At 40.8% G+C, this 101,818-nt stretch overlaps 1 protein-coding gene across 4 annotated transcripts; it reads right to left on the reverse strand.

The window, feature by feature from the left end:
• Positions 1 to 242: 242 nt before the first annotated feature.
• Positions 243 to 92,945, reverse strand: LOC142932743 (uncharacterized). 4 transcript variants are annotated; one of them, XM_076076784.1, is made up of 52 exons: positions 92,816 to 92,945; positions 90,110 to 90,235; positions 89,373 to 89,447; positions 89,184 to 89,283; positions 83,279 to 83,402; positions 82,905 to 83,180; positions 82,170 to 82,250; positions 81,353 to 81,472; positions 80,437 to 80,490; positions 74,653 to 74,697; positions 71,146 to 71,190; positions 60,328 to 60,363; positions 58,562 to 58,591; positions 58,429 to 58,455; positions 57,819 to 57,872; positions 41,833 to 41,877; positions 36,660 to 36,713; positions 36,540 to 36,584; positions 35,447 to 35,479; positions 32,226 to 32,264; positions 32,064 to 32,099; positions 30,599 to 30,634; positions 30,123 to 30,167; positions 29,250 to 29,303; positions 28,715 to 28,768; positions 27,315 to 27,386; positions 25,689 to 25,730; positions 24,707 to 24,784; positions 24,274 to 24,309; positions 24,033 to 24,086; positions 23,760 to 23,813; positions 22,977 to 23,018; positions 20,858 to 20,962; positions 20,625 to 20,678; positions 20,135 to 20,188; positions 18,869 to 18,922; positions 18,689 to 18,742; positions 18,194 to 18,238; positions 17,356 to 17,388; positions 17,148 to 17,192; positions 16,167 to 16,193; positions 14,966 to 15,019; positions 14,148 to 14,192; positions 13,766 to 13,810; positions 13,606 to 13,668; positions 13,131 to 13,166; positions 11,572 to 11,616; positions 10,971 to 11,105; positions 9,851 to 9,917; positions 9,621 to 9,758; positions 6,593 to 6,670; positions 243 to 3,486 (listed from the first exon to the last, which is right to left on the reverse strand). In XM_076076784.1, exons 2-52 carry the CDS (start codon positions 90,198 to 90,200, stop codon positions 3,386 to 3,388), a joined length of 3,255 nt encoding a protein of 1,084 aa, XP_075932899.1. In that variant the 5' UTR covers positions 90,201 to 90,235; positions 92,816 to 92,945; the 3' UTR covers positions 243 to 3,385. The 4 variants fall into 4 exon arrangements, with proteins under 4 accessions (XP_075932899.1, XP_075932900.1, XP_075932901.1 ...); XM_076076785.1 differs by lacking the exon at positions 92,816 to 92,945 and adding an exon at positions 91,664 to 91,813; XM_076076786.1 differs by lacking the exon at positions 27,315 to 27,386.
• Between the last annotated feature and the right edge of the window lie 8,873 nt (positions 92,946 to 101,818).

Below are 101,818 nucleotides of genomic sequence, written 5' to 3' on the forward strand. Positions count from 1 at the left end.
GACAAAGAAAATTTTTTTTTTTTTCATATGATATAACTTCTTAAAGACGTTCATGTTGTTAACACTAACTTAATATTAAATATATATATATATATATATATATATATATATATATATATATATATATAACTGCCGTTCAACAAACAAAGTGTCATAAAATACATTTTACTTCTTGTAAAAACAAGAAACCTGTAAGCCAGGTTGTGTTAGAGCCCAAAAACACAACACAAGAACACAGGAAATAAAGCACTGAATAACTTTTATTGCACACATGTAAGGCAGGTGCCATTAATCAGTGTAAATAAAAGATGCTGCAAAGAAAGGTGTAAAATATAACCTCTGATACCTGGTAACCACACACACACTGGATCAGTGCTGCCCCTATTCTTTGTCGAAAGTCCAGTAAGTCGACCTGCAGCACACTGATGTCAACATCCAGGACTGTCTGTTTCTACATACAGATGAGGTATCGATTACTTTTTTCAGTAAAAGGCAACAGTTTGTGTTGTATTCTTTTTTTCTCCTTCTCTAAAATGGCTAATCATGTAGACCAGGACTGAGGTAGATATTAAACAGAACAAAGACTTTCAAAAAGACACATTCAAGTCCCACAGCAGGACATGAGCTTACAGAGGAGCAGAGAGGAGTTACATTGAGAGCAGCAGGCAGACGTTTTTAATCCGAGGGACCGTGCTGAGAGGCTGATCCATATTCCCCCTCATTACAAGCTTATTTACAAGATTAGATTATATGCTGCAACAGGATCAACTTACATTACAATAAAAAAAAAAGCAATAATGAAATATAAAGTATAACACATATTGTTTCAAAGGACTTTTGCCTTATTTGACAAGCCAATCTTTGGATGTTTAACGTCACTCGCTTTGAAGGATGCTCCAACCTCCATCGTTTCAGTTTGCTTTCATCTAACATTTTACACTTAGAATAAATGGATTTTAACTCAGAGCGACGTAAAACTGGCTGGCACCAAATTGCTAGTGAAGTGGGCTGTGACATTAGTGGCCATTTTGTGTCCTCCCTAGTTATCACAAAGTTTAGCTAAATTGAAGTCACAAACCGGCGCACATTAATATCAATTCAAGATAAATTCAATATGCGCAGAGTTTGCTCTCAACAGTACACCAACAAGTTCAGATCACATTAGTCCACTGATGCTGCCTCATTTGAATTTGGTCAAGGTCGGCGTTATTCTCTCCAAGGGGAACCCATTAAAACAAATATTAAATTGGCATGATGAAAGGGCAGAAGCCAATAAAAGGAGGGGATTTTATGTAGCCTATAACCCAAAGAAAGATTGTTTTCCATTTACATTACAAGCAATGAGAAAATGAATGCTGCGTGTCCAGCAGGGGGCTCTTTAAACTCACAAATGAAAGCAGCGGCAGACATTTGATTCAATACCCATCTGAAATTAGACCCACTCACACGGATAGAGATAAAACCAAGCCTGCATGCTGAGAAAGAATACTCTTGATTCATATGTGTAAAAGAAGCCTGATGACTTTTTATGATGTTCAGTATGATGAAGTAAAAAAGAAAAGTGTCAAACAGATCTTAAAGGATGATATACAGAAAGAACCAAGTTTATAACGTCACAAAATGTCAGATATACACCCACAGAAGTTTTCAAACATTAATCACAGCAGGACACTTAGAAGTAAAATTAAAGCCTTTGAGTCAAAACTCATTAAACAGCGCTCAAAATAAAAGCTTTAAGAAAATATATAAAAGTTAAATGTTTAGCGTGATTATAAAGTTTACTTTTTGGTAAAGTTGACTCAAAACCTTCTGAAATTTGTTGAGAACATTAAAATGGCTTTAAAACCTCTTATAGCAAATAAATAAATCCAAACCGCGAGACAATACATAGTGACACACAGTGCTGGTCAGTGAGTGAAAAACCAGGATGTAGACCATGATACTGTTAAAACAATGAGAAGGTTCAAGTACGATAATGAGCACACCAAAAGCAAAAGTCTGAAGTTATAGTGAAGTAGTCCGATTTCCTTTTTGTGGCTGAAAATCATAAATATACAAATAAACCAGAGGAATCATCATACACAACACCATGTAAACAGTAAATGTTAATAACCACCATCTCACACACACACACACACACACACACACACACACACACACACACACACACACACACACACACACACACACACACACACACACACACACACACCAGATCATTACAATGACAACTTGCTTATGTAATTGTATTGTCAGGTCCCATTAGACAGGAAGAAAAAAAGAAAAATCACTCATTCAACTTCTCTTCAGAATAAACCAACAGTAGAGGTGAATGTGAGGCCACGTCACACTCATTAAATAAACACAACATTTAAAGTACATTCTTCAAATCTGCCCTCGATGTATTACAAACACAGTAGTTTCAGACAAAAAGTACGAGCTGGAGGTTTTTGTACTACAAAAGATATGGCGGTCAGCACCGACACGTAACCGACAGACAACAGACAGAAATGATTCAATGTCAATGATTATACTGCAGATTCTTTGAAAAAATGATGACCATGCACAATGTAAATGTGTCAGTGATAATGCATATCAGTAATCCAGAAATGCATTAATCCAATTTCTAGTAATAACATTACTGAATATCCATGCTACATTTACTACAATTATTATTTCCATCTTTACGTACATTCTTGAAGAACACGCTTCTAATAAATAATTTCCATATCAGACACATCTGATGCACTTTGGTTGCATAAGGACTTTCAAAAATCTAATATTTTCTCACACCTCCACATAAACCAAGGATATTCATTCAGCTAATCTCTTTCTCGCTGTCTCTCACACACACACACACACACACACACACACACACACACACACACACACACACACACACACACACACACACACACACACACAATGTGAGATGTACCTTCTGCCAGCACATTGGCTTATCCAAATAAGGACAGAAGAGTGAAAAGGCACGCCCATTAAGGAGGCAAACAAATAATTAAGATCATGTTTTTTTGACAGGACTGAACTTGATGAAACAAAGTCATTTCATGGTCTTGAAAGACATAATGAGAGTTGACAAGGAATGAATTACATACCAGTAGGGGATGTGAAAGCAAGAAATAACTTTAAAGTACAGCATTGCAAAATAAAGAAAAAAAACCTCAAAAGATTTTCTTTTCCATTCAAAACAAAACCCATCAAAGAATAATCCTGACTGCATACAAATGCTGTTGTAAAGTGATCAAAAGAGGTCAGTTGTGAGTCTGTCCGATAAACCAGAGCTGAGGAAGCGAGGCCGACCGTCTCCTGCTCTGTGGCTGCAGCGCTGAGCTGGACGTCAGCACTGGAACATCCTCTGCTGGGTTCAAAGGGGTGGAAGGAGACAGTCACTGGAGTTGCATGTCCCATGAGGTCCACGGGGCCCCGGAGAGCCAGGGGGGCCCTGAGTAGTGATCCCAGGAGGGCCTTGACAGAGAATTAGTCATTATTAATTCCTGCGCCGGGCTGCACTTTATCACATTTCAGCAGGGTGATATATTGCATTAAAGTATATATTATATATGACTGGTTTTAATTCAAAACGCTACAGTATGCTTTATATCCACCTCAGATATTTCTCCTGGAGCTAAACCGATAAAATCAGGTTGATACATCAGCCGATATTAGCTGCTTGCAGAAATATTGTGATTGGTGAGTGTTGTAAGATAAGTGAGAAGAAATGGCTTCACAGAAATGCAAAACCCGGCCTGAGGTCATTTAATAACAGTGTCACCGTTACGCAGTGACATCGGTCAGACTATAACTTCCATTAAAAATAAATTGTGTTCAATAATTAAATGAAAGTGACTGAATTCTTCTAGGGGCTTTGCAAAAGTGTAATGACATTGTTCATCAACTTTCAGTTGGAATTATATTGTAACGCTCATATAGTTTATATTTGACAACATTTAGTTGTTTGAGTTTATGATTTGAAGAAAACAAAAAACAAAATGTTAGACGTTATTGAAACGTGTGCGGAAAACGGTTATTGCAGTGGACCTCAATAGATCCTTATGTACTGAATACATACATTTCTCATACCCATATTGGAAAAGCTAATTAATATATTATGATAATGAATCAACTCATTTACAAGTAGAAAGGTGGAGATCTCTGCCAGGTGTGTCTGCAACGACCACTGCATTTAACACACACACACACACACACACACACACACACACACACACACACACACACACACACACACACACACACACACACACACACACACACACACACAGGGGGAGCGTCTTCATTCTCTGCTCAGGTAGACATTACTCCACTGTATCTTTACATAGCAAATAGTGGTCTGCTGCTATATTAATGCTCTGAATGTTACAAGTACAGTTACTTTAAGAGCAGTAAGTGAGGAGCCAGCAGGCAATCAATGGCAGTATAGAACGAGCAATAAATAGGTGCTTGGAGAAAGCCCTTGGGCAGGCAGACACAACAAAACATAATGCAGTTCGATGCAGCAGAATGTGAGATTAGCCGTGGACACTCTTCTCACCGACTCATGCAAGCATCTTCCTGGTGGAGATAAATAACCAATTCTTTAATTTCACTGTTAGGACAGAGAAGGTACATTTCCTCATTCTCCAATATGGTGAGGTCATCACGGCAGATGAGACATTAGTATCTCACGTCACTTAGCAACAGCTCGCTGAAGTGACAAAGGTGTCCACTTTGCTTCTCATATACTGACCATACAACACACCTAACACATGAGCCTATGATAAAAAGAAAAGCTCCCCACTGCAGTCCAGCAAGGTGTCCATTACATCAGTCAGACCAGTCACAGCTCGGGGGAGCCCTGTGCCCTCTACAGTTTATACAAAAGCAATTGCAAGTACAGCCTTGTCCTTTTCCTCCCTCTGAAAACACAACATGCCCTTTTCGTTACTGCCACATCCATCTCCTGCTTAACTGCTCACACACAAACTCTGCACAGTGCTGTGGTGGTAGCGGAGAGCAAAGGTGCACTATCATCATCAAAAATGCTTCCCTCCCCTGTGTCTAGGTGGCTTCTTACAGCTGCTAGCTCAACTCTGCTAATTAGCTATTGCACAGAGTTAATGCACCGCAGGCGAGCATAGCTTCAGCTCCGTCCAGGTCTATCAGGGTACAAAGAGCCCAGGGGGAAAAAGACAGCAAGAGGCAATGGTGGTCACTCTCACATATATCACAGCAGCTGTCATTCACTGAGATGCTCCCAGTCTTGTCGCCAGTGTCGTAATGGGAACCAACACTGGAAAATCCCCCGTATGTGACTTAATTTGTCGCAGTCTCCATGAACCTGCCGGTGGTCCAGGGGGAGCCTGCTCTATGTGGAACTCAAGGGGTACGAGCTCATTACAATGGCCAAGAGACAGAAAGTTCGGTTGGTAAAAATACTCTTCCGTTGAACAGGGACTATAGGAAGTGAGCCAAAGTAGTGGCCAGACACTGTGGCAGTTTGTTCACTTTTTAAATTCTTTCCAAGATCCAGCTGAAGTCTAACCCCCCGCCAGTTGTGCCAAAAAGGGGCTTCCTATCACTGTCCGCTCCTGGAGAAGATGTCTTTTAACAGCCGTGATTTGTCCTTTAAAGAGGAGCTACAGCCAAGTTCCCTTTGCCCTACACATGCATTATGCACATACATAGTTGGATGAGTGACTCTAGGTTCAGTGATACACTCCTGTCACAGACTGAAAGTCAAGTGGTAATCCCACTTCTCATCGCTCCACTGGGGTACGGGGAGTTATTTTTTAGCTCACAGGAGCAGGGGACAGGCTGACATCTTTGGTTGTGTCAGGGAAACCTTTGATGAGGACAACACCAAGCGGAGCTATTACTTTACAGAACGGACGTCATTGCAGCATTTCGTCCTCTGTTGAGAGTCCATTTGTGTTACAGCAGCGTTTAGAGTTTTTAGAAAACATAATGTCATCTGGGAGTTGAGTTTGTCTCCAACATGATGAGATATTAAATGAAGGCTGAAATAGAATTTGAGGTTTGAGATTTAAAGCATTACATTTATTTTTTTTGGCCAGCGGGAGGCAGCTCAATAGGCTGTGAACACATTGACATATTATAGCAGATACATAGCAACATTGGCATTCATTTGGTATGTTTCCACCTGATGAAAGTAAGCGCAATATTCTTTTCAGCAGCATATTGCTCCTCCGTGTTCAGCAGAGTCTCCGTGGGTTCAACACAATAAATGACCCTTTTCACTCTACACACATTTGATCCATTGTTAATCTACACATTAATGGGTGCAGTTTAAGTAATAGTTGTATTAATAATTTATGCAATTAAGTAAAAAATCGCCAGTGGAAAACAAAAGAGCATGAAACATCAGTCCACCAACATCTTCGCTGATGCGTGTTGCTGACTCACAAAATTCTGTTCCTCTTTCAGATACGCTTTCCACTGTTTTACTCCTTTCATACTACCTTCTACACGTTTGCTCAACCAATAGCTCAAGCCTCTGTTTGACCACATACTTCAAGTGCATGCATCACATCACACTAAAGAATATGCCTCTTACCTGGCGGCCCCGTGGATCCCGTGTCTCCTGGTAACCCCAGACCGAGCTGACCTCGTTCTCCTTTCTGACCCCTGTACCCTGAGGACAGACACAAAACTCTGGCTGAGCAAAGAAATACTGTAGTAGAAGATGAAGTAGAGCTGTGGGGGTGTCATGTTTACGGAGAGCGTGTGTTGGCACAATTAGTAAGATTAGTTCAAATGTCAAAACATGTTAAAGTCAAACTGTCAAGATAAGGATTCTCTTTCGCAACCTTTATATCTGTCCAGGGACTCGAACAGCTTCATTAGCTTTATTGATGATATATCATCAATACGATGGCACGGTCAGGCATCGAGTCTGCACTTTTTGTGAGAAAAGCAGCTAGTTGATGTGGAAACGGGCTATTCTGGATTCCAAGTTTCAATCCCAGACCTCTGAATAATGAAAGACGTACTGATACTGACGCAGGTCAGATATGTGGGTCACTAAAGGCATTCAGCAAGTAAAAAAGATTTTTCCATTCCACAGATGCAGAAAACAGTCACGTCTATTAATGAAAACTAAACCCAGACATGTACTTCACTGGATAAAACATGAACATGATCATAAAGCCTTTTGTTCTGTTTGACCCAAATCATCTTGGGTTAAAAACTGTGTCTTTTCTATGATGGGGACTGGCTGCTGCATGATAACCTCTGATGTGAAAGAACAAGCAGAGATGAACACAACAACATGCTTAAGGCTGAAGAGAAAAAAACAAAAGCATTTACACGTATGTTCAAGGCAGGCCAACAAGTGCATTGATTGTAACAGTATGCTCACAAACACGTTATTCAAAGGCTTTCTCACGCCATGCAAAGCCTGGGAGTCTTTACAGTTCAAAACAGCAGCATACAAGTACGAATTTGAGGGGCTGTGAAAATAGATCCCCATGAGGCACTTAAAGTAATGGAGTCTCAGGACCAGCGGTTGCATAGAGTGCATCAGAAACATTGACAGGCGTATCAAGCATCGCAGCGCCCGGCCCAAAGGGGAAACGCTCCAACACTTACGTGTCAGAGGAAAATCTAAGAAAAAAAAAAGACTTATGAATGCTCCGAAACCGAGTTTCAAAGAGAGAGGGTCTGGCCACACATTGCCACGATAATGAGACTTCTTTCAACACTCACAGAGCTTGGGGCATTCATTCAGGGAGGAGACGATCCATGGAGAAAATAGCCCTGTACCTTAAGCAAACAAATGCTGAATAGCACACAGGGCAATACGGTTGGGTGGCACGCTGGATATGTGCACTCTGATAAATCGAAAATGCCACCCTGGGTCTGCACTTGGTAGAAACCAATTGTTTTCTTGGGGGCACTAATGGACACAATATGTTAATAGAAAATAATATTGCCACAGAGTAGTTTTCCATGCTTGATTGATAGGATTGCAGTCCTGCACCTGTTGTACGCCATTGTAAATAGCATTATCAGAAACATCTAAATATTCATGCTATGCCTTACAAAAGAAAAAGAAAAAAACACCTTTTTTTGGAGCTGCTGCTCCATCAAAGACCAATTACTGTGGGATATTTACTGATATTATCCAGCACAAAGCAGAGATTATAGGCTGATATAATAACAGACACTTTGTTTCAGTCAGTAATAATAAATATACGGAATGCACTGAAATACAAATTTAAAAATGAATGTTAAAAACAACAAAATGCTGAATTAATGAAATGCACTTAAAACACCATCACTAACAGTGAGTTTTGTCACTACGCTCTCAAAAATAAAAGATGAATAGAATGATAAATGAGCACTCAATGACAACACAGGGGAGGGGAAAAAAACAAACAAAAATAAATGATGCTCTTCAGCATGCGTCCTTATGGGTATTCTCTAACAGCTTGAGACTTTCAGCCATGTGAAATCAAACCAAGGATAAAAAAAAAAAAAAAGAATTCAACAGAGGGGTTATTCTTCTCCATAAACAATTCATTTTGGCGTATCGGAGAACAAGTCAAGTTGGATATTCCTGAGGAGCACAGTCTCCAGCAGAGGATGACGAGAAATAATGAGGAAATATTACCCCAAACTCTCTCCCCAGCTGAGTGGAGGCACAAGTCAACAAAGAAAAAATTAAGAAGTTGTTGAATTTTAGATTTATCAAGGGGAAAAAAAAACCTTCCTTTTTTTGTTTTCAATAAATATTTATTGCAAAGCTGCATAAATAATCACCTATAAAACACTCGTTGGAAGCATAAAAAAAACAAGCTAAACAAAAAGACGTGTAATGCAAATGGCATTAACACAGCACACATATTCATCGTCGAGTAGTTGCCTACTTTAACTGCATTATTCTTGAATGAAAGCAGCATTTTATGTTATAGCAGTGGGTTAAAAATGTAAATGGTCTTGAATAATGTGAGGTAGATACAAAGAGAAAGGCCAATGCAGTGGTGCTTTGATCTGCAACAACACGTTAACACACTCCTCCTCTTCAAAAGTGAAAGACATCGTAGTTCTGCTGCGGACACAATACAATTCTAAGCAAAGGATGAGGTATAAAGCCTGACCAGCAAACCGTTAGTGCTGAATGAGCAGTCAGATAAAGAACGTCCACCCTCTTTCCTGACTATGCTCCTTTTCTACTTTAGAAGCTTTCTTTCCCGGAGTGAGGTATCAATACTGGGCCTCTTTCCTGTCCACATTGATAATACTGTCTCTTATTCACAGTCAATTCTTCGTTTGTCTTCATATTTCCAAGAGAGCCGCTGTGCACCACACTCCTGGCCTTTCCTCTGCTCCCCGCCCCTCAGTCTGCAATGATATACGGGTCCAAGCAAGAGAAAAATACCCATGAATCCCTACAAAACACACGTGTCAACCTATACTGATTCCCCCATCCTAATCCAGCTCCAAACCAACTTTTTATGTACAGGAAAACATATTTAAGTGATGGATGTTGTGGTGCACGTCAACCTGCAGCTCTGTGTACGCAGTAGTAAATGCTGCCTGCTTCACATCCAGCAGCTCAGTCTGGCAGCCTGAGCTCTTACCATGAGTACCAGGAGGTCCGGGCTCTCCTGGCGTTCCTGGTAATCCGTCTTTTCCAGGAGGTCCTGGAGGCCCGTGGATTTGTGAAGCCAAGATCCCTGCATGTGTCTTCTGCTGCACGGCAGTGCTCGATAGCTTCTCTACAAGGTAAGAAAAAAAAAAAATGCACGGTCAGAATGCAGACAGAAAAAAACGAAAAACCAGAAAAATGTAATTCGGGAAAATGTTCTACCTTCGAAGACCCTCAGTACTTCTTTTCTGATGAACATTTTGAGTTCTTCCATGAAGCTGGTATCACCCTGTGTGTGTGCAGTGCAGAAGAAGACAAACAAATCTTTGTTCACAGTGAATTGGCAGCAGAGGAGACACAGAGGAGGCAGCTTTCTCAACTAAAAGACCTCCACTGCAGTTTGAAACCATCTGTGTTGAAAACAACAACAGGGAGGAGAGATCACTCACTCTCCCGTCATTGCCTCATCTGCCCTGCTATCACCTCAGTCCTCTTACCTGAGCCTACCTGCCAATGTCCACGCCTGGACCTCATTATCCTCATCAGTCACTCATTCTTTTTTTGAATTTCATTTTGATAAAGTTGAATTCTGCCTGCCTGATTACTGGTTAAAGTGTGTGCCTATCCCTCAGCTGTTTTGCCTTCCTGGATTGTGACTGATTAAAAGGATTATGGACGCTTAGCTGCTTCTGAATTTGTGCTTTTGGGTTCTGGGAGTAGTAACACTATTTGGCGAAATACTACCTTGCATTATAATATCAGATCTGTGCCTCAAATCCAGCTAGGTATAAAACGGAATCAGTCTGTGCTTAAGATGTCAAATGTAGCTTTTCATACTAGCTCTGTATGCCTCTAAATACATACAAATACATGCTCTGCCACTCAAACATTGTTAACTTTCCAGGGTAACCATAACAAGCAATAGTAGCAATAGTAGTAACAGTTTCCATCACTGCTGTGAATGTTATGTAACTGTTGAGACCGCGTAGAGCATGTGTAAAATGTCTGGGACACACGGAGGTGTTTTCACTGCTCCGCAGAGCTCTAGGCACACCCACATATCGCTTGTCTTTTTCTCTGTCTCCATATTCCTCCCTCTCTGACCTTCTGCTGCAGCCTGCTTGTGGAGTGGGAAGTGCTGAGCAGAAAGAGAACAGCAACCTCCCTTGCACAGCCTTGTTTGATGTTTCATGCAGACATCTGTAGCTGCACCATTTTTCATACAGAAGAACTGAACTAGTTACACAAGCTCAGGGAGGAAGTAGGCTGATAAAGGTTTTAATCATGCGGCGGGGGGGATACTCTTCTTGTTATCGGTGGTATCTGCAAATGTACAACTCACCAAGAGGTTTACAGTCTCCAAATGTCCTGGGGGGCCAGGATCTCCTTTATGACCTAGTGGTCCGATCTGTCCGGAATCTCCTGCGCGACCCCTCTCGCCTTGAACACCTCTTTCTCCAGGAATCCCCGGATCACCCTGCAGTGAGGAAGCCCAGACATCTCTCAGCTTTATATGATGGACGCACTGGCCAAGCCGTTGAGTTAGGCAGTACAACAATGACAACTGCATTTCACTATTCTCCAGCCTGACTCCTACACAACTGTATCACTTAACATGCTGTGCACACTGGCCTATTTCTCCTACAGTGTCCAGCCAGTCCTGAGGTCATGTTGCCAACTATAAAGCTAAAAGCCTCATTTTGCATTCTCTGTTTGCAAAACGATTACTGCGTGAGTGTGACAGAGCTCTTTAATTTTGCCTTGCAAATACAAAAGGAAACTGCGCCGAGCGTTAAATGCCTTTATCTACTGCTTACGTGCTTGTGGGGATTAGTCGTGTTTGTGCTGAAGTGAAGACTTTCATTACTATTCATCAAAACCTTTTTTGTGCATTATAGTCTGAGTCACAAGTACAGCTTCTTTTTAGGGATGATGCTGCTTACGCGTTCTCCTTTGGATCCTCTGTCCCCTGTTACACCTGTTGATCCCTTAGAAAAAGCAGAGACACATGTTTTAAGGCATTGTTGGTAAAGGAGTAACAACTAAATCACTAGAAAAAGAAATTAAGATGACTTCGATGCTTTTCACCCACTACACACAAAGTATTGATGTTCCGTAACATGCAGAGGCACACATAATACTCCGTAGTTAAAATCTGTAGATATCAAGCAGAGATTTCTAGTATTTAAACCCATCATATTGGCGTTTATAGAAGTTTCTGTTCTGTTGCCTGAAGGAATAACTGTGAGCAAGCTTTTCCCGAATTACTTGACTTTGAGAAATGTACACATTTCAAATAACTGTGCATTGATTGCTTCTTACTCAGCTCAGGTGCACCGCTTGTATAATATCTCCCTGTACAGTGTTTCACCTTCTGCAATGTCACGGCTTCTCTGCATCACTGCTGCTTTCGTTTGTGAAACGCCTGCTTCCCCACCAGCTGTCTCTACTGTATGGGGGAGCTGGGAGAGAAAGTACCTGTCCCAGGCTTCATGTCACAACGTCTTGTGTCTTCCAATCCCTCCCTGTCACTCCTCATTGCTTCCCTTTTACCGTGCAGCAATACCCCCGGGAGCATCTTTGTATCAATTTCCTTGCTGGATTACAGGAGCCATGCAAAAGACAATCTGGCATGATGTGGTTTTAAAATGGGCATCCCTTTGTGATGCTGTTCTCCCCTGCCTGCTTTAATCTGCAGTACTCTGTATTCCCCAATGCCTGATGGGAGGCTTAAATCTATCATCTTGCCCACTGAAATGTGCTTCCCCGAGCATTATATTAAACCTCAAAGCAATGCGCAAGGAGTCTGGGTAGAGGAGCAAAGCCACCTGCTAGGTGGCACTGTTGCCCCACCAAAAAGTCAGGAGCCATTGCAGAGAGACATGAGGGTAAAGCTGTACAAGGGCTTCATGCAATGCTGATATTTTGGTGGAAGAATATAAATAATAATAAGCAAACAATGAACTGTTGGGGTTGTCATTAAGGTGCAAAATCAGACAGCAACACAGCGTAGTCAAACCAGCTTGGTATTAGACTGGACGTGTTAGTGATGGCTATTCATAGCAGATCTGTTCTGCATGCTGTGAGCCCATTCTGTGTGATTCTGTGTGAATAGTGTGCAATATATTTCATCAGTCACCAAAAAGCAGACTTTGCTGCAGTATTTGTTTCAATTTTAGCCCGGTTCATCAGGCAGGAAAACGTGTATTTAATCTAAGTGTCTACTGCTCTCTATTAGCTACAAACATTTTATCATTGCCTGAAAGCATTAACTCTATAATTAGTGTAAAAAGTCTAAAAGTCAACATCGCCTTAAATCTGCAGCATTCCATTTCGTTTTTATCATTAAAATCTCAAATATGCAAATAGGTTTAATGCACTCAGGATGCTGTAGCTAGAGAGGGGGAGGGGGGGGGGGGGGGGGAATAAAAATCTGCTGTGCCATCTTTCCGCAGCGCGGCTGATGTAAAGCACTTTCTATAAGGGGATTTGCACAACTCACCTTGTATCCAGGAGTTCCATCTTTTCCAGGTCTCCCCTGCTCAAGGAGTGCAACACAAACAAAGACATTTTATATCAGCTCCCACCTTCGATTGGATCAGCACTGTTGCACTCCTAGTAATCTCCACAGCTAATGAGATATCTCAACCGAGGGATAATGATCCTGATTGCTGTGCGAACACTGTTCCATTGTGCGCTTACAGGGGAAATTACAGAAACCATCTCTGATGGTAATTACATAGAGGATCGTAATCATCTACAGGACAAGTGGTCGCTAACATATATATTTATCCATATTATCCTTGAATCAAGCTTTTTCTCTCTCTCATATAATGGTGAAACCAACTGTTGATAAAGGAGCAGTGTGTTATTCAAAGCCCTGACGTACTTCCAGCCTGCATTACCGGAAGGTGCTGTTGCAACAGCTAGTCGTGATTTTATAGGGAAAAGCAACAGAATTCATGTAGCATCCTTACAGCAACACCTTGAGGTCCCTCGGGCCCCGGGAATCCTGTCTCTCCGAGCGGCCCCCTCTCACCCTGTCGGAGAACAGAGACAGCCGATGTGTCAGTCTGCCGTGACAAAGGAATGACACGTGGATTGACAGCTCAAAGAGAGTTAGAGGCTGAGGCTCACCGGCTCTCCTGGGATCCCTGGCTCTCCACGAGTGCCGGGCTTCCCCTGTCAATCACAACATGGGAAGAGAACAGACCGCGTTTGACAGGTCCTCAATGGTGTCCTATCTACAGCACCTCTGAAGCCTCCAGTTTATAATATACCAACCAGCTTACTATAACTCCACAGGAAATCCACTGAACAGACCACAAGTAAATGTCCGAGTTATTAATCAAAGTAGTGTTGTGTTATGGCACTTCTGTTTTAATAGTTGTTAGTCTGTGTGCATTGTGAAACATCATCAAATTGTTGCCAGCAGCAGACTTGAACAACCCAGATGATACATCAAGGAGGAAAGTGAGTCGGCGTAAATTATAAAAAAAGAATAAAAAAAAAAACTTACTGGAGAACCTTGTATCCCAGGTGGACCAAGCAAACCGTTATCACCCTGAAGGAAACATTGCAGACGTTTCAGATAAATGACATACAAAAAAATAGACATACATCACTGTCAAGCAGACACAGATAATGATGTCAGAAACTGCCTAAAACGTGTTCTAATGGTCTTCTTGGGCGTTCTCACTGTTTGGACAAATGCAATGCAAATAGTCTTTATCACTTAAAAACTCAAGTCTCTACTTAGAAAAAATCACAAATAGGGAGTTATGATAAACAACCTCCTTATGAACTTCAGTCTTCATATTTCAACAGCAAACACTTTGCATATGTCACACCTTTGACAGTATTCCCCTAAAGGATAAATTACTCTGAATGTCACAGAAACTGAAACGTTCCACCCCTGAAAACACGCAGTCACACACACTGTCAATCAGTGGCAGCTTTTCCAAACAAGTTTAGATTGAGGAAGTTGCATGCAGGACTAGCTTTGTAATTGTGCAGATGGTGACCAACAGCATGAACGCTTTGACTCCAAATTCCTGTGGTTTTACTGCATATCAAGTTCAGATATCTAAAATCTGAAATTCCGTGATTGAATTTAAAACACAATTATTTTTTCCCTTAAGTTGACTCATAACTACAACAGGAACCCATATTATGTTTCACTTTCACACTTGTAGCTGGAAATCTCATTTCAGACATACAATCTTGAAATGCTCTGTAATGAGAAGAAGTACAGAGAAAGCACTTCCCCTCACTATGTAATCAGGTTAGGTCACGGCAGATCATGAAACGCTTCTCTGGGCTGATACCGTTGCTTACCTTGGCACCGGGTAGCCCTTCAAGCCCGGGTAATCCCATGGCCCCTGGTTCCCCCTATGAGAGGAAAGCACACCACCGGCTGAGTCAAGACAAAAAAAGTCACTACTGATATCGACTGAGGGCTGATAGTTTGCCCTTTTCGCAAACAAGAATGATGCTATTGTTTGGTGATGAGCTACCGGGACGTAAATGGAATCATTATGAGGCTGTCAGTAAACATTAAACGAGCACAGACAGATCAAAGCTACATAAAGACGATTAAATGAAATTCTGCAGGAGCACATTCATATAACTATTGATATATAATACAACTCTTCATGTCTCAATATGAAGATAATCCTAAGAGGACAATACTTCGACCTGAGTGTATTATGTCATATGACCTATGACGCATGCTGTCACACCTTGAAGGCTATAGACGGGATAACAAAGAGCCCCATCTGACAATCAGAATCAGACGTGCTTTCCGCACTAAAAATAGACCCATGCCTGGTGCTCGAGCAAGTGATGGCCTCTATCCACCTCATCTTGCTCAAGCTGCCATGGAGAAATGCCATTACACAGAATAGAGGGGCAACCGGTGCTGACATAGACGGATCGTGCAGGTAATTGTCACACATGTAGATTGTCATGAATAAGCGAGTGCGACTAAGGGGAGAGTGGGCCAGCCACAGGATCAGCTGTGAGACAGATTGGGGCAATTCCACCACAGCACTGGAGCCGCTCACACAATTTATTAAAATGTCAAATTAACATCCTGGTGAAAAATCACTATGCAACAAAACAATAAAAAAAGCAATTGGCCCCGTGAGAATAAAGAATTCAAGTTGATGCCGTGGGATTGTTTCCATGTCTGCGTGGAGTGTTTTCAGGCATCAGTATGGGGGGGGGGGGGGGGGGGGGGGGGGGGGAGGGCATTTGAAGTGCAGAAAGAGTTCATAGTTTCCCACTGGCAAGACAATATGGTACAGCGGTTTCATATTTGCAGGAGACATGATCATTTTTTCACTGTGTGTTGGAGCTCTACTGCGAGTAGTTAAGTGTTCAGGCTTGAGGGTTTATTGACTTACGCCGTAGAGAACCACGGAGACATTGATAGAAAGCAACTGGGAACTCAGACTTCTCTATTTTTTTGGGCAGCATGAAAAATAGACAAATATTTCATAAAATATATATTCCAGAATGAAAAGCTTCTACTCACTGCAAGTCCTTCGTCTCCTTTGAGACCCTTAGAAAAGAGAGAGGAAAAGGACAGATTACTCCCGTGAACGTGACAACCGCTACCGTGAAAATCATAAATATAGTCTGAAATGACATGTGGGGTACTGTATGTTAGTGTCATCAAATATTTATAGCATTCATTATTGCTCCTCTTGTCTCACAATTTCTGTCTGTAAATCATGCTTACATGGTGTTATATGACACTGCTGAGACTGTGGTCTTTGTCAAGCAAGATTTATTAAAATGATCAGGATCATATGATCCAGTCTGGCTGTCACACATGCTTAACAAAACATTGGTCATACATGTTTACATTTTCAGTAAAGCATTCCCGCATTTCCAACACAATCAAAACAAGGAGTATTGATACATTTGGCCTCTTGTCCCTCTTAACACTGATGGAGATGCTCTCGGAGCTGTTGGCCTGTAATGGATGCAGTACAGGGAGAAGCTTCCTCAGGATTGAGCTGTGGTTCATGTGCATTGTGCGCTGGGGATATTGGAGTGTCTACTTTCCCCTCCACCTTTAGTGTTGGTGGATGGATCCCTGCAGGGCCTGTAAATGAATGTCTCCCAGGAGACTGGACGAGATTATAAACTGTCTGATAAGGCGGAGCAGGGGGAGCTGATGAGCAAATCGGGTCACTTCAGTTTGGCAACTGAACTTCTAAGTCCGTTTTTACATATCAATGATGTTGTGTGTCCTGGGGCAGGTCAGAAACACCTGTTTGACAGTCAGGAAGCCTCTTGGCCTTCACCAAACACCAGCTCTCAATGAACATGATTGACTGTGAGAGGGACTCAGTAGTCGAAAAATAACACTGGAGGGCCGGTCAGGGTATTTGTCATTCAGCTCTCCCAGGTTCTGCGGCTCGTACAGTATCAACGTGCCCGTGTGCTTGTGACTCTCCACAGAATATTGTAAAGGATTTGCTTCAGGCATAACAATTATTATGCTTACCGGAGCGCCGGGAGCTCCAGGGGGTCCTAAAATAGCTCCACCACTCTGAAAAGACATTGTTTTAATGTTATGACTATATATTTTACAATGTGGGTCAAACACAAGCTGCAGACTCTTTTCTGCCGATTTGATTGAAGGCACTGTGACGTGCATACAATGGAGCACAACGACAGTATCGCTGAGTTGAAGTCATTTGAAAAGTCTTTACCTGGAGCTTGTACAGACTGCTCATCCCATTGCCCTGCACATAGGGAAACATCAGAGAAAGAAAGCATTTCAGAAACACAAAAGAGCACAGTGATTAAAAGTAATCCGGGTATGAAGAACTAGCGTCTTCTTGGGCAGTATTAGAACATAAAAGAATGTTTTCCCCCATGATAGATTGGTAGAGGGCAGCTCTTGTAAATGTAGAAGGAGTCAAGGTTCTCATTTAGAAGCAAGCGGATGCCTGTGCCCTTTTCAGGCCACTGAGCCATCCCCTGTCCTCCCGTACTGCAGTTTATGAGACCAGGGTGTGGGGTGTGTGTGTGTGTGTGTGTGTGGGGGGCACGGAAGGTTCAAGGGGACGGCTGATGAATTATAGATTTGTCTTAAGAAGTGCTTACTCACTGGCCTTTTAAAGGGTGCGAGCAAGATCCAATGCCAGTGAGCAGGTCGCCACAATTCCGTCATATTTGTGCCTGTTTGTCAGTTATGTGTTTCTCGTAACACTAAATGCTGTTCGACTGAGCAAAATATAAGCGCAAAGTTGGTTATTTCTGTCAGAATAGTTGCCGAGGCAAGGTTTTGGCTCTAACCTTTACTTGATGGGAAAAGAAGATCTTTGCATAGCGCTGAGAAAAGCAGGATGATTAAATGCTTCCAATGTGCCAGCTGTGTTGAATGAACGGCTTTAAGTCTGTAACCTTAAAAATGAAGAAGGTTAAATGTGTAGAAAAATAACAATAACGTGTATTTAAGTGAACATGTACGGCGACATAGAATCTATGACCTTAACAGAGGGTTTGAGACTTGTTATCACCATCTGGCTCTTGGGAGGAACTTACCGGAGGCCCTGGAAGCCCGGGTCTGCCCGTGGGTCCTTCATTTCCCTACCAAACACAAACCAGAGGAATTGTTAAACATGTGGAAATGGAAATGATTATCAAGCACAGTCCCGTGCTAATGTAATCTAATGATGAGGAACCTCATTTCCCAACTCTGACAAAAAAATATATATATCTATAATTAAATTAGCAATAATTAAAAACCTTGAATTATTTGGTTACATTTTACCAATCACTCTTCAAAATATATGATACACCTACATTTTAAGGGGGAAAACATATAGTTCGAAAGTTACTTATACTCCCTGGAAAAAACATTTATTTATTACAGGCTTTGAGCCACGAATACTTGCAATGCAAATTAGCAAACATACAGTTTTAAATCATGTCATAATGAGTACACATTCATCCACTGTATATTGTTGATAAAGCCCCATAAGATGTACACACTACCTACATTATGTAGATAAATGCTTGAATATTAAAACACCTTACTCTTTCTCCTTTGCCTCCTAGTTGGCCCATTGGCCCAGGTCTACCCAGAAGCCCCTGCAAACAGAACAGCATCCCTTTTTTAAGCATTAACCTAAGAATGAGGAACTCACAACATGTTGAGATACAGTCAACATAAAAAAAAGGTACTTTGTGTTATGAAATAATGAAAGAGATTCTTACCGGGGCCCCTGTGCGACCGGTCACACCAGGAAGTCCTGGTACTCCAGGAGTTGCCTGGAGGTCACAAAGTGGATCACCATTTTGTAAAATAATGTTGAAACAGAATATTTGCATTCATATTTTACAGCAACACTGGACGTACAGTATGTCTCCTTGACTCATTTAAAAACACTATGGAGAAATAGAGCTGTAGGAGAACTCATCGTGCTCTATTCTCTGCTTGTGCCTCACACCTGTTCAGGATGTTGACTTGTATTGCAAAGACAAGATCTACTTCACTGTGAACACAAAGCAGCTCACAATTTTTACAGATGTGTTGTCATGTGTGCAAAGCAAAACAGACAGTCGGTCCATCTATAATATTTCCATATATATATATAGCGAAATAGGTGATGTGGGCATCTGGATCTGTTGTATTACTGGCTGTTCCCTACAGACTACAGCAGGTACTGTAAACCTAAAGGCTGAAGTATAATGTGATGGCCCGTGTCTTATCCAATTTCTTGATGCCTGGAACAGCTTTCTAGGAATCCATTAGTGGCAGAAATCACAGAAATAATACTGCACATAGTGATTGCAACTCAACTGTAGGGCATGAATGCTGAAACTTTCATATTCACTGCAACAACTGCAGGGATTATGTTCACATTGTTTTCTCTTCATAGCGTCATTGAACACGTATAGAAGCTGTGAAACATTCCATCGTCTACATGCAGCATCTGTGTACATTTGTTCAGATAAGGCAATTCTGTATTGTTTGATGTATTTTATAGATGGCCTTGCACATGTCTCTCTCAATGATTTCTTTTATCGTTGAAAAAAAACAAAAACCCTTTCAACAGGGGATATAAAACGTGTTTTATTAAGCTTATAAAATCTAGTAACAAGTCTGCCTGTTAGTGAAAATATCCTGCCATTGCAATTCAATGCTGGAGGTTGACCTATGAAATGCTTCTCAGCTCCTCTAAAGAGTGCCTTGCTTTTTAATTAGCACACGCACACACATACACATGCAGGGCAGGCTCTTTCTAAAGCAGCTCCTTGGAGTGCAACAGATAGGGCACAGTGCACATGCAGCCCTGTGGATGGCTTTTGATAGCTCCTTTTGAAAACAGACTTTCAGAGTAGACGGGCTTGAAGATGAGGCAGACATCACAATACATTTACATTCTTTTGATATAGCTACTTCTCAATGTCACAGTGACTTCCGGATGGTTAGATAACGACCGGATTAATTTGTGTTGGATTCAACTTTTGTTCACTCACCTCGTCACCTTTATCTCCCGTGGGGCCTGGGAACCCTCTCTCTCCTTTGACTCCCTGCAGGGAGGCACAACCAACGAGGGAGGGAAAAGTGTTTTTCACCAAACATGAAAAGGCCTAAAACTAAAGGCTGATAGGTGTAAGCGTCAAAATGTCTCTTTCCCTCTTTACAACACACGACTTGAAATAGCCGTGGCACAACACTGTATCCATAGAAACAACTTCTGCAGCGAGCACATAAGAGTGGAATAACAGCTGGTTAGGCTGGAAAATCCAAAAGGCTATTTATGAAAGCGAGCGTCAATGTAGATCTCTCTATATTAGATTAAACACACATTTAAATAAACAATATCATACAATGAGGCCATTAGCCTTACATATTTCTTTCTGCCATGCTGAGAAGCTGAATAATTCATTTCGATCTAAACAAAGTTATATCTAAAATGTGTCTTAGTATGCGAGTATATTTACTCCGGATATTTCCTTTGCCTACCTTTGGGCCTTCCTTCCCAGGGTTACCCATAGGACCCCTTACACCTGGATCCCCCTGTTTATACAGAAGCACACAATGAATGTGGGTGGAAGCACACATGCTCTTAAAGTATTCAATAAGCAACCCCGAGAGTAAATATAACGAGTGTCATGTAATGCAGAGAAGCATGGTCAGATTAACATGTTTGCAGCATCTGTTCCAAATTGCCTACCGTGCTGATGAGTTACTTGTACCTTTTCTCCCACCATGCCTTCTACTCCTTGCGCTCCATGGGACCCCTTCTCCCCCTTCTGCCCAGGAAGCCCTGGGATTCTCGTCAGGCACACACTGCAGGCATTCTGCCAGCGTGGGCAACGCAGGAAGCAAAAGTGGTGGCACAGATACAATTTCATCAAGTTGAGCGGCAGCACTGCAATTTCGCCCTTTTTTTTGTGTCACAGAGCCTGGGTGGAGGATAAGACCCCAACTGACACAAAGTGTTCTCTAAATATCGGCAGAGCAGAATAATGTGAACCCACCAAGGGTGTCTCCGAGAGTGTCTCTCATCTGAGCGGTGAACTTTGTCAAACTCATTGACTGTGACATTTAGATGACAATCTTAAATATCATTGTCTCTGATCCAGCCCAGGTATCGGCACGGCACCTTCCAGAAAATAGCTAGGAGCTCTAAGTTACAGGGAGGCGATGGAAACACGCACAGTGCACCATTAAAAAGCAGCATTAAAAAGCAGCTGAGTCTGGAATACAAAATAAAAATGAATCTGCACACACTGGGTATCTAATTATTCTCTAAGGAAATGTTATCAATGAAGCAATATGTTATAATTTAGTATACAAAAGCAAATAACTCATTTGAATGTGTTTAGTCCTTGTTTGTGCCATCAGGGTGTTGAATGTACTAAAGTGCCACCAAACAACTGTGATGAAGGCAACCGTAGGTGAATCTAACAGAGCACTTAATGGATACAATAAGTTGACTCTGAGAGGTGACAGAAAATAATAAGACTACTGGCATTAGGTTTTAGGACGCATTATATTTATTGTCAGAGTTGACATGCATTAGGCATTATAAATTATTATCATTATTTAGCTAAGTGCTGTCCTGCAGGTGACATTATTTAGTGAGGTGACTAACCTGCTTCAATCAGAAGAAAAAGAAAAAAACAATAAATCGGTAATTTGCATAGACTTTGATGGAAATGGCCATTAAAGGTACAACCACAAAAGAATCTCAGGTAATAAAGGCTGACGGCTGAAAAGTGTTTCACATTACGTTTTGGACCTCGCCAATTCTGCATTTGGTCAGTGATTGATGAACAAAATTAGGGGCAATTTCCAGCCTTTCAAAATGAGAAAAGGCACGTCTCAAGACTTTCTTTCAAATCTTTGATAAGAGCATTTTTTTTTTGCATTCTTATCAGCTGCTTTAACATTTGGTAATTGGAGGTGAAGGTTTACGTGACAAGGGAAATCTACCAGAGGAAATTAAATTAAAGGATTTTAGAAGTAGGAGAGGTGGGCGCTATTCTCAGAGGCTTATTTGGGGGTTTTGGCGCGATTAGATGGGATCTGAAATACATAGAGTAGTGTGCTTGAAACAACAGTGGTGCATACCAGGCTTCATCATGGTTGATCAAACTCACTTTCTGTAAACCTATAAGAGGCCATGTTGTTCTGCCAGATTTATGTATTCATTTTTGATACATGATGATTTTGTATTTTCATTGTATATCGACATTGGTTGAAGTTATATCTGTATATCAGATAAAGAATGTAAAGTTAATTTAATTAAAAGGACAAACACAATGAGGGACATAACAACATTTTCCATATCTGATACTTGGTTTTTGCTACCCCATTAAGACTGATTGATGGAGTATTATCATTACGAAGTATAATCATCCCCTAAATGATGTATGTCGGGTTGTTATGTCTAGCATGCAGCATCCTCGAGCAAAGAGAAACAACCTATTACTGACGGCATTTTACACTTTTTCACAATTCACACTACAAAAGCTTTTTTACACGCCTGTTGTGAAATAAACTAATATTAAATTCTGTATGACTCTTCATACAGTGCAAGGGAAATTGCCACATAGCAATCATTTCAACAAAACTAAATAAGCATGTTAAATTGACAGGCTGTATATATCATGTTGTCCTACAGTATGGCTTGACAGTGTACCTGATAGAGCTTTTGCTATCTCTCTAGACTGATAGCATCCATACATTGATAAAATAGTCTTTCAAATGAACACATATTGATCCCTTTCAACCACTAACCCAGGAAACCTTTTGCACGTTATTGCTTGTGAAAAACTGTAATTATCATGAACCATGAAGATGAAATACCTTGAGTAATGCACTCATGTCTCCAACAATTGGCAGGGCAGTCTGTCAAAGAAAGAAGAGCAAAAAAACTGCATGAAACATAACCACAGTCTGAATTTCAAAGCTAACAAATCTTTCATGTTTGGGAAATATTCTGTTGTTGTTGTTGTTTGTTTGGTGCAAATGCCTCTACTAAATCGCTCAAAACACCAATTTCTGAGAAAATCTTTATAAGCCTTGAAGGAATGTGATTATACCCCAAACTATTTTTAACAAACTTCTGTATCAGTGTTTTGCTTTCAGTTTTTATCTGCAACGCTTGAGGAAAGAGTTCAATAACTTTGTTGCTGGAAGACAGTCTTCACAACTTCAAAATAGTGTTGTTCTCTGGAGCCGAGAGAAACATTTTGAATTGCAGCCCATTTAAAAATATATAATGGACAATAAACGGGTTTTATGGCTCTTCACCATGCACAAATATAAATAGGTCAAAATGCTAAACAATCAAGGCTTTGATGCAGCAGCAGCGACTCGTATTGTACTCACACTAAAGCTTTTACAATTACAGTACGTGTTGCTTGGACACAAACATGTGCTAACAACAGGGTGCTGCCAATTTAGTGGTAAACTGCAGCATTTTCCTCAAAGTGATGTTGGTTAGTGAACGGCAGGACTAGCTGCTAATCATCTAAAAAACTGGAGCTGCACTGTGAATAGTGATTTTGACTTAAAGGTTAGCTCAGTTCTTATTGCAGATCAGTGATGCTGAACTGCAGAAAGCGAAAAAGACATCTTCTCACTTACTCGTTCACCTGGGAGTCCAGCAGGGCCCGGAGGTCCTGGCCTACCAGAGGAGCCCTTTAATTGAGACAAAGAAAGGAGTTAATGATCCTCCTGGCTATGAGAGCAGACATGCACCCATCTCATTTGGTGGGAATTTGTGTCCAGGAGCCCGGATACATCGTACTTGTTCATTCCACAGTGGTAGCTGACATTGTTTGTGCTTTTCAGCTGTCTTTTATCTGGAGATATATAAGGGAGCGAATAAGAGTGAAAGCACAGACTGATCTCACTCACCTCTCTTCCCGGAGCTCCAGGAGAGCCAGATAAACCTGGGGTTCCACGAGGGCCCTGAAAAACATGCAGACACTCTGATGCGTTTAACGATCCTACTTTATACAACCAGATAACTGATAAACACTGCAGAATGTTATTTGTATTGTAAAATAATTGCATGACTGCTGGCCACAGCATCAATATGCCGAAAAACCTGTAAAAATAAACTTGTTTGAGTGTTGTAGAACAATTTTCCACATACCTCAATTCCCTGCTTTCCTTGGGGTCCCATGCGGCCCTGAAAACATATCACACATCTTGTTAAGACCATCTGCCCTCGGGCACCCGGGATCCAATAAAGGAATTGTGTTGGACACCTCTTGCTCTATTGATTGTCTGTCTCCAACAATCCTGTATTTCAAAAATGAAAGCAGACTCACACACAATCAAATGTGTGCTGGGTTCAAACTAGCTGTGCAGAGCATATATATGATGATGGAAGAGTGCAACACGCCAGCACCTCACAGTAATAACCAGCGTTTTCTTCTGAGAGTGTGTTTAATGAATGCTGATCTTGATATTCAAAAGGGGATCTCTTTCTTTAGATGACTGAAGACAATAATCTGAAGAGATCGTAGTCTGAATGAAGTAATGATTGTGGGAGACACAGACTATCAATACAACATCATACTCACAGGCGAGCCTATGATACTCTCTCCAGGTTCGCCTTTTTCAGCATGGTCTCCTGGCAGTCCTGGGACACCTCTCTCACCCTGACAAAAACACAAGGCAGCAGTCAGTGGGGTTTTAGTAAAAGCGAATCCAGAAGTCAAGCAGAGCTGCACTGCATGATCACAGTCATTAACTATTTAAACTCTGCCTGAGCTCATTTTCCCTTTACGCTTTGAGCTTTAAGGGTAAGAAACACAAGTACGCTCAATGTTAATGGCGTGCACATGTTCATTATGCATTTCATTTGAACTCATGCGTGTGCTGGGATACGCATGTTCACATGGATCATTATTTTTTTCCAAGACGACACCTTTGATTATTGGGGCATCTTTGGTGCATTTTATTTCCAAACCCGCAAACAAACTCAGCATGATATGATCAGAAATCCTTGAAATCTACGACAGTTGTTATATTTAGATATACAGTATGTGAGCGTATTTTGGTTTCGATGAAAACTAGTTAGCGAGGAAGCAGAGAGGTCTAAACAGTTAGCTGAAAGTAAGAGATACACTTTTGAAATAGATGCTAAAAATGATGGATACATAATTGAAATAACTAAACGTAATGAATAAACAGTTGAAATAGCTAAAAGTACTGGATAGAACATCCAGCGTCAACCAAATAGTATGAAAATTTTACACTAGGCTTACAATATCCACTTTTAAATGATTGACAATGTTAAATAACATCCAATTTAAAATCAATTCAAATGAACACATTTTAAACATGAAAGGTGTTATTCATGAAGGAGTGCTTGAGTTCATCTGACAGGGCTGTAGAGTTCAGTCTGACAAAAAGAATTGGGAACCACTGACCTGAACTGTACCTGAACATGACAAACGTTTTTTTCTCATTGATGTAAAAACATAAATAGCACTTATCTATCTGCAGAAGTTATAATAGATGGCTATGTTGGTGATGCTCCACCACCACAGTGCTTCCTACCTTGGGCCCGCGAGTCCCTCTGCTTGGAGACAACCCATTGCCCTACAAAACAACCAGAAGAAGAATATCAGAATAGGGATTCACTGCACTTTCATCAGCAATTCACTGTGGGACCCGAGGTGCAGCCCAACAAAAAGCTGTTCTGGGGTGCTGGAATTAAAGCAGGAAAATTGGATCTGTACGAGCTACAATCCACAGTGCAAACTGTCTGAACACAGCATTATGAGCTCATGTTCAATACCGTTTACAACTTTTGTAATAGTTTCTGTGTACAGAGGCAGACTGATAATGCCATTTCAGAGAAAAACCTTGATTGGAATTGAGGCTACTGTAAGTATTATTTACTGTACGGTTCTGATGAGACATTGATTTCTGTGGTCAGCATGTAATAGTGGTACAAGTCCGACACTGCACAATGTAGATTAGCTGTACAGAACTTGGATTTGAACAAACACGGCAATTCTGCAGTTACAGGGAGAAACGTACCAATTAACTGAAACATAAACCAGAAAAGTTTGGAAAGTGCAGAACTATTTGGGACTAATAACATGAATGCATTTTCTTTTTGAAAAAAAAAGAAAAGAAAGAAATCCATTAGACATTATGCAATGGCACTCCACTGAGACAAACCTTTATATCAGTGCTTGAGAGTAGAGGAAGATTGCTAATCTATGCAAATAATAAAAGTCGAAAGAAACGCAAATTGTTCATTATTCATTTAAAGGCAAAATCAATAAAGTGACATTAACTACTTGAGCACGCTGTTAAAGACCCTCAGACCATCTGCATTAACTTCTGTTCATTGCTTTTTCCCATTTTTTTGTCTTACATAACAAAGACCATAAAGTGCTGAGAATCCATTTTCCTCCAATGCCTCCAAACATAAATGGCGTTCGTAAAAGACTATCAGGTCTTAAAGACAGCTTTCTTTGTTTCACTATGTAACAACGTAAGAGGTCATTGACCCTATGACACTTGCACACACATGTTCCAGTGAAAATTGCTATATATATATATATATATAATTTTCACGGTGCTGGAGTACATGAAAGAGGTTACATACGTCAGTCTTTCCCTAATTACTCAGCTAAACGGAACACACTACCAGTTGCTTGATGAGTAGGTCTGTTGTCGGTTAATGGTCATTTCAGCGTTTCCACGCACGAAACAAACATGAAGTTTAAAGCCACAGAGCACTTGCCAGTAACTGAGGAGTGCAAGCGACGTCAACAAGGACTGAGGCTGTGGCTGCACATGTGCCGCCTTTTTTGGGAACGCTATAATGAACATTTCTATATGCAAAGCTACGTCCATAAAAGAGAGTGCTTCAACAGATATAAGCTCCAAAGTGGGAGGATAGGTGATTACCCAGGCTGGGGTTATCCAATGGTGGATTACTTAATGGCATTGCATCTCCATAATGCCATGGCAGCTACACAGTTAGAAGACCTAGCTTATTGTACCTTTTTTTTACTGCTCTTACAGCTGCAGAGGATATATGCCTTGGGAAAATCTGTTGTATTGTTGTTCTCCTGTTTTACAGTTTCTATGTTTATGCCCTGTGACTCAAGAGCTAAAGCCAACACGGTTAGATGAAAGTGACTTTCTAAACTTGGTAGTACGCACCATATAGCCACCTCCAAGCTCTCCAGGCTCACCCTTAGGTCCCAGTGGCCCCATCACTCCACCAGAGTCTCCCTACAAACAGAAAAACTGAAGTTTCTCCATAGACCGTATGTCAGACTGGCTCTGTCATCTCAGCAATGCAAAGGGTTTACTGTATTACACACTGGGAGGTGAACAAGGAATAGTCTGGAGGGTGAAGCAGGGGCACACAACATTTACCAGGATCACTTGGCACATCAATAAGCATGAACGGTAACATTGTTTGTTCGAGGGGACAGCTTTTGGCACTGCATGGACCTTACAAAGGACACTGAGCCACAGTCGCCCAACTTATTTCTATCACCTATTTCTATAAGATTTTCATCCTTGCCTAGCATGTATTCTAAATTTCAATGGCAATATCACCATTATAACCAAGATCCTGTGGATAACTATCCAGCTGAATGTCTTCTTCTACTCTTTACTACAACTGTAACTGTACATTTGATGAAAATGCACTAAAAATACAACCTGGAGAGTTCCATGCTAGAGATTGGACTAAAATGTCTGATGACTCCATGAGGCTCGCGTTACCTTCCTGTCGGTCTAAACTTTACTGTAGAACCGTATGTAACTCAAATCTGCCGTTTCTGGCTAAAATAACATGACATATTTTGGGAAAGAACATCGATTTGTGTCAGATGTGAAGTCCGACTGCTTCTTTTCGCCGTTAATAGCGGTCGCTGTGTTTCGAGTCGTGGTGCGTTTATGTTAATCTCGGATCTTTTGAACACAACTTGCTCTTAATATTTACAAAGTTTATATTTGTACGACTCTATCGTTAAAAGGACAGTGTGTAGGATTTGGTGGCATCGCTCACTCCTCCCTTTCGAGTATTGAACCATGGTAACACCGATAATCACCAGCTTCATATTTACCGTACAGACATTGTTTATCTTTTCACATTTATTTATAGACTACCACATGAATGGATCAGAGGTGATAGTACAGCAGAGAGGAATATATATATGTGTGAATGGATGTAGAAGGCTCCAGCACTTTAGGTTTTATTTCTCTGCCTGTGGGTGTAACAGAGTGACTCCAGTGGGTGGGGAGTCTTACTTTCTTTATTTTGACGAGTGACAAACACCAACAAATATGCATCTCAACTGCACACTCTTCCACTTTCAACACAGTGTTTGGAACAAGTCCTACTGCAAGAAGAAATTTGTGCACAAATGGCAGAGTTCTCAGAGGCATCAGAGGCAGGAACACCGAGTTAAAACTTGATTGAGAACGGCACGCAGGGCCAGTAATCTGAAAGGTGTCGTCATGAGTTGTCTAGCATGGTCAACGTGTGATAAAACATCATAGCTTCATATTTTTCTTTGAGGTGAGAACTTGATTTGAAGATTACTTACCTTTTCTCCTTTCAGGCCATCTCTCCCAGGCAACCCTGACTCCCCTAGCGAGCCCTGTAAATAGTGGTGAAAAGAGACACATCTATCACCAGGCCTTCATCTCCTCACACACATTTATCTCCTCCTCCTCACTGCTTCAGCGGGCTGCCGTGTTCCAACATAATTTCCCTTAGCCAGGATTTATGAAATGCCTCTTTTCCCTCCCTGCTTTTGAGTAAAGACAGATGCTCATTACCGAAGCAGGTGTGGAGAACAGATTGAGCCTCTGCCTCCGTTCCTGGCATAAAGAGCTTAGATTTGCCTCTTTCCACTAATTAATTCTTAAATTTGATTACTGATCGTCTGTGTAAAAAAGTCTGGACTTTTCTTCCTACTTCCTCTCTGTCTCTGCCTGTTGAGGTTTATCTGTTTATCTCTCTCTTTCATTTTGGCAGGCTGACTTAGAGAGTCGAGGATATGGCAAGGTGACAGATAAGGCAATGAAAGAAAGGAAGGCTTGACATGAAGTGCTTGTGTCTAGCGCCAATATACTTACTGGCTCGCCTGGCAGTCCTGGGAGACCAGTGGGTCCAGGCAGGCCTTGCTTACCCTGGCAAAACACAAAGGAAACCAATACGTTGGGCTATTTTCTCCGTTTGTTTGGTGACAGAACTGTCTGGGCTTTCAAATGTTACAGCCCAGCCTGCTCCACTGGACACGACATTCGAGAGTATTTCAAATAGCAGTGTTGTTTAACAACACTTTTTTAATAAGCCATGGTTAGTTTCATGGCAATTACTGTATGACGAGGATATCATCAGGACTGGGGAACAGTAGGTTTGTATGCGCATCTTATTTCAAATGCAAGCTTATATCCTGGTTATGCCGTAATTCTAGATAAGCTCTTAATTCCCCTTTGTGACTCATTACTGCGTTTGTATAAAATGAACGATCCACATATTACTATGGAAACTGAGCTTACGTTGAAACAACTGGTAAAATGACTACACAAGCGTCAGTACTTCTGGATAAGAACTTTTCATGATTGGGATAAAAGGTTATCTGCATTATTATTATGATGGTTTTATAATATTTTTATGAACCAAGTAAAAAAACAATACTCACGTATCCTCAATTACAAGAGTCAAGACCTCTCGACTCTTGGTTTACAGTGAATGCATTTGCAATAGTTATGTAGACTAGTTATGTAGACTAAGCATTAACTTGTTACAAGTGTAATATGCAATTATCGTTTACATTTATCCCTTTATTAAAAGATAAACGTGTCAGGAATTATTTTCTTCCAGACTTAAACTTTGAACTTCGAAATTTGAAACCTTCGTCTCACTGTTGCTTATATTCAGCAGGTTTTCTTCTGCGTTTGACCTGTAAGTGGTAAAGCTGACATAAGATAAATACAAAGACTCGCCTCTGGTCCTTGATCCCCCTTGAGTCCTGGCGGCCCAATGTTTCCCTGTTACAGCACAAACAAAGGATGAGTGAGAGGTATGGGGGAGGCAGGAAAATGGAGGAAAAAAGCATTAGCTGCTTGTCACAATACAATATCTGAATTCAAGATAGAAAAGAATGTGGAGGCATAAAAGTCGACAACGGACAGGACTTAAGGTGTGTTGCTATCAAAAACACCAAAAAGGATATGTATGATCTCTGGAATGTTGTCGTGCGGGACTTACTGTATATCAAAGAAAGTCATTTTTTTCATACAATACAAATGGCTTTCATCAACAACATGTATACTCCTTACAGATTTATCCTGTTGTAGCCGTTGCTGCACAACACAGAGTAACACTCAATGGGTATAAAATAATTTGGAGCCCTATTTTGTTGGCAGTGGGTATCAATGCTGAACTTCTAGTGCAAGTGTTAAGTCTTACAACAAGTTACCTTGAAACCTAGCGGTCCTTGAGTTCCTCTCTCCCCCTTCAGAACGTAAAAGGAGAACACCATCATTTGTCAAGAAGTGCATGAAGAAAATAGTCATGTAGTCACCTTCTGATGACTGGGGTTAGGCTGAACAAAATGTCCTGAAGGACCTTCATGAAGTAAGCTTTCATATTGTGTGAAGGTTAGGAACAGTGTTTCCTTTGCCAAGTTTGCTTCTTTGTGAATGTGAATACAATCAAAGCAGTAACTTCAAAACAATACCCCTGAGATACCATACAGAACCTTTTATGCTCTTGCATTAATACCACTTACACTCATTGTGGTTGTATGCTGAGTGTTTGGTTTGGATGCCTGCTACAATTCAGTACATCTCTTTCATTTGCAGCTTCTTATATCTCCACATGTAATTTATTATCTTTTGATGTTAGGTTAATAGCTGCATCAGTGGCTTTGTAATCTGCTTGCTTCAAGTAGATGCATCTGTTGTTTTGAAGTCCAAACAATAATCGTATGCCAATTTATTCTGTGTTCCACCTCTGTGGTGCACAAAGGCCCTGTTCACACCTGGTATTAAGATGCGTCTTGAGTGATCCGATCACAAGTGCACAGCTCTAAGTGCAAGTATGAATGCATCCAACACGCATTGAAGACATATATTATATATATATATATATATATATATATATATATAGGTATATTGGGCAGCATATGGCCACGTTCTTTTAGCAGTGTAATGTTTAGTGTTTACGTGAATGTGTCCTGGGCCACCATGGGCCATCTACTCAACGGACGTGTTCTGCGTAAGCGGAGGTATGTACTCAACGACGTCATATTAAAGTGCTACTACAGGCAACAACTACAGACAAAAAAATACCGTCGGAATTTTTTGAAAAGCCCATGGTGATATATTACAAGTGCGTCAAACATCTTGGGTGATTTGGTTTGCCTGGAACACGCCAAGGAATAGACCCAGTCTGTATTGTTTGGATTTCTTCTTCTATTAATTTCTGGCAGACATGGCACGGGAAGGGCATCTCTGCCTCCCGCCGGTTAAAAACAACAATGCATTTGGTCTTCGTAAACAGAAATGATGATGTGTATTTGCATTTAGAGCTGGGAAGTGAGAGCCAATCACAAGTGAAGGGGTCACTCGAGACGCATGTTGAGACGCATTCTAATGCTAGGTGTGAACTGGCGTACTTATAGCTGTCTACTTGTGATCGGATCACCCAGGACGTAATGCCCGGTGTGAGCTGGAGGACATCAAACTCATCTGAACAGCAGGTGATGTTCAGTTGTTCTTAACGAATCAAATGTCAACACTGCTTTTCTTGAGGTTACATAAGAAATGGAAACATGATCGCACGCTGTGGTGTCACATGGTGGATGCAATGAAAACTACGAGTTTCTTATAATCAAATTGTCTTTACTGAGAAATATAGCAATTATGAGGGAAGATATTTACCTCATCTCCCTTTTCTCCCTTCTCCTTCATTACGTCCTACAACATAAGAGAAAACAGACCTCTTCAGAATCTGACTGAAGTGTACATTGTTTACAATTTGAAGAGGGACCACAGACACTACACACCAACAGTTCAAGTTTTATGATACAAACAGCTGCTTACAGTTTCAGAGAGCTGTCTTAATCCATGAGCTGTCATCACCTAGAAGTAGGGAAGAAGACACAGTGTTCCCTGAACAGTCTCCTCTGATCTCACAATTACTGCAAGTGACAGCTGTTGATTGTGTTTAAAGGCAATATAGAAGTAAACATCTTTTCTTGGTTAGCAAATCTAAAATACATTCATATCTAGATAGAATGTTTTTATATTTCCTTTCGATCTTAAGTGAATCCCAGAAATGGTGCAGAGCTTCTTACAACAAAACTAAAGGAAATGAAAGGGTCAAGGTCAAGAGCAACCAGCGGAGGTGCCTGAAAGCTGCTACGGGTGAAGAGAAGAAATGTCCGCATTAATACCCAAATCAAAGCAGCAATTGTTTCTACAGAGTTACTTGATCCTCGTATTATTCTTTGTAGAGGCTACACATGAAATTGAAGACCTTCGAATAACATTACAATGGATCAGAACACAATCTGATCACTTCATCAAAATAAAAATACAGATGAAAATGTACCCACGACACACTGAGGATTAATTGCTATTCAATGGCCAAACTACTGACTGAAAAGAGCACATTGAACACAAATGTATACAAAAATGCATTCCAGTTGTCGAATGTTTATTTTCACCACTTTAAAAATATTAAATTTGTCTCTAAATTGCAGTTCTAAGAAAGGCCAGAACAATCTTTTTAAGCCGCACACACCAGGGAGAGACGGTGTCGTCACTGAAGATAAAAGAACTGCTCATCATCACATTTCTTTGTTGACACTGGAATCTATATAATAAAAGCAGGTGACACAGGCACATCTAGATACAATCTGGATTTGAGATGCAGAATTAATGTTGGTGTAAATTGCACACAATGTTTCAAAAGCGAGGGCAACGCTTAAATCCCAGTGTATTATAAAAAGCAATCAACCATTGCAAAGCAATCTAGAGAGCAAACCTAATTATCCATCTATAATAATCAGAACGCGTTACATCTAAATGTCCTTGGGCCCTTTGTGTTGTGTTAACCACATGTTTCACCCCTGTATGCAGTTATAACCAGTTCAGTCTTGGGTGGTTTTGGTACAACGAGCAAAGAAGCAAGAGCCAACAGAAGCAATCTTGGAACTGAAAGGCACATCAAGATGGGGAAAATGTTGGTGCCCCCATGGCACTCCAATTTTGTAAGGATGTGCCTTCTTATGAGGTCATGTCCACCTGTTCAGGTGTCATTGTTTCCAGACTAGTGTGTGCCAGCGAGCCCTTTGAGAGTGTTACTGTGATATAGGGCTATATAAAGAAACTTGACATGAAGCCCTCCTTCAGAAGCAACGATACAAATAACCTTCGGTAAGGTACTGAATCCACTGTTAGCCCCGCTGGATTGTCTGCATAATCAGTCAACCTTCAACCTGCAGTCACTCACCAAAGCAGCTGCTGGCATTTTATTGTTTGCCTCAGATGCTGAACAGTGTCTCAGTTCCATCAGTATGTTACCAGATCAGAAATGTCAGCCAGGTTTTACCACATAGAACCTTTTCTTTAAAATAAGTTGGAAAACCTGTTTCAGTTTAATAGATGATATAATTATATTGTAAAGCAACACTGGCAGCAATAAAAACAGGACAGCCTCAGAGCTGAAAACTGTTTTGCCACTTTAAGGGGGGTCGGGGGAAGTGATGGCAATGCATGCCTTTAAGCCCACTGCTCCTCCCCGTCACTAATAAACAAAGGCACGAGAAGCTTTATGAAGGGAGGGTAATGATCCAAACCCTTGCTTCTGCTGTGTAAGGGAAATCAATGCTTAACTGCCAAAATTATCTGCCACGGGAAAGCAGAGCATAGACAGAGACTGGCACTAAATATTCAAACAGCCTCATTTATCAAATGACTAATGTTTTCCCCTCTGCAGTGTGCTATAGCATTGTATACATCTCCTATATCTCGGGTGGCCCATACCTCATTGCACAACAATGAACACAACTGACTTTACATTTTGATAGAACATTTGTCTTGCTTCCTTAGTTGAAATGAAATTTGAATTTGGGGAAAAGAGACAACTATTCAAAAATAATTGCAAAGCACAACCTCAATGTTTTGAAAAGGCATTACAACCGCCTCTATTGATATCTATTCTTATTATTAAGGGAGTAGACTTGTTGATGGTTAGACAGAAACCAGCGAAACCAGTGGAGGGTGAGCGATATTTGTTCTCCGTGTAATTAAGTTGTCAAATTTCCATATGAATCGCTTGCTAACAAGCAATGAGAATAAGAATGAAAGCAATCAAACTTTGTTTCCAAAACTCGTGTCTGAAGCCTTCAGAGGCTTTAACAAGTCTTTAGAAACAAAACCCATTAGGACAGAGTCACCGAAACGTCAAACCCCCTCACTTTGCGACACGTGAACTCCAACACCATGCTTTCGTTTGACACTTTTATACTTGTGTACTCTTATAGTTGCAGCATTTTTTTGGAGTCATTTCTGCCCCCTCGCAGATCCTTTACTGATTTGTCACAATGTGTTTCTGACTTTGAACTGTCGGAGCAATGAGTTCTATCATCCCAGCACCACCCACCCTGTGTCACCTTCAGCGTGCATCAGACAGCCACCATGACGTCAGGGTTTCTGTGCTTTTATCCGTTTCTTCACTAAAAGCAGCACGACTGTGGTGTCTTCCAACAAAAATCCTTTTACTGTAATTTATAATTATGGACATTATAAACAGGTCATGTTCTGCATGGCCCCCATTAATCTACACTGTAAAGATTTTTTTTTTTGCTCCAAGTGAAAGATTACGACATCAGTGGGTGATGGCTAGTGCAAATGTGATAATTGAATACTAGATAGGAAAAGGAAATCACAGTTCACAGCATGCAGTGCAGGCTATTTTGTGCTGAGAACATTGAAAAAAATAAATCACTGGGAGCTTGTTGCCAACTACCTGTAAAAAAGAAGCTCTTCCTTGGAGAAATTCAACAGAGCTAATCTCAACCGCCTTGAAAAGACTGTCCATGTTTCATGCCCTTCATCAACACTGATCCACTGCGTTAAAACTAGATATCTAAAGACTGAACAATTCTGCAGGCTTGTCAAAGAATGGAAAATGGTCTCAAGAGGACATGTCCCCATGTTGGAGATGTCAATGCAAAGGCGAACACTGCACAGCATAAATAAAATCTCATACTAATTGACAATGAACGATACTCTGTAAGGTGGGTTTTTGTACTTACGGGACCAGGAGGACCAGGAGGCCCAACATCACCCTGAAAATACAACAGAAACATAATATCAATCACTATTTAAAAGACTGAGAGACAGAGAGAAAGACAGCGACAAAAACAGGTACAGTAATAGAAAAAAATACACAGCAAAAACTTGAGAAACTACTTTTGAAAGCAAATTGCCACAGATGACCTCAAACAGAGCATCAATGGAGCAACAATAAAAGAGGCAATAACATGACCAGACCTCAGAGAAAATACTGGCCTGCTCAAGAGATCTACAAAGAGCCATGAGATGAGTGGAAAGAAAAAAAAAAACACTGAAGAAGAGCATACTTCAATGGTGCATGTGCATCCTGTAGAACAATGGTATGCATGTATATATTAATGGGCGTACTGAGTGCTCCAGGGGACCATAGACAGTCCTTAATTGTGATGCATTGCATCTGGGAGCCTCTACTCTTCCATTCATAATTTATAAGCTATAACTTGTGCGCTTTTAACAAAGCAAGAACAAAGCACAACATCTGCATATATACACAGTACAATTAACAACTACAAAGCACTCCGTAAATACATGCTGTACCGTACCAAGCCCACACAATCCTCTAAATGAGCAATTTTAATAACAAAAAAGGTTTGGAAGTGTAAAATCTAGGTTTGGAGCATAAACCTTAATCCTGGGAACATAAGGATTTAAGGGTTTGATTAAACAAGCCGCATAGCTCATGTGCAATTTACCATGATATATTCTCATCTGATCTTTTGATTTTTTGGCTACCATGACATCGTAAAGGTAAGGTTAGGTCAGGTAAAGAATATTAGCCATGCTCGGGGAATGTGTCAAAGTCACTCGGTCCATCACTTGGGTCCAGAAGATAAAACAGTCAAACCTCCTCTGATTTTGTACAGATGCATGGTTCCCAGAAGATGAGTCCTACTGACTTTGGTGATCCCATTACTTTTTCCTCTAGCACTACCATGAGCTTGACATTTTGGTGACCATACAACACATTCTAATGACTTTTGTGATCCTCTGATCCGCTTCTTCCACAAACAGAGTGAATCAACATGTATGACACTTGACATTGATGTGACTTACTTTTTGTCCTTTCATCTCGCCGGCCCCTTCCGCACTTGGCCGACCCTGTGGAAGGGAGGCCTTGGTTAATGACTCTGTAACATGACGGCATTGTAAACGTCACTGCCGGAAAATACCTACAGGGTCTCCTTTCTCTCCTTTTCCCCACGGGACTGCAGACTCACCCCGCTCCACCTGTGTATGAACAGAGTCGATCTTTGACAGTGAATGACAGCGAAGGCAGGGCAGAAAGATGGAAAGCTCAGAGAGTGAAACTTAGACAAGGGCAGACGTAATCAGAAAAACATACCCAGTATTGTGTCATCTCACAGTAAAACCGGTAGGAATAAAAGGGAACAATATGTGACTTTGTGATGCTGTGGTGTTGAAGGTCTAGCAGGATAATGATAAACTCAAGCCCCTGTTGCATTGCAGCACATTTCCATGTTAAAATCATTCCCCTGGCTGCCAATAGATGGCACTTTATGACTGCTGGTGAGCTGTCCTTAAGAGTATTTTTAATAGGATTTGTTCCTGTCAGTTCTGTGGAGAGTCCTCTAAGTAAACAGAAACCTTGGTCAAGACACACAGCGAATGAGTAATTAAAAAGATGTGTGTTAGAACATTGTCAAATTCTTAAAGCATCAGCAGAATCACACTGTATGCATTTCCCACCTTCTGATTACCAGCAATCATTTTAGTTACATAGCAGATGTTTGGCAAATAATTCACCAAATGCATCTGGAGGAGCAGAAATGCATTGTTTCACATCCCAGGACCCGCTCAACGAAGATCATTTGTTGTGATAATTTTGTTCTTCTCCAAACACAGAGAAAGAAAAATATAGCTTGTCCAACAGAGATTTTAGTTATTTTGTATGACGTGTACAGATTTGTAGGGAACGCTCCAGCGATTACGACATTATGGAGCATCTGTTTAGCAATCTGAGAAGACGGAGAGACATCTGAGAAAGGTTGCAGCATATTTGCACACTCCTTAGCGGCGCCTTGACTCGAACAAACAATATCTGCCATTCGGTTGCAGCCCCTCCCCCACGCCTTCCCCCCAGCTAACGACAGCCGCTGTGATACCGTTCATTTAATGAGTTATAGTCACTGTTTCCTCATCCAAATTATGAGCTGTTATTAAGTCAGTACACTGCTGCGATGTATGAACAGATGGATTGTTCTATTAATATTTTAGGGGGGGGAGGACGGACCAGTGGCAAAATTGACTTTGAGTACTAATTGAATTCTGTTCAGCTTTATCAACCACATGGGAACTCGTGATTTTACCACCATAATCTTAACATAATCTTGTTATTTTATCATTGTTGGCCTGCTATCAATCAGAGGCCTTTTTCTTAACAAAGGCTGCTCACAATACAGTACAGCATCTGTCTTACAGTACATACTATGCTTTATACAGAGAAAATGTTTTCACACTGAGTCATTAGTCAATGTAAATCACAGACTTATATATGTTTAAATATTTCTGTTGTAAGATCGCCATGGAAGATCATTTAAAGCCAGTTTATTGGCAGAGGGGTACAACGTAATACACCTTTCAAAGGAGATTAACTGCAGCACGGCCCGTATTTATCTAGATTATCACTGTATTTACACAATGAGACAGTGAAATGGTCCAACTGTGGAAGTCTGTGGGTGATATGTTCACTTTGAGGCACCTCGAGTCATCAAACTGTAATTTAGCCTGTCTGCATCCCTCTCCGTCTCTCCATCAATGTCTGCAGCATTCTGTCAGAGCCCGTATGAGGCTGTCAGTGGGAGATACCGTTATGGAGATGTGATTCATGAGAACACCGCCTTCCCGGCACAGACTTTTTAGTTTTTCCACTTTAAAACATTCACACTCTGCTGAGCGAGTGAGAGGGGGCCGGGCTCACACAGATGTTACATGAGCTGCAGTTTAGTCTAACTTGCGTCTGTTTTGTCTAAGCTAAACAATGCACAAGGATGGCCACTGAGAATCTCTGGTGCTGCTCAATTATTACTGTTCCTGGAAACTGTTACTTTCCATTCCATTTAGCTTCTCGTCCTCATTATGTTGGATTGTCTAAATTCCTTTAAATGTGGGGCGATGCTTTCGCTTTAAGGGATTCAAATGTGAAGTGATTCTCTGGGACAAGAGACTTTTTCTTGTCATCCACAGTAAGCATGCATTTTTATGACAAAGATGTATCTGTAATGTAAGGGCTGATTCGTGGCAAGGGCACGGCTGGCATGCACGTTGAATGTAAGCATTCTTTGCGGTGCATTTCTCCATAACATCAGCAGGAGTCAAAGGAACGCTTTAATCATATTATTTAATCATAATGCAAGCCTTAATCTAATCGCTACACAGGTAGCTTTGGTCTCCTGCGGGCTTTGTCACCTGCAGGTGTTACTCTACCTTTCATCAGTCTGAAATCAGTTTGATGTTACAGAAAGCTGATAGATTTGCTTTCTTTAAAAACGTGTGTTAGAGTTTAACCCACAATGTTGAACAATAATTACGTGTTACTGTTACTGCACTTTCATCACTGGTGATGAAAATCAAAGAGAACTATGAAAACATATGCTGGACCCAAAATCTCAGAGCTATTTTCCTCTCTGCCAACTGAAGGTTTGCATTTTACGGCTCCATTTTATGATATGAGACTGATTCAAGCGAGATAATAAAACTGCAACTCAGTAGCCAATTACAGAAAACTCATGAAAAGTTAATCAAGGTAATCTCTGTTTGCCATTTTATTCTCAAGCATGACTTACAAGGGCATGGAAAAATCGTGTTATTTCTCATCCAAACGAAACCACGATCCATTTTGCCTTCACCTATGGTGTATCTGCGGCTATCCCATTTGTTTTCAGGTATAATACGTGTGTCCTCATGCAGGAAACTTTCCTTTTCAAGGTTGGCCGGCTGACACTTCTCCTTCCTCTGGGCAGAGGGAGCAGAAGGAATTCTGCGGCCTGAGCTGACAAACCCAGCAAAACGACGCACCTATACATCAACTGAACAGCTGCGGTCGGCAGGTTGTCCACTACACAATAGCTTTCACTCTCAGCATGATCACAAGTGGGCCACTGGAGGCCCGGTGGGTTGGTGGTGGGGGCTGAGGGGGTCAGGTTGGGTTTGTGAAGGAAGCGGGTAGCAACAAAGACAGCAGGCGGCCTGGTAGAGGTCCATGTCTGCACGCTTTTTTCACACCGCGTGTCTCATGAGCCTCTAGTGAGCTACAGCACCCATGGGCTTCATGAAAATGATTACAGACCCTTTTTTTATTGCAAAAGCACTGTACGTAATGGCCATCTGCCTGTTTTGGAGTGTGAGCACTGAGTCACGCTGTGCTGCGCTGCAGGAGGTGCAAGGTGGGAACAGCTATTTAACTTGCACACTAGACAGGCTATAATTGACTGAAAGGTGCCATTTCTGACAAGGGAGATCCGTTCCTGACTGCAAACAGAAAAAAAACGTCAGTCAAGGACAGATGTCTGGTCACATATACGTCTGACTTGTCTTGGCAGACGACTTGGGACAATTACTTACACACTGTACGTCTTTATACAGACAACACAGTGCAGATGATTAAACTCCTCTCCTTTTTGGAGGACTGCGAGAATGAACACTGCTCAGTCATCTTGACAATTCACCCTTGCTGGAAGTGCGGGTAAGGGCCAGTTTATCAAACGGGGAGACAGCTCAAATCTACTTTAAATGCTACATGTCAGTACTTTGTTTGGTGATGAACAATGCTTTGAGGGGTGCCTTGACACTTGCTCCTTCCAGGGTTCCTGGGGGACCCTGGAATTACAAGCAGTGAAACAGTCTTTACACACAGAGAAAGCATAGAAGGATTTCATGCCACAAAAAAAGATGATTTATGTCTAATCAATGCTCTTCAACCACCCTAAGCTTTCCTGACCTTGTCATGTTTACTTTTAAAAAACATCATGATGACATGGCTGTCCACAAGCAGTCTATAGATTATCTTTAACGGTGTCTGTTGAATGCCTATCACAGACTCTCTCGTTGTCGCACAATGCTAATTTGGCTTAAAAATAACCGCTGCCCCCTTAAATGCAAGCACCGTCCTGCTGCCACTGCACAAGAGAAAGTGATGCCCTGGTGTGTGTTTCGAATAGATGATTTTGCCCCCGAGATCCTACCTCAGCAAAACAGGTGACTCATAAATGCCAATACCAGGGGATGGAGGCAAAGCTGGCACATGCTAAGGGTATCATCAGGACCTTGCCATTTAGAAATGTCACACCTTCTCCGTCGTGTCTTTCTTTTGTCCTACAACTTTATGAGTTATTAAGGAGGCAGGGGATACATTCAGTCATGCAGAAGAGGTTTAACAGTGAGTAGCTCAAATTTTACTCAAGCTAATTGAATCTATTGAGCATAACGGTGATAGAAGCAGAACAGAACCTTTCTGGATTTCTGGATGATATAAAGTACGAGAAACCCTGATGTCCTGATCAAGAGTGTAATTAGGGCGATAGTGCATGAAAATAATTGGACACCCAAAGCTACGGAGCTACATGATGCCTTAATGCTCCTTTTTGTCCTGACATCAGAGCAGTTAAGGGTCTGACGCGCTGTCTCGTTGAACACATCGTGGTGTTTGTGCCCTTTGCTTTGTGGGTCACTACACAAACACACTAAACAGTGTCTGGGATTGGTTTGGACGCCTGAGGAAAACACCATAATTCAACGGGCCTTTAAGGAAAACTTGTCATGCTCATCAATACAAGCATTCTCAAGGGCTATCTCAATACAACCCTTGTGGTTTTGTGCTATTAATATACCCTGCTTGCAGCGGTATGGGAGAGGATTTTGAACAGATCAATACAGCCTAAGCATGGAATTAATGCACAAAGTTTCCAGAGATGTTTCGCTAGTGAGAGTGTAATTCCTCCTTTTAAAGCTGGATTTTATATTGCATGTCTGTTGTGCTGATTGACTGTTTGCTTTAACATGCCTTTATAATTATGATCACTTTGCAACTTTTGTTATGTGTCCACTTTTAGCCATATGTCTCAACTGAAATAGACACTGGTAATCTCAGGGGGAATTCCTGGTCAAATGAAGTTCAAAATTGATTTTGAGGCTATAAAAGCCGTTTGGTTTCATTTGAAATCACTGCAAAAATATCAGGTTATTATTCCTAACATTGAGATGGATGCATAAAAATAAAATATATTGTATGTCTAGTTGTTTTTATATAGTTGTTGGTTTATTCATCTTTTTTCCTCAAATCAAAAATCTAAATGTTATGTGTGTGTCTGTGTTACTGGATATCATTTACAGGCAGGCCTCTGAGTCCAGGCTCCCCAGTCTTTCCTCTCCGTCCCTAAGGAAGGAAAAAAAAAAAGATGAGTGAGTGGAGATAAAACAACAGGTGTGGTTGGGCATACATGCTGCCAGCAATTAAGGCTAGACAGCAACTCACAGTCTCTAATTTGCTTTTAATTAACAACAAGAAAACAGCTTAATTGCTGCACCCCGTGCAGCCCACTAGTCTTTGTTCCCTCCTCTGGTTTACTGCCTCCTTTCCAGCTGTGTGATTCCCTCAGTGCATCAATCAACCCGAGGAGCAGATACAGCCGCAAACAGACCAAGCCAGCCATGTGCTGTCCAGCAATGCAAAACGAGGTCAGAAGGAAGCGACCATTTTCAACCATTTTTGCTTGTTTCGAAGGCGCTTCCTTTTTTGACAACTTGTGAATTGCAAAAGGCCTTCGCGCTTGAAAGTCGGCGAGGCTTGAAAAGCTGACATCGTAATGAGATGTAATGCGATCCGAACCAAACCGAAGTTGGTATGATGTACATTAAGAGGGTTTATGTCCTTGTGAGAAAAGAGGATAATCCTTCCAGCTATCCTATAAACTGGCAGAGCATCACTGGCCCTGTGTTATAAGGAATCCCTGGAATTAGCTGGCTTTCACACACACAAGACAGATGTAAAATCAACTCAATTAGGAGATGGTAATACTCTGGCCAGTATCGTTTCACTGTACAACAGTGTAATCAACGGCAGAAGTAGGAGACAAAACAGATATCTGTATTATGGCTACACATGATTACCTCCTGCTAATAGGAGTTTCATCATCTGACAAATTGCAATATTGAAACATTGTATCTCTCTCCTACTGTACGTGTCAGAGAGGTTAGCATAAAAACACTTCTCTCCTCCACCGAGTTAGTTAGTTCTGTGGAGGAGGACGGATCACTGGCGGCTGAGAAAAAAAATCGAGAATCACAAAGCAACGCCCCCGAATCTTTCCTTCTGAAACTCCATGTAGGCAGACTTTGATTAACTGGGTCGAATTTGACGTGTGCGTTTGCCTGCAAAAAAACAAAACAAAGCAAGGAACACGCGATTGCTTTTAATCATCTGTTTGTATGTGCGCTCATGCTTACATGCTGTTGGTGTTTCTGTTTGTAGCCCACAGATTAGAGGAATAATGAAAAGCTGGAGAAGCCAAGGTGTAGTAGAGTAAATATTAACCCTAATAATGACACAGTGGAACCTGTGTGTGCCTCCTTTTGGGAATTGCATGCTTTCCTCTGTTCATGCTGTTTGATGTGGCAACAAAGGTTTGGCCAGCGCCTTTTGATCATCTGTGTTAATGTGGCTTTGAGGAAACATGTGCTTTAATGTGAGCATGAAGGAGTGCCACCTAGAGAAGAGCTGGAACTGCGCTGACGTGCAGAAACAGCACCTTTAAACCTTAAAATCCTTTGCTTCAAATGACTAACATTATGTGGCGTTTGAACAGAATCTGGACCGTTTTTACTTTTTTCTCTTTCACCGTGAATGAAAAGGCTGACATTGAATTGTTGCTACATTTGCATAAAGTTCAGACTGTGTTTTCTAGCCTTATCGCCCTCTGCTGCCCTTTCTCCCCTGAACTCAACAACAAAAGCAGATTACACAGATTTAGCTAATGAATATTTAATTTGCTATTATTCCAAACAGGTCATGAATTATGCAATTTTCTAAATTATTTCTCCACATTTACCCTTAAAACCTCTTTTAACGCCAAATTAATTTGGTGTCCACTTATTTGCATATTATCAGCAAAATAAACAGCTTTATATTCACCTGCCAGTTTACTAGGTACACCTACCTCAAACGAATGCATTGTAATTCAACGGCCCTGCTATGAAGTCGATTTCATGGTGATCATAATATTCAGTTTTTGTTGAAACTGATGTGTGTTGATTCAACTCTATGGCCATTTAGGGGCACTTTTTGTTGTGGCGCTGCTGAATTGTATTTCATTGTACTAAGAGGTGTTTCTAATATTAATGGTGCGTTAAACCAGCCTTACTTAGTCCGGTTGAACCAAACTCTGGCGCTTTTAACCCCCTTGGTGCGGTTCGTTTGGCTTGGTGTGAACGCCGGACAAACAACCACTTTCTGGTCGGCCTCGAAGTGTTGGTTTCTGACCAACAATATCTGGAGCGGTTCATTTCAGGTGTGAACACCGTTTGAAAACAATCACAGGAATTACCATTTATGTGATATCCATAAACACCAACAGCTCACTAATGTTCACTACAATGCAATCCATCAAAAAGACTACACCAGGTGACATTGGGGTGAGACTGACACTTCTGTGTACAGACGACCTCTGGTTAGTACGCCATCCTCAGCAAATCTGTGCACAGTGACAAGAAACAATTTGTCCAGAGCACAGCTGTCATCACCGTTTGCACTCAGTTGACTCTCCAAACTAAAACACCTGCCAGTGACACGGTGAGATAACTGCCTCTGAAGGGACATACTGGCTCTGCAATACTGAGATAATCAAGATGCCAGCAACCGCCGTAGTGCCCATGAGCACCCAAATACTACAGCAACAGATTAAACGGTCCAGCCTTTAGCACAAGTGCGTGAGGTGTTTCGCAGCATTAACTCAGGGATTTAAGTTGAATTCTGTGTTGATGAATTTTCAATGATTTGATCAAGTCTAAATGTCATGCTTGGACCTCCTAGACTTTTGTAAAAGTGTATCTAACAGGATACTCTGACATTTGGAATTGAGGTCATTTTATAATCGTTTTTCAGTCATGTAACAGATATTTTTCTTCTGTTACTGTAAACTGTTTGTGGTCATTGCAGAGAACAACACATGCTTATTGGCACAAGCTAAAGCTACAATTACGATCTTCGGGTTGTATTCCTCCGCCAACCAGTCGTGTTGCAGTTTACATACATGTCTGTGGAGGTTTGTGCCACATTTGAAATTCTCTCCAGGCGTTCCTGGGATATTACTTATGTTCACCAGAATGGACTTGACGGAGAGACGGACGGACAGACAACCCAAAAACATAATGCCTCCGGCATAAAAATTGATACCAGGTAGTCGTATTTCCATTTGTATAAGTGGTGAGTGTTCAAAGTGTCAACATCGACTTGCCTTCATTTTACAACAGTTAATCATGCTTTTCTGAAGGATACACAAAGTTAAGGCGACACATTTGCATTAACTGTTCAAAAAATAAATAATTCAGCATATTATTGTCAAAATGAAAGCATTCAAATGATGTTGATGGTTGTTTTCTAGTTTATCAAAACTGCTAATTTTCAAAAAGTTCAAGAAAATTCCACGAGTTGTATACCTGGGTACAAAGCTTCATTGTAGTTCTGTCTTATTGTTTTTGCTCTTTTTTTTACAACGTTTGTGGTGAAGAAGGAAGACACAACACCAGAAGAAAAATGGCAGAGGTAAACTGCAGTCCAAAGCAGTCTCTAGGCAACAGGGATGAACAGCAAACTCAAACTGATGATTTCAACTTCAAAAAAGATCGAAAGAAACGTAAGACAAAGTGAAAAACAGTCTAGCGAGAGCAAGAGAGCAGCTTGCAGTTGGAGTTGGATCATTAATTCTGCTCCGCTAAATTCAAGAGACTTTTAAACTCAACACAACCTCTGTATGCCGAGGCAGGATGTGTCCAAATGATGATAACTAGGATATAACTTAAATTTTAACAGAGTGGCAAGCACACAAGACCAGGCAGCAGTGTGTGTGTGAAACGTTTTCATTTCCTCTTCTGTTTCTCCATCTCTCATGTATCTCTCCCTTTGTGTATAATGTCATAACTCCATTACTCTCATCTCATCCCTCTTTCCTTCTCCTGTCTCCTGTCACTCGCCCTGTTCCTCCCTCGCCCAACTTCCAGCGCCTGGTGGATCACCCTGGCAATCTCTGTTGCTATGCAACGCTTAGTGTCCCATAAATTTGACAACATCCTAGCGCTTGATTATTATTTGAGCGCTGCAGTGTGAAGCCCTCCTTCAGGTCATTGCAGTAGATTAGAGGGAGGGAGAGATAGAGGGAGGCAAGGAAGGAAATGAGGGACGAGCGGGAGGGAAGAAGATGGAGAAACATGAACGGATTGAGGAGGAAAGGAGAGAGAGTCGGAGTGAAAGATGAACTGGCTTCTTGAGTAAACGAAAGACGGGCTGGCAAGAACTAACACATATTCACAAGCACTATTTATCTGTTCCACTCTAAAAACCTGCAAACCGCATAGCAGAAGTGTGAAAAGCACTCCACATTACCTACTAATTCAATAATGGTGCCAGTAAAGCTACGTCTGAGCTGTGGTAAGAAGGAGGCCTCGGTAGATTGACAGCGTATTTTTAATCCACATGGATCCCGGCCCCCGAACCGGCTTCAGCTCTGCTATGAGTTGTAAAGTGTAGAAGGAAAGCGCAGACATGTGGCCCCGGCTCAGTGCTGCAACACAAGCCCCAATCGGAGGGCAAAGTCAACAGCGACAGTGACACACAGCAGAGGCACTCGTTTATGATAACTCCATAATCCTTATCCCAAATGTCAACATGTTCTCTGAGACATTCCCTGTCTGACTACCCGTACCGGGATAACACAGTGGCGTAAAATGGAGAGGCCAGAAGGTGTTGCATTTTCAGCAATAAAGCAGATATACCATCACAAAGCCACATAATCCACCTGACAAATGCCTCTGTCAAGAGGGGTCAGTAGCTAAGCTGGAGGAGCCTCCTGAGATGAACAGCGCAGGACCCGACTCAAACCTGACACACAGCATAGAGGGATTATGATGCTTCTCCTTTCATATGCAGTGGGTAAATCATATCAGTGGGTAAATCCATTTGAACTAATTTCAACATTTACGGTCTTATCTTATTTCAAACACAACACCTCATCTTTGATTTTTGCTAATTTAGCCCCTCTGTGTAAAGAGAAAAGGCAAATTCTCCCAAAAGTTAAAATCTCTATTTCCTATTTACATTTATTCTCTGCTGAATTAGAAATCTATTTTTACTTTGACATCCCAATTGTATTTGTAGGAGCCACAATATGACTATTTTAGACTTGGAAGTTTAGGAGAAACTGTTTTTCCCATTAAGTCACACATTGTACATAACCACCTATTCATCTACCACCAAACCGTTTACTTTGAACACTTTTGACCAAATATTGTCTGGTTCGACACAAACACCTTGACCGACTAATCGTCAGAAACCTGCTTTTCTTTCCTCTGCCTGTCTTACGTGTGACAGAGAAGTTTAATGTCCTGAAGGGAAATCTATCTGACATTACCAAAGCCATGTTGGTCTGCCATGCCCTGTGGCTCATAGGAGAGATGACCTTTTCTTGACTGAAAAAAACTCACATGCCACTCCCACTCTTTCTGCCTGAGCTGAGTCCCGTCTCCCTCTAGGGACATGTAGTCAGGCCACCTGAGCCTTTTGTCGAACTGCTCTACTGTGTTAAAGTGGAACTGACTATGTAGCTGATAAGCAGCAGCTGTATTTGCTTGGTAAACAAATGTGTACAAAACAGTGGAGATAATACAGCCTCCTCATAATGTCCTCATGCCACTTAACAAACAAAGAGTAGATGGTGTGGAGATTTCTGTTGTTGTTTTTGTGCAAGCTGCACTTGCGGCGAGGGGCCAACGACAAAAAAAAAAGACTCTTCCACACAGATGTTCAAAAGGACGATTTAGACCGTCCAAAAAAACACACATGGACATCCAGAAGTGTATTCACACCCAAAGAAAACAGACACAAACAGACAAATGTGCACTTGCCGCATGCACACACACACATACACAGAGAAAGTTTGCCACAGCACAGCCTGTCACAATATTTATTCCCAAGTGTAAAAGCTTGTCTGCCTGTGAAAGATAGGAGGAAAAAAAACTGGACGGAAAAATTACAACCAGATGCACTTTATCCCCTCATTTCTACGGTCAAACCTCGAGTCCCTCAGGAGCACTCATTGTATCCAGATTCAGACAAGATACATACAATTACTCACACTGCCAGCAAAAGCTAATTTATTCTGTAATTAATTCTGAAATGTCATCCCTCCCTCTTGCAAATATTTTCTGATTTCTCATTTTTTTAAATGTGCACCATGAACCATAAGAATCAGCAAGACGAGGGAAAAACAGCATCAATATGCACAAAGAATCTCAATACCAAGATTTCTGCAGCGACCTTTTAAAGCTTGTACCACGTTAAGCTCAACTACAGTACTGTACGTGTCTAATTATCAATTCATATGTTACATACATTCCAGTGTCACAGTTTCTTTAAAGGACCCCCCCCCCCCCCCCTCAAATAAATAGCAATTTGCCATACAATAATCTACAGAGCTCTCTAATATGCATCCTCAGCTTCACCGACATTAATAATATTTCCTCACATGTACACTACATCAGCCCAGCTGCTTCTTCTGGGCGTAAGCCTTAAGATTTCAGCTGAGTATCAGTTGGAGAAGAGGACAAATATTCAGAGTATTCACACCAACTATGCAGCTCAATCGGCTACAGTTGACAGAATTCTCACTAAAGCCCTTTTCACTGTGTCAAATCAGCTATCAACGCTTCTGAGGTAAATATTGATTATACTGCGTGCTTGAAATGTCACAAAACACACTATAGAGACCGCAGCCTCACCTGCTTCAGAATAAGGATCCAATTAGAGACAGACAGCGCAAATTCCCTAGTTCTGACTCCCTGGATGCCATCTTAGGACACTGCACAAGCTCAGAAAATGCCTGGGCACTGGAGCTTGCAAAGATCCCTTGCACTTGGTAAAAGCCTCAATAAAATAGGATTTGTTCCAGTTGTTTACTGAGGGTTAAGAGGAGCGGCTGGGGCAGGAAGAGAACGGCAAAGCCGACAGCTGCCTGGCAGGGGCTCAAATGCAGCTTAGCATTTTCACCATTCTGACTGGCACACAATGCTCTCTTTAACTTCCAGCCATCTAAATATTCAGGGGCGTATAAAGAGATGGCTGACACTGCAGCCGACTTAAGACACAGCTCAGCTGGCCAAGATTGCACATATAGGCTATTGGCTAAAGCTTTCAATGAAGGCTTTCCTCACAGAGACTCAATCGCAGATCCCACGTGACTAAGTGGTGATTTGTACATGTGCCACTAGATGGCAAACTAGCTTCATCACAAACATTGCACACGGTGGGGGACAGAGCCAATGAGGAGGCTGTAAGCTCTCTACGAGAGAGGACAGACATCCTCAATGGATGAATGTATGATGTGTGTTGGGTAACATCCCTAATTAGGCAATCTGGCAATTAGGCTCTGAACACCGTAAAGGAGATTTTTCTGTAGAGGGCTTACAACGATGAGAGAAGAAGGAAATAGACAAGAGCAAGAAGCTGTATGAGAGTGAGAGAAAAGGGACAATCATTTTCACACCGCATTATGACTCTTTTCAAGTGCCACACAACACAAGGGGACACAGGTGGCATTACAAGGGTACGCTGTCATAGAACGCAGCCTCTCATTGGGTAAAATAACCAAGAGCTACTTCAGCAAACACCAAAATCCTCACCGCCACACAGTATGCAAACACTACAGTCAAAGGCAAACACAGGAAATGCAGACTGCAGACAGGGGATGTCTGTGGAAACTAAGCCAAGGCAGTCCCAAGGGAGCCTCAGAACAGCTCTTTACCACAGCCACGTCTCTACCACGTCTGAGTTTTAAGAGCTCATTGATTTTAACAACTCCTAAGGAGAGGAAAGAGGGCTGATGATCTGAATTTACATTTTTATGCGGTGAAGATGATAAATCTATATTCAACTATGAGCTCAATCCCCACCTATCAGCCGAATGTCTGTGCAGCGTTTCCATGCTAGTCGGGTGCCTATATCGCGTTGGCTCCTCACAAGGCAGACGCTGCCACTCGGATGTTCTCATCCCCTAATGGATGCTGTTATTAGTCTTGGCTCTTACAAATTTCACAGTCTCATCTGGACTTTTGGCCGTATTATTCATCCGGAGCAGACTGCTCCCGTCCTATGTTTACAGATACTGAATGTTTCATTAATGCATTATCCAACAAGTGAATGGGAGAGGCTGAAAGTCTCCGTTGAATAAACCCTGGTTCATTTTACAAACCAAATATTTGAGGTCAGAGAGAATAACACTGTGCAAAGATCCACAGGGCGCTCACTCCGGGTACTGTAGCCCTCGGCGAGTCTTATGTTTCATATCACTCACCACGCATACCAGATTACACTAAGGTCCCACACACAACCATCTGTATAGCATCAGGCCACTGTAAATGCGCTGTTTCCTGGCATGCCATTAAAGTGGACACAGATGAATGTATCTAAATTGGTTGCGGGCAGGATGAGAGTGTGAAGAATCAAAAATATGGATGACGGGCTGTAACGGTGACGCAGCCTCCCACTACCGCGCCTCCGTGTTCTGCAGTGTTCAGGGCTTCATCTCCTCCCCGTCCAGCCTCCCTCCCCCCTGCTCTCTTAGCGCGCCCCCCCCCCCCCCCCCCTCCCTCCCTTTGGCCAAAGAAACGGCAGACATAGCGGGAGCTTACTTCAATCATCCAAGCATCCCGGATCCAAAATGCCCTTTTAAAAGGTATTTACATTCACAGCATTTCTCAACCGCTGTCTCCTCCTCAAACTGACCTAAAATGCCAGGAGAGTGTCTTTGTATATTACTAGACTGTTTGGAGCCAGAGAAATCCCATTGTTTGGATGACTGAAGCCGTGGTGTGGACGATGATACCTACACTCACAGGGGCCAGTCACCTCTTGTACACAGACACACCTCAATGAGTCGAGTTGATTCTGTTCAGTCGACCCCCTTTGACACACGACACTCCATTAGTGTTGCTATGATCTGGCAGACATCAAAACAACATTTGAAAATGTTGGCATGTGGTATTAGACACAGGCCAAGGCGATGCCAGGCCTTCATGAATTCTCACACTGGAGCAGCAAGGACGGGCATATCGCTTGCAGTGTCCCTGTTGTGTGGTGCAGCTCTGTCTCCTGAGGAAGTCGTGAGGTTGTAGATGTGTGAATGAGGGCCGTGCCCTGGCCAACTATAGCAAGCCTATCTAATGCTCAGAGGATGTGTTGACCTACATTACCCCTTGTTGAACATCAGCCTTTTCACGAATACATACACACATCAACTCACAGACACACACAAACATACACACGCAGTGACTATAAAGGCCAGTGAACAATGTGCAATCAAAGTGGCCCCCTCAAAGTCTTGCCCCCTGTATTCGTCCCTGTAATTAATTGGCCAATTGATGTGTGTTTATTGTGGACACCCATGGACGTGGCCATACTGAGGCTCTCTGGGAAAGATGAGAGTCAGACAGATAAATCAAAGCTTTGTGCATCTGTCCTTGCATGTGCCAAACGCTTCCCCCTGTAACCCTCCATATTCCCAACTGGGCCCAAATGAGAGACCTTTTCATAGGCAATCAGGTCAAATCTTTGTTTCATCCTCTGTCCCAATGCACTTGACATTGACAAGATTAATTGCCTTGTGCACTGGGCAAACGTGCTACCTCCTGGTGCAATACAGGTGTCACAAGCGTGGCTCTCTGGATTTCCTCCACATGAATCTGGACAGGGAGGGAGAAGAATAACCTATTCCATTTTGTTCGACGAAGGGTTAACGAATCCTCCCCCTGCTTGTAAAATCGCATGGGGTGTAAATCCTGCCATTAAATCTCAGCTGTGAGCCCTGCTGACCTGTAAATTATTCTCTCGGTGTTACTCTGCCATTGAGCTTCAACGGGTCGGGCCAATACTGTAACTACATACCTACATCACGCTACTGTAGTTAAACACTGCTTTAAGACACACACCATCAATATGGTCCCCAACCGTGTCTCAATGGTTAAACATATGGTTTTAAGGGTGCTATGTGTGCATATGTACATGTTCAATTGAGTCACGCTGAATTTGACATAAATGTGAATGTGTATTTATGGGATATACTGTATTTCAATTTTTCTTAAATTGATTTTTCGAAAATGTACGACAAAATAAATCAAGATATGCCAAATGTGTCAAGGTGACACATTCCTGCAGAAAAATGCAAATGTGGGAGAACATTTGCATTTAGCCATGATTTATAATTTCTTTATCTTCAATGTACAATACATGAATGCATGTATTTAGGATACAAAAGTATATTTAACAGATCAGCGGCATATCAGATCAAATCTGACTGAAAGCCGTTGGGAGAAATGAATTTACCATAAAATTAAAGCTGTGTACTGAGCTGGACAACAAATAGCTTGGCTCCAGTCAAATAGCTGCTGTAAATTCATGCATTTACTGTATCACCCGAATCAGCGAAAGCCTCCCATGGAGAACTTCTGGCAGGAAGGCTGGTATTCTCACCAGGGACTCGTTACTTAATAATCTCACCCTGCAGGTGCTCTGATAGAGGTCAACAGTCTGTTACAGTTGCATCGCTGTTCATGTCTGCCGCCACCTATGGAGCAGGAAACTGCTGCCAAATGTCCCAGTCCCAACACGCCGAACAATATCTCTTTCCCTATCACTGTCACTGCCTGCTTTGGTCCCTGCAGACAAACACAGACTGATCCAAACGGACCTGAGCCAAGTGCATCAGATGTAATATAAATATTATATATACTGCGGTGGCTCAATTATCTCAAAACAACATTAGCTGGACCCTGTAGAGGAGAGGCAGCTACATTCGGGTTACGGCATGCATTTGATTTTCAGAGAACAGCATCCTTTTTCAAACCAAATTAGGTTAAATGACAAACGCTATTGTGTAGCGAGGATACATAGACTTAGTTTTAAAGTAGATGAATGTTATTGTATCCAATCTGACACTAATGTTTTGACCTGCATTACGCCATCTAGAGAATACCTGTAGGATACTGCGCCTGCGCACGTGCGCTTTGTGCAGAGAGAAATCGACAGTTTGGTAGTAGAGAAAATGGCACAAGTGAAATATTATATAGTTGTTCCCTGGTGTGAAAGACAACATTTGACCACTAGTCTGAAGGGAATAGTGGTGAAATGGATTTAGTGGTATCGAGTGGTGTGGTTATATTCAATTAAATACCAATGTCCATTCCTCCTATCACCAATGGTGGCCATTCAAAAATCCCCCTGAAGCCAAAGAAGAAGAAGAGTGCACAGCTGAAGACCTGACCAAGGCAAAAACCGCGTTGCACATGATAGTGACGCTGTTCAGCGAGTATTGCTCACAGCCTTTCTTGGTAGAGGAGGCCGAGGTGGTGGACCCATAAGGCAAAAACCCAGAGCTGGATTACAGGAAGGACAATTGGTCCAGCGAGTTCATCAACTGGAAAGTTCCGCCACCAAAAACACAGCGGACTCCATGAAGAGGACCAGCTCACTTTGTAGATATGAAGGACTCATTCTTATCTAACGAAAACACAACAGGTGCAAATACACTAATGAAAACGTCATTATTAATATTATATTACATATCTGCTAATAGATCCCCCGAAATGCTACACACTGGCCCTTTAAGCATCCAGTGTATGGGTGACCTTTTGAGACATATGCTGGCACAAGGACGAAGGAACAAAATATATGGAGAAAAACATGCCTTTGCCTTTGGTCAGGAGCTATAGACAGCTGTCTCAGTCATTCAGCACAGGGCTTGAATGGAAAATGTAAACACCACTATCACTTCCAAACGACACAATTACCTCACTCTTCTTTGGAAATCTGGACCATTCCAGTTGCAAGCAAAGACAAGACAAACAATCTTTTCTACCGCTTTGACAGGTTATATCCATACCACTTTAAAGTGCCCAGGCAGCTGTCGCTGAGGTTTGTTACATATTTTGACACGAGTGAAGAACCGAAAGTGTGCCTGCACTACAATTACTGGCGTGCATTGATCTGGGACTGTGCTATCACATGATGTGAAGTGATGACAGCTGATGAATGCGATGTGACAGCAGTTGAAGTTTTAAGATAAAGAATTTTACAAATAGCCATCTCTGCCATATAACTGGAGGAGAGTCGATTTACTGTCTTCAACAAGTGAACATCAAGTTTGCACCAAAGTTCTTCGCTAGTTTCATTCGACTTCCGGCATAGGCTAAGGTTTACATGCCTTATGACATCACGAAATGTGCTGGGGAAATAAAAAGCACACTGGTTCAAGGCTCCATACTGCTGCATGTCTACAGTCACAGGATATAAATGCATTAAAGCTAAACCTTCTGCGAGTGGCACGTCATATGATTTAGTGAGAAAATGATTCTTTCCAGATTGAAAGTCTCTCTTTAAATGCTTTTCCCTCCACGAGGTCATCTTGTGTGGCCTAGCAAGTAATGGTCTCCGAGCCTTTTCACCTTTATTGTGACTTTTGTCCTCTCTTATCTCCTTGACATATGAGGCAGGCATCTCATGTGGCACCGTGTCATCCACCCACATCCACAGCTGAGGCACGTGGACGAATATTTCCATGAGAAACAGGAGCCATTTAACAGGGGAGAGACACTAGAGACAATTCGGAAGGCAGGCAGTTGAAAATGTCACCTCTTACCTGATGGTAAAGTATGTAGCATCAAAGATTACAGAAATCTCTTCACCTCATGCACGATAAAAGATACCTGCATGTTTCTTACTGAGCTACAAATCACCAGTTATCAATCCATATCATTTGCAAACTGTGCCAACTAGTTCACTCTCTAAGCAAAACAACTAAATAAATAACCAACCATCTAAATTTAAATAAATAAAAGAATAAATCAGTCAGAGGATCTACACTGCATTATTCATTTGAAGAGAACACATCCGTAGACAGAGCAGTTGTGCTTCCTCTAGGTCTTGCTGGAGTTTCATCATCTCTGCACTAGCACAGCTACAGCATGTCAGAACAAACAGTACTTGGCACAGTAGAGGCCCTCAGCTGATTAAAGGTGATTTAAAATGTGTTGCATACACATTATTTAGATTCAGCAAAATGCACCGAAAGGAATCAAAGAAGAAAGTAAATCGTTTTTTTCAACCAAAATAATATCGCAGTATGTATAGAGAGAATCTATTTATAAGGCTATACAGGTACATTTATACCGCTAATAAGGCTTGATGTGGTGTTAGGCTTGGATTAAAACTCCAAGACCCACCTTGTATTGGGGGATTCCTTAAGGTAATTATTTATTAATCCACAGGAACCTACTGCCTTGCCCAGGGGTGAATCCACTCACATCCCTGTGCCAACTACCGAAGCAAAATATGCTGGGAAGACTTGGCACGGCATGAATAAACCAAGCTTGCTGTGGCATTCCAGTGTATTTTGGCTTTAAGGAAGCAGTGCGCATTGACCAGGCAAGCGTAGGTTTTCAGTCCTATTTTAAGCATGCACAAATATGTCATTTGGTACTTTTGCAATGCTTTCTGCCACCAAATCCCACATCACTTTTGTATGCGCACAACACTTTATTATACAGTCCCTCAAATGTATATATTGATGGGTGTCAGGCAGACGCTTCTCTGCACTGCATGCTGTACGAGAATACCAAGTACAAATACAAATGACTACACTCAAAACTCTAAAATTCCAAGGTTGTTCCCTTCAGCATGCGCATATCTCTTCTCCTCAACCTGTGCAGGAGAGGGTCAGCCAACAATGACAACACAGAGCTTAGCACACCATCAGAGCACCTGATTAATATTTTACCACAATGCAGTTGGTGAGGGGGACATATCCCTTTTTTACTGGTGCTCCCCATCTTCTGTTTTGATCTGTTGTAATGTGCCACTGAATCCCAAAGTCATACTCTTTGCCTGCCATTCTGTGTCAATGCCATGCATAATAGATAAAACCAAGCCATTCACATTACTATTGATGGCAATGTGTAATGTGGGGAAAATACATTCCCATAAATTCATAGATATGGTTGGACTGGCCCTTACCTCCACCCTGAGAAACTGAATTAGCCATCCATCAGGGTAATAATATAAAATCAGGATTCTGTGAATGTTCTACACGGGGTCCCGGAGGGGGCTGGGTGACTGCCCTTGATAGCCACTCTTGCATATGTTGCTTTGAGCTTCAGAGAAGGATCAGTGAAAATGGCATCATTCCTCTTCTCCACGCTATGCCCTCCACGTCTCCTTGGAGTAAATCTAAACTGCTTCGAGTGCTTGTATTTTCCTCAACAATTAATTCAAGTGGACAGTGTGAGAGATGTTCTGGCTTGAATCTAAGGCCTTATGAAAGCTTTCTACTGCCAGCTATTCTATGAAGGTTTCGGAGTGGTCACTCGATGTAAAGATATTCTGCATCACTTGTACATCAGCTACGGCTCTTTGTAGAACCAATAAGTCGACAGCGTGGACAAGAGTTGCTAATTGGGTGAGAGTCTCTCGCTGGATCAGCTGGCCACTAGCTAGCCCCTGATAATGATACATGTCCACCTCCCTAAAATAGGCTGTCAAACTGCAGAAACACAGATTGGTCAACAACTTCGAGGCCACATGTGACTTGTAGAGCTAAGAATAAGCAGAAACCTTAGCACATTAACAGTCACCATGAAGTCAGCCAGTCATCAAAGACAGGGTATTAATAGATCAGAACTGTGTCTTCAGCAACAGCTACTACAACAACAGCAGAAAGTCTGAAATGGCCAGCTTAAAGCCCTGTGGCTGTTTCACCTAGTAGTACTACTACTAGTGCAGGAATATTACGAGTACATAGGAAACCAAGAAGCCACAACATCAAACGCAGAGTGACTTTCTATTCCTCAAAACCAATTATGATTGAAAGATTCTTCATAAAACTGTGTTCCAGAATAAAAGCGGACACCATTATCCCGCCCCCTTTGACGCTTTGTTTCCTACTTAACACCTAGCTAATGAAGTGCAGGGACAACATCGGCAAAAAAACCCCCAACAAAACAAACTCTGAGCTCACTTTTAGATCCTGTTACTTCATGCATTGTGGGAAATGATCCATTGAGAAATAATACAACTGATGACAGGTCATAAATTGTTACTGTTATGGGACCAAGTTTTGAGTTTGAGTGTATTCACACACAGAGGGGGGGAATTCTTGAGATACTTGTGTCCAGATGCTCCAAGTATTGTGCATCATCTCGGCTCTTTCTTAATCTGAAAAGAACGTTTGCCAGACCTACACACGGTTGCTCTATGGCTCGACCTGCTATACAGTATATGTTATATTTTGCTCCAGCGAAGCCAAATGTTTTCTTCCTGTTTAATGACCGTTTTCTGTAATATAAGCCGGAATACTGAGTCGGAAGAGCCTATTTTTAATCACGGTGACACAGGTGAAGGTAGTCACACCAAGTCGATTGGACACAAAAGGACACTCTCTCCACCTGTTCTTGAACACTGCCTTTCAGCTGTGATGTCTGGGAACATTCTTGCTGTTGGTCTTCAGCCCACCATAGCGTTATAATCACCCAAAAAGAATGTCTGAACACCATACATGATATAAAAGTACTTTCAAATGTACCGGACTTTTGCAAATGCTCCCACGCAGACTGATGGTTTTATGGTACAAAGCTCTGAAAAGCAGCCCTCCTATTGTAGTAAATGTATACCGGTACTTTTGATTTCCAACACAAATCCTGACACTTGTATTCCTAACCACAGTTACTCCAGTCAGAGGTGACAAATAAATACATCTGGTGTAATGTTTCAGTTGATTTAGTCATGGACATAGTCTCTCTCCCAAATTAAGCTGACCTTTTGGAAACTTAATAATGCGTGCTGCCGGACAAACTGTGAGCGTGTGTGACCCCTTGGCCATGAAGCCCATTAATTAATTGTCAACAAGCCCACCCCTCTCTTCTCTCTCTGCTACAGATCATCTTAGCCTCCCCTAAAACAACAACAGCCTCTCAGCTGCTGTTTGGCCTTTTCCCAGGCCAGGTCCTCTCAGTCAGTACAACCACTAGCCAGGAAACACAACTGGTGGACTGTTTGTGTTTACTCACCCTTTTGCCCTCTTTGCCTGGTTCCCCTGGCTGACCCGGCACCCCAGCAAATCCCTGGGGAATAGGACAGACATCACAGTGAATTGGGTGCTACATTCATGCGGTATTGCAGGAAGATATTATGGCTTGCTTCTTGTAAAAGCAGATGCAGACAGATGTTTGTGTCACATGTTCTCAACAGACCAGTGGATAAACAGTGGGCTTATTTGCAGTGACAGGAGAGGCAGCATTAGCTTAGTTAAAATTGCATGAATAGATAGAAGGGAATATGTACAGCTGCAGTTTCCCATTCTCGCTCATTCACAGTTTCTAGGGGACTTCTCCAGGATCCCTTTAATAGGCAATGTTCAGCCTCAGTTGATCAAAGCATCTCATTATTCTACACAGTATCTTGATAAGGAACAATTAGTAAGTTAATCAAGGTACATACTGAGTGGTGATTTTGTTTGGGAGTTCTTGTGCGAAGATATACTTATTGTGCTTCAATAATTGCTTGTTGAACCTAATAGTTGTACTTGATTGCTTGGGAACATTATATATGCACTCTGTCCAACGAGAAAAACAGAGGACAATGAGATACTTTAATTAAATGAAGCAATTCATGTATTACCTGCTCTCCTTTGTCACCTGGAGGGCCCTGCATGTGACAAATAACAAGTTATGTTAACAAGAAAACAAAAGCATGAACTCAAAAGTACAGAATGTTTCCATATTTTTGATGAAAACAACATTAACTTGGGTACCTGATCTCCTTTGAGACATTCTTTGTCAGCCTAGGAATCAATCAACAATCAAAAACAGTCAGTCAGCCTGAAAGCAAGACTCCCGTCATTCATATATTGTTTAACGACACATGTTTTCCAGTTATAGGTAAGCAACACAGTTGGTCAGGAGGCAATTATCTTTGGCTGCGATGACCCGAAGAGAAGTCAGGGCATGGCTATTACAACTCCCCAGACACCCTGCTGGCCACTGTCATTAAAGGGCAGACAGAGTCGTCTATCCACCAGGCCACAGAATGGACACAAGGCCACATACAGCATCTCGACTTTCAACTACAGGCCGAATAATTGGTGTCCTCTTTCAATTGGCATCCAAAAGTCAAACTCTGTCGACTTTTCTTGGAAACAGCTGCAGAAATGGGCATTCAATAACATATGTCTTTCACGTTAGTCAGAGGCCTCATGCAAAGAAATAACAATAAAAGAAAAGAAAAATGAACAAGGACAGCCCGGAGATATTTGCAGCTGTATAAGAAAAGAGTGACAGCTTTGACCTGTGACACCCTAAATAAAACATGCCTTAGTCCATGCAGTGCTTTTGATTATAAATCAATTATTCATGTACAGCGGTACAACTTTTGTTGGCTTGTGAGAACAGATTTTTGACCTTGGGTGGTAACAAGCAATACAATGCACAACGCAAATTCACCCACTACTTTAATAACTTCCTCACAACATTTTCTGCTCAAACTCACCACCCAATTTACTGGCATTATGTGAGGAAGTTGGGCAAAAAAAACATGTTCGCTTTACAGGGAAAGATTGTTGTTTTGCTTGTCCTTAAAATTAGCTTTGGAGAAAAGCGAATTGATGGCAGCAGTGTTCCGTGGGTATCGTAGGCACTGTGGTGACATAAAAGGGGCAAGCCAGACGCAGTAGGACACAGTTTTTGTATCACTCCAGTGGTGATTAAAACTGGCAGGCAGATCCCCTCATGATGTGTACATAATTAGCTAACCACCCGCAGTACACCTTTAATCTCCAGCAGCCGTCAACTCCCCGGCTACAATGCGTCGAGAGCGTGCGTGTGTGTTTGCATCTGTGCCCACACATTCACTATATGTGATGATAGGTGACTATGCAAGCATCTGCTAGTACATATATCTGCTGTCCGCTGACACATGTACCCTCAATTTGTGTGGGCACTGGAATGAGCACATTTCTGGGTTATGTTCTCTGTCCTCTCGGTTTTACAAGACCACAGAGGAAGCGCTAGTACAGCCAGTCCAATTATGAGATCGGAATACATAAAGTGCGGTGTCGTTCTTCCCTGGTGTCTGCAAAGAAGAAGTCAGCAGGGACAGTCACCCAACCCAAAAAGTGCATGTCTCACCCATGTGGGATACAGCCAGCGACTACCTGTCAAACCTTCACCCCCACCCTGAGGCTAGGAGCTCTATTCTTCTCTGCCTGGCTGCTCATCCTTATCCTTTTTGACCGAAGTGAGGAGGCCCACTGAGCCCTGTCTATCTGCTCCTTGTTTGACCCATTCCCAGGTAATGGTAACGTGACACAGACACTGCTCACCTGAGTGCCTCACTTTCCATCTCTGTGGGCCAGACATTTTAACACTGTGTGTAGCACCCGGTCAGCCAAAAGGCTGCGATATTTACAAAGCTCAGTCCAGCTATTTCAGTTCACACCCCCATGAGCCCATTTCAATATTTATACTTCTTTTGAACGTCCTTACAGCATAATGAGATGTAAATGTAACAGTGTGAACTTACTGGCAGCCCCGGATCTCCAGGCAGACCTTCATCACCCTGTGAAAGAAGATAATAATTAGAAAAAAAGACTTAAATCTTCAGTCAACTGCATCTTTAACATTCTGTTTGCATTAGAAATGGCTACAGCTATATATTTTTGACTTTTAAACATTTAGCCTAAAGGCCAGTCATAATGTTTGTGATAAAAACTGAAGGTCAGGTCGTTACTATGCGTAGCAGTAATATCTCAATATGCACTATGGTATTTACAGTACGTCTTGAAATGAAGTCCGATGACTTTCAAGCTGTCAGATTGGCTCATGGGCTGGTGCCATTAAATGCGACAGGCCTTAAAATAAACACAGCCGTACTATATCATGTAAAAGCTTTGCAGTACAGTATTGACAATGGCCAGGTATGATAACATTGTTTGGTGACTGTGACATACAGGCAGTCAAGAACATTTTTTTTTTTATGCATTTAAGCAATGATCTCACATGCTTTTTACTGCTTCACTTGTTTTTTGTCTTTTCAGATAAAACTCATGCATCATTGTCCAATATTGTTGTAGTCTCTCCCCTTCACACCGCAATCCCAACAGTACGTTATTAAGCTCTGATTTGAGGATCAGCGAACTTTAAATCTGGCAATACCTGTTCATCAGATGTGGATGAAGGGGGGAAAAAAGCTGTTTGTAGATCATATCCATTTTGTTGTCTAAATGAATGTCACAGCTAAAATATACCTGCTATGGGATATGCAAGGGACTCATTACTTTATATTCCAAATCTGCCTCCCTCTGTCAGTTTCAATACAAACAAACGTTCTCTCCACCCACATCCCCACCATCCCATCTGGAAAATAGGATAAAATACGCTGTGATTCTCCGTTGTCTTCACAGAAACACACAGACCTCATTATAACTTCAAGGCGGGCAGACAGAGCATTGCACCTACAATTATATGATGAGTTCTTCCAAAAGACAACAAAAAAAAAAAAACAATAATGGAGGAAAAAATGAAAGTGCTGGAGATATGGCAACTAATTACAGGAAGAACATTTCATCTCATACATGGAAAATAATCCCACAATGGGATGAAACGAAAAGTAAAGTTTAAAACAGACCAATATTTTCTGCATTGCAACAAGAGTTTATCTAATTCATGTCAGTGATGTCAGTGAACAGACTATAAAAAACCTGCAGATAAAGTTTTGCATCAAACTCCTCTACTGCACGTCCAGCTTGTCTTGAATCACAGGATTATCACACCAGTCGTAGCCTACTGTACATGACATACCTACGTAACTCTTGGATTTCTAATATTTGGGACCAAATGTCAAACATATTCTAAATCAAGAGTCCCTGTGAGGGGAACAAGAAGGCAATAATATGCAATCCACATCTTTGCTGTAGGCTTTATAATAAAAGACAGTTTGGAGAGAGCAAGATAAAGGGATTTTGTTGGCTATGTCTATTACAAACGGCTCTCCCTATGAATATACAAATACTCTGCAAATATAGTGAGCGGAACATTTTCTCTCAACCGGGGCTATAAGCTACTCCATAGGACCATCAATGAGTTCTTGCTAAGTTATGATAGCAATAACAATATTCTTTGGCTGGCCATGTTTGGAGTAGCAATTATAGCAGCACTTCAAACAGATGAGCAAACTTGTTATTGACACTACAGCTCATGAAAGTCAAGCTGATTCCCTGAAGTATCTATTTTCATCTGAAAAAGAATAACGAAAAACAATTATGGTGTCATTTTGTCCGGGCCAGTCTGTATGGGCAGACTCACTCACTTTGTTGCCTTCAGGACCAACTGGACCAACTGGCCCTGGGTCACCTTTTAGACCCTGGGAACAAAACATATACAACATATTGAAGTATGTTTCTTTTTAGTGAGAGTTACGGATTAAAAACTGGTTAAAAAAAAGGACCCAACATGTGTTACTGTATGTCAGTATGTTGACACTCAGTAGACAAGTATGTCATGCAGGTGTGAGATTCCCATGCCTGTCACAACCAGTTAATGAGAGAAGAGCAGATAATGTCAATCATTGGACGCTGCGTGTACCAAAAAAAAATAAAAAATCAGCTGAGAGATTCAAAATCAGCTGGTTACACAGTTTCTGTGCCCCAAACCCCTTCTCTGTTTTCCCTTGTCACACTTTGGTTTAGCAAGGACTGTGATTGCCATTGCTTTTACACCTTGAAGCAGAGGACCCGGGGGTGGAATTGAACTACACAAGCTCCGGGCAAAGTCAAGCCTCTCGGTGGTGAAATGTGAAAGAGGAGTGACAGCTGAGATAAAGAGCGATAGCTGATGAATGAGGCTTGACACATATTGACAGGCTACATTTGCAGCGAGCCTTGTTAGGTGTGACACATTTGGGCCAGTAGCAGCGGCTCTTTGAAATGGGTAAGGAAAGATGGGGGTGCGTGAGCGGTCTGTAAAATGATTCAGAAATACAATAATTTGTCATGGTTAAATTTAGAGTTACAAAGGCTATTAATAGCGAATTATAGAAGATGCAGAAGATGATTACCTGCCTTTGTCACATTAAGTCTGATGGCTCCACTAGAGACGTGACTCATTCTTTGCCTATTCCCTGCCAGCCTCATATGAAAACACTACCATTCAGATAAACAGAAGCAGTGGTAATACTGGTGTAAAAATAATTGCCCTGATGGTAACAACACATAATGCAGCTTGCCTATAAATTGGGCTTATGATGACATGATTGTGACATGATTTTATGACTTTGTGTGGACCCTCTGCCCACGCACACTGTCAATAACAGGGCAGCTGTCCCATAGCTGTACATGAGAGCCCAATTCTTTATTCAAATCGACAGCCTAACCGCTTTACTGGGGCAATCTGACACGAGGATATCCAGACGCAAATTCCCCTCTGAGTTATTACCAGAGCTCAGGCAGAAACGAAGGAGACTACAAAGCTCACCTGATAACAAGCTCGTAAACAACTTCAGGTTCTGTCAATTACAGAAGAGATTTTGATTAATCTTGTGAGAAATTTGCCACCATTTTTGTAATGAGGAGAGCTTGTCTCGTTGTTGTTGGTGAAAAGGGTCCTAATAAACATGTCTTGTTGTTATTGTGATCCTTTTACAGTCATTATGTGGTTTCCTCTTGTTATTGTGACGTTTGTTCCCAAGCGAAGCTTTAAACACACTTACAAAACAACACTACTACACATTATTCACTACAGCAATGTAGACGTAAATATTTCAGCATCATCTATTAAATTATGCTTGCAATTCATCTGAAGTGGTGCTTAACTCCGTTCGGAGATAGAGGGAATTATTATTTTACTATACAGTATATACATGACCTCAACATAAGTATCCTGCAAAAAGCTGACCACTGGAAAAAAAAATCAAAAACCACACCTGCTTTAAATGAATCCCTGGAGCTACTATACATCCAGTTTAACAATACTATTGGGTTCTGTTATGAATCATAAATATTTAAGGTTATGCTTTCCCTGTTGACATGGAACTACCATGATTTAAACTAATGCATGGGAAGAACTCATGCAGGGTGGTGAGTAATGTTTCCCAGGGCACATGTCCTTATCGGAAACCAAATACAGGTCAGTCAAAAGAAAAGTCCCTCTCTCGCCACATATTGAATGACAGTCGCTCCCCTTGTTTTACAATTTAGCTAAACTGCCGTGGCCAATATGTGTACCAGAAAATAAAAGTTTCCTGCTGGTAAATATTTTAATAACAAGCGTCAACAAAGCAGTTTTACTTAAAAGCTCGAGAATTTATTACGTTTGCCAAAATCCTAACAATGCACTCTCTCAACTTATGCTGAGTGATGCTCAAATTCCCATGTGTGCTTGCGTTAATTTACTACGACAAAAGACGCTTTGACTTCGACAAATTAGTGTTTTTGATTAAAAAAACTTGGCTCAACTGTGTGATTCTTCAGATAATTCAAAGATTGCAGTATTGTCATTGATAGAACCTGTGGAACTGCACAGCATCTGGACTTGTCTGTAGTAATATCCATAATGACAACCAGCGCAATTAAAAGTGAGCCCTCACTTTTTTTGGCGAAGGCTCTTGGCAGCCTTGCAAATTTAGCATTAAATCTTACTCGGGGACACACAAAATATTTTTGCTCTAATTGTCTCCTTTTCCCACAGCCGTGGTCATACACCAGAGTTTGAATATTTAAAATATATTTTTTGTTTCTTTCACGTTTATGTGATGATTCACTGTGGGGAATGTAATGCTGTTTAATAATATATATGTAAGTATACTATATGTTAATTAACCTAATTACAGAAGGTTTCAATTTGTTCAACTTCAGGAGAGCAGAAATTCAACGTTATAAACAAACATTTGTTTATTCTAATTTACACACGACAAGGTTTCCCCTGGGCCAAAATCGACCCTTTTAAAAAAAAACTTGCTTGTTGTCACTGTTGCAAATATTGTTCAAAGTTGTGCAGTCAAGTGTTACCTACCAATTTTCTTCATGTCACTGTGTAAAGTTGTGCCAGAACACTCTCTTATCCTCGCGTTCTCCCTTCTCCAAGCCTCCACATATAGATCATTTTAAAAGACGCGTTCTTATGTTGTTCAAGTGAAATAAGGTGTTAGAAATAATAAATGTGTTTTGGTATCAGTTAAATAATAGCAAAACTAGATGTCTAATTGATTGAGATAGATAGGGAAAACATACCTTATATTTGAATTATGTCATATATCACAATATTTGCTACGCACCTATACGAGACTATTCGAGACCAACATCCATGTATTAACACACACAGTAGTGGCAAGAAATATCTAGGAACTCATTTATCACTTGATCTTTACAAACAAGGCAATACTTCTTGTTATATTACCAAGGGATGAGATCATCTTAAAGTATAAAAAGGATTCTTTAAAATCGAAATGACTGAATGTGGTTGTTTGCAAAGCAATAACTGAGATGTAAATCTAAACGACACTGTTTTGAAGGAGGGATGAAGGGGCTGGGAATATGCCGGTGCAGGTTGTGTGGATGTCTGTTTCTGCAGCACGAGGTCAGAACACTGTGGGGAGCTGTGTACACTTGCCTGCTAATTACACACACCACTGTGTCTCGTCACTCCTGTAGCGGTGAGGCCACAAGACAATCTGGCAACTCCCCAGCACAGGAGCACTAAAGCAAGAGAGAAGCGGGGATGTACAAATGCAGTCTAATTATGTTTACTTCTACCATTTACCAGCCAGAGCCGCTGCAGGTCACTGCCCTCGTCTGACAAGAGGTAGAATAATTGCAGGTTTTAGTTACTGTACACAATTTAATCATCACAACCTGGGTTTGGCCTATTAGGGAGAGGCTAAATCAAAAATTGTAGATGTACTACTGTATGTATGCCGAACATTCTGGTGGGGAAATGTTGTGATACTGAATGACAGGCCGTTAAAGCTGGCTGGAACAGGATCTCTAAGTAACATAGATATCTTGAGTGCCAGCCTACAAATGCCAGGGAGGTTACAGCAGGAAATGCCTTTTGTGACTTTCCATTTGCTCAGCGATACACCACCGCATACAGTGTGGTGATATAAGATTAATCCCATTGAGTGGTGACGAAGGTCGCTTAATAGCATGTCTTTTTACACTCTATGAATGTATACAGTTTCCAAGGTAACCTAAATAAAAGGGCCATTGTGTGAGGATATCAGAGTTCACTGTCAGAGATCCTCTAGATATCATGTTCTGCCAGCAATGTTTGACTTTTCTGCAACACTTCACTTTGCGACCGAACATGTATCCACAAATGTAACTTGGATTACCCACAAGACAACATGGTGTGCGCTCCCTCTGTCCCCACAGGACGTGTATCTGCAAAATGATACTAGATCACATGCTCATACATAGAATTCTGGGTTCTCAGGTGTCTACTCGCGCCTGAAATAACATACTAGCTTTAAAAATGGAATATGAGCAAATTGCAGTAAAGGGACGCATCGGGTATTAGAGTCTCACAGTAAATAGGTTAACTGAAATCATCAAGAAGGTTTATTTGTGCAACATCCATTTTTTTTAAAAATTTGTTTACAAGATAGTAACCTACATGCTCTCTGCTGTTCTTACTGTCTTCTTCTTGCTCCCTGCATGCTTCCTTTTCAAATGCAAGGAGCATTACAACCCCAATTTACTGAAGTTAAAGTTGAATTATATGTTACAACAGGAGCATTCAAAGACACAGAGCAGCATTCAATTCACTGGCTGAGATTTTTATCAATATTGAAGCAACTGAAACTAAATCAAATCAGTCAACCACTACTTGATGACAGATAAAATTATATGTAGCAGTATCATTTTATCATATATTAATTATATATATGACCACCTGATCCACCTTTATAATATTAAATAAGGCTCTCACAGTTTTACAGGCCTGAAGGAAGCAAGCAACAGTCAATAGCTCTGTTCGATATCTACATTACAGACCGGAACATCTGCAAATAATGTCTTTTGGGCTTTCTCAAGTCTCTTAGAACTGATTACTGTAAGTGATTAACTGGTTAAGAAGGGGCAGCCTTATTTAGTCGCTGAGGCTCAACCTCATTCACTCACTACACGGAGGCACTGGGCGTACTGGTTTTAACCCATTAATCCTGTACTGCTCCATGCTCACTGATAAAACATTGGGCTAGTTTACCTCATATATTTTATTACGTGTCCTGCCTTCAAATTAATCTAAATCAAATACAAGGGTTAGGTCAAAAAAATCACGGAAAAACAGAACAGCTGTGAAAAAGACTAATACTGCTAATAATGCTACAATTTCATGGTTGGGGAGAATGTGTTAAATCGTGGATTTTCTTGGTTTCCACTGAAATCCTAGGAGGATGCATACAAGAAAAATGCATCAATTGGGATAAATGGCAAAAATGTATGCTGGGATTATTTGCTTCGAAAAAAACACTAAAGGTGGAAATGACAAATTCTGGTTAATCTCCTCACTTGAAAGTGGCTAGAATCAATATTTCTATATTAACAACGGAGCCACTAATTGAATGTGAAAGGAGTCCTTCTGGGTGACAAACCAACAGAGAATATTAGCCTACTTTGTTGTTCCCCTCAGCTCTACAGAGGACTTTAGAGTCTATTAGCTCTGGTTGGTTTTATTGTCCACAACGTTACTGTTCTGGTTCACTCTCCCCGTTCTTAGCATCCGTCATTTCCAGCAAAAAAGGCACTAAATACCTACTGCATGCTTCTGTACCTGCCCTGCTGACTGCTTAAAAGGCGTCGCGTACTAGATTGAGTGCATTTCTATTGCCTCTCAACGGCTCTCAACATGGCAACGGCTGAGCTACTTGCAGATAACGGTGCTAACGGTGCTATCAGTGCCAACATCGACAAAAGAGTTTAACTGACGGGGAACCAGAGGGAGGGTGCTACGTTTCCACATTGACCCCATTGGTTGGGACGGCCTTATCAGCTGTAACCGCCTTATGAGCGTAGTGCAGAGCTGCGGTGAGCTAGCCATTAAGGCACGCTAGCATGCAGGACCACGCACTAAAAGCACGCACGGCCGGCCTGGTTTTGTCAACAAAGAACGACGAAGGTCGGATTACAACACATACAGAGGGAGAGTGGCTTCATTCTCTGCTCAGGTAGACATTACTCCACTTTATCTTTACATTGCAAATAGTGTTTGCTGCTATATCATTGCTCTGAATATCAAATTACATATCGAAGCACATTTAAGAGACAAATAGTTAAGTCATGAGTTAGTGGAGACCAAAAGCAGAGCGAAAAGAAAAGTGACGAATGGACTTGAATTCATGAGGTTGATAGTCTGTAACTGCTGTATGTGTAAGCAAGCAACCGTTTACCATCAAGTTTGGCATATAAACTTAAAAGGTGATACTGCTGTATGTTATTTTTGATATATTTACAGCTTGTTTCCGCTCCCACCAAGTGTCCAAAAACAAATCTGTTAATGCAGGTAATGGAAATATAAACTTGTATTTTCTGACATGCAAATGTGAAACTTACTGTTTTTGTCAACAAAGTCTTGTGGCTTTAAAGAGAGTATAGAAAAGCTTTTCTTACAGTTCAGTTCCCCGTCAAAAAGGGCTGTCTGACGGCAAGATAAAGGGTGAAAATATTCAACATGCAGCAAAGACATTGAGTTTTTTTAGGCGGGCCTTTTTCTTTAGGTGTTTAAAATGTGTTTTGCAGCTGGCCCTGTCCACAGCAGTATATTGCTTTGCTCCTGCACTTTTCTCCTCACTGGTGGCATGCCAACCGCCATCTACAGAAGGTAATACACTGATGATTACCTCATACAACCCCACTTCAAAACACCCAAACTATCCCTATAAAAACCACCTTGTCAATGTCATCTCTGTGCTTCCAGACAAAAGCAGGTCCAAGCCATGTTTAGCCTAACTAAGCTCAAAGACAAATCCCTTGTGACTCCTAAATGTGTTGGCAACTGGCCTGCTATCTGACAAGATACAGCCTTTTTCAAGCACTTTTTGTTCACTTTTGATTTAGTTAGACTGGCTGTCTTTGCGCTAGGCTAACCATACCGAGAGCTATCCATTGTTATCCATTATGGGTGCTTAATGCTGGACAAACAAGTCTGCTGGAGGAAATGCTACCAAAATGTAGTCCCAACTTTGTTTCAAATCGGTCAAGGATGAGGCACAGTATACTAAATCCCAATAGGATATGCATGTTGAGCCATGTGAGCATGACCAAAGAAAGCCCAACCGCCCATTTGGGATGCAAAAAAAAAAAGTCACCTCTCATGCTGAAAACTGGAACTGTCTCTTTCTGTATTTCTAATCACTGACTGAATACGGACACAATAACAAGAATCTCATTTCTGGTGACAACGTTTCCGACTGAGCACCACTAACGATGATGCCCCCACACACAAAGAGAGCAGAAGGGAGCAGACCGGCCTGTCAGCACACCCTTGGTCAAGACCCCTGCCTCCCCATACACACTCGATATACTGAAATGCAATTTAGCAAATAACATCAACTGTTGACACCTCGACTAAGTTTTTGAGCAGCTGCTTTTCTTGGACAAGGGTCATCAACACAGTCTCTTCACAGTGCACACGCTTCCAGCTGTTTTTACAGTCTATGTACCGCTGTTGTCCAGTCGACTGAAGCCCATGGGTGAATCAGTGAGCGAACAAACAAAGGCTGCTCACAAGCTCTGTCGCTGCTTCCTCCTGATTGCTGTAGAACCATGCAGTAGCAATCAGTGGAATTAAACCAGAGGAATCATGTACACTCACGTTACAGTTCCCATTTAATATTATAACTACAAATCAGTCCGTTTCTGATGTAGATGGAGTTAACTTTCCAGGTAGGTGGTCTTGCTCTACTTCAAATTTCTATGTAAATAAACCTGATTGTGTCATTCATATGCAAATACACACATGACGTCAACTGGCTTTTTAAGCAGCAAATTGCTACTTACCTGGAACAAAGAGAGCCATGTTGCTGGTGGGAGGACATACTAATGCTTGAGTTTGGAATCAATTATTTTCTTTTTCCTTTCATCTGAATTTCACTTCAATTATTGCACTTAAGGGATATACTGGTAGGTGGAAAGCAAGAAGTACAGAATCTATCCTGTCTGATCTGATCCTTCCAAGTTGACCAACATCCTCCTTCTCTTTAATGAGGAAGCACAGTAACGGTAAGCTGCCTTCCCTTTCACGTCACCAGCAGCTTAACCTTTAACGCAACATAACGATTTGTTTCTGATGCAAAATGCAAACATAAATAGAATCACTATTTCTAATTCTGCTGATGTGAGCAGCAGTGTGTGTTTTCTTGCAATCCTAAAAACAAATTCATAGAGAATTTCATAAGTCACTGTACAGCAGCAGGTTATGTTCTATTTTACTATGTAAATTTATGAACTGATTCTTCTGGGAACATACGCACTCCTGTAAATTTACTTTTAGTGCATTTGTTACGGCTTTCTTCCTATTTTTTGAATACCAAGTACTTCTACTTCTAGTACACTGTAGGTCAATACTCCTTCAGCTGTACATACTTATGTTTATGCCTGGCTTTCTTTTCTGCTTTCTCTCAGAGTAACTGTTAGGGCACATCCGCAGCCTGCAGGGAGGCTGATTTCTGGGGCAGCTGTTATTCTACTCAAGGGGGTGATGGTGATGAAAAGAAAGTCTCTTTATTGAGCCACTTTAAACTGACCATCTGCACAGCTACCATCTACTGAGAGGGTGACATGTTGGGCAAACAAATGCTGTGCAACATAAAACATACTTTGATTTAACTAATACTTTAGAAGGACTGCACTGATTTGCTTTTGGCGAAAATAACTTCACCAAGACCGAAGAAGAATAGTAAATCACTTCTCGTGCATTTGCATTAAGTGGAAGAAGAATTTGAATTATTTAATAGCACTTCTTGTGGTGGTTCACATTACTGTACATACATTAGTTTCATCACTGCAGCCAGATTTAGGAGCAAGCAATAAAGTTTAACCTGAAATGACATAGAAGGGACTATGGTAATTTGAAAAATTAGGTTAGTCCATTAGTATGCAAAGTCTATGGTAGCATACATATCAATTAATTTCACTACAGAAGGACACTGCAGGCTCAAACACACTTAGATCCACTTCAGATATGACAGGCACCTGAAAACAGCCACACAGAAAGCTGCGCTTTACTCCGACCCCCGGGGCATCGCACAGAAAATGAAAAACCTATAAGAATTGATTCCCTGACGAAACTAGATCTGGCTGATGTGCTATGTATGGAATATATGTCTGCTGGAGATAGAAGTACTTACCTTCTCCCCATCGATTCCCTTTTTCCCATCTGATCCAAGTTCCCCCTGCAATGACAAGATTGAAAGTTAAAAGGCAAGGAAAGGACCCTCGGAAAGTTTATACTTTAATCTTTTTTTCCCCACACTTTTACACCCAGAAGGTCTTAATAATTTGGTACAGTTAATACCACTTTAATACCACATTTCTTATTGGAGTGAACCAGAACCTCTGTAAAACCTCTCAAGCAAGATTAATGAGGCACACGGACACTCCAAAAAGCTTGTTTTTGTTTTCTTTAACTTTATTCATTGGATTTTCAACGTAACCAGCATTTATAAAATAATTGCATTTGTAAGTTAATAGAACAACACATCATAAACAATATTACGACAAGACAGGGTATAGTCACAGAACAAATGTGCACATACGTGTGCACGCACACACACACACATATATATATATATATATATAAGGTTACATAAAACCGTTTGCAGGACAACTTGATCAGACAGTACAATCCTTAACATCACTCTGGATCTGCAGGGAAATGTTTAAGAAGGTGGCCCACATTGAACAGAATTCGTTTTTAAACCCAATAAGTGTGTGTTTGACTTTTTGCAACCTCATGCAATTTAAAACGGCTTTAATCCAAAGAGCATGAGAGGGGGGTGCAGAGGCTTTCCATCCAAGCTAAATTAATTGTCTCGACCACAAAGTAACAAAGGTGATTGCATTGTTATTGGTTTTGGTCAGTTGCATTGTGCACGAGAAAAAACACCTAAATAATGCAATAAAAGGCTCTAGTCCAATCTGTGCGCCGCATATTTTTGAGATTGTCATAAAGATAGTCATTCCAGAAACCAGCAAGAGATGAGCGTCACCAAAACATGTGTACATGATTTGCAGGATGCAGGTTAGCTCTTATACAGTTAGGGTTCAGATCCTTGTAAATTTCGGAAAATCTTGCAGTGATCCAATGAGCCCTATGAATGAGTTTACACTGAAAGGGTCTTTAGTGTTTCATAGATGATCAGATATATAACATTAGATAACGAATACATTCATTAAGAACTATTTTTACTAAATGTGAGCATACCTCTTTAAATCACTCACTTAAAGCACTAAGGAGCTTTAGCAGTTACAAGGAAACGGTATATCCACATCAACATGTAAACGTAAGCACCAAGGGGCTCCACAATCTAATCACAGCACTGTACAGATGGACTGTTTGGTGTAAGTATGCTATTTCTATCATGTATTTGTATTGAGTTATTGTGGTTACAAGAACGTGCCTACAGTCACACACAAATACCTACATGTCAGCAGGGCGACATTGTGCCATGTGCCACGTGGCAGGACATGAAAAAGAAATCCTTCCTAAATGCATCTATTTATGAAAGTAAAACTGTGCTAAAGGGGTGAGAGTAGAACTACATTTCCACTCCTCATTGGTGGAATGAAGCTAAATCCCAAGCTCTAACACTCACTTGCAGCTCCTTCGAAACTGAGCTTAGTAGGGAACCACACACACATTTTGGGAACCAGATACCAAATTCCCAGCAATATTGTTTGTATCATTTCATCATTTCAGCTCCAGCAAAGTCTGTAGCATAGGTAATATTATACTGGATGTTGTCTGGGAATAAGCTGGTCGAGGCTTATTTTCACAACCATCTTAGAGGCTCATTTCCACAAATATCTTTCTGATCACTGATTCTCCCAAAGCTACCCAGCCCCTGCTTTCCACACTCTCTGCCAGAAATATGTGAGATGTCTTGGAACTTGTTGGCTCTGTTATGAGAATGTGACCTATACAGTTTCATGACCTCAGCATGGCCCGTAAAAAGCTCAAGCAAACCGCCATATTATATTGTCCAAGGGCGACCATATCATTACTCTTATATCGACAGCTGCATGAAATTGTTTTTCTCACATTGTGGCTAACAAAAGAGTCCCAAAATGTGTGTGATTTTGTCCAAGAGGGAGGGAGATACGAGAATGCTAGAAAAAGATGAATTGATGAGGAGTTGAGCTTATAGGTATACCTTTCTATGAAACATGGTACTGTGCATTAGCATTAATATCGATACTACTCGTGGTGCTCTTAGTGTAGACTTTTCTTGTGCACTGTTGTGTAGCGAAACAGCTTCAGCTCCTAAACCTCATCTCAGAAAGAGAGAGAGATGCTGTGCCACTAAGTGTTATTCCATATTACATGTATCAAGCTTCATCTCCAAATGTCTCCCACGGTGAGCTGAACATCTTCTATAGATATAAGTCCAGGATTAAGTCATCTTTCCCGTCCAGGAATGATCTTATTTTTGGCCGATGCATAACCTGCTACCACAGCCATCTGCAGTACAATCGATCACGTTAATACAATGAAATGTCTAGCAGATATGAATATTTTCTTGCTGTGCATTTCTTTTCTTTTTCTGACAATAGAATAACAATCTTATACCCTCTCATTGCAATGCTTACTACAGGACATTACTTTAAGACATGGAAACAGCAGCCATGTGCTGGCATTACACAAAATTGTACTTCCTAGAGGCTGGACCTACCCCCCCCTCACTGAAAGAGATAAACACAGGCGTCCGAGATGCCACATTTAATGGCCCACAATCTCACCGATGGCAGTATTTTAGGATGCAAAAGGCAAGCAACAAAATAGTGATGCATAGTGAGCATGTGAAATCTGGCTATTTTCTCAGCTCTTTAGGATTGTAACAGCAACATCCAATTACAAAAAGAGCACTTAGCCAGTCTTCAAGCTTCCATTTAAATATGCACTTTTCTCCCAATTTAACCCTTGTGTTGTCCTCCCGATTGCCATACACCTGTTGTCCTCTGGGGTCAAAAATTACCCCAGGACAACACAAGGGTTAAATATCTGACTCCACAGCAAGCCATTTGTTTTTCACAGTGAAGATCTACACTGATGTTCACCCCACAGATCCCAGCCCTCTCTCCGACCCTCTCCTACTACTACAACAAGGACACAATCCCTTACTGGCTTCACACCCAGGACTACTGCCAACTGTGGCCAATGGGGCCCTTGGCCAAGCCAGAAACGCTGGCGCTGCTTGGGACGTTGGAAGTCGCGTCTCTTGTAGCAGCACCATTCACTCTGCGCCAACCAAGCACCCACTTGCTGATTTAATTAGATTTTCAGATTGCTTTGTTTTCTGTGTTGCTGTGGCGGGGTCAACACCAAAGGCAAGCCAGTGATTCAATCCGATGATGTTAGAAAATCATCTCAGAGACGGGCAGTGACAGATTCCATAAATCACCAAAACAATACGTGCCACCTGCTATTCACGGCATCAAAAAAAAAAAAAAAAAAGCAGTAAAAGCATGCAGTCTATTTGAAACGAAAGCAAAGGGAGGCAGAAAGCCTAAAAAAACTGAAGCTCACAACTGAGTTCATGTCAATCACAGCTTTAATCACAGCTTTAAAGGGAAAAGCAACAGCAGGGAATTTTGATGGTAAGATTTTGAAGTTGTTTCATCAGTGAGTAGCCTACCTTATGTCCTAGGTTTCCTGAAGGCCCGTCCTCCCCCGCGTCCCCCTGTGACGGAAACAACACACAGAGCAGTTAGTGAAAGGTCTCTCGTTCACACATTAGTGAATAGCTTTATGACGGCATGCCATTTCAGCAGCGATCTTGCTCCTACAGCTGTTCCACGAGTTACTGCTGACATAGTGACTCAGCAGCTGCAGACCGGGATACTGTTTCCCAACAACTGGAAAGCTCAAATCTGAACCTTGTTATTAGGGTTCATTTTACTGTCCTAATAAAATCATTTTTAAAAAAAGAGGACAGGACAGTTATACAGGGTGGTGTAGGACAAGACATAATGGGAGAGAAGTGGAAAGAGATTGTCCTCAGTATTGTTAAGAGAGAGAAGATGGAGGTAGATAGTTATTCAACAAATTAAGCTCACACAGAACTTGCTGCAAGCTAAGAATCTAATTAAATGTGATGTCTATTCACGGTCACACCTTCATTACTGCAACTCAATAGCCTTGTTTAGGAAGAACAGGGAAATGTGGCAAATCCTAATAACTGAGATGCCATCTCTACACTATGGGTTATGAACCCCATTATTCTAGAAAACACTCTCAGTCTACCTTTTATAAATACTGAGCACGATCTGATAAAATACTGTTCTTTGACTGGACATCAAGCGCGTGGCAGGTTGTTATACTTTCACTGGACTCAGCAACGAGATGATTATTCCATTTATGAGACAAAGGAAATTCACAGCTGCTGACGCTGAGTCATTAAGAACAGATAAGCTTCCTAGAAAAAACATATGGGAATGTATGTGTTTCACAGTGCTCTCAATTCTTCTTTAATTTAAATTTTCTATTCAATCCCCGACACAAAACTCCTTTTTAGAAAAGCTAATAACATTTTCACACTGATAAGTATGATAGGAAAAATGGAAGGTTTAGACAGCTAATCAAAATTCACTGTCAGCGAAATAATAAAGTGTCTTGAGTAAAATTCTTCGACTTATTCACTTCGGAGGTACAATGGGTATAAATTGAATTAGAGAGTACTAATTGAAAACACAAGCCATAAGAGCAGGAGAGTTGTAAATGGTCAAAAACAAATTAAAGGCATTGTAAAAGGGGGAGAAGTTTTAATTTCACCATGATGCCTGTGGTGGTTTTTTTTTTCTTTTGCATGTAAATGCAGGAGCTGTAAAGCTAGTAATACCAGGGTTTATGTGCAAGGCCATAGAAAATGGATTTCCTTTCAAGTAAGCTGCATTCTTATGACCCAATCCTTATCTGTTTAATTTCCTGAGGGATTCTGGATTAATCATAGCAGTTTAATCCCTTTGCAGTGCATTAGAATCCTCCATCAAACTCCTGACTGTAATGCAGGATCGTACTTTCTGTTGGAGTAACACAGCCAAAGTAACCCCCGCACACTTTCCTAAGGAAACCTCTGTGAAGGTCACTATGATTGGCCTGCACCTCTCATTATGGATGTTCTAAATGCTCTAAATGTCCCAAATGTCTTTGATTAATCCCTACAAGTAAGGATAAATTGCTAATAAGTATACTCTGACTACTTTTTAATCTTACACAGAGTGGGATTCTCATGTTGGTAATTGAAAGTCTCATGAGCTTAACTTATTAAGAGTATTTGCTTTGACTTTGTTACCCCTGTTTAATGTATTAGAATGTAAATCTAAAATAGTGCAGCACCGTTTCATAGTCACTGGAACTCCCTTGGACATGTAGGGATCATTATAAATTAAATACGCTTAAACAGAGGTCCACTGCTACCACACTTTACCAGACATATTAATGTGCAACAAGGTCAGAGGCAAAAAGAGAAAAGCTATTACTACATGTGATTGTGTCAAAGCAAGACGTTTCTGATACACTGCACTACTGTTTTTCTCCTAGTGGTAGTGGCACATGATCATTTGCAAATCCCACAAGACATGAGAAACATTTTCACTGGATGATTAGTGACATTTTGTTGTCTTATCTGCTCCAGTTGCTTACTTCACTAACATTTTAGCTAATGCTAGTGAACAGCACACTGCATCTGGTTTGACAGCATATAATTATGCAGCTCTGCCTGCATTATTAAATCATATACATATCAACCTCTTACAGTACCATGTCAAACCAAGATGACTGATTTCTAGGTATTTAATGGGAAAATACAGTGTGTCACCAAAGCCAAAGCCCCTCAGTCGATCAAACAGCAACTGTGGTTTGTGGGAACTCATTCAAACTCTATATCGGGTAAAGTAAATTATCTCAAAGCACCACTGTCAGTGTACTAATTGCCGGCGTGGCGCGCTGCTGCTGTGCCTGTAAATGTATTGATTTTACTCATCATTTAAACATGTCTCCCCGCCTGGAATTTATTCAATCAAGACTAAACTTTAGATTACGTGGTATCTTTCCAAACTGATTTCAGCTCTCATCCTGCAACAACAATTCATTATATGCCAGTATAAGGAGATGAACAAGCGGAGTTTTAATTAAGAAAAGGAGGAACCTCTGAAGACCTGAGGTGGGAGGAAGCTATGGGGAGGTCAGATATGTATGCCATGCACACTTTTTGTTGACAATAGAATAAGTGTAAAAATAACTGTTGATTTATACTTCAACATTTCATCATTTTAAAAAAAAGAAAATGATGTACACAATTCAAGAAACCCAAAAACTTCAGATTCAGCAAATTACTCTTGTAACCTCATATTAGGTAAGTGTATGTTTGTGTCACTTGTTCATGCCAAAAGCAATAAATACAAAAATACCTTATCAATAAACCGGAGTCAAATTGATCACTGTAAGCGGTTGATTAGTATAACCGAATTGTTTTTCCTTTTCTCCATTTCTCATGCAGACAACCATCTTAATTGACATTTATATTATTAAATATTTATTACATGAATGTAACGAAAGCTCTACTATTAATGGTTTCACAGGTGGCTTCAACCACTGGTGCTTTCCCCGGACACATTCGTTTTCTGTCTCCTTCACTAGCAGCTATGACTGTTTCTCGTTCTTTGAGTAGACGACACGATGTAGCCTGAGGAACAGCTTGTCCCGCTGCATCTCGGTGGCTTGTTTTTGTCAGTTTGTCATAAGCCTCGAGGAGACAACCTTTTTCATTGAGAGCACATTACTCTCTTCTTCTGGTCATCATTTTAACATGCAGGCAGCTGCGGCCTCAGGTAACCAGCGGACCGTGAGGCAAAGTATCATGGGATTAAAGTAAAAAATAGAATTACTATAGTTTGCAATTTGTTTCCTAGTTAATGTCATGTTTTAAAGGACCCACAATGAACACTGTAAGTGGACTACTCGATTACTATGAGCAAATTATTTCAACAGCATTTGTATAGGAGTGATTCTGTCCCGTAGCAACGACATCCAGGTTTAGATCGGTGGTATTGGTAAAATTGGTGCTGACAGACATAAAAGCTGAAGCTAATTAAAGATAAAGAGCTGTGTAAATTGTCTGTGTACCAGCCATATAATAAAGCATAAGCCTGCGTCAGAATTAAACATGGCATTGTACTTAAGTTCAGTTAAGTTTCAGTTCACCATAGGGATTTACCAGGCTTTTGAGAAACAAATCATATACACCTGAGCATACTATTAATCCAAAGTGGAACAATGGGTCCAATATATTCATGAAAATAACAAAAATAGGAAGAGTAAAAACAATGATGGAGTGTTATAAACTGACTGTGCCAGTTAGTCTTGAATGTCTAGCCCCTGATCAAGTTTTTCCTTAACTTCATTGATTTAGTGTTCAAGGCTGTAATAGGATTTGTTGAGAATTCTGTTGTTCAGTACGCCAACAATTGGTGCCAAGTATTGATTTGTTGAGGACCTGAAATTAGATTTCAAGTGTTAACAGCATGATCCCCTGACTCATAGCACAAGCCATCACCAGCAGAAAGAAAAAAATGGAATGGCCTCCGGAAAACCATGTTAAAGTCATTGTTGAGCAATGTAACACAAGACATGTGCTCCAAGGGTCTCTCTGGGTGTGCTCTTAGGCTTCGGTTCAAAACTAACTCAGTGTATATACTGTATATCAGTGTTTGAGAAAGAGCATGTCACGGTGCCTGCCATACATGCTGCCTTTTGTGAAATGTAAAATTGCCTGATACATTCTTGCCTACTGATTATAGTGATTTTACTAAGCAGCAAGAAATTAATTACCAGGACCGCCAACACACTCAAAGTGCACATATACACACACATTACAGCTTGAGTGCTGATCCCCGCGAGGTCAATTAAGAGTCATTAGAGGCCAATTAAAACACATTTACATTGTACAATATGTTGCAATATACACAATTTGGGTAATATAATTCTATATTCCTAACAAGAAAATGGAAGAAAATGGGCTTGCACAACGTACATTTAATATACAAAGATCTATAACTGTTTTTAAGAGTTATCACCTCCTGAATCCATGCGACATGTTTAAAAACTAACTGACTAGAAATAACAATTATAAAGATTTAAAGCTACAAGTGTTGAAAACATCTATCTCTCTGAACAGAATTATGCTAATTTGTTACTGACATTGACTGAACACATAGCAGCTATTTGTCAAACCTGAATTGCTTTCTTAATAATTAAGACATCTATCTAATTTCAGATTTCAGAGACCTAAAATGTTCCAGAATAGCAGCACCTGGTTGGTAGGCTAAACAGCGTTAAACACAATGACACTTAAACAGTAAGAATGATTCACTAAGTAGACAGCACAAAGGAAATACCCCGATTCCGAATGTCCGTGCTGAGCTCTACAGGTACAATGATTTTACACTAATACATATATGTTCATTTTGTGCCTTCCAGGAATGAGTGGTTTTCCAGAAACAAGTCATCCTGCATATCTTAATCCCACAGCTACATCATGTTAAATAGGACACTGACCCCAGAAGCCATCTGGTCTTATCAGGCATACAGTACCACCACCTGTTCATCCCTATGAATCCCATTCATAGCTGAAAGCATTCTCCCTTGGTTCTTTTCTAACCTTGCACAGACAGCTAAAAGGGGGATGTATTACTCCAAACGATTTGTCAGGGGAAAAATACCATTATTTGTCTGGATATTTGGTGGGTTTTTTATGTTTTTTTCTTGCTCTCCAACCAACACAACACCTACAATTTTCAGTGACGGGGCATTTACCGCTTACATTCCCACCTGTCTATTGAGCTGTCATGTAGAAATGATACTATTTTTCTAGTGATTGGACAAATTGATTTCAAAAATGATTTCCTAATTCACACATCTTGGGAGATTTGTGAGAAAATTCATCTTGTGAAGGTAATTGTAAGGTAGCGCTCTGAAACAACGTAATGGCTGAACATGACCCTATGCCAGACACTACAGCAAAGACGAGAGAGAGAGAATTAATTTCTGACAAAGTACAGATTCGTCCTACAGGGACATGTGCTCTCATTCTTCACATTTAGACCTTGCAACTGTCCTGGAAAACTAATGGAACTGGCCACAGAGAAAACCCACAGGAACAGTTGAGAGTATCCTTTGAGAACAAAAGTATGGTAATATTTACAACATGGGACAAAGCATGGTGACCCAGTGATACCACTCTAAGATTGAGTGAATGTTTCTAAATGATGTATGACTAACAGTGAATCAGGGATGTTGAACGTGCTGTTGCCCACCTTCTTAAGTCTAGACTGGAGTGAAAATATTGCATCTATAACATTCGCTTAACCCCTGCATGTTCCCTATTAATTAAATATCAATATCATAAAAATGTTGTCCGTACCTTGTCTCCTTTCTCTCCATTTAATCCTGGGAGTCCTGGAAGACCAGCATCTCCCTGCGCACACAGTATGCATTAGTAGGGTTAAAAGATGACTTGTAATCAAAGAGAACATGTGGCTGTTGTTATTGGATACATATACATACTTTGAACCTTTGCAATAAAGCACAAAGTTATACACACTCACACACACGCACACACAGAGTATATTGATACAGTATATATGTATATTTGTTATCATTATATATTATTGACAATATGACAGAAAGCAGTCATTTGTCAGAAAATACCCTTCACTATATTCAACAAATCTAAGTTAAGATTTCTGAATGAAAAATAGTTCTTGACGAAAGTTGTACGATTTTCTTTAACATGCAAATAACGATATATAGGTATTTAGCAATGTAGAGGCGAAGTGTAATCTTTATTATTTGAGCCTATTGTAACAACAACAACCTATTCAACATTAATTTATATACAGTAATGAAATAGCATTATAATCTTGGATCCCAAAAGGTTGATTTATCTGTTAATCTATGAAAAGTTGATTCTGTCTGTAACGTACAAGCTAACTTTTAAAATGACAACAGAAAGGCTGTGTGTGGAACTAAACATTATCTTTAAGCTTTCAGGTCTCAATTTGCATTTCAATCTAACATTAATATTGACAGTTTAAAAAATCCTTTCCTATTTTCACAAATTCATAGCGGTGTACCGATTTCCCATCCCTGAACAGTTTGGGAGAAATATACCAGTGTTTGCTTCTACAACATGGCTATACTGTCTCCTTTTGTGGTATAAATGTCCTTTAACTGGCAGTTTAGTGCCTATACAGGATGAGTAAATCAGTGCTGGTTCAGTTACAATAGACATTACACTTACTCAATTAGAGGCCCTTGTTGGGTGGAATTGATTGTACCTTTTCAGCTGGACAGTGACATCTGTCAATTGACTTTGAGGCCGGCTGAGACAGCATCTGGGGGAGCTGGGATGTAACCAGGGGAGCTGAAGTCCCATTAAAGGTCTGCTTGGCTTCACACTGGATCAATACAGAAATTTCACCATTTAGCCATCTTCCTTTGTCATGTTTGCAACATGGCAAAAACCTGCAGAATTCACTGTAATGCAGCACACCTGGGATTTTAGCTGTAAAATATTTACGTCACGCCATAACAAATATAAAATGCATACTGTGCAGGGAAACTTGGATAGTACTAAGCAGACAAGCAGCGAAGCGATACGTCTCTCTCAAGGTTGTGACAATTCCCTCAGGGTAATTTTACACTGACATGACAGCATGCTTACGTGTAATGGTAAGGGGTCAAAGGTCATCTCTCCATTTGGAATCTCCGTAACATTAGCTGGAATTGATTCTAGGGTGATGGAAGATCTCTGTTATCGAGTTTCTATCTGGGGACGTGTGCCCTCATGGACTAGACCAAAAACTTGTTACACTTTCATTGTCTGATCTCACCGCATAGGTTAGAATACAAGCTAGTACAGTCTGTTACTACAGAGCACCAAGACACCGGGTGATTCTACTCCAATAGGTGACCTACTGATGTATGGTTTTCTGTCTCAAAGGCAAAATGGAAGGCAAACTTATATTGCATCTTCTCATTTAATGCTCTAGTTGTGAAAAGCATTATATATGATACATTTAGTCTCAAACTATAAATACTCATTACTTTGATTTATAATAAAGAGTACTGAGGTGAAGCATCATAGCGTTTTACCTTTGGCCCCAGCAGGTCACAGCAGTTTTCCATTTCGGCCATATAAGGGTCACAGTAGATCAGTATTTGTTTCAGTTCAATCTGTGGGAAAGAGCTCTCATTAGGGACCATTACAGCATCATACGTTAGTTTCATCATCCCATCATGCTCCTTTTTTTACTGACAAACGTCTGCTCTTCACTGGGTAAGAACATACAAGTTGTTCAATTGTCAGCTGTTTTAGTTTTCCTGACATTGTCCATTGCCAACAAAACACTTCAAAAACATTTACGTATATATCAAAAGGCTTCAACTTCTGCATGAATTGCAGCTGCTTCATTTTTTCAGATGTACTGACTTACAGTTTTACTAATCACATGGACTAAGAAGTCAACTGTTAATGCTACTTAAGCCAAGTTCTACTCTGAGCCATTGAGTGACCAAACCGCAAAGCTGACCGAATGTTTTTTTTTAGCACTTTGGGGCATGAGCATGACTAACACATACAAGACAATAGAGGATTTACAGAGCTTTAAAAAACAGGCCCCTGGGGCATGTTTAAATATATTTTGAAAGCACTAGTGTGTTTCAGAAATGTCTGTGACGACAGTACACTATTGATGGAGATGAGTTACAAAATGACTGCATCAAAAACTGGTAAACCCTTAAATGACAGTGTGTAGATTTAGCAAAAGACAATAAGGGAGAGAGAGAGAGAGAGCAAAATGTTTTTCACAAAGTTTGCGTGGGACATACATCTACAGGTCGTCCATCCTCAATTCGTGTGGTGATGAGAGTGCGCCCACTGGAGTAAATGCCGTCCTTCTCATCAGTCAGTCTCCTTTCTATTAGCTTGCAGTCCATGTAAATGGAGACGATGTTGCTCTGTACTGAAATGCTCAGCTTGTGCCACTGGCGATCAAAAAGGGCATGTAGGTCACGGCTCTTAAATGTGTAGCGGAGAACGTTCTTTAGCTGGCTCTGGAAAGAAAACTCCAACACCTTCTTGCCACCATCCACCACAACAGATACCTGAGGAGCAGAGAAACAAACATCCATCTCCTGATATTCTATTATATTTGTTGATATTGAAACTGATATGTGGCATGAAAACATACAGCGGGGCCCACCTGACTACCTCCCGACTGGTCGAATATCTGCCAAAGATACCAGCGGTCTTTTTTTGTCGTTCTTCTTACCCGGAAGATGGTGACAAGGGAGTATTCACTTGAAAGCCCATTTGGAAATATTTCTCTAAAAAGAAAAAACATCATATAACACAGTCAGATTCTCCCAGGATTTACATAATAAATCACCATAAAAACAACAACAGAAATGAAAGACGACAGTGTCAAGTTTCATTTCTCAATATTGAACGTTGACTCTTTTAAAGCTTTCAGTGGCTGAACAATGAACCAGCCAATCAACTTCAATGATCAATAAAACATTGCAATATCCTCCTGCTGCAGAATTATGCACACAAATAAACCTGACAACCTTGATTTAGCTTGATGAATTGAATACTGGCGTCCCTGTCTTTCAGATAATGAAAACATGTAGAAATTGATCCAAACTCTCAGAAGCCAATCTTTTACCTCACTGAGATACTATGTGCTACAGTTATGGCTGCCTAGTGCAATGCAGTTATAGCTTTATGTGTATGACCTCAGCTGCTCTGTAAAGTCAAATAGCAATCCGGTGTTCACGGAAGAAAATATGTTCCAGCTGCAGCAAACTATGCAGAGAAAATAGGGAATGTACAGTAAAGACACACCCACTCTAAAATGAATGTATTCGGTAACTCATCTCTCAACCCACACCCTCCCTAATTTTGTAAATTGCATAAATAAAATAAACAAACATTGTACCCTGCAAAATGCTCTAACCCTAACTCTGAACTCAGATTAACAGTCAAAAGTGGAAGAGCATAAACATAATAAATCAAGATCAGCAAAAATAATAATAATGCAATGATAAGGTCATTGAGAAGGCAGAGCACAGCCGAGGGGAGGGAGAGAGAGAGTTTCTTTAGACAGGTTGGAAATTAGTTTTCACTCCAATATATCATCTCCTATTCTCTCAGAGCCTCATAGCCTCTTCTATTGTGTCCCTTGCATTCTTTGAGATGTCGGTGTAAACCGTACATGACTAAGATGATGAATACACCAAGTTAAAGCTCCCGAAAAATGCCTCTTTGAGAGGCCAAGGGCTGGGAAGGTTATTTGTTGCCCAAGGGCTAAAGGACAATTTTAGCTGCAAATCAATATGAAAAGTGGCAGGGTAATTTATAAAAATGAGGAGTATTTCCATGCTGCATGTACATTTAACTACTTGTAGCAAATGTGTTACACGTTATTATAAGACGCAGGGAGTAACATAAAAGAAAAATGTAAAAGAAAACTCCAAGAGCCTTTGCACGACACTGCAACTCATGGAACATAGCATAACGTGACACATTTAAGCAGGTTTAATACAACAGAGATACTCTGCGAAATACACCGCTGGGCTGTTTTCTGTTGGAGTTCACTCCCTACTTTATGAAGTCCCCCATGAAGTCTGATCTTATTACATAACACAGTCCGTCTACAGTGTGGCACACTTGATCTTTGGGGGCCCACAGGGTTAAAGTTATTGACCTCGTGTTGACTGCCATTTGTGGCTAAATGGCTGTAGGTTGGTTTGAACGCTGTTATCCTGAGACTCTTTGAAGAAAACGCTACTCTGCATGTTTAAGTAAGTGAGTGAACGAAGTGGCTCTGCATTCATCTCCCCTGCTTTCATGCTACAATGCTATTCAACATTGCTATTCAACATTGTTTATTCAACATATTCTCAAATAGTGCACATCGACAGCAATAACCGGAAGACGCAAAAAATATCACAGAGCTTCCACAAGAGTTATAATCACAATTAATTCCATTTTTTTTTATAAAGAACCACCATGTGCTTTCTGGAAACTATCAGCCCTCTTGGAAACGGTCTTTGGCCATGCATATTGCTTGGCAGGCACTACTCCTTGTATAATCAAAGGCGATGGTTTGACAGCATGTCACAGCAACACTACCAGTCCGCTAGAGAATCTCCCGGAAACGGCTTTAGTGTCCTGGCTTGTAAGAAATCCTATCATGGGGGATTTTTTTTAAATGAGCCTGAGGAATCAGATTGCCGTAGCTGAAACAATCAAACCCTAAATGTTAGACTAGTTGGCTCACATCACTATCACTGACACTGAATCCTCCAACAGATCAAAGTGGACCATCAACCATGTCAGTTTATACACTAAATGCATCCTTCCTGCTAGCAAAGGCCATAACTTCCTCTCAGCATGACTATTCTGTTCTGTTTAAACGTGGAAGTGCTATGCTTGCCAGCATGATAGACTGCCGGTGATGGAGCCAAATTAAAAGCACGCCTGTGATCTGGAAGGATATCTTATAAAGTGAAGAGACGCTATACAACTGATTGAGTGTGCATGTGTGTCACTGAGGGGTGTGAGACTGATATGTTATCGTCATTCCAGTGCATACATAACGGAGAGATAACACTGTGATAGCAGCAAGCCACCAGTAACAGACTTTCAAAAATGTGTGATCTGCCACCATGACTAGGTGACGTAAAATTAATTCAGAGTCATCCGCTGCCTCCAATCAACATTGAAATGTTTTATCAAAATGTGCAATCGTTCATTGGTAGTAAATCACATGACATAAGAAAACGGCTGCTATGACTATGAAACAAGTTGTCGCGGCGGCTGCCTTAGTTGTTTCTCACTTCGCCCAGGCCCAAGCATTACTTCCCAGACCTGCCATTTTCCGTCCACCCATCAGATGCCCTCAGATTTTCCCACGAGTCCCCAGTCACCTGACTCCTACCCCAATTACCCCCCCACAGTATGTATACCAGCCCATTTCCACCTGCTCCTGGCCAGATCATCCATGTTGCTTCATGCCTTTTCTTTCCAGCCTCCTCAACCTGAACCTGACTCTTTACCTGTGCCTTTTACCTGCACCGTTCTTCTTAACCTGTGGATTCTCGGCTACTTCTGTTTGGATTTGCTGCCTTTGCCAGTAAGCCTTCCTATCATCATTTTATCATTTAAATCACTGAACTATTCAGAAAATAACCAACCAATATAGAAACCCATTTATAGCCTACTGTTTGAACACACTACGTCAACAAAAAAACTAAATATTCCATATTTACAAAAATCCAATGCTATAAACATCAGATAACTCTCAACGGACAATGGGAACTGGAGCTGAATTCAATAGTCGATGATGACAACTGGGAAAACATATGTTCTACAGTAGCTGTTGGGAGCTACGGATAGAATTTGATTGGAAGGTTAAAATTAGATTGTTTAGGACCGCGCTGAGAGCCTGTGTCTGTAAAAACAATCCCACCAACCAATGCTGGAGAAACTGTGGTGTGGTCGGTGACCATAATCATACGTATAGTTTGGGACTGCCAAAGGAATACAAACATTTTGGAAAAACATCAAAAAACGAAATGGAGAAAGCTATTGTTCTTATTGGAAGTATCACCTCAACATCTGTTTACCACAGACCAACTTTTTATACTGCAAGAATAATAACTATTAATTGGATGAAGCCAAATCAGGTGATTTGTTTTGTTTTGTAACGTTAATTGCCTGTCTGTCTGCTTGTGTGCGTTTGAGTCACTTTCCTTGAGCACACACTATGACACAAATTACAGCCCTTGCATGCGGCTTTGACAGCAAATATAGGCAAGTTAAAGCACTTCAAGTTGCTAGGATGTGTGAGGCCGTACACTAAAAGGTCATTGACGTCAATGCAAATGGTTACAAAATATATTTCTGGACAGAAAATCAAAAGTAAAGACAAGCACTGTATTTTTCCATAAATAATCTAGATGCTTATGAATCAAAAAAAAGAGTGAATCAGCTTGACAGTATCGATTGCAGAAAACCCATATGATTAATTAGCTGACAAGAGAGTCATAAACCACCGAAGCCACAGGTTGATAAACAAACACGAACCCTGGTGATTGATTGCTACGCTATATATCAGCCTCAGTGGCTCCTTTGAATCTATAATTCACGCTGCTATTCATAATATATTTAGCTTCTACATATAATAAGAAAATGGTTTACTGTATTCCATTGAACATTCGACCTGTTACTAGTTTTGTTGATAATAGTTAGCATTCCAGTACCACATATCACATGACGAGACATTGTGGGCACATTCAAAGGAAGTGTTAGTTTCATTCCTATTTCAAAATGAGCAATGGCTGTTATGTCAAATTATTTGGAAAATGAATTCTGTCGTTTTGTGCTGGGCTTCATGCTGACAATTTGATTAGTTATCATCTTTAAGACTAGACAAGAACAAACAGGCCTTAGAACTTTCAAGGTACACAAATGTGTGTAAAGACGAGTGTGCATTCTTCCTTTATACTTGGGTTTGTTTTATTCTGCAAAACAAAGACTATAATGTCAGTCCTAAAACTTTAATGCAATGAGGTTGTTGCTTGCTACTTTACTGCAAATAACAAGTCAAGAAAAGGAAAAACCGCCCATTGATCTTCTTTTGCCGAACAGCAGGAGAAAGAAAAGCACTGTATTCTTCAGACAGACAGCCACTGCAGCACTGCGCTTTAATACTTTGAGAGCAATTTTTGAATACATGTGGCATTTTTGCAGGGCAATTTCTCACCAACACACAAATGTTACTTGAGTGTGTCAGCTCTGATCTATGCGCCATAATGTGGAGCCCAAGGAGCAGGCAGAACATTAGCAAGAATCTAGAGAGTCGAGCATCTATTGCTGCATATCTTGCGAGTAAAAGAGAGCAATGTTTTAGTGGCTGCGGCGGGGGGGGGGGGGGGGGGGCAGAGGGGCCTCCTGCTCCGTGCAATTGCCCTCGCTTTCCTTCCTCAGCTGACATGCAGTATCACCTGTCAAAGTACTTAGATAATTGGATATGAGAGGGATCGCAGTCTCGCCACTATAACCAATGACGCTGTCAGCAGTGTCATTGAGAGCCAGCATCTTCTTGCACTATGGGCGCGGACTGAGAGAAAGGACTGAGGTAAATGTATTTTCGGCTGGCTGACTGAAACAGGGAAGCAGATCACAAATCACCTGGCTCTATGATTCGTTCACCTATAGCCAGAGAGGGAGAGAGTGGCAGTAAATGTTTGCAGTCGCATGTCATGTACAAACGCTAAATATATCGTCCCCACCCTGGAGAATGACACAGAGTTGTAATTCACTGTTACTTGTAACTTAAGGACACGAAACAATGAACGTCACGAAACACTTTTTTTTTTAAATCCTAAACTTCACTGTAAAGCCAAGTTTGGAAACTCATACAGGTTCATACTGTATGTGCCACGGGTCTTTCTTGATACAACTGATGGTACTAAATTTAAAAGTGTAAAATATTATATAAAATTTTAATCCCTAATATAATCATAATTTTAGCATCACGGTGAACCAGTTGACCAGGGGAATAAAGGTCTTCAGTAAATGGCACCTCAGTGATTCATTTATGAAGTTACTTTTTTTTTCATTCCTTTATGTCCCACTTTTTGCCCTTAGGAGATTTCTAGAATAAACGCGATATATATTAATTCTGTTGAAATGATTCCCTGTCTAACAGCTCACCTCACAGCTTGCCCTTATTAGCCAAGGCAAATGGAACTATTGCTCTGAGCAGGGTATATCTGGGTTGCCTCAAGCCAGCCCTTTCATGAAAACCAGTTATGGCGACACTGTTTTATATCTTACAATATCACCGGATCTGAAGGAAAGCAAGCTTAAACCCTCCTCATGTTCTGCACAGCATCATGTGGTTTTGTGTGAAATAAATCCATATTCAGAACCTGTACATGAGGGAGCAAAACAGTAATATCCTGTAGGTGTTAATCCAGCTGAGGTCCTGAGATGTCCTGAGATGTTATAAGGAACCAGAGTACAACATCTGAACCCAAATGATGCAGATCACAAACACACTAGCATGCTAACGCACACACGAGGATGCTACTCACTTTGTTGGCTTAATGAGTGGACTGCCTCCTAAACGAAACGACGGCAGGTCCTCTGTGATCGTTCCCTTTCGGAGAAGAAACTTTTCTGTGAGGTCAAATCCTGTGAAGGGGTTAACAACGTGTCACTAGGTTTGAACAAGCCGCTGTTGACTTATTCTTACAAAGCAAGTGTGTTCACTCAGAGCATACCTGTGATTTCCAGGGGACGATCTAAGACATCAGAAAACATGTGATCCTCTACACTCAGAGGAGGACAAGAGCCATCTAGAGAGAAGCCACCAAGACGTTGGTTGTGCCGGGGACAGGTGTTCATTTATATTTTGGACCAGTTTTGAGTATTACAGAAGAGAAGAGGATAAATTGAATCATGAATTCATTTCCACAGTGCATTTCCTTTCCAGTTCTACAGCAGAAATCGACATCAGAGCAGAAAATCAATTCACTTTTTTTCCCATTAACCTTAAAATAATAACTAACCGAGACAAGACTGGGATATAATTCAGAGGCAGGCATAGATCTGCTTTACCAAAAATGAACTGGAGATTGACTGTTTGAATACTGATTGATGACATTTGTACAAGTCTAAAGTTTTAGTTCAAGCTGCCACACTCTTCGTCTTTTCAAACATATAAAGTGGATTCCCCAAATAATGCCATCACAAAGGGTGGATTCCGATTTAAACAAATTAAGAACCATACATATTGATATATATGATAAAGGCAATACAAAACCCTTTTAACCGTAAAAGATTTAAACGTCAATACATCTGCAATATTAATGAGGGATCACTCGTTTCAGAGATACAGTAACACATGTCTGCTCTCTGTTGATACCAGGACATTTGAGAGAAAAGCTTTAACTGATACTTTTCAAAATGGCACTCCACTGTTGAAAGACATGAGTTGCTGGGCAAAAAGCACACATACCTGTTCGTTCACTCAGTGCCATTCCAAAAGTGCAAGGAATGAAATGTACAGTCCAAAGGAAAGAAGTCCATCTTAACAGGCAAATAATCATGGCTCCGTCACTAGGAAGCAGTCCCACTTCAAAACCTGGATGCAGACAGAACAGTTTTTTATTTCACAATGCAGATCAATCGTAATACTTGGTCAAATTGGGTGCCATTGAATTTTTTTTTTTCCGAATGCAAGTGACAACAAAGGCAGGGCTAACAGACAGAAGCAAACAAGGAAGCTCTATTGATTTTCATTACAAACGCGCTACTCTGTCGGGTGCAACAGAAACGTTGACTCTGGGGTGATCACTAAGCAAGCTAAAGATGGATAAAACTCAAAAACAGATTTCACTACTTTCTAGTTGCAACCATATTTCACAGTGTTCTATCAATTAACTTCAAATCTGAGCTTTTTTCATTTTTTAAACCTTCCACTAAATGAGATTATAAGCAATTTGTATTATTGTGAAATAACATTTTGAGTGTAAATCCTATCTGATTCTGTTAAAACCCGACTCTCACGCCAACGTGTTTGTCCTTAAAGCCTCTTTGTTTGTTTATGTCAATCTGGAGAATGCACTTCTTCATTCATTAGTCTTCAGGAACACCTGCCACACAGTGATGAATGGAGATGTCTATACTTCCGCTAAATCATTATACACCAAGCAATGTTTCTGTTAAGGTTTGGGTTCCTTAACTAGCGAGCCGAGCCGCCACTTGTTCTCCATTGACAGTTTGTGTTTCATTAGGTCAGTATGTCATCGCCACAGATTAGCTGTGGAACTGTGCCGAAGCTTGACTTCACAATACAATCCACAGCAAGATAAAGGCAACTAAATGGGGAGATATTGCGATGTCAGACGTTGATCTAAATGCAGTATAGCGTTTAAAAAAACTTCGTTTTCAGTATCTGTCACAGTCGTTTTATGATAAGTTCAGTATGGAATTGTTTGCTCTTCATATATGCATTATTTTGTCTGATTTTTAATGCCAAAGCTTTGATCTTTGTTTCTATTAGCGCTCTGTTGTGTTTTGGTCTGTAAACTGTCAGCAGTGTCTTGTTCAAGGACGTCGCATGTAGGGATCAAACATGTAAACCTCCAGTTACACGTGCTGTAGGTCTCTCAGGCTGTTCGACAGCGCTGCCAAACCAGGATGGTAAAAGTGTGCTCCAACGTTAAGTCAATCCATTTTGGCAGACTACTCCAACTCAAACAAAACACTTTCAGTAACTTCTGGATTGCTTTGGCAGCAAATAAATGTGCACTGCTGGAATAGTGATGATGACTGAACACACAAAGAAAAAAAAAATATATAATTTCAGGCGCTTTCCAGGATTTGAAAAAGAAAGACGAAACTCAAAAGAAAGCCCACATTTGCACATTATCTATGCGTGACACCAAATAAATACATATACAATCTATTGTCTTTTCATTCTCTAAACGGGTCACATCTGTTTGTAAGCCTACTGAAAATTAGGCGGCAAATCCTAACTCAAAATGACTAACGTGCTTTTTTTCAGTACCTGGAATGTAGTTAGCTGTAATCCCGTTGCAAAGACTATAATCCCTCTTTACTGGTGCACATCTATCTATTCCCACTGGGGAAGGAAAGGACAGAAGACAGAGCCGATACTGAACTTGACCTCCGCACACCAGAATTACGGCTTTGACACATTAAGTGAATTTATGTGCACAGTGTGACCAACATTATCTTTCACGATACACACTTCCTTCCTTAACTGCCACTCTCTTTATCCAAATGTATCTTGCCAACGATTCATTCCCATTCATGCTGCAAGCACTTGAGCGTTCTCCCACCGGATCACAAAGTTTTGCATGCAGGCCGACAGTATCATGGCACCAGGAGATGAAGTGACCATGCCACTTACAACTCCAACCATGCATGGGCTGTAGACAAGCAGCACTACAGGGGTATCACGGTCCTTGTCTGTGTGAAGGTGTAATGTTATTCCCCTCATTTCTGCAAATGCATGCAATGGGCATCTCTAAAGCCTGCAGGCACAGTTACTCTACATACATGACTGGTTTTTAGGAGTTTAATTGGTGCTTTAAAATCAGGCGTTGTTTTACCAAATGTAGTTAGTTCAGTGTGCAGCAATGCTGCTGCACCATCTGCAGGGATTTTAATCCTCAATTGATCATTTTATTTTTATTTTAGTCCATCAGACACGTCTAACAACACAACACTAAACTCTGGACAAGTTACTCTCCCGTCTCTCCATCATTCAATCCGCCACTTTTCAGTCAATCGCAATAACTTCACTGCAATATTCAAAGGAGCGTGTTTTCTCTGCGCGACCGCTGATTGGCTGGATGTATTTTTATTGTTTTAATAATTGCAGTATGTAGCGGTTGATGTTCCTTTCAGTCTCCGGAACATTTCGCACTTTGCCGCTAACAAGTGATGCAGTACGGTCCACGCGCTCACTGCTGCAGAGCGTTCATAAATAAATCAACAACAATAACCTGTCCGTGTACCGGACAACAGACAAGTTAGAGCGATCAAACCACGCGGGGGGAAATAAAACGACTTAATACCGAGCGACAAAAAGATGCAAAAGGAGTCCGTTATAAAGGGATTTCAACAGGTTAAACACGAAGCAGGTTTTTTTTTAAATTTACTGTTAAATTCATTTTGGTCTATAAGTACTTACAGTTGGTGAGAAAGTTTTCTTCTAAGGCAGAAACAAACAAAAAGCAGCGAAAAGAAGAGTATAATCCATGTGTGACTACGATCAGTCTGATTCCGGATTCCTGGACTTGGAAATAAAAGTCACAGTGGGATCGCCTGCTGGATCGCAGTCCTTATTAGTTACACCGAGTGGCCCTCCCACTCTGTCATTATCACTGAAAGGCACTGTCAAGAGACTTCGGCAAACAGGAGGAACACGCGCTGAAAGATTTCACATTAGGGGACATAAATGCCCAGCGGGGATCCAAACAAACTCTATTGTCTAACTCAGCCAGGTGCGGGAATTAAAACACCGTTTGATGCTTTTATCTTTTCTTCTCTTTGTTTTTTTAACAAATCTTCTAAATAGAAGGGCTAATCCACGTGGATTTGCTGGGCATTTAAGTGACTCCGTGCGTGTTATTAGCACTAAGTCAAGCAAAAAAAGAAAAATATCGGAACAATACAAAGAGTCTTTACGCATAAATCATCTCGATACACGTTGATACAAAATGTGCACCTGTCTGTTAACCACGTACAGCCTACCCCCCCCCCCCCCACCCCCCCCCACACACACACACACACACACACAGCAAATGATACATGTCGAAAGAGTAGAACGGATTATACGATCTAAAGAGACAGCTCTCAGCAGAAAGTGCTACAGCGACATACACATTCCATTTTAGTCAGAATGCCATGTCGCAATACTTCATTGGAAGGCAACAACTTCAACATCCACTTTCACAGTTGTAACAGACTTTTATAAACGTAGTATGTGGCAGCAAGCAACCCACCGAGGCCTATATTTGCCACATCCATATTGCATTGCTGTGATTTTAAAAGTAAAGGAAGGTTAAAGGCACAGGTATGTTTTTGTTGAAAGAGCACACCAACAGTTCAAGACACAGAAACAGGTGCTCAGGCTCCCCACACGTCACTGTTTAGACAGATGATTTCAGTGCACCAGCCCCTTCACCACATGGGGACACACAGACAGGCTGACTTTTCAGTCATGTGTTTAAAGAAACAAAGAGAAAATGGTCTAAAGAGCTACAGAGTACAGTGAAGCAGATGGCTATATTTCTTTGGTGAACAAACATAAGCATTGAATGTATTTTTGGTCTTTCAGTAGTTATCTGCTTTTGTTCCGAGTGAGGACTGAATTACTTAAATCGTTAGCGGTAGATAAATTGCCGTCTGTCTCGCAGTTAAGTTAGGAAAAGAGCTATCTTTACTTTTCTGTTACTAGTATCTTTTTAATATATATATAGTATATACTGTATATAGTGATATATAAGAATATATCACTTTGCATGAAAGTGGTGGTGTGGTGGGAGTCTTTCAATTCAAATATTATCATTCGTCTTTTCAGCTGAAATAAAGCCCCAGTGTTCAGTCTGGTAGATCCATGCCCTCAGCATGGCTCTCATTTCACTCGCAGTTGATTAGAGCCTTTATCGACTAACTATGAATTGATAACAAGGTTCTGCACGGGCAATTAGAGGGTTTCTCCAATCAACAAGGACAACCTCTCCATCGGCAACCAGATTATTTTACCTTGAATCATTTCTTCAACCTGACATGCAGGGATGGAATTCCAGATTTTCTTCAAGATGGCATCTACAACACTTAATACAGTGGAATTTGTCTTCAATACCAAATACCTGCAAATAAAAGCTGTTCACTGTGAGGTCGGTGGATTGTTAACTCTGAAAAGAAAAAATGTCCCAGTTTTCCTTGAAAAGAAATTTTCTCCACCTCTATTGTAGCTATAGGGGTCTCAGCAGGGGTCTCAGCGGTAAATAACTCAAAACCCTTGCAAACAAAAAAGAAACTGAATGCCTCAGGCCCACAAGCAATACGTGAGGTTTTGTTATTTGGGTGACCCTTTAAGGCTTGGGGAGGATTGGGGACATGGTGAAATAATGAAAATGGTATGGCTCAGCATGCAGGCTGCACCATGAACCATTTAACAGCAACTTCAAATGTGCCCTTAAAGTCAGTCGTGGGCTTTAAAGATCGGTGTTTTTAATGTGTTTAACCATAACACAAACTGTCGTCTCATATTCAATGTGTGCGTATTGCATCTTAAAATGCATGTCACTAACTGGTCCATGGTGCAACATGATAAAAGCAAAATTTCAATTAGTGCTATTCAAACAATAGCTTTTTTAAAATGAATTTATAAAGAAGTAATATACTTTAAAGATACTAATAGCCTACCCACACAGAACATTTTCTCCCATCGCAAACATAGTGCAGTATTTGGGGAATGCATCATCTACTGCCTTGACTTCATGGTCAATGCATCATCTAAACTTATGTACCTTTGCTGTCACTAAAAAGATAAAAGTGAGTGTCGACGCAAAACAGGTGACAAATGCAGCCCACCAAGTGCTGCATCATGGTAAATGTTCCAAGCACATCTTAGTGGAGTGACGTTTTATAAACTCCAAGGTCCCCAGAGCTGTCAGGAGGCTCTCAAACACCCTGGAGATGATTGTTGCTTGAGAAATATTCTGTGAGAGTATTCACACAAGACGGAACAGCACTTCGGAAAAAGTAATTTATACAATAAAGGGAAATTCAATTAGAATGTATGTAACTTAAGCCATGCCTGGCTATCATTCTCTCGCACAGCACAACAAAATATGTTAATGAATAAGTCTCAGTTTCAAAATGATTGTTTTCCCAATAAATATTCCATTGTCAAGTTATTGAATGAGTTCATTAGTTGTTATACAGGTAACAACTAGAATCCTGACTGTAGTTCATTGTTGGCCTGACCAGACTTTATTTTTTGAGAATTTTATATATTTTTTCTTTTTTTCTAAAAGTCCAACAATCTGTATTCTGCATCACTGTCTTCATTTGGAACAGTCCTCTCACAATGTTTTGAAAAGGCATGCTGTTGCGTGGTCGCTTCTCACTGGGCAAACAGTGTGTGGGTGTCTAACCTGTATGAAAAAGGGTAACATTTAAAAATGTGTTAGCTTGAATTTTAGGGTTGGTGCTCCACTTGTACTATCCTTAAAATCCTCACTAAATCCAATGCTGTCAAAAGTCTTCAGGGCATTTCTTTGGCAGTTACAACATAAAACGGTTCAGTGAGGTCTGCGGATTAATCAGAGTTACCAGGACATTGTTGTCAAAAAGATACACTGCTGTTCATTTTATTTTAATGGTGCTCAAATGAAATTCCTTTCACCTGACTTCCACTGTATTGAGTTGGAGACAGAATCTCAGCCGCATTGAGTATTAAAATCTAGTTTCTTAGATACTGCAGACATATAAACTAAACCACCTGTCAGAGGGCAGAAATTCATTTTATAACTCAACAGAAATTTGTTTTTAAGAAGACCATTGCATTTCTGGAATTGCATTTCAGCTTTAAAAGTCAGTTCGCATTTCAGTGAAAAGTAGGATGACAAGGGAGTGTGGGGATGCGACAAGCAACAGATGGTCATGCTGTTTCTGACCCCAAGACATTACATTTACATGTTTGGCGCCCTCCTGATGTAACTCGGAAAGTTTTCCAAGACATAATGGCAGAAATTGCACTTTCAGAGATTCTTTTCTAACTGTGCACTTAAAGCATCTCATGTTTTATTCAGACAAACAAAGTGCTTATTCTAACATATGGTTAGCCACAGCTTGTGCCCTCTATCAGTTTTCCATTTGAACGTTTTGCATTGGTGATATTATTTGAGTCAGCAATTATATTCTTCAAAAAGAAAAAGGCAATATTTCAAATACCCCACTTACCCTTTGACAACATTTCAGTGTTCTGAAGACATTTGAGGTTCATCCAGCTGGAATGACAAACATTGTGTCTGTTCCACATAAAACAGTTTCCTAAAACATTGGCTCACAGTGTACAACTATAATGATCAATGTTGGACACCAACATTTTGAAACAATGAAAATATAATGTAAATACATCAATTTAGCTGATAACACTTTCGGTTTTGGTGAATAGTCAAGATGAGCAAGGGAGTCAGTTGGCTAATTTACCATCTTTGGCTATAAGAAGAGACACAATTTATTGGTCATATATCTTGCTTAATTGTACATTACTATCCTCTCTAGACAGAGAACCTGTTACATTCCTCCTGTGAATGTCTTATACTTACATTAAACATTCATGTGACATAATGACTAACAGCCTTGTCTTGGTATCGTTAGCTAAGCTAGCACGAAGCTATGAGTAACGTTAAGCTTACTGTAACCTTAACTAAAGGGAATTGTGGGATTACCAGACATTTTCTCTTGATTTTATGGGACACATATAACAGTTGAGCAATAGCTAGCTGAATACCTCTTAGCATGGACGTATAAAGAGAACAATGCATGTCCCATCAAACAGACAGCATCAAACGATGACAGATTGCCAGGTACACCAAACCGGCCTTAAGGTACAAAGTACATTCAACAAGTAAATTAGAGCTGTCAGCAGAAATGATGCCAACCTCTGAATCTTACTATGTATGGACACAAACGCACTCATTAATTTAATTATGCATTCTTAGCTTGTCTTCCCTCTGGCTGTTAGGATGCACAACATAGGCTATGCTCAAAAAGCCTCCTTTCTGCATGATGCTTTGTTTTGGGTGCCTCTATGAATCTGTATTCTCAGCATTTCCATTAAACTAAATGCTGTAGTTAGTCTTTGCCAGATTTAACTATGGATAACATGCTAATTGTATAAGTGACGTCACCCAATACACACTGTATCCTCTCACTGTCACCACTAGCCACGTGCAGAGATCAAATATGTGCCATAAACCTTTTTTTTGCTTGCCACTGCTGACGTCACAGAACATTTGGGCGTTATTCTGAGTGTTGATATATGTTACACATTTTCAGTGTATTGATCCAACTGGAACTGCTCTCAGTGATCGTATTCATGACCTGAACATATCACCCAAACAAAATGACTCTCTGATAAAGTAGCTGCAGGATAAAGCAGAGTTTGAACTCCCCAAGTTTCAGTGTATCCATATAATCTGTTTATAATTCATTGTTTTCACATTGTTTTAATCAAAAGGAAAATAATGCCATCAAGTCACATCACTGATAAGTGTTCAATATATGAAGGTTCAAGGTTCATCAGGTTTTAATGTGCTGTGACCAACACCATGCTTTGCTTGTTAAATCTGTTGATCATAACATCAGTATTTTTGGTGTTTAAATTGCAAAGGGCTGGAAAACCATCTTGTGACAAACAAACTTAACTAACTCTCTTCTGATGTTGAATGCTTGACCTGTGTCTGATTATTCATTTGAAGACAAATATAGCACTCTCCTCTTTGGGTTTCTGTGTGTATTTGTGTGTGTGTGTGTGTGCGTGTGCGTGTGTGTGTGTGTGCTTTTGCGTGTGTGTAGCATCGTATTGGTACAGGACATGTATGAACGCAACCTCAGCAAACACTATTGTTTTCGGCAAGCAGTTGTTTGTCTTGAATACAAACACACTAATGGCTGTGTTCAGATTCTTCATTACGCCAGTCAAGTCCCTATTGTTGAAGGGCTTTAGACGCAGAAACACCTGTCCGTTTTACCGTTTTATCATTTACTAACTTGATATTTGCCAAAGCACAAGACAAAGAAAGCATACCGTGTTTCACTAATCTGTATGCAGACATAACTATTGATGCAGACCTTTCATGTGCTTATAAAAAGCCATTTAAGAGTCTCATTCATCTTTTCTGAGAGCTCACCTGGGCATGAAAGCTTCCAGTGGCCTATGTAGACAATAAAAGGAAAATAATTAAAAAAGATACAATAACATGTCAGTTTGGCCTGCAGCTATAGGGTATTCTGGAAATATTATCACATAATTGAGCCATCTATTGAAATCTAATGAAAGAAAAGTCAGTCGGTGGCAAATTCACTGAGCTGTCTGTATTAAGTGGCTCTCTTTGATATAAACTCAAACGCTGAATGGTTTGGTATCAAGTTTAAACCTGAGGCACAAGTGCAGCCATGAGTACTTTAATTAATGTGTCAAATCAAAATCAACCAAAGTCAATTTGTGGTGACAGAAACTGTAAATGCAATATTCTTCAGAAGCCATATAATACATATTAAATTCAGAACATCTTTGTTAAAACACTCTCTTTAAGGACCTTATTAAACAGCCAATTAATTAGGTTTTTGTGTTTTGACTTTTCTAATTTCCTTATTACAGCGATGACATAAGGACCGTAACTAACGATTATTTTCATTATCTCTGCTGATTATTTTCTCAGTTAATCGATTAATTGTTTGGTCTACACAAAAATGCCTATTTCAGTTTATTGCCCAAAGTTATGTAACCAAATGTTTAGTCCGACCAACAGTCCAAAACCCAAAGATATTCAAAAAACTGTGATGCAAGTCAAATTCACACATTTAAGGAGTCACAAACGGATGATAAATCGACTATAGTCTTGGCAGCTTTAAATGGCACCACAATCAAAAGTACAATATTTGACCCTGGATGACATTGCTGTTTTATTTGTTTTACACTGTGTTTTACACTCTGTTGCACCAACAGTATTTGTGTATCCTGCATTTAATGTGGTTGTATATTGTACATTTCTGCTGTCTGTACAAAAACACTACACTTGCTTTACAGTACATTATATTCTGGGTGTTCTTTAGCAACCTGCTCTCACATGATAGTTCAGGTTGCTGTGCAGCTTTAGTCACGTTAAATTAGAAATATATTCACAAACTGACCCCCTATCACCACATCAGATATCACATCAACAACACACAGCCATATCCCTGTGCTTCATCACTGTCTGTTCAAGTCATGTGAGTCTATTACTCTCAGCCAGTCAGTGGGAGGAGGTCACATTAACTGGTGACAGTGCATTTTTTTTCATTTTCAAAATGAAAGGACAAATTTGATAGGGGACCAAGCGCTTCAGGGACACAGCTATTGGACATGTTTGGAGCTGTTTCTGCAGCGTCTCGAGTGCTTTTCAGCTGGGGTTAGAAAGCTGGATTGGATGTCAGACAGAAACAAGAGTGGATGAGAGGTGGATGTGGTACTATAATTTTGCTGCGACTGAAGTATCATCCTCTAGAGAAAAAAAAATGGATTATAGGTTAGACGGGTTTTGTGATCTGCTCACTGCAGGAACCCCTGCAGCTGACTCATCTCATTATGAAATTAAAGAAGGATTAAGATAATATACGCCAATCAAAAGTAAGTCATCTATTCCCCAAACCCTCCATGATTGACAAATTCTTGACATTCTTGAACATTTTTCCCAGCAAGCCCCTTTAGACAGACTCAGGTACATGGCTTCCATTAGGGCATGTTGCCAAGCTGCGTGATAAAGGCATTTGCAGTTTTGAAAGGTTGCATGAATTAAGTTGACCTACCTTCTCTGTGCAAGTGAATAATGGGTTCTGAACAAATTACATTAGTTTAATTAAATTTCTTTTTTTTTAAAGTCAGGGGCATAAATGAAGTTCAGATTTATGGTTATTGATTTTAGTGAGTTGAATTCTGAAAGTGTCCAAACCAATAGTGACCGACTAATTAACTGGTAAGAATGTTCCTCATTCCAATTAGTAACCGACTAATTTCCTCCAATACAATATAGAGAATTTTCACTTTCAGAAAACTTTAGAGGCTCAATGTCACCGTGGCCTGTTGCAAAAGTAATTACTCAAGTAATAATTTAATTTTGTCTCAATAATTGCAGACATGGTGAAGCACGACTGCACACTCTTACACTGTTGTAATTTAAGGGACAATATACTCCTTAAATGGAGTACTTCTCCAGGCACTAAGTGCCTAAAACTGTGAGAAGGGTGGTAGAATGAAAAGCCAGAAATGCTTTATATTTAGATACCATGGGGTCTGCCTGCAAGATAAATGGATATGAACTGAAAGAAGTGGTGAGCGTGCCTGGCATACAGTATGTGTGGAACCTGTGCACGCACATAAAAACCCAAGCTGATTGTAACACTTTGTCTGAAACAGTTTAGATAATCCCACTGCCGCATAAGTCTGGATCCCCTGCTGAACGAAACGGAAGCTCATACCACTAAAGAGTTGGTTTTTATTATTAAGTGGTATTGCTGTGAATACATTTTTGTACTTCAAATAAATACATGCACTGGCTTTTAGGAATTCATGGTCCCTCTCAACATTAAGATGAGGAATATACAATTGGAAAGACCATAACATGTTTCTCAAGTAGCAGCAGGGATATCTGACAGAAGTGATTATACTGTGAAAATGACGCCATGATAGGACACATACGGGGTAGTAGAAAAATTGATATTGGCTTTACATATTCCTGAAAGTGGAAATTTAAGCAAACATGTCAGGCATACAGTATAGAGTAAAGTCATTGCCTAAACTAGCTGAAAAGTACCAACCAAAGAGAGGAGACAAAATAAACTTCAAGGGAAAAGTATATATTTAAGAGGCCAACACTAAGAGAGAAAACTGAAGGAAAAGAAGTCTAATTTACAGAAAGCAGATATATGAACTTCATGAAACACACTGCAGTGAGCCACTGCTCAGACAGCTGTGCTAATATGGAATTTTGCATTTGACTTGTTAACAATATGCATTTTACGAGAAATACACAATCATATCAGGGGACTACTACCGTCAGCACCAAAGACAGTGTCTGTTTGCTTGTGTGGGCCACTGCGGTGGATAATTGATAGCGAGTATTACCCCAATGATTTGCTATACACATGGGAACGCATGCTACTGCACCCTAATTTACAGTGACCTACTTCTAGTTTTTCAACAAATGTAAAGCTCACAGTACCAGATGAGCTTTCCGTATATACTGGATGAATACTGAATGTCAGTTTAAGTGCCATGTGTCCACCTGTCAGGCCATGTGCCAAAATGGATAGTACAATTGCCCCCAGAAGTACTGCTCAGGTGAGCCAAAGTGCCTGTGTAAATATTTTATATAAAACATTTTTATCAGCTTACAAGTTATGATCCATTGCTTAA

Source organism: Anarhichas minor, unplaced genomic scaffold, assembly GCF_050575085.1.
Source record: "Anarhichas minor isolate MPS153535 unplaced genomic scaffold, ASM5057508v1 ptg000058l, whole genome shotgun sequence".
NCBI lineage: Eukaryota > Metazoa > Chordata > Actinopteri > Perciformes > Anarhichadidae > Anarhichas > Anarhichas minor.

Coding starts and splice junctions, on each gene's coding strand:
- LOC142932743 (XM_076076784.1), bottom strand. CDS start 90,200: ATGATTATTTGCCTGTTAAGATGGACTTCTTTCCTTTGGACTGTACAT. Junction 24,310..24,706: donor AGAGTATCATAGGCTCGCCT/GTGAGTATGATG, acceptor ATATGTTTTCAG/GGCCGCATGGGACCCCAAGG. Junction 18,923..20,134: donor CGGGAGATAAAGGTGACGAG/GTGAGTGAACAA, acceptor TGTGACCTCCAG/GCAACTCCTGGAGTACCAGG.